The following is a 110,679-nucleotide window of genomic DNA, read 5'->3' as shown; positions in this document are numbered from 1 at the left end:
CCAAGGAGAAGCCCGCACACCTCAATGAAGAGTAGCCCCCACTTGCCGCAGCTAGAGAAAGCCCATGCGCAGCAACGAAGACCCAATGCAGCCATAAATAAAATTAATTAATTAAAGAAAAATGTCTAAGGGACATTAAAAAAAATGGGTCAACAATGAAATTAAAAATACCTGGAAACAAATGACAATGAAATCACAACCATACAAAATCCACGGGATGAAGCAAAAACAGTTCTTATAGCAAAGTTCATAGTGAGTAGGCCTTCCTCAAAAAACAAGAAAAATCTGAAATAAACAAACTAACCTACCACCTAAAACAATTAGAAAAAGAAGAACAAACAAAACCTAAAGTCAGCAGACAGAAGGAAATAATGAAGATCAAAGAGGAAATAAATAAAATAGAAATTAAAAATTAGAAGAAAATCGATAAAACCAAGAGCTAGTTCTTTGAAAGGGTAAACAAAATTGACAAACCTCTGGCCAGGCTCACCAAGAAGAAAAGAGAGAGGTCCCAAATAAACAAATAAGAAATGAAAACCGATACCACAGAAATACAAAAAAAATAAGAGAATACTATGCCAACAAATTCGACAACCTAAAAGAAACGGACCAGTTTCTAGAAACATACAGGCCACCAAAACTGAATCAAGAAGCAAGAGATAATTTGAACAGACCGATCACTAGCAGTGAAATAGAATCTGTAATTTGAAAAACTCCCTACAGGGACTTCCCTGGCGGTCCAGTGGTTAAGAATCCATCTTCCAATGCAGGGGACGCAAGTTGCATCCCTGGTCGGGGAACTAAGATTCCACATGCCACGGGGCAACTAAGCCTGCATGTACCACAACTAGAGAAAAGCCCGCACACTGCAAAAAAGAGATACTGCGTGCCTCAACTAAGACCCAACTCAGTCAAAAATAAATAAATGAATAAAATATTTTTAAATATAAAAAATTTAAATCTCCCTACAAACAAAAGTCCAGGACCAGCGCAACACTAGTCACAGTTGCCAAAAGTGGAAACAACCCAAATGTCCACTGACAAAACATGGTACAACTGTACAGTGGAATATTACACAGCTGTAAAGGGGGATGAAGCTCTGACACACCCTACATCGTGGATGAACTTGGAAACCATTACGCTAAGTGAAAGACGCTAGACACAAAGGCTGCAGATTGTATGACCCTATTTACGTGAAATGTCCAAACAGGCAAATTCACAGAGGTACAAAGCAGACCAGTTGTTGCCAGGGGCTGGAGAGTGGGGTGGGAGTGACTGTCAATGGATAAAGTTTTCTTTCTGGGATGATGGAAAAGTTCTGGAATGAGATAAAGGTGCGGGTTGCACAACATTGTGAATGTACTAAATTCCACTGAATTGTTCACTTTAAAATGGTGATTTCTACATTTTGGGAATTTCACCTCCATTAGACAAAAGAAAGGCGTCTTTGGAACTGCTCTGCCTATGTTGATCTCTGCCCCTTTGCTTATTCCCTGCCCCGTCTCAGGCAAGCTGCCACCTTCCCTGCCCACCTTTATAGACCTGTGAGCTGGGGGTACTCTAGTGCCCCTTCCCACCTGATTCTGGTCCCCACTCTAGGGCAGGACAGGTCCCACTTGTTCCTGCTGCGTCCCCAGCACCCGAAGGAGACCACACAGTAGGAGCACAGCAGGCGTTTGTTGAATGAATAAATGTTGGAAAATGTATTAGCTCCAGGCTTTATCCTGAGCCTCTGTTTTGCTGGAGAATTTCTCCCCAGTCTGGGGGAAGGGGGTGAGGGGGACTTTGCTTGGCTAGGAAATCCCTGCAGAGCCCAGGCCTCTAAGGAGGGTACAGGACGCAAGCAGGGTCGAAGCCGCTCTGCAGAAGGAACAGCGTCGTGACGAGGCCTTTCCACTCTGCAGTCAGACTCCCAGCCCTGAGAACCATAAAACAGTCCTGCTCGGACTGGAAACATTTTCTTTTAATATATTCCTGGAGGCGTTGGCAGGGCCTGTGAGGAAAATTCCAGGGGAATAAGGAGAGAGGTCTTTGGCATCCACGAAGGGCCTGGAAGGGGTCGCCAGGCCTAGGGCCTTGGGGGGACCTTGCTGTTCTTGGGGGAGGCTGAGGGGCCCAGGCAGGGCCAGGTGGCTGTCAGCACGTTATCTGGGTCTGGGAGGCTCCTGCAGACCGACAGACCTCCCTGAGTCCTGTGGTGACGGAGGTGGTGCGTGGCCTCACCAGTCGGAGACGGTTCTCCACAGGAATTCGTATAAAGCTGCTTCGAGATGTTCCCAGCAAACATGAACAACCCACAGGGTGCTGACGTCTGAGGAAGGAACCTCCCGGTGCCCAGCACAGGGCAATGGGGTCCACACACCTCCCACGGCTCCCTATTGTCCCAGGATGGAATCCCAGTCTGGCCTGTCTAGTTGTATCGCCCTGTGTCCCCTGCCCCCATGTGAGCCAGGCCCCACCACAGCCAGGTCCAGGAACACTGCCTTGTTCTCGTCCCCTCCGGCCTTTGCCCACACTGGCATGTATTGAGGGTGAAGTTCTTGATTATAAATCCTGGGGCATTGCTGGGGGAGGTCAGGGGGACTCAGAGGGGTAGATGTTTCTCAAACCTTGTCATTGGGGCTCGTAGGTGCCTTTGTCCCCTAGAAGACAGGACCCCACCTACTATGGGCTGGGCATGATGGTACATGCTGGGGGTAAAATACAGTTTGTATGAACATACACACAAAGAAGATAATTTCAAAGAGTGAAGAGTGTTTGGAAGAAAGTTGAGTGAAGGTATTTTTGTTCAGGGGTTGGGGAGGCCTCCTGAGGTTGGTGATATTTAAGCTGAGATCTGAAGGACAGGAAAGTACCGTGTAAATATGGAGAATGAGAATTTCAGACAGAAAGGATGGCTTGTGCAAAGGCCCTGGGGTGGGAAAGGACGTGGCTGTTGGCAGAACAGTGAGGAAGCCAGTGTGACTGGAGCAGAGTGAGGGAAGGAGGAGACAGGCAGGAGGGATGGGATGAGGTCAGATTGTGTGGGGCCTTGCAGGACACAGAGAGGAGGCGGAATTTATTCTGAGAGTAATAGGGAGCCATGGAGGGTGTGTGAGCCAGAGAGGATTTATGAATTGATTTATGAATCTGATTTATGAATTTGAGACATCCCCTGTGGTTACCCTGGGGAATGGGGGGCAGTGTCCAGGCAGGAGTCAGCGGGGTGGAAACCAGGGCTGGGCTGCTGGGAGGGGCAAAGTGTTTGGATTTGTATGTTTTGGAGGCCGAGGGGACAAGAGCTGCTGACCAACTGAACATGGCGAGGGGTGGGGGCGGGGAGGGAGGAGCCTCAGATGCTGCCCAGGTCTCAGGCCCAGCATGGAATGGATGGTGGGACCATTGCCTGAGACAGAAAGCCTCGGAGAGATGACATCAGGGTACCAACGGCTGTGCCTTGGCCGTGCGGTCAAGGTGTCTGGTTGGAACCACATGCCTGGGCCAGGCTGGTCGAGCTCCAGATGAAACTGTGGACCTTGTGGGCGAAGAGTGGCCTTTGACGTCCAAGCCTGGACCGGGTCCACCAGGGAGAGGCAGGCAGGGGCGTGGCCCGAGCCCTAAAACCCCAAGCTTTGTGTAAGCAGGCAGGGCCCAAGTTTTCCCCATCCGGGTCCTTTTGTTCCAGCTGGAAACTGGGACCAAGTGGAGAAATCCAGATGTGGAGTTGGATGCAGCCCCGAGACCGTGCGGTCTGGGGAGGCCCAGCATCCAGGCGTCCAGTGGGTCCGGCCTCCGTGTGGCCTCTCTGGCCACGGCCTGGCCAGGTGTGGGGGCAGGACGGTTTCAGCTTTGTGTCTCTGGCTGCAACTGCAAAGTTTAGAAAAATAATCCCAGCGCCGAGGCCTCACCCTTCCCGGTGTCAACCCAAGCTCCGGGTGGAAAAACAGGCCCCGGGCCCCTCGCCAACCCACAGATCTGAGACCCGCCCAGGGACCTGTTTAGGAGCAAGGGCAGGGGTCAGGAGGGCAAAAGACTGGCTCCCAGCATTTCTCTAGACGTGAAAGTTGACTCGGTTTTCCACCTGGAAAAGGGGGGCATTGCTCTGGACTCGCACCCACATTCAGGGTCTCCTGAAGCACCAGCTGTGTGCTCAGCCGCGGGCCACGCACTGGAGACCAACTCCTCAGACAAGCCATGGCCAGCCCTGCCCAGAGGGCCTCCCAGTCCAGCGGGACGGGGTGTGGGGTTCGCTAGACAACAGCTGTCACATTCCTGGGCCTCCGTTTTCCATCCCTGCAATGGGGAGGAAAACAGCCCCCCCTCAGGGAGTCAGCACTATCACCATGACAACCTCCTCATTTCGGACCATTCACGACCCAGCTTGGGGCCCCATGGACAAGATCCCAGCGGTCCCAAATCTTCTAGATCGGGGGCACAAGTCAGCTGTTTAAAATCAGGCGGGGTGGGAACTGGGTTGAATCACTTTCAGGTCTCCTGATCCCAGTCACTAGGAGGAAGTGGTTCAAGTGCGGCTTAAGAAGTGGGGACAGGTGGCGGGGGGGGGGGGGAGAGGGCTGGGGTGTTGCTTAATGGGGACAGAGTTTCAGTTTTTCGAGCTGAAAGTATTCTGGAGATGGATGGCGGGGATGGTTGCTCAACAATCTGGACACACTTCATGCCACCAAACTGTGCACTGATTAAGATGGAAAGTTTTATGTGATGTGTTTTTATCCCAATAAAACGTAATTTTTAAGAAAGAAAAAAAAAAGGTGAAGACTGAAATCAGATCTGCCTCTCATGTACTGTGTGGCCTGAGCAAACGTCTTGCCCTCTCTGGGCTTCTGTTTGCTCCCTCCCTGCCTCCCTTCCAGCTCTGGATCATAGTCACAGCTCTGAACTTGATGATTCCCTGTGATTGTGCATTTCCCCCGTTTCAACACTCTGGGGCTTGAAGCGGGGCTGGGGAGCAAGGGAGATGAACGTCAGTTGAGCAGCCTTGAAATGAGTGATGGGGTGAGAAACTAGTGAGTGTGGGCCCCTCTTGCCACCTGCCAGCCGTCTGGAAATAACACGTTGGTGACGGCAGCCGTCCCGGGCAAAGCCTGTTTCCTTGTGATGTTCAAGGTTGCCTGGTACCCAGGGGAGGTCAAGAGGCCAGCAGACTAAGGAAGGGCCTTGGCTGGGCCTGGAGCTTCCCCCAGCGGCAGCCTTCCAGGGAAAGCCTGGGCCAGAGCTGGGACCACCACCATTCCTGCAGGCAGAAGGTAACAAGAGGGGCCTTGAATGTAGCGTTTGGAGATGCAGGCAGACGGTGGAGGCTTGGCATACTGCCAGGGTCACCTCCATTAAAGCAGGTGGTGTCCGGCAACCTGTAATCCAGAATGATCACTAAGGCAGGAGGCAGGTGGCGGATCCAGTCTCCATCATTTGCATCTGGTGGCATCCATCTGGGGGCTTACCCCCTTCCCCACCTCGAGAGGATGACTTAAGCCCCTGGCCTGTCCAATCAAAACCTTCTATCTACAGACCACAGTGACTGGTTCTGGGAAGGGCATGGAACCTGAGCTGGGCCAGTGAGCCTCAGCCCTGAGATCTCTACTGGGCCTAGCAGGGAGAAAGGTGCTCTGCTTCCGCTGGACCATGGGGCTGGAGAAATTTAAGCATGACCCATCTTTGCCACTCCAAGAAGCAGGAAGAGGGCTGGTCAGGGAGATGCAAATCAGAACCACAAAGAGACATCACCTCACACCCACTAGGATGGCCATAATAAAAAAGAATCTAAAAAACGGCATTGGCAAGGATGCGGAGAAACTGAAACCCTTGCGCATTGCTGGTGGGAGTGTCAAATGTTGCAGCCGCTGTGGAAAACAATGTGGTGGTTGTTCCTCTGAAAGTGAAACATAGTTCATCATCGTATGATCACAAGATCCAGCAATTTCACTCTAGGTATACACCCAATTGAAAACAGGTGTTCAAACAAACACTTGCACACACATGTTCACAGGGTTATTTATTCACAATAGTTAAAAGGTGGAAACAACCCAAATGTCCATCAACTGCTGAATGGATAAACAAAATGATGAACCCTGTAGACATACTGAGTGAGAGAAGCCAGACACAAAAGGACACATGGTGTATGATTCCATTTATATGAAATGTCTAGAACAGGCAAATCCATAGAGACAGAAAAGCAGATGAGTGGTTACCAGGGGCTGGGGGTAGGGGGAACGGGAGTGACTGATAAGGGGAACGGGGTTTCCTTTTGGGAGAAGATGAAAATGTTTTCGAACTAGATAGAGGTGATGATTGCATGACATCACCCATGTACTGAAAACTACTGAACCGTACACTTTAAAATTGTTGAAATTATAAATTTTATGTAATGTGTATTTTATCACAATTTTTTCTTTTTAGAAAAGGGAGAAGACAGCTGACAGAGAGACACAGATCCTGAAGGCATCATTTGGGGGTTCTGGACCCAGCCATAGCTGAAGGTAACCCTGACGCTAAGGTAAGGCAGCAAGGGATGGGCTTTCCCTCCCTGTAACCTGGTATTTCAGAAAATCAGCTGCTTCGTCCCCATCATGATGAGAACAGCCCTCACTGAAGGCGCTGGGGGCCTCAGGAGGCTGGAATCCCTTCCCTGACCCTCTGCTTTCCCTTCTGTAAAATGGGAGGAAGGGAAAGTCCCTCCATGCCAGCAATACGAGGTCCCAGTGTGCACTCATGGTTGATCACGTATGATCGTGTTTCGTCCCCGTGGCAGCTCTGTGAACAAGGTGCTCTGAGTTCAGCAAAGGGAAGCAATTGCTGAAGCCCGTGCTCCTGCCTTCGACGCTGCGTCACATCTAGAAGCAAATGGCTGGGGCCTCAGGAGGAGGGGGGTTAGGGCTCCCCAGAGGAGGCTCAGCGGGGTGGTGACAAGCTCACTCTTAGCATCCAACAGCCCTGAGTTCGAGTCTCAGCTCTGGCCCTCTGTGATCCCGGGCCAGTGGTGTTCACCTCTGGGCCTCAGTTTCCCCTCTCCAAAACAGACTGGTTATTCTGGGCGTCAGGTGTCGGGTCTGCTGGGTGAATCGTTGCTGTCCTGGGAGAGCTCATTAATACACGGATGTGTCTGGTGGAATCCGAGCTGGGCTATGACTCCTGGTGTTGGGCAGAGGCCAGCGCTGGGGGGCAGCTTACCAGTTTACTGCCATCCGGAGGCAACGCAGCCAGGATACAGCCTCCCCTCCATGCCGTGTTGCTGTTGGCTTTTAAGAGGATATGGATGTAGAAGGAACTTGTTGATTCTTTTTCCACTTGCTGCTGAGCACTCGGCGTCCCGGCGCGCCTGGCCGGAGGCTGGCACTGTTTCCTGGAACCTGGACAGCCTCGCTTGGCCCTGGCCACAGGGACTCGCTGAGTGTTTGGCGGCTGGCTGGCTCCAGGCATCGGCGATGGCGTGGTCCTTCTCTCCCATGGCTGCCCCAGAGAGCAGGGAGAGAGTACCTCAGAGCTCCCGCGGCCTCTGGGAGCCTCCCTGGACAGGTGCCAACAGGTGAGGGTGGATCAGACAGGGTGATTCTGATGGGATCACCTCTGAGACTCCATCCTGTGGCATCTCATACGTGGGGCTCACCAGTGTTGTGTCTCAGGCTCCCTGGGCTCCTGTGGCTTCCACCATCCCACGGTTCTGTGCTTCTGTTGACTGGTGGCCATATCACCTGCGTCTGTGGGTTTTAGCACTGTGATCCCATGGCCCTAGGATCCCACAGTGTGGTCCCAGGTCTCCATTAACCCATAATGCTATGACTGTCATTCCTTAGTTCTGTGGCTCCTTGTTCTGTGGTCTTGTGACTCTTGGATTCATTGGAACTTCCTGACTTTACTTTCTTAAAATAAATTTATTTATTTGTTTGTTTGTATTTTTGGTTGTATTGCGTCGTCATTGCTGCACGCGGGCTTTCTCTAGTTGCGGCGAGCAGGGGCTACTCTCAGTTGTGGTGCGCAGGCTTCTCATTGTCATGGCTTCTCTTGTTGCGGAGCACGGGCTCTAGGTGCGCAGGCTTCAGTAGTTGCAGCACGTGGGCTCAGTAGTTGTGGCTCGCGGGCTCTAGAGCGCAGGCTCAGTAGTTGTGGCGCACGGGCTCAGTTGCTCCGCAGAATGTGGGATCTTCCCAGGCCAGGGCTCGAACCTGTGTCCCTTGGATTGGCAGGCAGATTCTTAACCACTGCGCCACCAGGGAAGCCCCACCTGTGACTTTAGAAAAGGGTAAATCATCTAACCCAGTGGGAAACAGAGTCAAGAAAACTCATGGGGTGGGTGTTGCAATGACCGCCCCTCCACCAGCACTATGTGGGCCAGCAGCAACAGTGGCATCACCCCTTTTCCAGAGGGTTCCATGTGGCTGTCATCGTCCCATAGCTCTCTCGCAGACTATCCCAACAGCTGCTGTAGTCAGTCTCCTTCTGTGGGGTGAGAATAGGGACACACAGGCCAGCCATCCTGGTCCGGCCTGAGGGAGTAAATTTTAAGTTAGGGTAAATAGGGGTCAGCCAGGTAAAGGGCAGAAGGAAGAATGCTCCAGGTGGAGGGCACAGCCTGTGCAAAGGTCCTAGGGTGGGGAGAAGCCTGAGAGTGGGAGGCACAGGGAGAGGCAGCCAGTGTGGCTAGAGTGAGCCAGGCCAGTTCACTTTTCTCATGTAAGGTAAGGGAGACAGAGACCGGACAGAGGCACCTGCTATGTGCTTCACTTTCACTGTCTGACTTCTCACAATGACCTTTGAATGGGCTTGTCACATAGCTAGAGAGGCCCCAAGGGGGCGTCCATTCATTCATCCATCCATCCTACCATCTGTCTATGATACATCCATCCACCTATCATCCACCCATCCACCCACCCAGCCACGTATCCACCAACCCATCCATCCATCTCCCCACCCATCTGCCTGTGTATCAATCCACTCATTTAGCCGTCCCATCTATTCATCCCTCCATCCATCCATCCCCTGATCCAGCCAGCCAGCTATCATCTATCCAACCATCCATTCATGTGTCCATCCAGCCATCTGCCTTCCTTTCTGTGAGTCCGTCCATCCACTCACCCGTTTACCCATCCAACCACCCACCTACCCACTCACTCATCTATCTGTCCATCGATCCACCCATCCATCCATCTACTCACCCATTAACCATCCATCCATCCATCCTTCATTTGTTCTAACATGTGTATGATGCTGGAGATGTGGTGGGACTCGGTGTGATGAAGGATGCAGCCCCCTAGCCATGTAACCCATCTGTGCCCATTCGGTGTGGCCAGAGCTGTGACAGATGATACTCAGGGCACTTTGGAGGCCAGAGGACGCTGCTAACCCAGCTGGGACAAAGAGGAGTGAATGATGTTAAAGGGGAAGGTGGACCAGGTGGAGTCACAGTCCAACGAAGGGCCTGGAGGGCAGAAAGAGATGGGGCTGGAGAGGCCCGTGAAGCCCGAAATGGTTCACGGCTCTGTCCCGTCCAGCCCTCTCCCCTTCCATCACACTCTCACCCCTCTGCTCCAGCCACACCTGCCTCCCTGCTGAACCTCCCAGACATCAGGCACATCCTCCCCACAGGCCTTCACCCTTGCTGTGTCCTCTGCCCGGGACACCCCTCATCAGCTGGAACCCGTTCACCTGTTCAGGTCTCGATACTAACATCCCACCGCGGAGTGGCCTCCCTGACCCCTGGGCTCTGTTTCCACAGCCCAGCCAGCCCCTACTTCCATGCAGCTTGGGTGCACTTGTCCACCTTCGAGGCTACCTACCACAGGGCTGAGAGGCTGAGACCACCTCCTTCCCATCCACTGTGCAGCAAGGGGTCAATGCTTGTGCAGTGGATGGAGTTATTTCGTTTTATCCTATTGATTGCTAAGCATTTATTTGGCACATATTGTATGCAGTCCTCTCATTTCGGGACTGGGGCTCTCCCCTGCCTGGTAGCCTCCCTCTCTCACTGGCCCATTCGAGCCTGGGCCTCTGCCTGCCAGGCAGCCAGTGGGTAAACACACCCCGCCCTCACCCTCGGCCTCCCGCCCTTCACTGGCCAGAACAAGGTCCTCCTGTTAATGAGCTGAGGTGGGGGCTGGAGAAGGGGGGAGGAGGAATTGGGGGCAGGGCTTTGGTTCCTGTGATCTCTCCTGCCTACTCACCCACAGAAACCTGAGTGGCGGGACTTCTCCCCGCGGCAAGGCTGTGTGTCTTCCCTCTCTGAGCATCCAGTGCCCAAATAGAGGAGGCACGACGAGCCTGCCACACTGAGCCTCAGTTTGCCCATCTGTAGAGTGGGGAATGTTGGCAACCACCAGCATCAAAAAGTGCTGAATGCGCTTTTCATGGACTAATGTATTTGGGTCTCATGATGAGCCTAAGAAGTTGGGGCTCTCATTGTCCCCATTTCACCTGGGTTTTTAGTGCTGCTGGTATAGTGCAGAAAAACTTTAAGAATTTCCAATTTTCACTTCATTAGACGGAGAGGCAGACCGACAGACAGACAGACTGAGGGAGAGAAGGAAACCACTGCAGTGAGACCGCAGGCAGTCTCTCTCCGTGTAACACAGACACAGGTTTGTTTTGCTGTTACCTACAAAACCCTCACTAAATGCGAGAGGAAAGGAGAAAAGAGCAGGGCAGTCATTTGTCCTGCCACAGTTATCCCTGGAAAAATTATGAAGATAATGGTGGTGTAAAATCATTCTCAGAAATCAGTGCCCATAGAATGACATGTTGTTAAATTCCAGTCGCTTCCTAGTGAAGTCCTTTCTCTCCTAAGGGCAACCCCATAGTCCATTCTCTAAACTGGAGAAGTAAAAATTTACATTATAATAAACTTTTGAAGGTGTCCTCCCCCACCCTGTCCAAAGGAAAGAAACACACACACACACACACACACACACACACACACACCCGCTGCTGCGAGGCACAGCAACGTTAAGCAACTTGTCTCAAGTTGCACAGCAGAGCTGGGATATGAAACTCAGGGTCCTGGTGCCAGAGACCAAGACCTTCATGGCGGTGTCCTGCTGCCTCCCACGATGATGAGTTCCTGCCTCCTGAGGCTGCGGGGAGAGTGGGCAAAAGAGGAAAACCCACAAAAGTGATGTGGCAAGGTTTCGAGCATTTGGTGCTTGCTCAATAAAATTGTGTCACTATATTTCTTGTCATTTTCTTCTTTTCTTTATCATACGTTTTGGAGAGTCTAAGACCGAATGACAATAGAGTCGAGGCAAATGGAGGGTGGGAGGGGAGGCGGGGCTTGCTGAAATTTACAGAGCAAGTCAGGGTGGGTCTGCCAGACTCCAGTGCCCAGATGGCATCCTATCTGTCCCCCTATCTGTCCCCCTTCCCACCGCTTGGTCCTTCTGGAGAGATGGGTCCAGTTGGGCCATCCAAGGCAGGCTGGGTCAGGCTCCTCAGCTGCGGATGCAGCAGTGGCTAAGTGGCCTCCCTTGCTGCTCTAATGAATTCCCCAGACCCTGGGCCTGTGGTGGGGCCCGCCCAGGGCAGGGCGGCTGCCTTCCCGACATACTTTCTCTCTGGATTCACAAGGAGAGGCGGCTGGGGGAGCTGGGGGCGCCCACATGTCTCCTGGCCCAGCAGGACTCTGCCAGGAAGGGCTCAGGGGCCCCATCACACAGGCATCAGCCTCTCTGCCCCAGCCTGGCCAGGTTCCTGGAACTACTGGGTCCAGCATCATGGGAAGGGGGGCTGTTTGGGGCTCCAGCCAAGGGCTCAGGCCAGGAGGTCCTGGGTAGCAGAGTTTTCACAGCTAATGAGGGACCTGGGCTAGCATTTCTCGTCTGGAATCTGTGGCCAAGGGCAGAGAGTGGGTGGTATGAAGGCCTTAGGGGTCCTGTCTTCTCCTGTTTTCATCCTGGCTGTGTGACCTTGAGCTGTCTCATACCTTCTCTGAGGGAAATGTAAATAAGAACGATCTGAGGTATAAGTGGCATAGTGTATAAATTACAGATTATATAATGAGGCTAACACAGGAGGCAGACACGGGGCACGGGTTAGCTCATTCAATCCTCTCAACAGTGATCACTCCCACTTTCTAGGTGAGGAAACCGAGGCACAGAGAAGTCAAGCAACTTGCCTTAGGTCACACAGCAAGGCGATGCCCAGCTGACATTCGAACCCAGGCCATGTGGCTCCTGAGTCTGTCCTAAAGTACAGTGGTAGCCGGGGTTGCTATTATTAATAGTAATTACATTACATTAATTATAAGGAATAATAACAATGTTATACTAATCATGGCAGGTGTTCTTTGCAGGCCCAGTGGCCCCCAGGGTAGGAGGAACAGAGCAAAACACAGACGTTTCCAGTCCCCCGGGTGAGGCCATCCCAACTTTCTCTGCCAGAAATATTCTGTCAGGCATCCTAGAAGAATGTCACACAGGCACCAGCCCCTAAGCCCTGCCCAAGTAGAGCAGGGAGGTCTTCCTGAAGGAGTGGGCACCAGAGCCAGAACTTGGAGGATGGAGGAAGGTGTTCGGGATGGTGGGAGACAGCAGGTACAAAGGCCGGAAGGACACCCAGAGTGAGTTCTTGTGTAATGTGAGGCTGCCGAGGTGTGCGTGGGAGGAGGGGGCTGGCTGCTTGGAAGGGGGACTTCAGGGCCGATGGGATCCAGGAGGCAGGAGCATGAAACCAGATTGCCCATGTCTCCAGGCCTCTGTTGTCTGATCTGCAGACTGGGGCATCTTAAGGACCTCTGCCTTTGCCGTTCCCTCTGCCTAGAATGTCCTTCCCTGCATCCCCTCATGGCCGGGCCGTGAACAAGGCCGCGTGTGTCCAAGCCGCAGTCCCATGCCAAGCCTGTGGTGGGGGCCTGGCTTCCATGTGCCCTTGTCCCAGCTGCATGAGGCACACGCAAGCCTACAGCCCTTGCTGGAGCCGTGGTTTTCCCAAGAATTCCAGCACCAACCGGGAGTGGCCCCCAGGTGTGCCCGACGCCAAGGAAAACAGGAGGTGAGCTCACGGCCCTGCCACAGGCATCAGGGCACGGGCCTGTGGTACTTCACTGGAAGTGCCCAGGCTGGGATCGGCTGTTCCTACCCAGCCTCCCCTCCAGACCCACCACTCCTCACTCACCCTCTGTGGCTCCCCATTGCCCTCAGAAGACAGTGCAAGCCCTGCCCCACTGGTATTACTTCTCCTGAGCCCCAAGATTTCTCTACCCTGAGATCAATCTGTCCATCAGACCAGGCTCATTTTTGCCTCAAGGCCTTTTCACATGCTGTTCCTCTACCTGGAATGCCTTTCCACCATCTCTTTATCTGGCCATGGCCTCCTCACTTTCCTGGTCCTAGCTTGGTGTTCCCTCCTCCTCCTCTAAGAAGCCTGCCCAGACTCCCCCTGCCACCCCAAGCTGGGTCAGGCGCCTTCTTGGAGCTTCCACTGCTGCCTGTGCATCCCCCACCACAGTCCTGGCCCCTTGGGATGATTACATGTAGCTGCTTCCCCACCAACCTGGGTTCCCCACAAGGGAGGGGCCCAGTCCGGCTTGTTCACTCTGTGTCCCCAGCGTCCTGCACAGGACACGGCACACAGTAGGTTCTCAATGCATGTTTGAGAATAATGAATGTGCCTGAAATTTCCCCACCTCCAAGCTCCACATGCTTCACTCTGCCAGAACCGTCCTCACCTTTTTGTCTCTGCTGATCTGAGTCTTCCTTTCCTTTAGGTTTCCTTGCCACCTCCTCCAGGAAGCCCTCGGTGACTTCTCTGCAACCTCCCATGAGAACAAACCTGGCAAGGAACCTACCCTGGCTTCATCCCTGCCCCTCTCAGTGGCCCTAGGCTAGTCACTTCCTGTCTCTGGTCCTCAGTTTCCCTGCCTATAGAATAGAGGCTGCAAATGCTGGAGGGTAGGGGCAAAGAGGGTTAACTCCAGAAAACAGAGATGTTTTGTAGCTTAAGAGCATGGCTGGGCTGGGAGGATTTTCCTGATTAGCAGTAATTTCTATTTTTATTACAGGCTGTTCCCACAGAGCTGGACTGGAGCTTGGATGGTATGGCAAAGTCTCGACAAACAGAAGCACAGGGCCTCCCCCGCTCAGATCTCCTCCAGCCACAGTCCTTTAATTTGCTCACCCTCCTGCTGGGGAGGGACACACACACAGCCCAGTGCACAGATTGGGAGACTGAGTGGGCTCCGGCCCCTGGGCGACCAGGCTGCCCCCCTCCCCTACTCACCAGCTTGAGAACCGCAGAGAGAGATCAGAAAGGGGTTGGGGGAGGAGGTGAGTCCTAACCTTCAGCCACTCTTGACTCAGTTTCCCCAAGTGTGAGCTGAGGGGCGCCACTGTGGCGATCACTTCGTTCCCAGCTATGCCCGAGTCTTGGCACGCAACCATCACTCAGATAAGCGAATGAGAGGGCTGGAGGGCGGTCCCTCTTGATTCCCCGCCCCAATAACCCCCGCACAAGCCCTCCCCCCGTGACTCAGTTTCCCCGCCGGATCCGGGTTCAGCCGCGCTGGGCGGGGCCTTGAACGCGGAGGCCAGCGCCGTCTGTTTACCTTGAGGCTGGACGCTGGGCAGGGCCGCGGAGGGCCGTCCCCGGGGCCGGCCGCGCCGCCGGCATAAATAGGACACGCGGGCCTCGTGGGCGGCAGAGAGCGAGCCGCTGTCCAGCTCCCCGCCGCCGTCATGGTCCTCACCGCCGCCCGCGTTCTCTTGCTCACCCTGGCTGCCCTCGGCGCATCGGGCCAGGGGCAGATCCCGCTGGGTAAGCCGCGCCTGACCCCCAAACGGACAGGACTCGCGGGAGGCCTGGGGTCGCGGCTTCTTGGGACTCGGGGACTGTTCGCCGGGGCGTGCGGGGCGGAGAAAGCAGGCAGCGGGGCAGAGGCTCAGGAAATGGGGTGGGCGTCAGGGGTCCCTGCCGCGGCGGTGTGAGGGGTGGTGATGGGGGTCTCCGGTCCCCGACGCCCCACCAGCGCCCCCTGTCAGCGCAGGTGCAGACCTGGGCCCGCAGATGCTACGCGAACTACAGGAGACCAACGCGGCGCTGCAGGATGTGCGGGAACTGCTGCGGCAGCAGGTGCCTGCCGGGGTTGGGGGGACGGGGGTGCCGGTTTGGCACAGAGAGGCTTGGAAGAGGGGAAGGGGGTCTCGGAGGTAGGGGAGTGTGGAGGAGTGGGGGGAGGACTGGAGAAGGGGATCCTGGTGGAGGTGAAGAGGGCCCAGAGTTATGGAAAAGAGGAAAAAGAGGGGTCCCAGGGAAAGGGGGTTCCGCGGGAGAGGGGTAGGGAACCGTGAGGGGGGAAGGGAATCCCAGGGAAGGAAGAGAGGGGCTAGGAGAGTAGGGATCTCGGGGTAGGGAGTCCGTGGGGAGGGGGCCCGGGCCGAGTGGGTGGGTCTGCGGGAAGGGAGTTTGAGAGAGGGAGAGGGGAGACCCGACGGGGGAGGAGAGGAATGGACCCGCTGACCACACCCCATCCCCCTTGCACCAAAGGTCAAGGAGATCACGTTTCTGAAAAACACGGTGATGGAGTGTGACGCGTGCGGTGAGCACAGCTGGGGCGGCAGAGACTGGGCGGCGGGGGAGTGAGAAGAGATGGGGAGACAGAGACAGAGAGCGAAGGACAGACCGGGAGGAAAAGAGACAGAGAAGATGGAGGCTGACAGAGATGGAGAGATTGGTTGAGGGATGGAGAGAGAGAAACAGGAAGGGGAGACAGAGACTACGGGAAGGGGAGACCCCAAAAGTGCCAGAAACCTTGCGAGAGATGCTGGGAGGTGGAGAGTCGCGGAGGGAGAAGCAAAAAACGGCCGGGCGCAGAGATCCAGATACTGGAGAGACCTGGCGGGCAGAGCGCTCAGTACGAGGCGGGGTCGCCGAACAACCAGGATCTCACCACGCCCTCAGGGGCCATCCCCCCCAGGCTCCACCCCTGGGCGTGACCCTAACCATTCCCGCCCCACCCCCGCAGGGATGCAACCCGCGCGCACCCCCAGACTGAGCGTGAGGCCCCTAAGCCAGTGCGCGCCCGGCTTCTGCTTCCCCGGCGTGGCTTGTACCGAGACAGCAAGCGGCCCGCGCTGCGGACCCTGCCCCGCAGGCTTCAACGGCAACGGCTCGCACTGCGCCGATGTCAACGAGGTGCGTCCGTCACCACCGCCCAGACGATCCCCCAACGCGTGACCCCACAGCTCCCCACCGCCCCGACGAACTCCTCATCCGCTGGGGGTGCTCTCCCGGAGAGCCCCCTCATCTCCAGGGGCGCAGGTCCAGACGACCTCCCCACCGCCGGGGGACACCCACCACTACCACCCCCCTCTCCACCTGGGACGCCCATCCCGACGACTTCCTCCGTAGCCGGTGACGTCCGCCTCAACGACCCCCCTCACCGCCGGGAGCCGCCGACCCCAGCCACCCTTCCACCACCGGGGGGCTCCCGCCCCGACAGCCTCCTCACCGCCGGGCACGCACGCCCCGACGACCACTTCCCGCCTCCTCTGGGGACGCCCGCCCTCAAAATGTCTTCCCCCGCCCATGAGCACCCAGCCCACCGGGTCCCAGGAACAGATCCCCTCAGGCACGCTCTGTTCCCCGCCTGGTCTTGCCCCTTCCCACATCAAGGCAAAGCCGTGTGTGACCCCTGGGACAGTGGCCTCTGCCCCACATGGCACTCCCCGCCCCCCAAGAGCTAGCTGACGGCCCTTGAACTTTACAAGTACAAGCCCAATAAGCCCTGAGAAGCCTCTCTCGGGGAGGCCCAGCTATACGTCCGTCCTCTGACCCTCCGGGGCCCTTCTTCCCCCAGTGCAACGCCCATCCCTGCTTCCCCCACGTCCGCTGCATCAACACCAGTCCGGGCTTCCGCTGCGAGGCTTGCCCGCCGGGGTACAGCGGCCCTACCCACGAGGGCGTGGGGCTGGCCTTCGCCAAGGCCAATAAGCAGGTGAGGGCCGTGGGGGGTTGGGGTGGGGAGCCAGGAGGAGCATGTTGGGGTGGGGGGCATTTTGTTGAGTAAACTCGACCTCCAGCCTCGCAGCCTTTTCCTGTCTCGCTCCAGCGGGAGGGCATAGGGACCGGAGTCTGGGGAACAGAGGAAGTTAAGGGTCCACGTCAGGGATGGTCGGGCTTGGAGGCAAGATGTAGGGGAGAGGTAGGATTCAGAGGAGATGTGAACCGGGTGGGAGGTCTGGGGGTATCTGCGTAGGATCAGTGACCTCTGCCCTCCCTCCCACCCAGGTTTGCACGGACATTAACGAGTGTGAGACCGGGCAGCATAACTGCGTCCCCAACTCCGTATGCGTCAATACCCTGGTAAGGCCTGGGAGGAGAGGGGAAGGACTGAGAGATGGAGGATGGGACGCGAAGTGTCAGGCGTGCGGGGGGCGGGGGGGCTGACCTCCTGTGGCCCGGGTTCAGGGCTCCTTCCAGTGCGGCCCGTGCCAGCCCGGCTTCGTGGGAGACCAGGCATCAGGCTGTCGTCGGCGCGCACAGCGCTTCTGCCCCGACGGCACGCCCAGCCCGTGCCACGAGAAGGCCGACTGCGTCCTGGAGCGTGATGGGTCGCGATCCTGCGTGGTGAGTGCGAGCGGGCCAAGGAGGGGCGTACGATGAGGGTCCGGGGGTGGGGCCACGCCGGAGCACCCACTCACTCCCCCACCCGCAGTGCGGTGTCGGCTGGGCTGGCAACGGGGTCTTCTGCGGCAGCGACACAGATTTGGACGGCTTTCCCGACGAGAAGCTGCGCTGCTCAGAGCGCCAGTGCCGAAAGGTGGGCGGGGTCTGAAGGGCGAGGCCTGGTATGAGGGTGGGCGGGGCTCCCCGGCAGCGCCCCTCATGCCCGCCGCGCCCACCCCTAGGACAACTGCGTGACGGTGCCCAACTCAGGGCAGGAGGACGTGGATCGCGACGGCATCGGAGACGCCTGCGACCCGGATGCCGACGGGGACGGCGTCCTCAACGAGAAGGTGGGGCAAAAGCGGGGGCCTAGGTGAGACTAGATGGGGGCTCGGCTCGAGTGAGGGGTGTGGCCTTAGAGGCTAATCTCACGGGTCCCAGAGGGATAGGGGGTTCCCTGCAGAGGAGGCGGGGCCTCGGAGACGGACAGTCGGGGGAGTGACATTTGCCTTTCTAGGCCTGACTATTCCCAACCGGCCCTGACCTCTAGGACAACTGCCCGCTGGTGCGGAACCCAGACCAGCGCAATGCGGACGGCGACAAGTGGGGCGATGCATGCGACAACTGCCAGTCCCAGAAGAACGACGATCAGAAGGACACAGATAACGACGGCCGAGGCGACGCCTGCGACGACGACATAGACGGCGACCGTGAGCTCTGTGGCAGGGGGGAGAGGAGAGGGAAGGGCTGGCACCAAGGGGCGGGGCTTGGCTGGGCGGGGCTCGGCCTCCTTTGGAAGCCGGAGGGGGTGTGCTCGCCTAGGGCTCCAGGGACCGTGGACCATGCTCCGGCGGGCAGCAAAATGCAAGCTGGGATATGATGCCGAGGAGAAAAGGAAGGAACTTTTGGAGGAGGGGAAGGTGGTCCCTGTGTTAGATGCTGCAGGGAGGAAATAAGAGGACAGAGACGTGAGCCTGCGGTTTAGGGCTGAGGAGGTACCATTTTTACATCTGGGCAGAGACTCGAGGTGGTACATTCACAGAGCTAGTCCCCTCACCGCCATCCATTCATTTAGTCTCTAGGAGGCTGGTGACTGGGCATGAATACTTGGTTTAACTTTGTTGTTATTGGGAGCCAAAGATGGGGTGGGACTCTGTCCCAAGCTAGCCCCAGGGCTGCACCTTCCCTGCTGAAGTCAGCCTGGCCCCGTCCTAATCTTGGGATCCTGTTCTGTCCTTCTGCTTCCCGCAGGGATCCGCAACGCAGTGGACAACTGCCCCAGGGTGCCCAACTCAGACCAGAAGGACAGTGATGGCGATGGTGTAGGGGATGCCTGTGACAACTGTCCTCAGAAGAGCAACGCAGACCAGGTGAGGGCAGGCCAGACCCCAGCTGGGTCAGACCCCTGGGGTAAGCACCAGGCTGATTGACAAGACTCCAGCCCAGTCCCAGCAGCCTGGGGGGGTGGGGTGGTGTTCCTCCACGTGAGGAAGGACCTTGGCTCTGGAACTGGGGGTGGGCGGGAGGCTTCTGAATTCTTCTGCCCTGATTAAGGACATCTACAACCTTCCCCCGCCCACAGAGGGATGTGGACCACGACTTTGTGGGAGATGCTTGTGACAGCGACCAAGACCAGTAAGGAGGACATCTGGGGCTGAGGTGGGCACCCAGGGTGGGCAGCCCTTGATCCAGCTTTCTGGGGTCTCATTGTCTCTGCCCCACCCACCCACTCTAGGGATGGGGATGGGCACCAGGACTCGCGGGACAACTGCCCCACAGTGCCCAACAGCGCCCAGCAGGACTCAGACCACGATGGCCAGGGTGACGCCTGCGACGACGATGATGACAACGATGGGGTCCCCGACAGTCGGGACAACTGCCGCCTGGTGCCGAACCCGGGCCAGGAAGACGTGGACCGTAAGGCAGGGTGCAGGGCCTGTGGTGGGGATGGGGCTAGTGTGGAGCCACTAGGGTGAGATTTGGGGTGGGCATGGTGGGGCCAGTGGCACGTGTGAGCAGAGCTGGAGACATGGTGTGGTGTGGGCAGGGCCGGTAGCCTGTGTGGGCGTGGCCAGGCCTGGGGCGGGGCCTGGAGCTGATTCTACTACGGTGGGGGGGCCTCCCATCTCCTCTCAGGGGACGGCGTGGGCGACGCGTGCCAGGGAGACTTTGATGCAGACAAGGTGGTGGACAAGATCGATGTGTGTCCGGAGAACGCTGAGGTCACCCTCACCGACTTCCGGGCCTTCCAGACGGTCGTGCTGGACCCCGAGGGCGACGCGCAGATAGACCCTAACTGGGTGGTGCTCAACCAGGTGCGGGCGGGGCCCAGGCGGGAGGTGGGGGGAGCCCAGGACCGCCACAGCGGGTCCTAAGCTAGGGGCGGGGAGCCGAGGCCCACACGGCTGGCCTGAGGCCCTTCTTCCTTTGAACCCCACCAGGGGATGGAGATCGTGCAGACGATGAACAGCGACCCTGGCCTGGGTGTGGGTGAGACATGGGGAGGGGCCAGGCCGTGCAGGGGGCGGGGCTAGAGGAGAGGTGGGACGGGGCGGGCCTGGACTCAGGAAAGGCGGGGCCAGGTTGGGTGGTCTGGGCTCAGGGGTCGGGCGTTCTGGACTCTGGAGGGGCGGGGCCAGGGGGCGGTTCTGGGCCCCGGTGCGGCAGGGGCTAGCGTCCCTTCCTCTCCCCAGGTTACACAGCCTTCAATGGCGTGGACTTCGAAGGCACGTTCCACGTGAACACGGTCACGGATGACGACTACGCGGGTTTCATCTTTGGCTACCAGGACAGCTCCAGCTTCTATGTGGTCATGTGGAAGCAGATGGAGCAGACATACTGGCAGGCAAACCCCTTCCGTGCAGTGGCGGAGCCTGGCATCCAGCTCAAGGTGCTGGGCCCTACCTGAACTCTTGGTCTCAGTGCCAACTCGGAGGCCCCAAACCCTCCCACAGATCCCCAAAGCCTTACAGCCCCCGGCCTCATTCTATGGACCTAGAAGTCTTTCTACCTAGTTCCTCCCACAGGCCCTCAAACACTCCCCCGGGATCCCCCAATCTCTCTGTAAGCCCCCAAACCCTCTCACAGAGCCCCAAACTTTCCCTCAGGTTCCAAATCCTCCTGCAGGCCCCATAGACCCCAGTATTTCACTGAAACCCTAGAATTCCCCAAGTCCTCTAGACTCAAGTTTATCCCACAAACCACTGCTGCCCCTACAGCCTGACTGCAAAGCTCCTTGTGGCCCCCAAGGCTTTCTCATGGGTCTCCCATCCAGGCATACTGGGGCCCCCCACCACTCCTCTATGACTCACAGCTCCTTGCCTGTCTGGGGGCTCTGGTGGCCTGTGTGGTCTCTGACCCCCGCTCCCCTGTTCTCCGGCGTGGCAGGCCGTGAAGTCCTCCACAGGCCCTGGGGAGCACCTTCGGAATGCACTGTGGCACACGGGGGACACAGAGTCACAGGTGCGGCTGCTGTGGAAGGACCCCCGCAATGTGGGCTGGAAGGACAAGACATCCTACCGCTGGTTCCTGCAGCACCGGCCCCAAGTGGGCTACATCAGGTGGGAACCCGCCCTCTGCCAGGGGGCCCGGAGTCTCTGCTCTATCCTGGCTCTTGAGGGAAGGAGGGGGGTGCTTCAGGGGGCCTCGGTCCCCTTATCTGTAAAATGGGAATAATATAGGCAGTTAGAAATAACTGTCTGGCCCTAGGGCATGATACCCCTCCCAGCACAGGGGGAGGGGCCAGGCCGTCCAGGGAGCTGCTCAGGGGGCAGGGCCAGAGGAGAGGTGAGACATGGGGGAGCCTGGACTCAGAAAAGGCAGGGCCAGTTTGGGTGGTCTGGGCTCAAGGGTCCGGTGGTTCTGGACTCTGCACACAGCAGTAGGGGGGTCTCACTCACTCCTGGTTTCTCAATCCCCACTCTGCGCTGCCAGGAAGACCAGGCACTACGCTTAGCACCTACTGTGTGCAGGGCCCTAGATGTCCATCCTCTCACACAGGGAAACTGAGGCTCAGGTCAGGAGCCCCCTCTGCCCTGAGCATGGCCCAGGCAGGGAGACATACGGCCCCCTCTTCTAGAGAGGAGGGGGCCTAGCTCATGGGGCAGGATGCCGACGCTCTGAGAGGGGAGGAGGCACCTGGCCCAGGGCCCCGAATCACAGTCCGTTCCTTCTCCGCAGAGTGAGGTTCTACGAGGGCCCGGAGCTGGTTGCGGACAGCAATGTGGTCCTGGACACGACCATGCGGGGAGGCCGCTTGGGAGTCTTCTGCTTCTCCCAGGAGAACATCATCTGGGCCAACCTGCGCTACCGCTGCAATGGTAAGAGGACCCTGTTGGGGAAGGTGGGGAGTCCATACCGCCCAGCCTCACCCCCCCTCACCTGCTCACCCTCTCCCCACAGACACCATCCCTGAGGACTACGAGGTCCAGAGGCTGCTGCAGGCCTAGGGACACAGGTGAGGACCCGCCACTGGATGACGGCCACCCTCACGGCTGCCCTCACTGTGGGAGGCCATCAGCACCCGGCCCCAAGAGGCAGCTGGCCTGGTGGGGAGGGAGAGGGGCTCAAAGAGGACAAAATAAAGTGTGTGTGTGGCGGAGCAAGCCGGCTGTGGTCTCTGCTGCGGGGAGATGGAAGGGTCGAGCCTCTGAGGAGAGGCCAGGGACCCCAAACTCAGGCCTTGGGAGAGTTGGGGGCCTGCCACTCTCTCCCCCCGTGACTGGCTGGGGCCCTAGAAGCCTGACTAGGAGTGTCCGGCCCTGCTGCATCCCACTCACTCTCCTGGGGCGTCTGCCCCAGGATCCTGGGGGGTGTGTGTGAGGGGCTCATGCCTGCGTGTCCGTGTGTCTGTGTCTGTGTGTGTGGCCCCTGTGTGGCTCCTGCCTGGTGCACCTGCAACACCCACAGTTCATCCTCCAGAGGGGAGAAGAGGGCAGGAAAAAAGGGGAGGAGGCAGAGATGAAAACATTGTATTTTTATTACGTTTCATTACAAAGGATGCAAAGGTACACAGACGATAGCGTCCACGCCAGAGAGGATGGGCAGGGGCCGGCCGAGTGCGCCCTGAGCGCCCGCCCCCGCCCGCCATGGGCACCCACGCGTGCGGCCCACGGGACATCTACAGCACAATGTACATGCTGGGGGTGGGGGCAGAGCCAGCCTGGGGGAAAGAGGGACATGAGTGGGACAGGGCTTGAACTGGCAGGTTTGCATATATCAGTGCCCAGTCCCTGGAGGGGCAGGGGCAGTTTCCAACGGAGGGCATGGCGGGGTCAGTGGACCTTGACTGCCAAAGCCCTCCCTTCCAGAGTCTGGTAGCAAATGCCACAGCTGTGTCCCCTTGTCCCCGGTTGGCAGGAGGTCAGAAATGACAGGCTGGGCATCGATTACCCCCAAATTCCACAACCCTGCAAGATGGGGGCAACCCAAGTGTCACTGGCTCCTCGGGACAGGGTGTTGGGCACTGGCCAGGAGGGCAGAAGGCAGAGGGAGCTGTCTGGAACCAGTCCCTGACGTCCAGCCCCTGCCTGGGGTGAGCCTGGGGCCCTGAGACCTGTGGGCCTGAGCTAATGACAAGAGGGAACCGAGGCCCGGGTCACAAGGGTCTTGTCTGCCCCCCGGCGCCTTCAGGAGTACCCCAGCGCCTAGGCCTGGGGGTGCAGGTCACCGCACCTCCATTGGGGTAGAACTCTTATCTGTGGCCAGCCACCTGTGGCACACCAACGGTTAGGAGAGGTACCTGAGCCCCACGCAGCCAGGACCCCCAAAAGCCGAGGAAGCCAAAAAGAGTTGGTTCAGGCCAAGCTGGCCGGGCAGGGCCTGACAAAGGAATGTCCCAAGGACCCCTGTCATAGGATGCGAGACCCCCAGGGGATGGGGGCCCAGGGTCCACGGAGAACTCGGGCAGAAACAGACCTGTCTGCCCACTCACCCCAGGCAAGCCTCCCAGGGTAGGCGAGGTGCCAAAACCTCCCCCAGCTCTTCAGGTCACGTGGGGGGGGGGCGTGGAGCTCAGGTGGCCACAGCTCCCTCACCTGAAGCGTCACCTGCAGGGGTGGTAGGCCAGGCCCAAGAGCAGCAGGGTACCCTTGACCTTGCACCCCTGTGCCCCAACACTACGCCAAGGGCACCCTGAGGACTCTGACTACAGCTCCCTCAGAACCCAGTGAGGGCGATGGGTGCTGCTACTGCTGTGTCAGGGCTGGGGGCGGGGGTCTCCTGACCCCACCAGGCCTCACCACACCCAGCCTGCACCCTGGGGTGCGGATGCCTTCTTTGGAAATGCAGAAGACTCAGAATCCAGTTGGGGGCAGGAGTTCGGCAGCAAGTTTGGTTATGAACTAGCTCAGGGTGGGCTGAGATGTGGAGGTCTGGGGAGGCGTGTACCATCCCAGGCGTTCTCAGCTGCCTGGAGGCCTCCAGGTCAACAAAGTTTTCTCTAGGAGAAGGTGATCATGGGGGCTCATTAGGCCCAGGAGGCTGGACAGAGGGGGGTCACCCCTGCTGCTTGAGTCCCACCCAGCACCTCCATGGGCCTCGTACGTACCTACTCCCGTCCCCTGTGACCAGGCCATGGCCAGCACCCAGCATGCACGCAGCCCCCAAACTGGACACCCACCCCAGCAGGATGGATGGACGACACGGGACGTCTCGCCCTCCATGCAGGAGTCTCACAGCATCTGATGGACGGACAGATGGACAGCTGTCCTTGCCCGCGCCACTGTGACACACAGGCCTCACGACGGGCCCACTTGGCTGGCCGCCCTCCTGGGAGGTCGGCCGCCTGAAGAAGTCAGGTCAAACACACCTACGACGTCAGAACCCTCCTGCCCAGCCCTCAACACCCACAAGGAGATAACAGCACACAGGCCGCAAAGGCCGGCCAAGCACTCCCAGTGAATGGAGGCGTTGCTGGGGAAAGGGCTGCAAACACACACACCTGCCCTTGCCTTCCAGCCTCGCAGGCCTGGTCCCAGGGAACTCCGTGGACCACACTGGGGTTGGGGGCTGGACCAAACGCAATTAGGGTCCCTTCTGCTGTGTACTTGTCCCCACAGGGAAGCCTGACTGGTTTTTGGATACCACTGGCCGTGGGCCTCCAAATTTTGCTGAAGGGTCGACCTGCCCCCTGAGCTTTCCACTGAGGGTCTCAGGGCCCCCTGCCCCAGGGGACTGGCGCCTACCCTTCTTGCCCGGAAGAGCGCTGGGGGGAAGCAAGGCGTGCAAGGAAAGCTGGGGGGGGGGGGCTGCAGGGTACCCCAAACAGTGCTGCCTGTCTTCCCTCTGCTAAGGGCACGGTGCGGGGGGAGGTCCTCACGGGTACCTGTGACAGGGATGTGACCCCCATGAGACTCCTCCTTCCCCAAGTCAACCCTGGGCACTGCAGGGGGTGATGCTGACAGGCGGAGGGTGGGGACCAGGGGCATGAACTCTCTTCTCTGGGGGACACAGAGACAGGCTGACCCCAGGTCTCATCCTCGGTCCATGGAGCCTCACGGGGGAACAAATTTACCACCCTGGGGGCTCAGAGGACAGAGGGTAAACTGAGGCAGGTGGGGACACGCTGGTTGGCTCACGCTCCCGGAGGAAAGGTTTGCACAGCTGAGGGGGGCTCGGCCACAGCGAGCGGGTCTATATACACGACGCAGGGGCTCCAGCTCACCCCTCACGGCGCAGCTCGTCTGAAATCACAGTATTTTCACGTCACAAGTCAAAGGGCTGATTCCCTTAAGCTGTCCTGTTTCTAAAAGTCTTGGCTACTCATATTCAATATTTAGTAGAGAAATGATATTTAAGAAAAAACCCCAAATCCCCTGTTGTAGACCCCCAGAGGCCTGCCCAGGCCCAGGAGGGGGCAGTGAACCCTTTGAGGACGCCTGGCCTCTGGCTCCTGGCTGGCTCCCCTCCCTGGGAAAGCTCTGCACCTATGCCCCTCATGGGCTGAGGCTGCCGTGTTAATACAGTGTCACCTGTGCTCCTGGCCTAGGGATGCCAGAAACAGGCCATGGGGCTGGACAGTCCCTCCTTCCCTGCCCATCTGCACCAAGAACCCACTGCTGGGCAGATGGGAAATGTGGGCTGGCGGGGCTCCCTCACGGGGTCCCCAACTCCTTGTTTGAAAATTGCATCCAGGAAGGTTGCTTGTAATTTTATTAAGGCCATTTTTTAAAAAAAGTTCTACATACAAGTCTAATGGTAATCAAACCCTTCTATGTACATACATGTAGTTTTTCTTTAAAAAAAAGAAAGAGTCCTCACTCTTTGCCCCCAGCCCTGGAAAGAAGACGGGCCCTTGACCTGGATGGACTGACACTAAACCTAACTCCAGTCCAGACAACAGCGGCGGAGGCCAAGTGACCGAGGACAGGGGGCTTCCCGTCTGTGGGGCCACGCGGCCACTTGGCCACATGCTAAGAGCCCGGCCAGGGAACAAGAGAGAGGGATGGTCGCTAGGATCAAATCTGGCTCCCACAGATAGAGGCGGGCGCTCCCAAGACCCCGACAGAGGCGGAAACGCACCAGGCAGGGGATGCCAGCCCTGCTGGCAGGCGGAGGAGCGAGTAAGAACTCGAGATGCGATGTCGGAGGGAATGAAACGGACGTGCCTATTCCAAACCAACTGACAGAACACAAAGCCAGCCCTGTCGCCCCCTCGCAGGGCCTGCAGGGCAGACGGATGGCCTCTGGTGCGCCAGTGAGCCCCGATGGATGGTCACCTGGGCCTCCTGAGGCACTCTGAGAAGCACCTGGAAACCAGCCGCTAAAATGCACACTGCTCTTTGCCTCCAAATCCAGCCCTGCCAGGAAGGGCTACGAAAGAGATGGCGGGATGGTGGGAGGGGATGAATGTCGGCTGGACCTCGGGATGGGGGTGCTGAGGACAAGCTCGTCTCCGGGGCATCTCAGAACAGAGGGGCCGCGGCTGCTGCCGCCAGCCACGGGGTCTACGACAGGCCTGCCCTGAGGACTGGCTGGCACCTTTGGGAAGGCCGGGCAGAGCTGGGTCTTCACGAGACCCCTGATGGAAGCTGGGGCTCCTTCCCAGAAGTCCGTTAGGGATCAGAGCAGAGGCCCCTCTGGCCGCTGCTGCCAGCTTCTGCCAGAGTGCCCACCCAGGCCAGCGAGCCCAGCCCAACCTCACGTCCTTCTGTTTTGGGATAACGGAGCAAAAGTAAAAAGGCCAGAGATGCAGCTCAGACCCGGGCAGGCAGCAGACCGCTTCCAGTTAGCTTACAAATATTATAACGTTGGATTTCTAGAATAAAAACATGCTCTCAGGCAAGTGTTGGCTTGAAGGAGTCAGTTATTCATCTACAACCAAAATGTAAATACAAACCGAACGAAACAAACCAAAAAAATGCCCCGGCCGCCTCCACCCGCCCCCACCCGCCCCCCCGGCCATTCTTTAAATAATACTAACAGTGACCACGGTACAGAGAAAGAAAGAGGAAACAAGTCGCAAAACCCCCTAGAAATGATCCCCGCCTCCACGTGCATCCCCGACAGGCCTGGGTGGGGATTTCGCAGCAAAAGTGGCCACCGAGGGGCCCAGCTGGGGGTGGCGAGGCGGGGGCGTGGGCTTCCCTACTGGGCCCCGGGGGGGATGCAGCTGCTTCGCATGCTCCGTTCACATGTTCGCATCCCACCTCCGTGGGATGGAGTCTAGTGTTCTGCGTGTGCTCAGAAATATAAAAGACAGCAGTCCAAATAGTGTTTATTTCCGCTTCATGTCCGCCCACCCCCCGCCCCCGGCGCCTTCTCCTTTTGGCGGGGTGGGGCTGGCTCGCTACCTAACCAAGGGCTGGGGGCGCGGGCGGGTGGGGGGACCGGGGACAAAGGAAGGCAGTGAGAGCTGGACAACAGTCGCAAGATGCACCTCATCCCACCACCGTCACAGAGCACGGCGCCCCCCGAGGCCGGCGGCCCTGCCCAGCACGCTTTCCGCATCTTACATGGGGACGAGAGAGCAGGGAGGGAGGGTCCGCGGGGGCGACGACACGCGGCCTCACGCGGGAGGTGGACAATCGGGGCGGGCGGGCGGGTGGGCTGGGGCGCTTGGCGGCATTGCAAGCTCAGAATCACAAGCTCGGCCGTTTGCGAGGGACGGAGCGCCACCGTCCCCAGGCTTGGGGAGACGCCGTGGGGACCACTGACCGGTGGGGTGACGGAGCCGGGGGCTGGGCGGCCGTGTGCCGGGCGTGCGGCTCACAGACGGTCCATACGGAAGGTGTCCTCGGTGGCCGGGTCGGCCAGGACCATGTCTGGGTCATTGAGCATGTGCAGTCCGTCCAGGGTCAGGGGGTCAATCTTGAGTTCGTCCAAGGGGAACTGGTTGTCAGAATCGAAGCTGACGTCACCGACCCCGGCCAGCGTGCTGGTCAGTTCTTTAGAGAGGCTGGGAGGGGACTCTCCTGTCACTGGGGGTGGGGGGTACACACAAAAGGCTCAGCTTGGCCCTGACTCCCCGCACCCCGACTCTGCGCCTCCATGGCTCCCATCGACGCTCAGGCCATACCAGGGAGCTCACCTGAGCAGTGTGTTCCCCAAAGGACATTTGCGATGTCTGGGGACATTTTTAGTTGTCACGACTGGAGGGAATGCTACTGGTATCAGGTGGGTGGAGGCCAGGGATGCGGCTCAACACCCCATAGCACACGGGACGGTCCCAACCCAGATGTCGGGGTACCAGGGCCGGAAAGCCCTGGGATGAGGGCTGCGACACAGACTTCAGTGTGACCTGGAGGGTGCAGGGGCCTCTCAGGCTCTGCCAGGTTCTGCCAGGCAGTCTGCTCCGTGTGCATGTGGGTTGGGGGGAAGCCCGGGTTTCCCTGCAGAGACCCAGGTTCACACCTGGGCTCCTTCCTCTACTTGTGGTGAGACCCTGGGCCTCAGTTTCCCAATCTGGGAAACAGATATGAAAGTTTCGTTCCTTCTGGGCTGTTGGACAATCACAGAGGCCTGATTCTTCTCACACAGCTTCCAAGGCCAAGGCTTCTACACCCAGAGCATCTCCTGCAGACCCTTGGGGCGGGGAGGAGGCATTGGGTCTGCACTCCGGCTGTGGGGAGCTCTGGGCAGGAACCCCTTCCATCCTAGAGATGTCAGTGGGGACTGCTGAGAGGGCCTCACCCTCAATTCCCCGACAGCCCTGGCTTATGAGGAAACCGCCTCCGTCTTTGATAAAACCTAGAACCTTCAGGGGCATGACGAGGGGTGGGGGTGGGGGACTGCAGCGTCTGAGCTCTGCTGGGAGAAGACTCACTCAACATGCGCGTGCGCAAGCCTGGGTGCCTGGGCACTGTGCTCAGGCCGCTCAGGGAGGTCCGACGCAGCATGCGCGAGCTCTTACGTGTCTGTCAGCTGCACGGGACAAGTCCCAGCAGGCAGGGCCCACCCCACAGTCACATGCATCCCCGGCATGTTCAGCTACTGGGGTTCAGGGGACTGGGCAGGAGGTGAAGGGCTAGGTGAGTGACCGGTTTCATCCTGTTCTCACTCTTGAGCCTGGGACACCGGACACCTGGTCCAGGGTCCAGTGTGCGTCCCCCCAGCCTGTGTCCTGTAAGCCCAGCAGTGAGCCGAGGTCAGTGGGTTCTGGCCTCCTTGGGCAGGGACACCTCAGCCCCGTCGCGCCTCACCACGCAGGGCAGGGACTCCATCTCCCCCGGCCTCTCACCTGTGAGGATGATATTGGGGATGCTGCCATGGCTGGGGAAGCTGAGCTGCTGTGTGTCCGGCAGGCTCCCGTGGCTGCCCGTGAGGCCCATCATGGCCGCCTGTGAGTAGTTGAGTGTCGAGCCCGGGCTGTACAGGCTGCTGGAGCTGATGGCATTCTCTATCATGTTGAACTGCTCCAGCTGGGACAGGAAGCATACAGGTGTGAGGCCAGCCCCCCCGAGCTGGCCACCCTGGGGCCCCGGCCGTGGTTGGCTGGCCGGCCTGCCTGCGACCGCCGGCACCTCCTCCCCTACAGGACGGCCAGCACCCGTGCCAAGGTACACTTGGGGCTGCCAAGCATGAGTCCCTCTGCCTTGGGGTCTCTCCATCTCCGAACCTGCCTGGGCCTGCCGGCTCACGGCCCCCTCAGAGCTTGCTGGATGGATGGATGGATGGATGGATAAGTGAGTGAGTGAACAGCTCCAGGCTGCAGCCAACCCTTCCCGTGCCCACACGCCCCCAATCCCGGCCTTCACGCAAAGCCACTGCAACCTCCCGCAAACCCACGTGCACGGCCCACACCGAGGCACCGCTGTAACAGCCACTGCCTGTCCCTACCAGCGTTCACCGCCCACCCTTCCTCCCCGCTCCGCTGGCGGCCTCGTTCTGCGGGCAGGGTGCAAACGCCAGGAGAGGCCAAGCCAAGCCACCCCCTCCAGGGCCTGGGCCTCTGCAGTCTGGAGACTGGAGAGGCTGAGAAGCTCACGCAGAGGAGTGGGCGGGGTCTGGCGAGCGTCTGCGGTGGGCGCCTGCTCACCTGGTGGGACAGAGCATTGGCCTGCCTGGCCGCCATCTGCTGCTCATAGTATGAGTCCCCAAACACGCCGCCCAGGGTGGAAGAGTGCTGCAGACAGAAGAGAGGCCCACTGTCGTCAGGGTTCCTAAAACCAGGCAGGGGGTGAGGCTGCTATGGGGTTGGGGGGGTGGTTCTCCCACGGGCTGGATGCACCCATACCCTTCTCCCAGGACCTCACCACCGGCCTGGGCTGGGAGAGGAGGGAGGCCTCTGGAACTTCCTGGAAGGTGCTCAGGACGTGAGAGGCTGATGACATCTATCTCAGGGCTCCTGGGAGAGCCCACACCCGCTGGGGTGGAGGAGTGCACCCCTACTCTCAGGATGATTGCTCCTTTCCACCACCTGCTCCTGGGGAGGGGGCCGCTGCCGCCCAACTTCTCCCAAAGTGCCATCCCATCTCCTCTCCTTAAGCTCAGGTGTGGGTGAACCCGCTGTCGTCAGATGGAAGACGAGGGGCCACAGGGACCGGAAACCCCACCTGACAGGACCCAGAGGAAAGTGTGTGAGTGGGGCAAGGCGGGAGATACTCGGTGTTCAGGGTGGGATGCGTACCTTGTCAGACATGGGAGACGCGGGACAGGCAGCAGGCCACACACACGTGGGCAGGAAGGGTGCACAGAGTGAGCACAGGACAGGTACACGGAAAGCCCCTGCCCACCTGTCCAGCCGCGGCTGCCTGCCTGCCCGCGAGGCCCTGGGGCCTGGGGGATGGCAGGCAGTCCCACTCCTGTTTGCCCAATGCCAGCTGGGGCAGAGGGATGGGGGCTGCCCCTGGGAGAGGAGCAGGGGGCTGGGGATCCTCTGAGGCAGTGGAGATGCCAAGAATAGGACTGTGGAGCTCCCGCCCATTCTTGAGGTGCTGCCAGGGAGATGGCAGGACAGAGTCTGGCGGGATGTGGAAGGGAGGAAAGGGATGGCCGTGTGTGTCGCCAAGTCACACCGGAGGCAACAGACCTGGGGAAACAGATGCCCCGCCCAGGGCCCTCGGCGTCCCCGAGGCTGGGAACTCTGGCCTGTTTCCTCCTCTGTAGAACAGGGTGGCCCTGCAGAAGTCGCTCCCCTGCGGCCGTTTCCAGGTCAGAGGCTTCATGGACCACAGGCCCTGGACCTCCCCGCTTTGAGCTCTCTATTCTAGAAAGGCCCCCGCGTTCTCTGACAGCTGCCAAAGCTTGACTCTCAGGCCTCCATCCCAGAGGGGAGTTGGCCACAATGCCCCCAGCCGCTCCGGGTGTTCAGTGGACTGACCGCAGAAAGGGACAGCCGCTCCGGCTGGTGCGGTGGCTCCTGGGAATGCACATTCCATTCAAACACCAGGAAAGAGTTAAAAATGCGAAAGGAGTAAGAAGCCAAAAAGACAACGTGGCAAAAAGGCCACACCTGCCCTAAAAATCGCCAGCTTCAGGTTTGGAGAAGGGGGCTGTGAGGTTGCTGGGTTTACCTGCGAAGGGGGCAGATGATGGCCGTGGCTGAGGCCGGGGGCAGGCTGTTCTGGGGCAGCTGACCCTGTCCCCATGGCCTTGACCCCAGAGAGGCCCGGCACACACAGGAGACCCCAGATGTGGTTTCTCTTGTGAAGCTACCACGAGGGTTTGCCAGAAAGGTCTGCCCAGAATGGAAGGGCTGGGGCCGGAGGGGGCAGCACAAAGGAGCCAATTCTAGCTGCCTAAGGTTCAGGGTGCAGCCGGACACAAGCGACATCCGCTTGGGGCCAAGTGGGGCAAGGCGGCTGCCTCGTGCATCCAGGGGAGATGCTGGCTGGGCCGGAGAGGCGTGGGGTGACCCAGACCCATGGGGCTGATGAATATGTCCCCAGAGATCCAGCTGCAGTGGGAAACCATGGTTTGCCCCCAAGCAAGCCCCTGGTTGGGGCCAGACAGCCTGCCGGCCCCATCCTCACATCTGAGTGAGCAGCCTGCCTCCCTGGCCAGTGCCCAGTTGACGGACGGACAAACCAACACAGAGACACGGGCTTGATGAGACAGCGACATGCTTTCCGCTCAGAATGGCCCACTTTGGTGCAGGAGAACCTCTCCTGAGAGCGATCTGCTCCACGCTTAAATTCCTGTCCTGCCTCACGTACACCAGCCCCAGGCAGGGCTGCCCACCTCGGGCAGGCGCCCCCTATCGCTTTCCCTGCCTGGACCAACTTCTCCCACTCCCGCGTCCCCTCGGCACCACGTGACGAGACCAGCCGCGAGAGCTCAGAGCCGACAGGGATGGACGGAGAGTATGCAGACACCAGGCTGACCCCCCGCCGGCCCCGAGCTCACTGCACCTTCCCTGCCTTCTGCGGAGTGGGGGGCTGCATGCCAACAGTCCCAGCGGGACCCCTGGCTGCCGTGGGTGGTGGAGGGAGCGCCCTGGGAGAGCCCCTCCTGTATCAGTGAGCCATGAGAACAGCCTCAGGTCCCCTGAGGGCTAGGTCTACTGTCCTGACACACGGGGCCTGGCTCGGGGTGCGCTGCTGCGAGCCTGGGAGATGGACAGCGGGGCATGTCGCTGGGGACAAGGGAGCCCACGTCCTGCCTGGAGGAACAGCTCCTCCCCCTGCTCTTCCCGGGAAGTAAGGCCCTATCTTCCCCTAGCTGAGAGGGAGACTTCAGGGTCTTGGGCACTGCAGTAGCTCCTGAGGTTTCTCAGCCTGGGGATGGGGTGGTGGGGTCCTGGGGAGGCTCTGCTGCTACAGCAAGAAGTCTGGGGCCCAGGGCTTCCCTGGTGGCGCAGTGGTTAAGAGTCCGCCTGCAGATGCAGGGGACATGGGTTCGTGCTCGGTCCGGGAAGATCCCACATGCTGCGGAGCGGCTGGGCCCGTGAGCCATGGCCGCCGAGCCTGCGCGTCCGGAGCCTGTGTTCCGCAATGGGAGAGGCCACAACAGTGAGAGGCCCGATTACGGCAAAAAAAAAAAAAAAAAAAAAAAAAAAAAGAAGTCTGGGGCCTGGATGTCAGTTTTGCAGGAACCCCTTCTCCCCTGATGGAAGGTTCCAGACAGAATGCACCCATGGATGGAGCAGAGCCAAGAGGGATTCTGAGGAACCTGGAAGGGGTGTGTGTGTGTGTCTGTGTCAGAGATCGGGGTCCTGTGGTGCCTGGTATGGAGGGAAAACCTGAGTCTGATAGACATGATCAGCCTTGCCTGTTGCCTGGGGCAAGCCTCAGTCTCATCTGTGGGAAGAGGACGGAGACACTGGAGGGGCTGCTTCCTGTGCTGGGAGTCTGAAGGCGAGAGACATGCCATCCTAAGGGGTGGAGGGGGCTGAAGAGTCAGAGCCCCCATCACAGGCTGGCCGTCACCTCAGCTGCACTCTGACGCAGGGGGAGCACGCCTCCACCTCCAGAAGCCTGGAAGCAGGAGGCCTCAGGGCGGGCAGACATGGGTGGGGACGGGTGCACGGGCTGCTCGATGCCTGCTCTGAGCCGCACACAGGGCTCGGCATCCCAGCCATGGGGTGAAGAGCTGGGGCGAAGGCGACACCAACGTCACCGATGCGAATGGGGAGCCCGCCAACCCCACTTGGGGCTTGGCGTGGACCACAGAGGCGCCGAGGGAATGTGACAGCTCCAGGAGAGGGTGCCTTCTCCCTGGCCACTGCCCAGGGTGGCTACCCCTCACCGGTCCCCACCCCGGTGGAGTGAACAAGATGGCGTGGAGTGAACAAGATGGCGTGGAGTGAACAAGATGGCGTGGAGTGAGACGGGAGGCACAGACGGCGGACAGACAGGTGGATGGGGGACACGTGGGGGGGTGCCAGCTAGGCTGGAGTGGGGGAGGCCGGGGAGGGGAGGCGGCGTCCCTTACTTGCGGGGAGCTCCCGGGGGAGAAGCCTTGATTGGAGACGGGTGAGGTGGGAGACTGGTTGGCTGGGGAGCCAGCGCTAGTACGGTACTGCTGCAGAGCCGGTGCCTGTGATGACAGACAGGTCAGGATGCTCGCGGGGCCCCAGGCCTGGCTTCCCGGGACTGGCTGTTCGCTGCTGACACCCCTGGCAGGGCCCCCATCCCTCAGGTGAGCTGAATACCCAGGGCACCTGCAGGAGGGCACCTAAGCCCGGGGCCTCAAGGGGCCCTTCCTCCAAACCCAACTCTGGGAGGGGTGGGGCATTCTGTCAGAGAGCATGGAACCCAGCCTCACAGAATCGCCCTGGGGGGCTGGGGAGGGGCGGAGGGATCAGTTCTACTCAGCAGGTTTTAGAGCACTCACACGAACGCACACCACACCCACGTACGTGTGCGCACAGCTGCACACGTGTGAACACGCACACCCGCAAGGGCAGGGAAGGCCAGGGCCGGTCAGATGCCCTCGGGCTGACAGCCAAGGCCACCTGGGGCACACTGCAGGGCTCCTGGCGCCGGGTAGTCACTACCACTGGTATTGCTTGGGACAAGTCCGCCGGGTTACGCTGTCCACAGACTTCCAAAGGACGGCCACCTCCTCACTCGAATGACAAAGGGTCTTGGCTTCTTATCAGACTCCTGGGGGGGCAGGACGAGCTCGGCCAGGACCTGGATTTAGACCCTGCTCTGGTCCTAACCAGTGAGGCCCTGCTGTGTGCCTCTGGGCAAGCTGCCTGACCTCCCTGAGCTTGTTCAGTGAGACCCAGCAGGCCGGCCCAGGGCTCCTTAAGCGCTATGTCTCCTTCATTTCCTCAGCGGCCTGTTCTGAGCAGTTTGGGATGGCGGTTGAGCCCAGATGGGGCAGGGGGCTCGTGCAGGAGGGTGGGGGTGTCAGAGACATCAGCGTGGTCACTTGGCAATGACCAGCTCAGGCCTTCTTCGGGCTGGAAAGAGGAAAATGACCAGAGGGACATTCTCCTCGCTTGGATGGATCTACAGAAACTCACAGAGGAGGCCGCTGGAACCTGAGCCCTGAGGGAGCCACCACTCCCACGGGAGGGGAGGGGCTGCCCGACAACAGCGCCCTGACCCGAGAGCCTGGCCTGGATAGCCCATGTCTCCTATGTCCCCCCAGGTCCACAGAGAGGCACCGCCATGGCAGGGTGTCATGGAACTGGGTGCCCCAGGCAGCCCCACTGTCAGAGCCACGTCCATACCTGCTGTGTTTCTGCCCAAGGCAAGGCTGGGGTGCAGTCCCATCCAAGGGGACCCCTGAGGTCTGCCCTCTGAGGGATCAGAGCAGCCTGGAAATGTGGGTTTCTACCTGTTGGGTTACCTGCCCGCCCTGGCCAACCCAGGGGGGGCCTGTTCTTCACAGAGCACATGATGTTCTGATGACATTTATCCTGGGGCTGGCAGCCATGGGCCAAGTGAGTGGGGAGGGCTGGCTGGGCCCCAAACGTGGGTCCCTGTTCCTCTGATGTGGCCAAAGGTAGCTGTGACCACTCCCTTCCCATCAGGGCAACCTGGGTGAAAGTCTGAACAAGCAGGAAGGTTTGGGGTGCAGGGGTCAAAACCTAGCACTTGTTACCCCAAGCCTGGCCCCAGGCAAGGGGGTCCCATTGTCTGAGCTACAGGCCCCCGGCCCAGGGCACTGTGCTGTATGAACCACAGAACTGGCTTCATCCCTTCTTCTTCTCCAAGTTCATCTCCATCCCTCTGGCTCTCAGAAGTCCATTCCCGAGGCCCTGAGAGCTCCGTGTTCTCCCTGCCCCCGAGGAAGCCTTGTCTTGGGTGGGAAGGGCTGAAGGGGGGCAATCAGGGCCATGGGGGAGGGCTTGGCAGCCAGACGTGGGGTGGCCCGTCCTGGGTGAAGTCTGGGGCACCTGACCCCTGCTTGTGCCTCAGTTTCCCCATCTATACCGGGGTGACAAACTTGGCTTGAGGATTCCAGGGAGAATACCCCACTGAGCTCCCAGCCCCAGGCAGTGTTTGCCGCCGCCCCAACCCCTGGCCAAGTTGGCCTCAAAGTGGAGCCTCAAGGTGGCTGCAGATAAAGCCAGGCACCCTGACACTCCTCCTGCAGGTCTGATGGGGGTCTCCCACAGCCCCTGGGCTCCTCCTGCACAAGCCCCACCCCCCGCCCCCCCATCAGGCCCCGCCCCGGGCTTACCGAAGCAGTGTCGATCCCCATCGGCGGCTGGCCCGAGTTCTCTGGGGGGGACTGGGGGAGAGAGGATGGTACCGTGACCGCAAGCGGGGGCAGTTGGGGCCCCCGAGTCAGGCTGGCGCTCGGCATCAGGGAGCCGCCCTGGGGGAGGCCGACAGGCACCTGCGGGGGCGGCGGGGGCGGCTGCTGCTGGGACGCAGGCGGCGGCGGGGGCGGGGGCTGAGGCTGAGGCGGCGGCGGCTGCTGAGAGCCCGCCTGGGTGAAGAAGGCGTAGGGCAGCTGCTGCTCCAGAGACAGGGCATCCATGGCCACGGCCTGAACGGAGAGGAGGGCGTCAGGTGGGACACATGCTCAAAGGAGTGGGCCGAGCGGGCTGTGAGCACCTGGCCCCCAGGGGACCGCCATGGCCTGGCGTGATTGACACTGAAGTGAGAGATGAACAGAGGGATGTCCAGACCCTGGACCAGGGAAGCGAAGCGGGCTTCCCCCAGGGCCCACGGAGGAGTGGGCTGCCCCCAGTGAGCCTTTCTCGTTGCACACCCTTCCACACTTGCAGAGACTCAGGATGCTCCGCCCCCATCCCCCGCCTCTCTGAGCCGGAGTTTCCCCACTGTGGGCAGGCACAGGGCACCACACTCTGGTAGCCCAGCGGGGAGCCAGCACCTAGCCCCTGTGGGGTCCTGCCGGGGAGAAGGAACCCCCTCCCGCCACCCTGCAGCCTGGGCACCAAGGGGAGGCTGGAGACGGTGGGGCTGACGGAGGCTCCTGTGTGGTCACTCGGCAATGACCAGCTCGGGCCCCTCTTGGAGTTGGAAAGAGGAAAATAACCAGAGGCAAGTTTTCCAGGCTCACGAGTCTGCGCGGACAGTTCCTCAGGCAGGCAGGCAGGCATGGGCTCCTGCCCTCTGAGGGAGGCTGGATATGCCCAGGAGCTACAGGATGTAAACACTTAGCAGAACGCAGGAAAGGAGTGGCCGGAAGGGAGTTTCCGGAAAGGGAAGGCAGGCCTCAGGGGTGGGGCGTGGCGGGGAGGGGAGAAGAGGCTGGGGTCACGGATGAAGAGACTGAAGACACAGCCGCTAGGAGCCACGCATGGCTCTGTTTGGATCCTGATCTGAACAAGAACCGTACAAGAGACAGAGACACCGTGGAGAGCCGAGACCAGGCCGGGCATCGGAAGGTATAGAAGAACTACTGTTAATTTCGTTGTGGGTGGATAAGACCATCGAGGTCATGTTAAAAACCGAAGAAACAATATTATCTATTAGGGACTGAAAAGCAGACAAAGTGGACAAATTCCTCAGAACACACAAACTACCGAAACGGACCCAAGAAGGAAAAGGACGTCTGAGTAGGACCGATATGGAGTAAGGAGGTGGGATCAGACACCAAAAACTTTCCAGTGAAGATCCAACAAGACCGCAGCACCTTCACTGGATTCTACCAAATGTTCAAAGAAGGACTAATACCAATGCTTCTCAAACTCTTCAACAAAATAGAAGAGGAGGGAACACTTCCTAACTCGTTCTACGAGCCTGGACTGACTAAAAAAGAGAAGATTCCAATTATGGAAATTGGAAACGAAAGGGGCAACGTTACTAACCACTTCACAGAAATAAAAAGGATTATGAGAGTACTACGGACCACTGTATGCTGGCACGTGGGATAACTGATGAAACGGACCAACTCCTAGACACACACAAAACTACCAAAGAAGCAGACAAAGCAAACATGGTAAATTGGTGGTGGTGGTGGGCGGGGAAACCTTCTCTAAACATTTTATTTTGGGAAATTGCAACTAGATCTTAAAGAAGAGAACAGCATAATAAAGAATGCCCAGTCACACGGGCACAAGCTAACAGCCATGATGGACACAGGGGAATCCAGGCCACTGATTTCTGCATTCCCCGTGTGTTTGAAAATTTGACAACAAAAAGCAAAAAAAGTGTTGGCAAGATTTTCAGGATTCTGCTCCCTGGAAGGAGCGTGAGGCCTCCCAGAGAGGCAGAGCCGGGCCCCACCTCCCCCGCCCCACTAAGCCCTCGCACCTGAGTGATGGGTGACAGTGGGGAGAGAGTGGGCGACACCTGCTGGGCCTGCTGCCGCCTTGCCTCCGTGCTCAGGGACAGCGGGCTGACGCCGGCCGGGCGGTGCTGCGGCGAGGAGCCAGGTGTGCTCATCCCTGAAAGGAAGGGAGGGTGGGCATGATGCCAGCCACTGGGATCATGGCAGGGGGCACTCACACACCCAGGGTCATTGCTGAGGACAGTCCAATCGCTCACACAGACGCCAGTGGGCACATTCTGATCACCAAACCTGGGATGCCCCCTCTGAGGTCCCGATACCCTGACCTCAGGGTCCCCCAGCTCTGCATGGGCTCCCATCTCCAGTGCTGACCAACACTCTCCCCACAGATCCTGCCATCCCTCCAGGAGGGGCGTGTCCCGCAGGCCCTGCCAATCAGCGCTTCCCCACCTCCGGGCTACTGCGTGATTGGCCCCCAGATGGACATGTGACTAGGCTGGCCAAATGAGACCCTGCCCAGGGGCTTTTGATGGAACTCCAGGAAGGGAGGTCCAGAATTGTGTGAGGAGGCATCCTGGTAACCACAAGGGCAATGAGGGGCAGAGATAGCACCTGAGCCCCAGATCCAGCCACGCTGGCATTTCCCTGGTTTCAGAGACAGTCCCCCTCCTTTTTTTTTTTTCCTAAAATGGCTTGGGTTTTGGTTAGCTCCAACCAAATCGGTGCTGCCTGATGCTGCAGTTTCTTCTTGAGCCTCATCGTTCTCCTCACCCCCATTCCGTGAACGTGCCCCTTCCCATAACTGCTCCTTTGGCCAGATCTCCTCTTGGCCCCTGACCTCTGTATCTGGCAGCCCTTCCCCCCACAACACGCACCCACAACCTTCTCCTCCCACCTCATGCACTCCCCATGCTGCAGCACCAACCCCATCAGGATACCTGAGCAAGAAACTCAGTTATTTTATCTTCTTCCTGATGGAGCTTTTGCTGGGGCGGCGGGGGCTCCAAGTCACCCCTTCCCTCACCCCGGCCCCCTCCCCCAGCAATCTGATCCCTGGATGTGTCTGCTGTGAAGGAGCTAAGTGAGGTCAAGTTCAGTGTGTTGGGGCCTGCCAGATGATCCTGGGGCACTGTGCCAGGGAAGCAATGGGCCCCCTGATGCTGGGGGCAGGAGGGGAGCCCTGAGGGCCTGGCCTGATCACCCCAGACTCAGTTTCTTTGTCCTCTCCAGTTCACCGCGAGGCCCTCAGGAGGTCGTGAGCAGGCTCCCAGAGAATCTGGCCCGCAGTCAAGGCCAGGTGAAGGTGCCTGACTCACTGGGGGAGCTGGGCCCACCCCGCGGAGGGCACCGGATCAACCCGGTTCCAGCGGGTGAGGCGGCAGTTTCCAGGGCTGGCAAGAACGCACCCAGCATACACTGAGGGGAGATGACGGGCAGCCTTCCCTCTACCCCAGGCAGCTGTTCGCTGGGGCTGTGTCATCTGTGCAAGGCGAGCCCGGTCACGCCTGCACTTCCCCTCGGATGCCCTGGCAGCTCCGCTCCACTAAGCACTGCTGGGGGGGCCTGGCACCGTCGACAGCTCCTGTAGCGGAGCCCCCGGGGGCCAGTTTCTGCACAGACCTTGGGCCCAGAATCAGGCTGCTGCAAACACAGCGACGTCAAGGGAGCCATCGACAGAGGCCTAGTCAGGAGGAGTCCGGAAGACGCCTGCTGAGAGCACACTGGGAGTCGGGACCCTGCACTGCTCCCTCGTCTTCTCTGAGCATCTGACGCTTCGTGTGTCCGGCGGGCCGAGGAACGCTCCACATGCACGTCGGGAGCAGATGTCGGGGCTCGGTAAGCAGCAGGGGCAGATGCCAAGAGTGGCGGGGACAGAGGGGCGACGGGGACGGGAGGGGCCCGCAGCAAACTGGAGTGCTCTAGCCCAGCTTGAGGCACACGACCTCGACCCACCATTGCTGGGCCTGACTCTTCAAGAGAAGCTGGAAATCCAGGTTTTTACGTGCATATTTGAATGTCAATTCAAAGCATCACACACACAATCGTGTAAGAAAGCCAAAATACACTGGGGGGCTGGATTTGGCCCTTCGGCTGCCGCCTCTGACGTCTGTCCTGAAGACAGGGGAGTTTTTAATCCTCTGCTAGGCTGTAACGTGAGCTCCTGGCCTCACGTGGGGCGGCCACCACCCCCTGAGACACCAGTTGGGCCGGGAGGGCTGAGGGATGCCTTGCTGTTGAGTTCCTTTTGACAACCTGGATCAACTTTAGGAAAAGAAGTGGGGCCAGCTGGAAGGGAAGCCTAGCGTGGGCAGGGACAGCTGCCAGGGGAGGGCAGCCCAGGTGGCAGGAGCCCGCCCCAGTGGCATGGAAGCCCTGTGCACGGGGCTAACTGGCCACGGAGCTGTGCAGGGAAGGAGGACCTCAGCCTGCCCACTTCCCGCTTCCGGCGTGCAGCCAGGGAAACGACTTTGGCAAACTTGGAAGGAGATGAGAGGGGCCACTGTCTTCCTGGCGGCGGAGGCCTCCGTCCTCCTCCTCCGCCGGCTCCCGTCCTGACTGCAGGGTGGGCCAGGTGGTGTGGGGGGCGATCTCCATGTGTGCCAGGGGCCGGTGGCTCTGCTTGATTTAAAACACACCCGGAGAGTGAGGCCCCCGCCAGGCGAGCTGCTGGAGCGCGGCAGGTTCGCAAACAACCGAACACATGTCAGACATTACCGGGCCGAAGCTCTGAGCCAGGCAGGCTGGGGTCTGGGCCCCACGCTCGGGGTCTGCACTCGTTCCCGCATCTATGGTTTTCACATGTGTTGTGTTTTCCTGTACTTGTTTAGACTCGGCGCGGGCTGGAGGTGCGAGGCTCCCGGGCGGGCGCCGGGGGGCTGCAGAGGGGGTGGTGCCCTGGAGGCTGCTGCCAAGGCGTGAGGAGAAAAACGGGGGCCGGGAAACAGCGACTCTCTGCTGGAGGGCCAGCAGCCCCAGGGCCAACCTTCTGATTTCTTTCCTTGCACAGGCATCTGTGGACGCTGCCCACCCACTGGTGGGAGGGCCACAGATCTGGGGCTCCCCTGGATCTGCTCGTTTTGCCTTCTGGGCCTTCCCTGGAGGGGTGGGCGGGTGAGTGGGGTGCACACGGCCAGGGCCAGTATCCTCTGCCCGATGGCTGAGCCTCAGCGGGCACGGGGCCAGGGGCACGGGAAAAAGAACACAGCCTAAATGGCATGAGGCAGAGTGTCTCTCTCCTCTTCACCACTCTGGCCTCCATCTCCTCGCCTAAATACCTAGGGAACGTCTGCACCGCCCTCAACAACCCTCACCTGGCCCTGGCCCGGTCGGCACCAAAGCCGGGAATGACTCCGGGCTCCTTGCTCTCCTTCACTCCCTGAATCAACCTGGCTCCGAGGCTGGCCAATTTCCCCCTGAAATCTCTCTGCAAAGCTCCCAATGGGGCTCTGCCCTGGCCCAGGGGCTGCCGCCCATTCCTCACAGTCAGCTTCTCCCCGGGGCAGTCAGAGGAAGTGTGGCAAACACGAATGTGAGTGTGTGATTCTCTCTCAGAAAACCCTGCGCGGCGCTGCCCACCACGGTCGGGGCGGAGGTGCCATGGGCGCTGAGCACTGACCTGTGCTGTGGCTCCAGGACATAGGGAGGGCACAGCGAGGCAGTGCTCTCACCGACCGCCGAGTCCGGACACATGTGGGGACACATGTGAGTCCCCACGGCCCCTCCTGCCCGTCCCACCGCCAGGCTGTCGGGGGCCCGTCCTGTCTCCTCCCTGGGCGCAAACCCACGCCTCCCACAGTCAACGTGGGTAGAGGGGTCAGAGCAAGGGCGTGGGAGATCAAGGCCCAGCCCAGGGGACAGACGAAAGAGCGAAATAGTGACTCAACAGCAGCACGGTGAGTGCAGAAAAGCAACCCAGTGTGAGAGGGGGCAGGGGCGGGGGCATGGGCAGGGAGTCAGGAAGGCCTGCAGAGGGGAGGGGAGGCGGTCTGCGTAGGGAACGAGGTGAGGAGCCTGGAGGAGCGCTGTGTGGGTGGGGTGGCATGTGCAAAGGCCCCACGGTGGTCGGCGGTGAGCCTGTTGGCTGGAGAGGAGTCGGCATGGGCAGCAGGAATTAGGGGGCCCCGCGGGTCTCAAGCTTTCACTAGGGAGGAAACTGAGGTGCTGTGCAAGGTCCTGACCAGAGGAGGGCCATGAGCGGATGGCCCTTCTGGGTGGAGAAGAGGCACGGGCTGGGCAGGGAGCAAGCAGATGGAGGCCACGCAGGGGAGAGGGTCTGAGTGGAGGAGGACACCTCCAGGGTCCCCGCCTGAGTCATAGAAGGACGGTGCTGCCGGAAGTCCCAAGGAGGAACAGGGTTGGGGCAGCATCGGGGGATACTGGGACAGGCCAGGGGCCCATGAAACGTCCTCAGGGGAGGGGGCCGGGCTGGAGCATCCTAAGCAGGCAGCCACGGTTGGGGGATTGGGGGGTCGGGGTGGGGGGAGTGGGAGAGGTGGGGGAGAGGAACAGATCAGGCCTGTCCTTTGATGAAGGGCATGAGGAAAGCCTGGCACACCCCAACTCTCTGAAGCCCCCAGTCCCCCCTAAGAACCATGGTCCCATCCCTGGGGGCATGAGCTTTCCCAGCCCTGGTCCTCTGCCCAGATGCCTTTCCCCTTGGGTCAGCGTGGCAACCCTGAACCCCAGTGGTGGACTCTGCTCCACCCCCATGCCTGGCATTTTGGACGTGACCCTGCTAAGTCATCATTCAAACACACTTGTCATTCTCACTAGACGGTGACCTCTGTCAGGGAAGGGAGGGTCCCCGCCACCCAGCCCAGCCTTACCCTGGCCGGCACCGCCGATGCCCAGGTGTGTCAGGTTGGCTGCGAGGTTGCCGGTGCTGCTGGAGCTGCTCAGCGCGGGGAAGGTGGGCTCCTCGGGGTCCAGCGGGGTCGGGAGGGGGGAGGGGAAGTGGATGTTGGTCAGGTCAGGCAGGGAGCCCCCCGTGTTGTGGGTGGCAGGGATCAGGGCTGTAGTGTTTTCCTGGTCGGCGGATGGAAAGATGCTGGGGGGAAAGGCCAGACAGAGGGGGCGGTGAGCTCTCGGGGTGGCGGCTGGCCTGTTCTCCCACGAAAGCTGTGGCAGGGGCAGAAGAAGGCTGGTGCGAAAAAATTCGTAGGCGCAAAATGACACCCCATAATTAGGCACTGCCCTGCCGGGGAGATGACTGTCAGCGCCTCCAGTGGAACCTCAGGGAGCTGCCCATCCCTGTGGGATGGGGCCAGGGTGAGGGTCCTCCCACTGCCCAGGAAAAGGGTGTGTCTGAGGGGTGAGTGTGCTGGGGCTAGGACAGGGGCTCTGTCATCTCAGGGAAGGAGCGGCAGGCGTGTCCCCCCGCGGTGGGGCTTGCTGGGTGGCTGCCAGGGCACAGTGTCCCTCTTGTCAGGATATGTAGCCTCATGAGCGGAGGGGAAGCCCTGGCATCGTCCAAGCAGCCCAGGGTGGCCTTGGGCACACAGGGTGGGCCCTGCTGAGACTTACTTGATTCCAGGGACCTCGCAGGACTTGGGCCTGGACCCCGTCTGAAAGAGAAGACAGCAGAGGCTGAGCTGGCCTCCTCATGTGCACTGCTCCTCCTCACAGCATGGCTTCTCCCCACCAGGGCTAAGAAATGCTCAACAAGAATGGAGTTCATCTGCAGATGAAGAACTCGTGGCCTCGTGGCACTGGGGGTGCCTGCCCCAGACACACCCAGGGGCAAAACCAAGAGTTGTGTGGAGATGGTCTTTCTACAGCCCCCTCCCAGCTTCAACTCTGTCTACCTGTGGGCACAGCCCAGGGGTGGCGTGGTCCCCTGTGCGAGCAGGCATTGGGGAAGAAGAGGAAGCTTGCCCACTCGTCACATCTGAACCCCCCCAGGGCTGTACCATGGCTGTTAGCAGCCAGCCGGGGGGCAGGGTTACTGAAAACTCCAGGCTAACACCCTGTGTCACTCCTGAATGGAGGCAGGCAGGGCTCCAGTGGCAGGGGCTGCCTCTGTTCTGTGTGCCTCTGTCCATGGCAAGGAAGGACACCACGTGGAGAAGCCTGAGGAGGCTCAAACCGCATGCCCTAAGTGACACAGAGGGCGCTCCCCACACCCCCTGCTGACCCGCCTTGCAGCGGTGCGGTGCCCCAGAGCTGCGACTCCCACAGGCAACCCTGCTGCTGACGTGCTCCCTGGCCCACGCGGCCCAAGGACAGAGACCGTGGCTGCCCTGGACACCAGCCCCGGGGAGAGGGTCCCAGAGAAACCCTGTTTCCCCTTCTGTGAACCCGGGACATTATCACCATCCAACAACTGCAGGCTCCAGGCAGGGTCCCCAGACCTATTCAAGGACAAAGGAGGAAACTCTCTTCCGACGGCAGCAGACATGACTGGACAGAACCTGGCATGCTGGTGGCGGGCTCGGCTGTGTCATGTTCCCTTATTCCTCTCTGCCTCTCGGGCCCTGGGGCAGACACTCCTGGCTGACTGTTACAGGAGCATGGACACACCAGCCGGGGCGGGGGGGGGGGGGGGGGGGGGGGGGGGGGCGGGGCTAGGCCTACAGGAGCATGGACACACCAGCCGGGGCGGGGTGCTAGGCCTACAGGAGCATGGACACACCAGCCGGGGCGGGGGGGGGGGGGGGGGGGGGGGGGCGGGGCTAGGCCTACAGGAGCATGGACACACCAGCCGGGGCGGGGCTAGGCCTACAGGAGCATGGACACACCAGCCGGGGCGGGGCTAGGCCTACAGGAGCATGGACACACCAGCCGGGGCGGGGGGGGGGGGGGGGGGGGGGCGGGGCTAGGCCTACAGGAGCATGGACACACCAGCCGGGGCGGGGTGCTAGGCCTACAGGAGCATGGACACACCAGCCGGGGCGGGGTGCTAGGCCTACAGGAGCATGGACACACCAGCCGGGGCGGGGCTAGGCCTACAGGAGCATGGACACACCAGCCGGGGCGGGGGGGGGGGGGGGGGGCGGGGCTAGGCCTACAGGAGCATGGACACACCAGCCGGGGCGGGGGGGGGGGGGGGGGGGCGGGGCTAGGCCTACAGGAGCATGGACACACCAGCCGGGGCGGGGCTAGGCCTACAGGAGCATGGACACACCAGCCGGGGCGGGGTGCTAGGCCTACAGGAGCGTGGACACACCAGCCGGGGCAGGGGGGGGGGGGGGGGGGGCGGGGCTAGGCCTACAGGAGCGTGGACACACCAGCCGGGGCGGGGTGCTAGGCCTGCCTCCCATGCACACACCCAGTGCGGTGGGGTGGGGGGGGCCCGACTGGCATGTGACCAACAGGCATTTAGCCCCTGCAGGGAGTGCCGGAGGAACGGGTTTCTACTTGGCCGCAGGCTCCTTAATTCCGTGGGTAAACACTCGCTTCATTACCAGATTTTTTTACAAAGCACTTTGACAATGACTTTTTCTAAAGAATCTTTTCAAAAGCATTCCACGAATGTTATGGGATCCTAAGAGATTTCTAAACAGTATTAAAAATTCACCCATCACCCCCCACCCCACCCCCAACAAATCCACAGGAATTCCTTTACTGACATCCTCACAGATGCATCGTTTTGAGCGGCAGTTAAAGGAAGTCTGGCCAAGATGCCGGGCTCTGCCACCATCTTCTCACTCCCAGGATGCTGGGGCCGTCCCCCTCCCCAGAGTCACGACGCTAGCCATCTTCACTTTCTTTATGGCAGCACCACATTTGGGCATGTGTAGGGACCCTGCTGTCCTTACTGACGCACCTCTCTGCAACTAGACGTTTCAGTTACTTTTTGACTTTGTTTGGGTTGTTAGAATTTTTAAGTTTCTCCCCCCAAGTTTGAAAATCATATGCGTTCCTTGTGCAAAACTGGAACATGCAGACGGGGATTAAAAGGCCAGGGCTTCCCTGGTGGCGCAGCGGTTGAGAGTCCGCCTGCCGATGCAGGGGACACGGGTTCGTGCCCGGTCCGGGAAGATCCCATGTGCCGCGGAGCGGCTGGGCCCGTGGGCCGTGGCCGCTGAGCCTGCGCATCCGGAGCCTGTGCTCCGCAACGGGAGAGGCCGCAACAGTAAGAGGCCCGCGTACCGCAAAAATAATAATAATAAAAAAAAAGGCCAACAGTGCTGCTCACACCTGCACTCAGGTCTCCCCCAGGGCCTGGTCCTGCACGCCCAGGGATCTGTTGGCATCTTTACGTGTCTTGTGCCTTTCTAAACAGCTTTATCCTGCTCTTTCCACATACCAGTTTTATCACAAGTCTCTCATGCCTTTAAAATTCCTTCAAAGATCCCAATTCACACACACAGAGCTTTCCACACGAGGGACTGAGGACAGTTTCCTTATAAATCCCCCACTGTCGAACATTCAGGTTGTTTCCTGTTGATTTCAAACGTTCTGAACACATGCCTTTGAGGAACATAGTGCTGTCTGCTCGTTCATCATCTCCCTCCGAGTTCCTGACAGGGTTTCAATTTAAAAAAAAAAACATTCAAAATTGCTTTAGTGTTAGTGCATTTTTGTCCTATTCAAATTCGTTGGGGGCTTCCCTGGTGGCGCAGTGGTTGAGAATCTACGTGCTAATGCAGGGGACACGGGTTCGAGCCCTGGTCTGGGAAGATCCCACATGCCACGGAGCCACTGGGCCCGTGAGCCACAACTACTAAGCCTGCGCGTCTGGAGCCTGTGCTCCGCAACAAGAGAGGCCGCGATAGTGAGAGGCCCACGCATCGTGATGAAGAGTGGCCCCCGCTTGCCACAACTAGAGAAAGCCCTCCCACAGAAACGAAGACCCAACACAGCAAAAATAAATTAATTAATTAATTTTTTAAAAAATTCGTTGAAATCTGTATTCATGGCACAAATTCCATCTTATCACTAGCCATTTTTGTAGGTTGAACTTGAGAAATTTGTTTCTGGACCTTGAAATAACACAGAAATCCCAATCCAATTGGGAATTCCAAGCAGACTCTGTACTCTAATAAAAGCTGCAATTATTGTGCAAGTGAATGGAAGTTTACGTTTAAGAATGAGGACAGGGAATTCCCTGGAGGTCCAGTGGTTAGGATTCCGTGCTTCCACTGCAGGGGGCACAATTTCAATCCCTGGTTGGGGAAATAAGATCCCGCGTGCTGTACGGTGCAACAGAAAAAAAAAAAAAAGAATGACGATAAACGATGATAATTACCCAATACTGTGGGTTAGTAGAACGATCACAGGCTAAAAATTAGGAGGTATACGTTCTAAACCCTAAGTGTCTTCACAGCCTTGGGCAAATCACTTAACTTCCCTGGCTTCAATTTCTTTCTTTTTTCATTGAGGTATAATTCGCATATAATATTATATTCGTTCCAGGTGTACAACATAATAATCCGATATTTGTATATACTGCAGTGATCACAATAAGTCTAGTTAATAGTTAACATCTATCACTACACATAAAAATATGGAACGCTGTGTGAATCTGCACATCATCCTTGTACAGGGGCCATGTTAATCTTCCCTGCACTGTTCCAATTTTAGTATACATGCTGCCAAAGTGAACATAGATTTTAATTCCTTACATGGTTTTCACCAGTGTAACAGGCCTGCCATTAGTATTCAAGGCTCATGCAACTGGTCAAAACTGAATGAGGTTTAGGCAATTCCCTGGTGGTCCCGTGGTTAGGACTCCGAGTACTCACTGCCAAGGGCCCCGGTTCAATCCCTGGCTGGGGAACTAAGATCCCGCATGCTGTGCAGCACAGCCAAAAAAAAAAAATGGAATGAGGTTCACACTTCAGGGAAGGCGACACTCCCCCAAGGTGCTATTCTACCATCTTCACGTGGGTTGTGCTAAAAAAAAAAAAAAAAAAAAGATCAAGAAGGAAAACCACTTCCGAAAACCCTTAGGCTCTTACCTTCTTGGTGTCCCATGCCTGCTTGGAAAGGTTCTTGTCCATCTCTGATGTGGTCTCCTCCATTCCAGGGACTGTTAATAGTAAGACTGGGGTGGGGTGGGGTTGGAGAAGAAGGAGAAGCAGAAAAGGAATCTTTGCAGCTGTGCGGTGGCACCAGGAGGGCACTTCCCTGACATACAGAGTCGCGACCGTGATATGAATGAAGCTGCCCCAACAGTGACTTCTGGGGATTGTACTAAAGCAAAAAGGAGTTTCGTTAAAAAAAGAAAGAAAGAAAGAAAGAAAAAGAAAAGTGAAAAAAAAAAAAGTCAGAGAACTTGTGACTTATAAAGAAATGAAAATGAAAGCTCTGGAGCTAAGGACGTGTGTCAACTCTGCCTCTCACAGGACCCACTCAGGCCTCGGGCTGCAGAGAACAGCCAAGAATCACTCCCCATCTCCCACGACTGGTCACCTCACCCCGTGCACCCCACCTACAGCCCTGTGGACACCTGCCTCCCCCTCTGGGCTGTCAGCACCCAGGGGCCAGGCCCTTCTTGGGCTTTTGGCAGCAAGCCACGTAGCTCAACGTAGTCTGAGGTCGATCCAACCATGGTAGCTACGGCTCTGTGAGTTAGCTGCAATGCCAACCAGTCCCAGAGGAGGAAAGGAGGAGAGAGAAGGTCTAAGGGACTGGATGGGCATCGGTCGAGGCCCTGGAACCAGCTGTGCCTGAAGGCCCCTTTCCTTAAAACTTTCAACACTTTCTTTATGAGATCCAGTTTCCTGATGCCTGTTGGAGGTTCAGTGCTGCAATAGCGCCACTATGAACATAGTTAGAAGGAGGAGGTTAATTCCTCCTTCTAGAAACCTGGACTGGGGGATGGGAGGACAGCCAGGCTAACACCAGACTTCGTTACTGCCTGGGCCCCTCCTAGAGCAACGGGGAGAGGTGATGTGTCCCACCCCCCCCACCCCCACCAAGGCCAACTGGACTCTGAGCTACCAGGGGTCCTTCCACGGTCACAAAGAGTCCCTGGGGAGGGTGAAGCCCACTCACCCACCCCCAAAGCCCCAAGTTCCTGGCGGACCTCCCTCAGGATAGACAGCGCCCTCTGAATTGCCCCCAGCGTCAGGAACAGGAGGGAAGTACCAGGTCCATTCTCGTCACCCCTAGGCATTTGGAATCCTCGCTTTTATTATGGAGACATTCCCTTCTGCAGTCTCGCCTCTGATGCCCAATGAGCTGGAAAGATCACATGAGGAGAGCCCCTGCCCACCAAGGGGTGAAGTTCTGGTTGACCATCCTTCTTCTATCAGCAAAATCTCCCTGGTATGTTTACATACTCACACAGTGAAATGCTACCCAAAAAGTGGTAAACGTTTGGACCTGCAGTGTAAATGATTAACTGTCTGGTTTCAGTGTCCTGGAGCAGATCAGGCCCACATGGGCTTCTAGGGCTGGCCTCATAGCGTCACACTCCCCTCTCTGGGTGACACTGCCCCAGTTTTTAAGATGCCATGTACCTTCCTGGAAGGTCCCAGGGATGCTGCCTCCATACCTAGCTCCAAGGAGGAACTGAGGCCTGGACACAGATCTGCCCCAGCTGCAGGGGTGTGTGCATGACCCAGTTGGAAAGGAGGCTCTGGACAAGAGTTAGGGGAACAGTTAGCCTCTTTTCCACACACTGTTGCCAGGACAGACCCTGTGGACCAAGAGGTTCTGAGCATCAGAGCCGGGAAATGATCCAGTGTGAAGCCCTGGATCAAACGCTACCTGAAGCTGAACATCTAGCTCCGACTGTCGGTCACGAGCTGATAAATGCCCCTTTTCCCCGGGCTTGCTGCTCCCAACATTTGAAAGAATCTGCAAGGCCCCCAGACTGCACGGCCATACCCTGAATCCATAATCAGAAGCCAATCTGAGTTTGCAGAGACTGTTTTCTCTGCCTAGAAAACTCCTACGCACTCCTCAAAATCCAACTCAAATAGCACCATCTCCAAGTTTCCCTGAACCCCTCCCCTTGTCCCACAGCACCTGCTGAGTCTTCCTTCTCAGGTCTGTCCACCTACATATTTGTGACCTCTGGGAGCACAGCGGTCAGCCACTGGACTTGCCTGACCCCAGGAAAGACACCCATGGGCCCCGTTGATACCTTTTTTCTGGTGCACGTCCTGGGACCCACCCGTAAAAGGCTCTGGCTGGGTGGGCGTCATTGTGCTCTGGTGAAGGGCAGAGTCAGAATTGGTCCTGGGGAGAGGAGAGAGACAGTGAGCCTTGGCCCCAAAGGGGACGAAGGGACAGTCCTGGTTCCACTCTATCTGGGACCCACCCGATGGAACAGGGTGGCAGTCGTGGGTCATTTTTGTGAGCTGCATACCTGAGCAAAAACCCTGAAGAACCACAACAGTGATTTTGGTTTTCGTCTGCAAAGGCTGCAGCAGAGCTGTCCGTTCGTTCCTAACCAGCCCCTGCCCATCCCTGCCCCTTCGATGGCCTTCGCGGCTTTAGGGAAAAGGTAGTGCTTTCCTGTTGAAACCCTGAAGAGAGAGGGCCTGACAGTCCCACAGTGGCCCAGCCTTGGGTGTATGAACCCATCATGGAGTCCCCTACTGGTTACCAATAGCCAAGGGGGGGTCTTGCTCCAACCACCCCAGTGCTCCCAGGAGTCTGGGAGAGGCTCCACTCTCTGCCCCAATAACACAATCTGCCCCCAGCTGCAGGTGCCTGGAGGGAGGGTCCTCAGAAAAACCCCTCAGCTGCCTAGGAAACCAGGGGCAGCCACGGGGAGCTGGGCAGACACGCAAAGGGCAGGTCCAGCTGCACAGCCAATTCGGGGAAACAGCCACACACCCCCAACGGGGATGTCCCAGACACTGAGAGTGACGTGGAGGAAACTTGGCTCAAGGACAACAGCAGGGTACAGAGGACCGGGCTGTCTCTGACCCAGGGGCCAGCTGAGCTGTGAGGAGCCAGGGGGATCCTGGCTCCCCACCAGCTGTCTGTCCCTGAGCAAGTGTTCTGACCTCTCTGCGTGCTTTCTTATGCCTAAAATGGGGAGGATAACAGCACCAACTCCACAGAGCTCTGTGCGTCTTACATCAGTTAATGTATGTGATGGTTGAAATAGGACCTGGTATATGAACACGTGCTTGGTGGGCATTTAATTATGTTATTTTTAAATTTTATTTATTTATTTATTTATTTTTGGCTGCATTGGGTCTTCATTGTTGGGTCTTAGTTGCTGCGCGCGGGCTTTCTCTAGTTGTGGCGAGCGGGGGCTACTCTTCATTGCGGTGCGTGGGCTTCTCACTGCGGTGGCTTCTCTTGTTGCAGAGCTTGGGCTCTAGGCGCGTGGGCTTCAGTAGTTGTGGCACGCAGCCTCAGTAGCTGTGGCTGACGGGCTCTAGAGCGCAGGCTCAATAGTTGTGGCGCACGGGCTTAGATGCTCCGTGGCATGTGGGATCTTCCCGGACCAGGGATCAAACCCGTGTCCCCTGCATTGGCAGGCGGATTCTCAACCACTGTGCCACCAGGGAAGTCCCTAATTACGGAAGTCCCTAATTGAATGATATATTTTGTGCTGTGTTTTTTTTTAATAGCTTGTTTACTTTGGGTCTTTGTTTACTGAAGTCACCTACATATGTTTTTTTGCGTATGTGTGCTAAAATAAATATAAAACTTGCCTTTTTAACCATTCTTAAGTATACACTTCTATGTCATTAAGTACATTCACACTGGTGTGCAACTATCATCTGTGTTATTGTAGGTATTTATATTAACTATATTATTGTCATCTTAGATCTTCCTAGATGATGGCATTATGGACTTTTTTTTCATCTTCTAGATGCATTTATGTATTTTCCTAATCTTCTAGTAATAAATATATCTTACTTTTCCAATCAAATTTTCTATGGCTTTTCAGGAATGTGGGAAACAATCATAATAGAGCATTAAATAAAGCAAGTGACAACACTGAATAGTCAGTACAATCCCAACTTTGTTTAAAAAAGAAAAGGAAAAAAAAAAGTCATAAATAGAGGGGGAAAAAAAAGTCATAAATAGAGGGGGAAAAAAAAATCCCTGGAAGACCCCAAAACTGTGACCTCATTGTTTACAGGGATAGAGCTGATTTCTAGAAACTTCTGGATGCTTCTAAGTTTTGTCATTTTTAAGTGACTGCATATTGGTTTTCCAAGCACGGCCACGATGAAAGTATAGTTTTGTTTCCAATGAGAGGGCTGGGGGTTGGTTCTGGGTCACTGACCTTCTCCAGCTGGTGTCCGCAGGTGGCGAGAGGTACACGGTGCCATATGGGCAGCTGTCCGCGTGAGTGTAAGTTAAGGGGATGGTGCTGTCAGCTGAGGCCCTGCCCCGAGCCTCAAGAACCCTGCGCTGGCCAGCCCGAGTAGCCAGGCTGCTGGGAGCCGGCAAACAGCTGGGGCCTCGGGGCGGGGGCCTTTCCTGCCTGGCTGCGAGCAGCCCCCAGGGTGCAGCCCCATCCACCTAGCACTCAGCACTCACCCCCTGCAAGCGCACGTGCAGGCTGCACCCCTTCCAAGAGGGGCCTCAGCCATGAAACGGGGGCCCGTAGGGGGGGCTGCAGGGAGTCTAGTTCAGCTGACCCCGGTCTTGACTCTTAACTTTGGGCTGACGGGGTGACTCCCAGGGCCCGAGGGCTTGGTCTGGTGCCCAGCTGCTCAGGCTCCCCCAGCCCGTGGAAACGAGAACCAGGAAAGAACAGGCTTCTCTGTTCTAGAGAGCCGGGGTTCCCAGGAGCAGCCACTCAGAACGCAGTGGCGGGGGAGCCTGGCTGGTTAAGTACCAAGGGGCAGCCAAGTCGGTGGTGGGGGTGGGATTCCTCACAACCTCTCTGCTTGGCAGAGGCGCAAAGGCAAATTTTGTGTCTTCAGATCAAGCCTCCCTCTGATCTGTGTCTGGCTCAGATCCCCCTCGGCCCCACTGCCTTGGCTCCATACTGCCCCCAGAGGGGTCCACCACCATGGCCCTGACGTGTGGGTGCCCTGCTCACAGCCTTCCTGGGCCCCACTGCCCAGTCAGGCATCTGAGCATACCCTCCCAACTCTCATTTCAAGCTGTGTGCTCCAGTGGCCTACTCTGTGTCACTGTTCCCTGTGCTCCCCTAGCCCCCGCCTGGCTAAAGGCTCCTCAGCTTGCACTGCCTCCTCCAGGAAGTCTTCCAGGGTTGCCATGCAATGGCACCCCCCTCTTGGTGGGGCCCAGTAGCCCTGGAGGACTGGAGCGGCCCTGATTCTATCACAGAGCTGGCAGCAGGCAGGTCCATCAGCTGGATGAAGTGGTTCCCCCCCCACTCTGGGAAAAGGATATCTGCCTTCCATGTTTGTCCACTGACAGAGGCCGGCGATGTGGGGAGCCAAGGCGGCCACGCTCCCGGTACACTCTGTCCACTAGCCCATGGTGCCGGGTAGTTCGGCTGGTGTCCAGGCCTGAGGACTGGAAGGGTGTCTGGGGGTGGGGAGGGAGGAGAGGAAGAGACGGAAAAAAAGAGAGAGGAACCCAAACCACGGTTACCAGCTGTGGTCCAAGATCTGACCCAGCTCTGCCCCCAGGATCTCGCCTCAGGGTCCCTCTACAACCCCCCTGCCCAGTTCTGGAGACACCCTCGGCTACTCCAGACGGGCTTCCTTTCCTCCTCGGCCCCTGCCCCCAGCCTCCGAGCACTGTAGGGGTGGCGGCGCGCTGGGGTTCCAGGTGCCGGGGCGGCAGGCGTGCAGTGCAGCTGGCATGCACGGGCCAGGCAGAGCGGCGCAAGCTCGGGGCCCGGAGCCGGCCAGGGTGCCAGGGGTGCAGATGGCCCGAGCACCCCCTCCCAGCCTCGCCAGGTGCAGACAGGCCTCCGCCCTCTCTCTCCGGGCCTGGCCGGCCTCCTCTCCCCACCTACGTCATCCCTGGAGGGGCCTGCCAAGAGACAGCCCCAGGGCTTCCAGCCCAGGACGTCAGGGGCCCACCTGGCCAAGTGCTGGCTCCCTGGAGGCTCCTCGTGGAGCCTGGGGCTGGTCCTGATTGAGACTCGGCCCCCACGCACTCTCCCCCACAGCCTTGTCCCAGCACCACCGGCAGCCAAGTGCAGGCACTTTCCGGAGCCCTGGCCCACAGCTTGGCTGGACGGGGCTCCCTTCCAGCACCTGGGGCTGGCATGAGGCCCCCGGTCACGCCCGGCTCCCGCTCCTGGCTCCATGCTCCTGAGGTCCCCAGAAGCCTGCTCTCCACCAGCCCTGGTGCCATGGGCCCCTCACCATCTGACTGGGGTGAGACTGGCAGCCTTAGCTAGCTCTGGAGGCAGCTACCAGCCTCCTACCTGGCCATCTGGCCCTCGGGCCCTTCTGTCTTCTCTGGGCAGCCAGGCAAAAAGCAATTTCCTCCGGAAGAATGCCACTGGCTGGCTCACTGCTCTTCTCCACCTGTCTGAAAACCTCGGCTAGCATTCAGGGCTGACTGCTCTCCCTGGTGTTTGGGGACCCCTGGCGTCCGGGGACCCCGTCTTTCTCTGACCCAGCAAGGACGCTGCCAGCTTGGGTCTTTCTGTGCTTCTGCCTCCAAAAGGCTGTGGGCCCGGGAGATAGCAGTGACCGAGGGAGGGCAGGAACCTCACTGTCCAGGCACAGACACCAGAGGACAGGGGCCGTTCATCTCCTCCCAGAGATGCCTGGAAGCCCAGAGGGGAAACCAAGGCGGCTGAAGCAGAGCCAGAGGCACAGAGAAGCTCGGGCCCAGCCACAGCCCAGCTCGCCAGGCCGAGTTAGGATCCGTGCACACGCATGTGCATGTGTCACAGGAACGAACCATGCAGCGTTGGCACGCATGCTAGGATCCCCCGGGGAAGGGGTCTCTCGACGCGACCATATGCACTTCCCCAGACAAGGGGGTGCAGAGCGAATCTGCTTCCGTTTGGCAGACGGGACACCTCCCGCTGGGCCACGGGGGCGGCCGCACAGGAATACCCAGCGCCCGCACACGTGCCGGGGATGCCGAGGCCTCAGCCCAGGGGCTCATTTACCAGAGAGACAGGAGCCGCTGCCAGAGCCTCCCCCAGATATCCGCTGGGCTGAAAATGCAAAGAACCAAGACTTTGAGACACTCCTGCCTCGCCTGGCCCCCCAGTGGGAAGCCCAACAGGCCCCCATGCACCCTCGGCCGACGGGGGCTCTACAGTGGCCTCAGGCAGGGCCAAGTTTGGGGATGCCCAGCGAGACACTGTCCTTGACGGAGGAGGGGATGGGGAAACAGAGGAAGAGGGGAGCCAGGGAGGAGAGGAGAAAACCCAAACTAGAAAGGGCCCTGACAAAGAGGTGAGGCTTTTGGAGCATGTGAAGATCAGCCTGACAGCCCCATGCATCTATCTGCTCTGATGTGGAGGCCACGTGAGGAGGGCCGTGCTCCAAGAGGCCCTGGGGATTCAGAGCTGAGCCAGCCGGACCCCAAGCCAGCCTGCGGGACCCTGGGCTGGTGCCCTGACACATCCCAGCAGCAGTGTGGGAGGAGTGCAAGTTGAGGAATGACTGCGGGGTGGGTGGGGGCTGAGCTCCCTGTGGGAGCGACCCAGCTCCACCTGGCCTGTCAACATGCTAACGGACGTGGCTGTCTCTGGGGCTCTGTCCCAGCCACGGGACAAGTGCGTGGCTGTTCGGTGGACCTGTCCCTGCAGGAGTCCAGATATTGTGCTGGGGGGCGGGGGGCCCAGCTATCGGCCCAGCTCCTGGGCCCACCGTGCCCCCACTTCCACCTGCAGACCAGGGTCGAGGGACATGGCCCAGGAAAAGAGGCCGGCCCTGCACCAGGCAGGCGGTGGACCTTATCTGTCCTTATTTATGATAAGGACGTGCGCGGCAGCTATGCGGCCTGCGGGAGCCGTGCTGTGTGGGTCTCTGCCAGAAAACGTTTGCAGACAAGTGGGGTCAGGCTGAGGGGCCTCCTTCTGAGAATTGCTGGGCTTGCGGATTAGTGAAGCGGGACGGAGCCAAGCCCCAGAGGCCCTGAGCAGTTCCCGCTGCCGCACAGTCGGCCAACAGGTGTAGCGGCTGCCGAAACACTCACAGCCAGACCTCGGCCTCTCTGTGGGCTCCGCTGACAGAGGATGGGCAGGGGGGATCCGGGTGAGGCCTGGCCAGGCCATCCCAGGGGAAGGAGTAGGCGGGGGCTGGGTGGGCGGCGGCAATTGTCTGGTGACCCCAGCTGTTCACCGGCTGTCATGCACGCTCTCTTGCTCTGTGGCCAGGGCCCAGACTGCAACACACTCCAGGTGGGAGGTGGTGTGGGAGAGGAATGGGGGCTCACCTGGAAGGGCAGATCCACGGTGCCGCTCCCAATCTGGTTCACGTTGGGCAGGGACCCGCCATAGTACTGGCCACGGCTTGGGCCCAGCTGCAGGTACTGGGACTTTTGGAGCTGGAGCTGCAAGAGAGAAACCGACAGCTATAGTGTGGGGGGAGCGGGGGTGGTGGTTCCTGAGCACACTCTGCGGAGCATCATTCCCGAGGGCCCCAAGTAGTGGAGTCAGTGGCACCGGGCACAGAGGGTGTGGCACCCCCATGACTCAGATTCTCAAAGGAGCCATGATTCTCTCCACCAAAACCAGCAGAATCAGAGACCCGAGACGCCCAGGTGGCCCTCCCCAGGCAGGGAAACTCGCCCTGGGGGTGCTGCCTCCATGAACTTGAGGGGGCGTCGCCAGCTGATTCAGACAATTTGTGAATAAGCAAGAGTATCAAGTGGACCTGGAGCCTGGAGCCTGCGCAGGAGGCCCCTCACCCCCCCAGGGGAGCCATTTCTTATCACGCCAAAGGCTGCGTTCCTGGGGTGCGGGCCAGAGGCTGCGAATTTACGCCCGGACACAGGAGAAATTGTCTTTCCACTGGCCTGAATCAGAGAGGCCAGCTCAGAAGTGCAGTGCTGGCTTTCAAAGTGCAGCATGTACAATCCCTCTGACAGCACACACAGGGCGAGAGGGTCTGCCAGACCCCGCCTGAGTTCTAAGGAGTCCTGCCCAAGCCCCCAGGCTCCTTCTGCCTGCCCCGCCAGCCTCACGCATTACAGAGCCTTCGTCTGGGGTGGCTGCATCCCTGCACAGTCCTCTGCCCATCACTCGTGTGGGGATTCGTCCTGCTGGGCCAGGCCTCAGAACCAGGAGTCCGGGGCTCCCTGACCAGCCACGGCTGCCTTGGTGCGGGGCTGGGACTGGGCCTTTCCTCGCTGGAGCATCGATTCCACTTTGCCAGGAATAGCAGATGCTCGTGACCTGGTTGACACCACCGGTGGCCCTAGGCCCTCAGCCAGGTCCCCAAAGCCTGTCAGTCTGCCCAGGCTGGTATGCAGGTGCTGTGACGGAGGGGTGGCAGCTGGGCACCCGGGGAGAGGTGGGTGTCCGCTCCAGCCGGCTGGGGCGGTTGCTAGGGTCGACGCTGTGTACACAACAAGACCGGCTCACGTTCCCTCACAAACAGCTCCTGGCAGCACTCCGTTTGCTGTCCGCCCACACCGCCCGGCACTCCCACGCCAGACCCGGCTTCCTGGGGGGCCTCCGACACCGGAGGGGGAAGTGAAGCTCGGGAACTGGCTGCTCGCCCGGCCGAGCACCTCACCCAGGTAAACAGCTGTTTCCTGCGAGCTGCGGTGGAGCCAGGAGGGAGATTGACCTTGCTCCATTCCTCCGCGGGTGGTTCTCAGGCATCTGTAGGGTCCGGCCCAGGCTCTGTCTCCAATGGCTGGAGACGCTCACCGTGAACACCCCACTGTGTCCCTCCCTGCGGTTGCACGAGATGAAATAGGCTAGCCCCCGGTCAGGACGGAGGGGGAGGCCAAGTAGGATGGGCGATGGGCACGGGTTACCTTGCACCCGAGACCCGCCCCCCCCCCCTCGCCAGGCCCTTCTTGTGTCTGAGCCACGTGGCAGGAACTAGCCTTACATCCACCTCTCAAGAACCACCTCTCGAGTACCATGTGGCCCTGGGGAGCTACAGCCCCCTTCTGGGCCTCAGTTTCCCCCTCTCTAGAGTGGGTGGTCCAGGTGAGCGTGTGTGCACAAACGCTGGTTGTGTGAGATACAGGAAGTGCTTATAACACACGTGCTTCTGTCCCAGGCTGAACGGCCAGCTCTGGAAACCGCGGCATTCTGGAAAGTACTCTGCAAAGCTGCCACGTTCCGGCCCAGAGGGAGCCCAGACTGGCGACAGGCTGCTCGTGGCTTGTGCGCTGCTGCAACAGTGGCCCTCTGGCGGAGGCTTTCTTTCCCTTGATGGTTCCCAAGCCCCACCCACTGTGCTTTGGGAATGTCAGGCTTTGTGGTGCGGCCTCTGGAGTGGACACAGTGCGGGGCCCCACTCGTCCTTTGGGGGGGACCCCTGTGCTCACCCTCGGTTGTATGTGGGGCTGTGCAGGAGAGTTAACCTGGCCCAGGGCAGTTTGACCTTTGCCCCCAGCTCCTGGGAAGTGAAAGCGCTGCCTGATAAAGAGTGTCTCTGTTTGCCTAGGTCCTCGGGCCACGCTGGGTATCTATGCCAACAGTGTGACTGCGGGTGGAGGTCTCAGGCCAATGCAATACCAGCTCACCCTCTGCAGCAGCTGCAGACAGCAGTCAGCAGCGTCTGTGTGGTGAACCCCAATAAGAACCCTGGACACCAAGGCTTGGGGCACATCCCTGGTTGACAGCCCCCATGTATGTCATCACACACTGGTGCTGGGAGAAGCAAGCACTGTCCGTGTGATTCCCCGGGAAGGGACAACCTGCAGCTCTGTGTTTGGAAGTCTCCTGGCCGCCGCCCCACGCCAGCTGTGATGCCCATGAACCCTGTGTGTGTGCCCATGAACCCTGTCCACCATCCCCATCCTGTAACCGCCAGGTGGCGGGCTCCCGAGACTCACGGTCTACTGGTCACAACGTGTCTGGTGCCAGCACTGCATGGGGTCACGCCGGACCCCCAGGAAGTGCTGCTTTGTGTCTGGCCTTGCCTCCCACCAGCATCCTGCAGCCCCAGATCTTTCCAGAACAGTCCAGTTCGTGTCTCTCAAATCCTCTTGCTCCCACGTGTGAACCAACCAACCAACGACATGGCGCCACACCCTAGGGGTCAGAGGTGTTTCAGGGTTGAGGCCGATGGGGACACGACAGATGACCAGGAAGCACAGCATAGGCCTTAGGCACCCTCTGAGCCGCCCTCCCACCCCAAGTGTCGCAGACGGCACCCCTGGGCCCCCGCCACGGGCCACAGAGCCCTTCTCAAGTCTCTGTGTCGTTTCACTGTAACAGACCCCGCGACCGTATGATGGTTTTCAGTGACTCCTGAGTCCTTCCAGTGAACTGCCGAGCTGAATGTAGTCTTGGGAACCCTCGAATTCTGCAGTTGGTGTCAGATGTGAAGGTGGTCTTAGGGACCCCCTTAACTTTTGCAGGGGCTGACTGCCATCCCAGGCCTGGCCAGGAAGCCCCAGGAGTAAGGTCCTGGGGTGAGGAGGTGCCAGCCTGGGCTCCACCCATGGGCCTGATGCCTCAGAGGGTCCACAAGGAGGAGAGCAGAGTGACACCACCAGTCAGGGTCTAACAAGCTGCCTGACGTTGAAGTTCATGCCTCTTCCCGCTGTCAAGCCACAGTCCCTTGTGCATCCCTCCACCCAGTGGTCCTCACTCTGTACCCCCTCGACGGCGCTTCCTACCCTACCCTACCCCCAACCTCGCCATAAACCCGGCATCCAAGCCAGGGTCTAACACTCAGCAGCACCTGCTGGTGGAACAAAGAAACACAGAACACATGAGTGAAGGAATGAATCAATGAATGAACACCACTGCTCCCGCTCTCAGGACGTGACTTTCACCAGCCAGGTGACAGTCCCATTTGGAGGCCACATAAGAACCTTTCAGGACACCAACACAACTCCTGATGCCCTCAGGAGGCTTGGGCCACCCCTTCCCCTCACCCCATCCTCATGGGTTTTGGCAGAGGCAGGCGCAGACAGGGCAGTGAAGTCTGGACAAGGCCCACCGGCTCAAAGAAGCTGTGACTCCCAGGCTCCCCCTTGCTTTTGGCCTGCGGGTCAGACAGTCTGGGGTCCAAGTCCAGGCTCCCCAACTGTAAGAGTGGACCCCACTCCAGATGCTGAGGGCAGGCAGATGCCCCATCACCCACGCTTTCACGGTGGCCTCCTTGCCTTCTGCTCTCCTCACTCTTCATTTCCTCTGGCCACCTGACCCCAAAGCACCCCGAGTTTGTGACTCCCCCCAGGGCCTCAGCCTGTGACAGCTCCCCCTCCACACCCACCCTGGGGGGGCCTCCCTGACACCCCACCCAAGGAGCAGGCCCCCCCAAGCCACCTTCACACTGGCCTCTGGCTTTGTTGTTGTTGTTTTTTCCCCCGTTGCAGAGCACAGGCTCCGGATGCGCAGGCTCAGCGGCCATGGCTCACGGACCCAGCCTCTCCGCGGCATGTGGGACCCTCCCGGACCGGGGCACGAACCCGCGTCCCCTGCATCGGCAGGCGGACTCTCAACCACTGCGCCACCAGGGAAGCCCTGCTGTTGTTGTTTTTAATAAAGTTTTCGGTTCACAGAAAAACTGCAAAGATGGCACAGGGAGTTCCGGAATCACCCTGCCCAGCTTCCCCTAAAGCTACCCTCTTCCTTTACTGGGTCAAAAGGAAGAAAAATGATAGCACCACTGACTGACCCAGGCCTTTTCCATATGCCCCTTGGTTTGTCTAGCCACGTTTGCCCCATCCAAAATGCCTGGCCCATGAACCCTGTCCACCATCCCCATCCTGTAACCGCCAGGTGGCGGGCTCCCGAGACTCACGGTCTACTGGTCACAACGTGTCTGGTGCCAGCACTGCATGGGGTCACGCCGGACCCCCAGGAAGTGCTGCTTTGTGTCTGGCCTTGCCTCCCACCAGCATCCTGCAGCCCCAGATCTTTCCAGAACAGTCCAGTTCGTGTCTCTCAAATCCTCTTGCTCCCACGTGTGAACCAACCAACCAACGACGTGGCGCCACACCCTAGGGGTCAGAGGTGTTTCAGGGTTGAGGCCGATGGGGACACGACAGATGACCAGGAAGCACAGCATAGGCCTTAGGCACCCTCTGAGCCGCCCTCCCACCCCAAGTGTCGCAGACGGCACCCCTGGGCCCCCGCCACGGGCCACAGAGCCCTTCTCAAGTCTCAGCACATTTAAGCATCACAACTGCCCTGTCTCAGGTGTGCTGCGGCGACCGCAACAAATTACCACAGACTGGGTGGCTTATAACAACAGGAATTCACTCCCTCACAGTTCAAGAGGTGGAAGTCCAAAATCAAGGTGTGGACAGGGTTGGTTCTTTCCAGAGGCTCTGAGGGATGGTCCGTCCCAGGCCCCTCCTGGCTTCACGGGGGTGGAGGGGGGGGGCTCCAGGCGTCCTTGGCTCACAGCTGCCTCACTCCGATCTCCGCCTCTGTCTCTACACGGCCTTCCCCTCTGTGTCTGTGTCTCAAATCCCCCTCTCCTTTCTCTTAGAATAATACCTGTCATTGGATTCAGAGCCCATCCTAATTTAGAAGTAATCTCATCTTGGGACCCTTAATTACACCTGCAGAGACCCTCCTGCCAAGTAAGGTCATATTCCCAGGTTCCAGGGGTGAGCACATGGACATATCTTTTTTTGGGGGGTGGGGGGGCGTCATGAGGCATGGGGGATCTTGGTTCCCCGACCAGGGATCGAACCTGTGGCCCCTGCAGTGGAAGTGCAAAGTCTTAACCACTGGATCACCAGGGAAGTCCCCAGGACACATGTTTTGCGGGGACACAATTCAACCTAAGACAGGCCCTTTGGGGGTTGCCTGGTGGCCTAGTGGTTAGGATTCCAGGCTTTCACTGCGGTGGCCCAGGTTCAACCCCTGGTCGGGGAAGATCCCACAAGCCGTGCAGCGAGGCCAAAAAAAAAAAAAAAGAAAAGAAAAAAAATAGTAATAAGACAGGCCCTTTGAGGAGGTTACCAGCACACTCCGCTTTCCAGATGGGAAAACTGAGACTCAGCAGGCAAGGGAACTGCCCAGGGCCATCAAGCTCAGAAGTGGCCAAGTGGGGCATAGACTCCACTCCTGGAACCTGACTCTCGCATAACCCTGTGGACCAGCGGGTGGCTGGGACCGCAGAGTGTCCCAGAGGCCACATCACATCACAGATCAGAGCACGCCAGCCCTTCTGGGAGCTTATAGTCAGAGCATCAACCCAACCATTTCGGCTCTGCCAAGGGGGACCCAGCACAAGTCTCACTATAAAAAGCCACTTCAGGTCCTGCTTTCGCCCTGGGCCCCTCGTTTCCACACAGGGTTCCCCCGCCCCGGCCCCTGACACAGCCTGAATGAGGACTGGCCCTCCCCCCCAAAGTCCTTCTCCCCCACCCGACCCCCACTCCCCCTACAGAACCATGTATAAATGGGTGGCTTCTCCAGCCTCTCCCAACCCCCTTGCTGACAGGACCCCACAGGGACAGAGTTGCCCAGCACAGCGTGCATCCCCAGTCTGTGTCCACATCCCTACTGGGCACACAACCCCCGATCCTGGCACCGTCCAAGGGGCTGGGAGGAGTGGGGGCCACAAGGCCGGGGAAGCACAGGGGCCCGTGGCCCTGGGAAGGCATGGCAGATGCAATCACTTCTCCAGGGCAGCCCCCGTCCGCTGGGACCCCCACAGGATACAGCAAATTCCCATCTGCCAACCCCTCCCAGGCCTCGCTGTCTAGAAGGAGCTGGCCTCGGTCAGGTCCATCAGCAACCACCATGGCAACTGGCCAAGCTTCTAATGAAATTAAGGGGAGTAGCTGAAGGCTGAGCTCTGTCCTGCAAAGCCAGGGCAGGCATGGGGGCCACAGCAGAGCACCAGAGAGGAGCTGTGAGCTCTCAGCAGACCTGTTTCCCCCTCTCACCACGAAGGTCTGCACTGTCTGGCCCTCTGCTCTCCCTCCCCCAACCACTGTGCTCTACCAGCTGAGGTAACTGCCTCAGGGCCTTTGCACTGGCCCTCCCTCCTCCAGAAGGCTCTTCCCGCTGGGACAGCCCAACACTGCGCACCTCTCCCCCACGGGGTCACCTCCTTCCTTCCACGGCTCACTATCCAAAACCACCCGACCAAGGTCTATCTCCTCCCATTAGACTGTCAGCCCTGCAAGGACCCTGGCACAATGGAGTAGCTTGGCACTCACACGAGGACTGAGAGACCAGATAACAGATGAACATGTGAATGCAGGAACAACTAACTGTTCGATGTGCTCAGAATCCCAGGCAGGGACAATGTTTCTCCTGTGCCCACATGGGACAGCCCACCCCCCGACTCTGGGGAAACTGAGGCCCAAGGAAGAACAGGCGGCTTCCCAAGTACACGAAGAGCCACTCGTGAGAGGGAGGTGGAGGGCAAATCCCACCTCAAGTGCAGGATCCTTCTGGGACCTGAGTGCTGAGCAGGACCCCAGGGGATTCGCACACCCTGGCCTGAGCATGGCCCCTCAGGGCTCCCCTAGGTGGAGTCCTCAGCAGGCTGCCAACAGCAGAGGGGTCACCTTTCGGGGTTATTCCCTGGGAGGGAGAGACCAGGGCTTCATCAGGTTCTCCAAGTATTCCAGCAGCAGTAGGGGCCTGTGGAGGGAGCCCCAGAGAGCCCCTGAAAGGGTCTGATTCTGAGTCACGTGGAGCTGCCAGTGCATTTTCCGGGGCCAGCAGTCCCTGAGAGGTGTGTGCACCCCAGTTATTCTGGCTGTGTCCCTCCAGGTTCCTTCCAAGGCCTGGCCCCAAGTGCCTGCCTGGTCTTAGCTTGTGCACCAGACGTGAGCTTGGGGAGGGGAGACGGCCCCTCCCAGGCTCCATTCCCAACATCTGTGGGTCGTGCCGTCTCTCCCCACACCTCTCGGAAACCTGGGGCTCTGGGGGAGACGGCTGTGCCTGCACAGGTACCCAACCAGGAAGGCCCGGAACCACTCTTCTCCCTTCTTAAACATTTTTTTTTCTTTGTTATCAAAATAAAAGTCACACAACATAAAATGAACCCTTTGAGGGGCTTCCCTGGTGGCGCAGTGGTTGAGAGTCCGCCTGCCGATGCAGGGGACACGGGTTCGTGCCCCGGTCCGGGAGGATCCCACGTGCCGCGGAGCGGCTGGGCCTGTGAACCATGGCCGCTGAGCCTGCGCGTCCGGAGCCTGTGCTCCGCGACGGGAGAGGCCACAACAGTGAGAGGCCCGCGTACCGCAAAAAAAAAAAAAAAAAAAAAGAACCCTTTTAAATTGTACAATTCAGTACCATCTAGTACATTCACAGTGTCGTGGGACCATCACCTCTAGCCAGGTCCAGAACATTCGCATCACCCCAAAAGAGACCCAGCGCTCATTAGCAGTTGCTCCGCATCCCCCCACCCAGAGCCCCGGCAACCACTAACCTGCTTTCTGTGTCTGTGGATTTGCCTGTTCTTGATATTTCACAGAAATGGGATCACACACTATCTGTCCCTCTGCGTCTGGCTTCTTTCTCTCAGCGTGGTGTTTTTAGAGTTCGTCCACACGGCAGCACGTGTCAGAGCTTCATTCCTTTTTATGTCTGAATAATATTCCACCACGTGGATGGACCACATTTTGTCCATTCATCTATTAACGCAAGTGTGTTGTCCCACCTTTTGGCGACTGTGACTAGTGCTGCTGTGGATGTGCATGTACAAGTATCTGAGTCCCTGTTTTCAAATCTCTCAGGTATGTACCTCCAAACAGAACTGCTGGATCATATGGTAACTCCATATTTCTCTTGTTGAGGAACTGTCAGACTGTTTCCCTCAGCTACTGCACCATTTTCCATTCCTACCAGCAGGGCACGAGGGTCCCAATTTCCCCACAACCTCATCAACACTTGTTAGTGTCTGTTGCTTTGACAGTAGCCATCCTGATGGGTGGGAGGTGGTATCTCATTTCAGTTCTGATTTTCATTTCCCTGATGACTACTGAGGTTGAGCATCTTCTCATGTGCTTATCGGTCACTGTACATCTTCTTTGGAGAAAGGTCTATTCAATTCCTTTGCCTTTTAAAAAAATTGGGTTGTATGTCTTTTTCTTGTTGAGTTATAAGAGTTCTTTATATATTCTGGATCTTAATCCCTTATCAGCTATATGGTTTGCAAATATTTCATTTTCTTGACAGTCTTTTGATGCATCGAAGTTTTAAATGCTGATATGCTCCAATTAATCTATTTTTTTTTTGCTTGTGCTTTTAGTGTCACATCTAAAACTCCATCCCTAACCCAAGTCCAGGAAGATTTACACCTATGCTTCCTTCTAGGAATTTTATAGATTGAGCTCTTACATTTAGGCTTTTGGTACATTTTTAATTCACTGTTGTTGGAAATTCCCTGGTGGTCCAGTGGTTAGGACTCTGCTTTCATTGCCAAGGGCCCGGGTTCAATCCCTGGTCGGGGAACTAAGATCCTGCGAGCCGTGAGGTGCGGCCAAAAACAGTAATAATTCACTGCTGTTAACTTTGTTGCTGCCCCAGTCCCACCTCACCATGGGCCCCCACGCCAACTGACAGCTCCACAGTGAGGAGAGCCAGGCTGCCCCCCACGAAGCGTGCCCGGTACACTGGAGTTTCTCATTACACGTCTACCGAGCATGGGAAGGAATAATGAATGAACTCGGGAATGAATGAAAGCATCACAGGCATGTGGCCGAGCGTGGATTCCAGGCTGAGTCACCCCGGCCCCCGGCCCCCCTGGCCGACTGAGACACTCCCCAGCTGCCTCCTCACTCGTTCCCAAAGTGTAAATACAGAACCAGATACACAAACACCGAGTGCGCCTCGGAATGCCTTTAATCAGGCCCTGCTGCCGCTGCCAAATCCGCATCCCCGGCTGATTCGGAGGGTCCGCTCTGAGCATGTTTTGTTTCCCTCGCTGGTGGCCGTTGTTGAGCACAGACGGTCGGGCTGGGATGTAGGAAGGGTCCCTTGGGGTCTGAGTGCAGCACAGCTGGCTCCTGGGGGGCCTCTCTCCCCTGCCCGCCAGCCAGGCACCCACTCTGGGTGGGGCCTCGAAGCAGCCCTGAGATGGGGAGACATGGCTTCACCTCCGTTTTACAAGGGGGGAAACTGAAGCCCGGGGGGGAATGACTGGCTCGCCCTGAGGTCACCTGGGAAACGGGACGGGGCCTCGGTTACAATCCAGGCTCTTTTCCTGGCAAACCTCAATTTCCCGGTGGCCCACAAGGCCCTCCCCTGCCTCCTGCCTCTGGGCCCTTGCACCCACCTCACCCTTTTCTGGAACCTTCCATGGAGCTCCTTCTCATCCTTTGGGTTTCAGCTCAAACATGACAAGAAGCCTACCCTGATCCCTTACTTCCAAAATAACCCTCTGTATTAACTCGGGCCGCTGTAACAAAATACCACAGACTGGGTGGCTTAAGCAGCAGATGTGTACTTCTCAGAGTTTCGGAGGCTGGAGTCTGAGATCAGGGTGCCGGCACAGCCTCTGGTGAGAGCCCTGTTGTTGGCCTGCAGAACGCTGCCTTTTCCCAGTGTCCTCACGTGGCCTTTCCTTGGGGTGCGTTCAGTGAGAAGTCTCTCTCTCCCTCTTATAAGGACACCTGTCCTATCGGATCAGGAACCCTCCCTTATGACCTCAGTTCACCTCAATCACCTCCTGCACGCCCCATCTCCACATAGGGTCACACTGGAGGCTAGGGCTTCCCCACAGGAATCTGGGGAACACAGTTCGGTCCGCAGCACCCTCTCACGGATTAGCTGCCGGCCTGTGTCTGTCTGGTGGGCCAACAGGCCCTGACAGCTGGGGCCCTGCTTGCCTGGCCTCCATAGGTGCCTCAGGGACCAGCTCCCATCCTGAGGAAGCAACCATCGACAGTTCTATCTGTTGTTCTTGTGGTTTGTTAATATTTATTTAGTTAGTTAGTTATTTCTGTGGCTGCGTCGGGTCTTAGTCACAGCGCATAGGCTCTTCGTTGCGGTACGCGGGCTTCTCTCTAGTCGTCGTGCTCCAGAGCGCACGGGCTCAGTAGTTGCGGCTTGCAGGCTTAGTTGCCCTGCATGGCATGTGGGATCTTAGTTCCCTGACGAGGGATCGAACCCGCGTCCCCTGAATTGGAAGGTGGATTCTTAACCACTGGACCACCAGGGAAGTCCTGTGTTTTGTTTCGTTTTGCTGCACTGCACAGTAGGCAGGATCTCAGTTCCCTGACCAGGGATCGAACCCACACCCCCGGCAGTGGAAGCACGGAGTCCTAACCACTGGACCACCAGGGAATTCCTAACAGCTGTATCTGGAATTGGGAAGCCCAGAACCGCCCCACACCCTGAGTCCTCTGGGAACACCCACAGCTAGCCAGGCCCAGGCGAAGCCCAGGGACCCCAGGACTCTCCCAGCAGGAGCCCCCAGGGTATAGGGTGGGGTGGCCTGCAAGGATAGGTCTTCTCTGGACCTGTCCCGGGAGTCAGTGAGGCGGAGGTGACAAGTGGTGCGTGCTGCTCCGGGGCTGCCGAAGACAGAGACGTGATGGGTGGACAATCACGGCTGGCGTTTCCAGAATCGGTGGTCCAAATGTAAAGTCATGTGCCTGTTCACCAGGGTCACGGGTGAGGGCCGGGTGGGGGCACGTGCAAGGCAGCACAGAGGAGCAGGAACAGCCCAGGATGAATCAGCTCAGCCACTATACGGGGGCTGCATGCCCACCTGGAACCTCAGGATATGACCTTGCTTGAAAATAGTTTTTGCAGCTGTGATTAGTTCAGGCTCTTGAGATGAGGTCATCCTGGATTTCAGGAGATCCCTAAATCCAACGACTAGTGCTCTCCGAAGAAGAGAACACAGAGACGGACAGGGAGAAGGCTGTGTGACGGTGAAGGCAGAGATCGGAGGATGCAGCTACAGCCAAGGGTTATGAGGAGCCACCAGAGCCGGGAGAGGGGCCTGGGACAGACTCCCACTGAGAGCCCCCAGATGGATCCAGCCCTGCACACACCTTGATCTGGGACTTCTCGTCTCCAGAACTATGAGGGAGTAGATTTCCGGGTTTTTTTTTTCTTTTTTTTTCTGTTTGTTTTTGGTTTTGTTTTGAATCTGTTTGTTTTTTTGTTTTGTTTTGTTTTTTTTGCGGTACGCGGGCCTCTCACTATTGTGGCCTCTCCCGTTGCAGAGCAACAGGATCCGGACGCACAGGCTCAGCAGCCATGGCTCACGGGCCCAGCCGCTCCACGGCATGTGGGATCTTCCCGGACCGGGGCACGAACCTATGTTCCCTGCATCAGCAGGCAGACTCTCAACCACTGCGCCACCAGGGAAGCCCTGTTTGGTATTTTTTTGATCCTTATGTTGTTATTCTTTTTTTTTCCAAAACAACTTTTTTATTGGAGTTGATTTACAATGTTGTGTTAGTTTCAGGTGTATAGCAAAGTGATTCAGTTATACAAATATATATATAGCTGTTCTTTTTCAGATTCTTTTCCATTGTAGGTTATTACAAGATACTGAATATAGTTCCCTGTGCTGTATAGTAGGTCCTTGTTGTTTATTTTATTTTATTTATTTTATTTTTTTGGCTGTGTTGGGTCTTCGTTGCTGCTCATGGGCTTTCTCTAGTTGCGGCGAGCGGGGGCTACTCTTCATCGAGGTGCGCTGGCTTCTCATTGCGGTGGCCTCTGCGGAGCACGGGCTCTAGGCGCACGGGCTTCAGTAGTTGCGGCGCGCGGGCTCAGTAGTTGTGGCTCACGGGCTCAGTAGTTGTGGCTCACGGGCTCTAGAGCGCAGGCTCAGTAGTTGTGGAGCACGGGCTTAGTTGCTCTGCGACATGTGGGATCTTCCTGGACCAGGGCTCAAACCTGTGTCCCCTGCACTGGCAGGTGGACTCTTAACCACTGCACCACCAGGGAAGTCCCTGTTTATCTATTTTATATATAGTAGTGTGTATCTGTTAATCCCAAACTCCTAATTTATCCCTCCCCCTCCCCCTCCCCTCAGGTAACCAGAAGTTTGTTTTCTATATCTGTGAGTCTATTTCTGCTTTGTAAATTCATTTGTATTATTTTTTTAGACTCCACATGTAAGTGATGTCATATGGTATTTGTCTTTCTCTGACTTACTTCACTTAGTATGATAATCTCTAGGTCCATCCACATTGCTGCAAATGGCATTATTTCATTCTTTTCTATGGCTGAGTAGTATTCCATTGTATAAATATACCACATCTTCTTAATCCAATCATCTGTTAATGGGCACATGGGTTGCTTCCGTATCTTGGCTATTGTAAATAGTGCTGCTTTGAACACTGGGGTGCATGTATCTTTTCGAATTAGAGTTTTCATCTTTTCTGGATATATGCCCAGGAGAGACTTTTGTTGTTTTAAGCCTCCCAGCTTAAGGTACTTTGCTACAGGAGCCCTAGGAAACTAACTCTGGGGGCCCAGAGAGGAGGCAGGGCCACTCAGAGCCAAGCTTGGGGGAGGTGGGGACCCTGAGAATGGATGATCGGGGAAGGCCGATGATGGGGACCCTTAAGGTGATACTCCAGGGTGAAGAAGTAAGGGTCTAGGCAGAGGGAACATTAGGGGCAGAAGTGGAAGCCCAGGAAGAGAGGGAAGACAAGGTCAGGCCAGCTCTGATGGGCAGTTACTGCAGAGTGGCGGGGCGGGGGAAGCACAGGTGCCCAGTCCGTGACAGCACAGGGAGGCAGTGAACGCCCAGCTGGAGACCCAGGGGCTGGTGACACCATAGTGGACTCGCCAGGCGGGGCAGTCTTGGCACACTGGGAGCTGCAGAAGGGCCCCCCCAAGACACGCCCCTGGAAGGTCCTCAAGGCACCCTTCCCCAACACTATGCCAATCCCACCCCAAGGTTCTGGGGGCTGCACTAGGTGGGACAACAGGGACATGGGGTCTTACTGGGCACAGAGCTCCGCTGGAGCTGCACACCTCCCTCTGGCCTGCACCTGGGCACTGCATCCCAGCAGGCTGGGGTGGGATCAAGTGAGCAGGGGCCTCAGCAACGGGACTGCCCCCAACCCCTTCACCACATACTGACTGCAGGGCCACAGCCCGTCACCGTCAGGTTCAGAGGGTGGGAGTCGGCGGGGAGGGTGTGTGCAGCAGCCCAGGAGGGCCCAGTGGTTGCTCTCCTACCCCTGCCCTATACAAGCCCTGACAGGTCCTAGAGAGGTGTGAGGGGCCCCAAGTGGGAAGCAGGGGAGCCATGCCTTGCAAGCCCAAAGGCAAAGCCCAGTGCTGCCAGCAGGGCCAACTGGAGATGCTGCTCCCCTGTTCCACAGCCTGGCGTCCATGGGAGAGGAGGCCGACTGCCCCACAGGCACAGGATGGCCTGCACACGAGCGCCAGCCCCGACCCCATCTGTCTAGGCAGCAGGTCCCCACAGCCTGGCTGAGCCTCCCCCAAGGCAGGCGGCCGAGCCTAGCACACAGTGAGGCCCCTTCCAAATGGCCAAACGCACGTGGTTTCACCTGTGACCTCAGGAAGCTCTCCCGGCCTCCAGGCGGGCTACTCAGCCCGGGCCCAGCAGGAGGCTCTGGGGGGAGGCCCCGGGGCTGGGGGGCTCGAGGTCAGAGGGGCTTCCAAGAGTGAGGCCAACAGAATAATCAAGTGAACTTCGAAAGCAGGTCAGGCTTGAAGAAGCTACTTGGAGTTGCCCATTTCTACTATGACTGTGTTCTAACGTTACTTGATTTCTGGAGCTGATAAGATCTAGATCTCTGATATGTTTAAGTCCAAACCCCTTAGACGCTGCAGTTCTTTCCCAGTTTTGCTTACCCACAATTCATTCTGTGTAGCTAATTAAGCTGGAGAAGCCTGGGAATAATGTTTGGAACCAGGTTAATAAAGTTCCTTGCCTAGTAACAAAAAAAAAAGAAAGAAAGAAAAGAAAGAGTGGGGTGGCGGTTCAGGACAGTGCACACTCCCGACCCCTGGCAGCCTCGCCACGTGGAGAGGCACGGCGGGAAGGGTGCTTCTGTGGGTGCAGGAACCCTGACCCCAGGGCCATCTATGTCCACCCCCCACTCTGGGGCACTATACAAGTTTCCTGGGGCTGCCGTAACAAATGATCACAAACTGGGTGGCTTAAAAAACAGGAATTTATTCCCTCACCGTTCTGGAAACCAGAAGTCTGAAATCAAGGTGTGAGCAGGGTTGGACCCTTCGGGAGGCTCTGAGGGACAATCTGTCCCAGGCCTCTCTCCTGACTGCAGGTGGCTTTCGGCAGTCCATGGTGTTCCTGGGCTTGTAGATGTGTCACCCCGATCTCTGCCTCTGTCTTCACGTGGCCTTCTCCCTACGTGACTCTGTTCTGTCTTCTTGTAAGGACCCCAGGCACTGGATTCGGGGCGCACCCTATTCCAGGATGACCTCACGGTGACTTGATGAGATCTGCAAAGACCCTATTTCCAAATAAGGTCCCATTTGCAGGTTCTGGTTAAACATGAACTTGGGGGAGGGGGGACACTCTTCAACCCACCAGAGTCACCTCATCCTGTGTCCCCTCGAGTCTCACACTAAGAACCATCCCATAATGGCAACATCTCAGAGCTCAAGCCCCAGCCCTGCTCCTGCAGCCCCTGGGCCTCCCGGGCCGTGCTCTCTCCTTCACTTCCTCCGCTGTCACCCAGGGGCTGAGGGGTGAAGCCAGGTCGGCACACAGACCCGCCCAGCACACGTCAGCTACAGAGGAAATGACCCAGACCCTGAGAGGCAGGTGGCCGGCAGCGTCTGCAGAGCCATTTGGCTGCATCCATTGGGAGCCTAAACGATGTTCCTGCCCTATGACCTGTAATCCCACTTCTGGGAAGCTCTCTTGAGGAAGATGGTCCAAAAGGCAGATTTATGCACAAGGATGTTCCTGCAGCGTCGCAGAGCTGCAGAGCGAGAAGCCCGAGCTGCATGGCAGGATCCTCCAGAGAAGAGCAGGGGACACACGCCTGCCCCCAGGGCCGGAGGTGGACGATGGGGAACCCACCTTCTGGTGCAATTTCTAGACCATCTCTGTGGTTGGTCCGTGCAGGCGCAGGCTGACCCGGGAGAAGGCTGGGCTATCCCCTTTCCAGGGACAACCCCAAGTGGGAACAGGAGCTGAAGTGTGCAGGCTGCAGGGTGGCCGGCAGCCCCAGAAATGCCCCATGGGACATGGGAGGAACTCCAGGTCAAAGGAAGGGCCACGGCAAATCGCATAACCAGGGTGACTGGGGCCACCTGGGCTTGAAGCGGGGACCCAACACTCCACGTTCGTCCTCCACAGGCCAGAGACTGACATGAACCCGAAAACAGGCCAACACAATGATCCTGACAGTGAGGGGTTCTGTGAGGGCGGGGGGCTCCCTGGAGGCCATGGGGAGAGATGCCCCAGCTGCATGGAGCAGGGGAAGGGAGGCTGCTTGAGGTGCAGAGGCCCCGCAGAGGTCAGAGGTCAGAGAGGAGGCTCCCCCCAACTCGGGCCAAGGGGCTTGGGGAGTGGTGGGAGCGTGATCTCACATGCAGACAGTGAGTCACAGATGTCCACCCAGTATACCTGGGGGACACAGAGAGGCATCCCCAGCTCCGGGCAGGCCCACCAAAAGGGCATGGGAGGTAGGAGGGACAGAGCAGGCGTGCTGGGGTGACACAAGGCAGGGCTGGGTGGGCGACAGGGTCAGAAGCCCCTGACTGACAAGGGCAACGAAGATGGTGACAGCAAGACCTAAACGGCACCTTCCCACATCCCACCAGGTGCCGACCAGGCACCTGATGTGGGTCAGCTCAGGCACATGCAGTGGGTTCACTTAGGTCCCTAAAAACTTAAGTCCACATCCTCACCCCAGAAACCTGTGACTTTGACCTAATTTGGAAAGAGGGTCTTTACAGATGTAATTAAGGAAAGTATCTTGGGATGGAGAAATCTTCCTGCGTTATCCAGGTGGGCCCTAAATCCAATGACAAGTGTCCTTATAAGAGACAGAAGAGGAGACACACACAGGGAGAAGGCCACGTGGAGATGAGGCAGAGACTGAGGCAGAGACTGAGGCAGAGACTGATGCAGTCACACACTAAGGAACGGGGGAGCCCCCAGAAGCTGGAAGAAGCAAGGAAGACTCTGCCCCCAGAGTTTCAGAGGGAGCCATGGCCCTGCTGACACCTTGATTTCAGACTTCTGGCCTCCAAAGCTGTGAGAGAATAAACTCCTGCTGTTTGAAGCCCCCCAGTCAGTAGTACTTGTTACAGCAGCCCCAAGACACTCATACCCACAGATCGCCCAAGCCAGGACAGATGCAGTCATCTCCCCTTCCCAGGGGAAGCTGAGGCTGGTGGGTGGGCCCTGAACCCCTCCCCCACGCACAGATGGTGCCCTATTACCTCTCTCTTTTAACTTGAAAACGAAGTTGAACTCCAGCAAGCACAAAGAACTACATACCACACATCCACTCCCTCAGTCTAAGACCTAATAACTGTCACCACTCCGTCATCTTGGCCTCTCACTTTGCAAAGTGGACAACGGAGCCCTGAGGAGGCCACCAGGGCACCCACATTACCGCCATGCTTCCCACCGGGCGACACTGGACGCCATCGCCCTTGACGCACTGACTCACGATCTGCCTTCTGGGGGCTCTGAGAGCACCAGGGCCTCTGAGGGGACAGAGGCTACTTGGGGACCGTCTAGTTCCATCAGGGCCCCACACCCCTCTCACTAACAGGCCCCTCTGAGCATCCAGGTTACGCGGCCCTCTTAGGCACCCCCCGCCCCCAAACAAAGGGCCCAGAGGCAAAAGATACCCAACAGATAAGCACATGCCCGGGCCTTCCAGAGTTCCCCACAAGGTCCTCCGTCCAGCAGGTACCAAGCCCACTACTGGAAACACCAAACCCACCACAGGCATGAACTTCTGACACTTTAAACCTCACGGTGGTGCCACCACACGTCCCCAGAGGTCGGACAGTCCCACAGCTAGAACCGGCGGACAGAGACAGAAGTGGGGAGACTGAAGGTCATATGTAAACACATTTACAAACCGTGGATGGACTGTTCACAACTGCCAAAAGGCGGAAACAACTAAACGGACGAAGGGATAGAAAAGATGTGGTCCGGCTATACCATGGAATATTACTCAGCCATAAACAGGAAAGAAGCACTGACACAGGATACGACGTGGAGGAACCTCGAAAACATCAGGCCGAGTGAAAGAAGCCAGACACAAAAGGCCACACAGTGTAGGATTCCACTTCTATGAAATGTCCAGAACAGGTAAATCCACAGAGACAGCAGATTAGGAGTCACCAGGGGCTGCAGGGGGCGTGTAGGGAGTGACTGCTAATGGGGACGGGGTTTCCCTTGGGGATGATAAAATGTTCCGGAGCTGGACAGACGTGACAGTTGTCCAACACTGTGAATGCACTAAATGTCACTGAATTATTCACTTAAACATGGTGGATTCTATGTTATGTGAGTTTCACCTCAATCCAAAAATTGGTGGCGGCTGGTAATCCTTGGTGTTCCTTGCCTTATGGCTCCATCACGCCAATCTCTGCTTCTACCCTCACACGGCCTTCTTAGAAGGACACCAATCACTGGATTCAGGGCCCACCCAACTCCAGGACAATCTCATCTCAAGATCTTTGACTTAGTCACACCTCCAAAGACCCTTTTTCCAAAGGTCACAGTCACATGTTCCAGGGGTTAGGACTTGGACATACATGTTTGGGGGACACCATTCAACCTACTCCACCAGGTTTGCTGTAAGGCTGACAGCCTGTGTCTGTGCCCACCCTCCTACTCCCCAAACCCGTGGACTGCGGCTCTCCAGCCAAGGGACCATAGGCAAATCTGTAACCTCTTGGCCTCAATTTTCTCATCTGCAGCATGGGGCTGGGAGCGCCTCCCCGGCCGGATGGAGGAGGGGTCGGAATGATTCTCACGGGGAAGCACTGCGGGGTGCCTGGGATGCAGCGAGCCTAGGCAGGGACACCAGGGGCCCGCAGTGCACGTCCACAAACCCCCGGCTCTGTGCCCAGTGAAGACCCCACTCATACCAGGCTGCGCCCCCATGTGCTTGAATGAAGGCAGGGCAAATCACTGCACCTCTCGGGGAGCTGGGGCCTCACTGAGGGCCAGTGGACCTGCTTGGTGGAGGGTCTGTTGTGGGTTGAATTGTGTCCCCCGAAAATATACATCCATGTCCTAACCTCCGGTACCTGGGAATCTGACCTTATTTGGAGACGGTGTTTTTGCAGATCTCATTAGTTAAAGCGAGGTCGTACCGTAGTAGGGTGGGCCCCAGTCCAATGACTGGTGTCTTTAGAAGATGAGAAGCGACACAGACACACAAGGGAGAAGGCCACGTGGAGACAGAGGCAGAGACTGGGATGATGCGGCCACAATACAAGGAACATCTGGAGGTACCAGAAACTGGAAGAGGCCAGGAGGGATCCTCCCCTAGAGCCTTCGGAAGGAGCACAGCCCTGCCACACCTTGCTTGGGACTTCTGGCCTCCAGAACCGTGAGAGGAGATGTATTTCTGCTGTTAAGTCACCCAGTTCATGGTCATTTGTTACAGCAGCCACAGGACACCAACACGGGCCTGAGGACTTACAAGTGCGTGCGTGCTATACACGGGGAGAGGCGGGGGACTCTGAAACTCATCGTTTCTCCACCTTTACTCCGAATACACACCGCTTCTGGAACGTGTGAGCACGTGTCTCTGTTTACAGCTGAAAGAATGGACCCTCTGCAGTTTAATTTTAAATCTCATCACCAACTGGAGAACACAAACCACCAGCTGGGATGACGGCCCCTGGAAACCGGGGCTGCCTCCCAGCAAGCGGCCCCTCGGCCCAGGCACGGAGAGGGAGCCGGACTCAGACGGGCCGTGATGGGTCCTGCGCCTCCCTCTGCCCGGCCCGCCTTGAAAACATCAGACTGAGTTTCTGACAGGTGCCAGATGCAGCAGGGAGCACAGCCTTCCGCACGCCGTAGGGGTCAGCACCTGCCGGCCTCCGGGATCCCCGGCGCCGCGGGGCAGTCTGCCAGCAGCTGCTTCGGGCCGATGCCAAACGAGTGACTTTTAAAAATGGCCTCCACACAGAACTCAGGTTCTGGGTTGAAACCGCCTCTCGCGAGTGGCTCCTTCAATGCTGCCTCCCCCTAGGATGGAAGGGGCCACGGGAAGATAAGACAAAAGCGAGATGCCCTCATTACCACGGGCCCAAAATAGCTTTTATGTTCCATTTTTCAGACATAGCACAACTCTGGAGTTACATATTAACACTGCACGCTGTTCTGTGGTCTGGGAGGCAGGATCCCGGGCCTGCCCAGGCCTACCCTGTGCCCCTCAGGCACTCTCACAGCCCTGCCTGAGCCCCTAAGACTGCCAGCCCCCAGCGGGGCCCTGGGTGGCACCTGCTCCGGGCATGGGGATGGGCAGGGTCAGCCCTAGGGCTGCCTCACTGCCCTCAGACCACAGTCGGCCTGGCAGGGCGGGCCCCACTCGGAACTGTCGTGTCCAGTGGACATGTCCCAGGAACCGTCACCAGCCCGGGGCCACGCCCCCCCCCCCCCCAAGGAAAAGAAAGCAAAGACAAGGGCTGAGAAAGGTGAATGCCAAGGGCTTGTGGGGATGAGCAGCTGGGCAGGGTGACATGGCAAGGAGACCACGCGAAGGTGAGGCCAGAGAGGGGGCCGGGCCGGGCTGGAGAAGGCCTGAGTGCAGGGCCGAAGAGGTGGGGGCAGGCAGGGGAGCATCCCACGGCTTCCCCTTTCCCTCTTCCCTTTGTTGTTTCTGTGAGGAAGTCCCAGCGGCTCCCCCTCCAGGGCCCCTGTGTGCCCGTCCACATTCCCAGCCTGGGTCACCTTGCACCAGGATGCCCGCACAACCTCCTCCCCGATCCCCCTGCCCGAAGCCGTCTCCGCACACCGCTGCCAGGAAAGCCTTTCTTTCCTTCTTGAATTAAGTTCAAATTGTGTCACGCTCCTGTTTTAAACACACCAGTAGGTTGCTATCCTATTTAAAATCAAAGCCAACCCCACTCTGGCAGCTCCTGAACAAGTTAAAAAGAGTTACCTCGGGATGTAGCGGTTCCACTCCTTGGTACGTGCCCCAGTGAAATGAAGACCTACGTCCACGCTGTTCACAGCAGCCAAAAAGGTGGAGACAACCCAAGTGGCCATTGATGGGAAAATGGATATACAAAACGTGGTCCCTTCACACAATGGAACATCGCTCAGCCATAAAGGAACAAAGCGCTGACACACGCTGCAATGCGGGTGAGCCTCGAAAACATGCCGGGTGAAAGCGGCCAGACACCAAGGGCCACGTGCTGTGTGACTCCATTTAAGGGAAACGCCCAGAACAAGTAAATCCACAGAGACAGCAGATCAGTGGTTGCCGGGGCTGGGGGAGGGGGTGGGGCGTGACTGCTCACGGGCCTGGGGTTTCCTCTTGGCGGGGGGGGGTGGGAATATTTTGGAACTAGATAGTGGTGGTGGTCACACGACATTGTAAATATACTAAATGCCATTCAACTGTTCTCTTTACATGGTTACTTTTATTACATGAAATTCACCTCAATAATCAATCAATCAGTGAAAATCGAGCCCAACCCTGGGGGGCTGGCTGTGCCTGCCATCTTCTCCCTTGCCCCCCTGCCCCGTCACTCGGCCTCGAGGTGGCCGAGTCCCTCTCCCCCCAGAACCTCTGTCTGTGCGTCCCCTCCTCCTGCCCACGCTCCCCCCAGTTCTGGGAACAGCTGCATCCCGACCTGGGGGTCCCATGCCGAGCCCCCTCCTCCGAGAAGCCCTGATCTGCTCCCTGCCCGGCACTCGGGCCTGCCTACTCCCCTGGGCCCGGGAGGATGGGAGCAGCGTCTGCAGGCCTCCGAGCCCCCTGGGGTCAAGTGGGGCTGCCGATGAAGAGGGGAGGACTGGCCACTGGGCTGTACCAGCCCGCAGTGAATCCACCCCAGCATGCAGTGTGGGGTTGCAACCTCGATCCTCTTCACGGGCCGCCGAGAAGACGGAGCCGGGCTCCAGGGCACGCTTGACCCCGAGGGCCACCGCCCAGAGACCGATAAGGGGGAGGAGCCCCCCCCCCCCGTGGCTCCTGACTGAAGCCCACTGGGACCCTGACACCCCAGTCTAGCAGCCTCTTCTCAGCCCCCGTCTCACTCTTGTCAGGATTCCCTCGAAGCTCTCCAAATTCTGACTTCCAACCCAGCGCCCGCCATCCTCACAGAGAGGCTGCACAGACACCACAGGCGAGACACGCACACACCTCGCTCACATGTGCGTGCAGAGGCAGGCATGCACGTCTGGGCACACACTCACACGAATGTGTTCACACACACTCAGTACTGAATGCACACACACGCGTGTGCGCGCACACTCACCCACACACTCGTGTGTGCACACGTACTGTGCTCACTCACTGGTGCACACGCTCACACCCCTCCCACCCGGAAGTGCCTCTCTCAGAGACACCCCCAGAAGCTGAAGAGGCAAAGAAGGATCCTCCTCTAGAGCCCAAAGAAGGAACCAACCCTGGCAGCATCTTGAGTTTGGACTTCTGGCCTCCAGAACTACGAAACAATAAATTCTTGTTGTTTTAAGCCACTAGGTTTGTGGTCATTTGTTGTGGCAGCCCCAGGAAACTAATAAACACAGTGCTTGAACTGTCCCTGAAGACTCTCAGGGGACCCTCCCCCAAATCGCCCTCCAGCTGGGTGCAGGGGCACCAGAGCCCAGGGGTAGCAGGAAGGGCCCTGGAAAGGTGCTGAGGGAAGCACAGAGGTGCAGGCAACAGGACGCAGCCAGAGCGGGGAGGTCCCCGGGGTCATCTCCGCCGCTCCGGATGTGGGAATAGCATCCCAGTCCCTAACCCACCATCCCGAAATACAAAAGCTCTGCAGAGGCCCTTCTGGTGAGCGTGGTGCAGGCCGACCAGCAGTAACATGACCAGTGGATGGGAGGCTATTGCCGTTTGCTCACAGAGCATCAGTTTTTCTGCAAACATGTGCCAGGTCCATACTGTGAGGCTGCCCAGACCCCATCGTGTCTGTACACGCACAATGCCATCTTCCTAGAAATAGAGCCAATATGATTCCCAGTGATTTCTGGAGCGCCCTTGATCCCCTGCTGCTCAGTCTTCCTGGGTGTGTGTCACTTGCCTGGTGTCACACTGGAGGCCAGTGGGGGGACTGCATGGGCCCCACTGAGCACTGCCACTCTGCTGCCTCTGGGTGGGCCTGGGAGTGAGGGAAGGAGTCCAGCACAGGCTGCCCACAGGAGGCACGTGGCTGCTATTTTCAGGGTGGGTTTCCACACTCGCAGGCCAAGCCGCCAGGACAGGGAGTGGACTGTGTGGGTACAGGGCACAGCAAGGTGGGGGACTTGCTGGCAGCCACTGCACAGGCATCCAGGGGCACCTCCTTGGGCATGCAGTTAGATGTGCACAAAGGGGTTCCCTGCTCTGGCCTACACCCCGGGGCTCTGTGCCTGGGCGTGTTATGCAACATCCCTGTGCCTTCACGTCTTCGCATATAAATGGAACGTTTGATGGACGTTCCATCAAACGGACCAGGGCAGGAATCCCAGCCTGCATCGAGCCCCCAGACATTGAGCTAGAAGCAACCAGCGGTGAGCCTCACGGTTACAGGACTGTGTGCAAACAACTCAAACCTCCACAATATAAAATAAGACAATCCCAATAAAATTGGGAGTGAGTGGGGAGGGGAGGTGAAGGACCAGTAAATGGGCACAAAGCCCCAGCTCCCAAGCTGGGATGCAACACAGAACATGGAAAGGGTGGTTTGCAAAACCAGCTGGCTCTTGGAAGATGGTCTGGTGGGTCCTCGAAAAGTGAAACACAGAATTACCACATGACCCAGCAATTCCACTCCTAGGTTACAGACCCAAAGAACAGAGCTCAGGTGTTCAAACAGAAACCTGTACAACCATGTCCATAGCAGCACAAGTCACAATCACCAAAAGGTGGAAACAACACCCACGTCCACTGACTAATGAATGGATAAACAAACTCGATCCATCCATACAATGGAATATTACTCAGCCATAAAAGGGATGAAGCACTGGTACATGCTACACCATGGATGAACCTCGAAAACGTCATGCTATGGTACTGGCAGAAAAACAGCTACAAAGTTCAACGGAACAGAATTGAGAGCCCAGAATTAAACCCTCGCATATATGAATAATTAATTTACGACAAAGGAGTAAAGAACATACATCAGAGAAAGGACAGTCTCTTCCATAAATGGTGCTGGGAAAACTGGACAGCCACGTGCAAAAAATGAAACTAGACCACCAACTCACACCATACACAAAAATCAACTCAAAAAGGATTAAAGACTTAACTGTAAGACCTGAAACCATAAAATTACTGGAAGAAAATACAGGCAGTACACTCTGTGACATCAGTCTTAGCAATATTTTTCTAGTATGTCTCTAGATAGGCAAGGAAAACAGAAGCAAAAATAAACAAAAGGGACTACAGGAAACTAAAAAGCTTCTGCACAGCAAAGGAAACCAGCCACAAAATGAAAAGATGACCCGCCGATGGGAGAAGATATTTGCAAAACATATATCTGATAAGGGGTTAATATCCAAAATATATAAAGAACTCATATAGCTCAACAACAACAACAAAAAAAAACAATTTAAAAATGGGTAGGGGAGCAGAATAGACATTTCTCCAAAGAAGACACACAGATGACCAACAGGCCATGAAAAGATGTTCAGCATCACTAATTATTAGGGAAATGCAAAACCACAATGAGATATCAACTCACGCCTGTTAGAATGGTTATTATCAAAAAGGCAAGAAATAACAAGTGTTGGTGAGGACGTGGGCAAAAGGGAACCCTCGTGCACTGTTGGTGGGAATGTTAAGTTGGTGCAGCCACTATGGAAAACAGTATGGAGGGTCCTAAAAAAAATTAAGAATAGAGGGCTTCCCTGGTGGCGCAGTGGTTAAGAATCCACCTGCCAACGCAGAGGACACGGGTTCGAGCCCTGGTCCGGGAAGATCGCACATGCTGCGGAGCAGCTAAGCCCGTGCACCACAACTACCGAGCCTGCGCTCTAGAGTCCACGAGCCACAACTACTGAGCCCACATGCTGCATCTACTGAAGCCTGCGTGCCTAGAGCCCGTGCTCCACAACAAGAGAAGCCACCACAATGAGAAGCCCGCGCACCGCAACAAAGAGTAGCCCCAGCTCGCCGCAGCTAGAGAAAGCCCACATGCAGCAACGAAGACCCAACGCAGCTAAAAGTAATAAATAAATTAAAATAAATAAATTAAAAAAAAAAAAAGACTCCGCCTGCCAATGCTGGGGACATGGGTTCGAGCCCTGGTCTGGGAAAATCCCACATGCCGCAGAGTAACTAAGCCCGTGTGCCACAACTACTGAGCCCACGTGCCACAACCACTGAAGCCCACGCTCCTACAGCCCATGCCCCGCAACAAGAGAAGCCACCGCAATGAGAAGCCCATGCACCACAGCGAAGAGTAGCCCCACTTGCTGCAACTAAAGAAAGCCCACGTGCAGCAACGAAGACCCAATGAAGCCAAAAAATAATTAATTAATTTTTTAAAAAAAGCTTGGTTTGGTTTAAAATAAATTAAATTTTTTAAGAAGTCCCCTCTTAAAAAAAAAAAAGAAAAAGAGGTAGTGCTTGTATACAACAGAATACTACTCAGCCATAAAAAAGAATGACATTTTGTCATTTGCAACAACATGGATGGAACGTGAGGATATTAGGCTAAGGGAAATAAGTCAGATGGAGAAAGACAAATACCCTATGATTTCACTTGTATGTGAAATAGTAAATAAATAAGTAAATAACCAAACAAAACAAAAACAAACATGTAGATAGAGAACAGAGTAGCGGTTACCAGAGGGGAAGGAGTCGGGGGGCGGAGAGGGTGGAATGGGTAAAGGGGATCAACTGTCGGATGGTAATTAAATTTTTGACAGTGAGCACACTGTAGGGAAGGCAGAAGTAGCAACATAATGTTGTACACATTCAACTTATATAGTGTTATAAACCAATGTTACCTCAATAAAAAATAAATTAAAAAAGAAAACATGACAGAAGCCAGACACAAAAGGCCACATAATGTGAGATCCCATTTATATGAAATGTCCAGAAGAGGCAAATGCATAGAGACAGAAGGTGGCTGCCGGGGCATGAGGGGAAGGAGGGAGTTGGGGAGTGACTGCTCATGGGGACGGGTCTCCTTTGGGGGTGATGGAAACGTTCTGGAACTAGACAGAGGGGATGGTTGCACAACACTGTGAATGTGCTAAATACCACTGAACTGTGCACTTTGAAACGGTAAATTTTATGTTATGTGACTTTTACCACAATAAAACAACATGTGAGAGAAAGGAAAAGCATTCCCAAGATTCTGGCCAAGCGCAAAGTGCAAGTCAGCATGGAGGTGAGCGGTGGGTGAGATCCGGAGCGACCTGTCCCGAGCCCCCGCTCGCAAGACAACGGTGTGGGTGGGGGACGGTCGCCAAGGACCACGTCCCTGCCCTCAGAGCAGTGTCATCTAACTGGGAAGCCACCACGGCCCCACATGTGTACGCAGAAGAGGAACACAGACTGCCACGTGGCTTCCTGGCCGTGGCACATCCCCTCTTGAGGCAGCCCAGGGTCAACCTGCCAGGCACCCACCCCAGGAGGGGCACAGCCGCCCACGCACTGCCAACCCACAGCGCCTTGGGGTCCATCGGTCCACGTCAGAGCCTGTGATCTGGCAGGCAGGAGCACCGAGGCCGCAGCTGTGGCCTTCTTGAGGTCTAAGAAGCATTTTGAAAAATGCAAACCAGTGGCCAACTTCTAAATTTTTTTGAAATTAACTTAAACATCAGAATTGCTGGCTCCTCCTGTAACACTAAAAGTGCCAACAACTTGGGGCCTGGATTCCTGGCTCGTGATTTATTATCAGCCAGCGCGGGGCCACATTCCCCGCGGCGAGACAAGAGGGCTGCACAGGTCCCCTCACGCCCCATGTGCGAGTCTGGGTTCCAAGAGGGCCGGCAGGCCTGAGGTCGCCCAGCTGGCTGCAGACCCAGGGCTGCCAAGCCCAGCTTGTCCCCGCTGCCCCTCCCTCCAGCTCAGCAGCTGTGTGGACCGACCCAAGGCCTGGAGGGAGGAAGCCCCCACCCCACCCCCAGAAGCAGGCCAAGTGCGGGACAAGAAGGTATGGAGCTAGGATGTTGCATGTGGGCCAAGCGAGGCCCAGAATGCAGGTCTCACCCTGAGCCAAACCCAAAGAAATCCACTGCTGCCTGTCCAGCATTTAACCATGAGCAGCCCCACCCAGAGTGGACACCAAGAGGTCTGCAAAGCCCTGGGGAGGGGACATGAGCAAAGGCAAGGGGTCCGCAGTCAGGCCCAGCCCCAGGCTGGCTCAAGAGCCAGGGGTTCCTTGGGGAGAGCGCACACTACACTGCCACCCAGAACCCCCACCTGAGGGAACCGCTCAGCACAGCCCAGGAGCCCTGCCACCCTCACTGGCTCCTGTCTTCACCCTCCAGCCGTCCCAGAAAACCCTATATGTCTGGCCCAGCCGGCGGGGCTAGTGCCCTCCAGGGAGGGTCCACTAGGCATCGCCTGGGGCCAGCAGGACAGGAGGCCCGAGCAGGCAGTTGGAGACACGGGGAGCCAGTCACCTGAGGTTGCTGGAAAGGAGGCTGGCAGGGAAGCCAGCAGGGCCAGCAGGGGACGAGCTCTGTGGCTCATGTGCTTACCCACCAGCATAAAGAGGTCCTGGGGCGCTCCAGGTTCCGGGCTGGGTGGAGGCTGAGGATTTCTGAGTGAGAGGGGCTGTGCAGAAAACAAGCAGGAAAGGGGGTCGGGGGTGGGGGAGCAGGTGGCAAAGGAGGTGACACTAGAGCTGGGAAGAACACTCCAGGCAGGCGGCCCAGTGAGTGCAAAGGCCCTGGGGTCAGAGTGAGCATGACAGGCGGAGGGGGACATGGGGGCAGGCCAGGCCACCCATGAGTGAGCAAGGAGCTAGGGGTAGGAGGGCGCAGAGCCTCACGGGACCTCACTCTGAGTGTGATGAGAAGCTACGAGAAGAATTAAAGCCAGTGACCTAGGCTGCCTTCCCTCGCACAGAGTTCCCATGCTCGGAGGAGGTGGACAGAGGAACCAGTGTCGCGCTGGCGATGGGGGAGCAGACAGCCCATCCACGGCAGGCAGGGCACAGGGCAGGTGGAGATTAGGCCCCTGAACTCAGCCACCTTCCAGGATGGGGCCCAATACGACACCTGGACAGATGAGGGGCTGCGCAGGCACAAGGAAAAGCACCCAGGGCAGACGGGACCTGGAGACTCACCTGTCCCGGGGACCAAGCGCTCCCAGGCGGCACCCCTGGGTGCACTTCCAGCTTTCCAGCAGGTCCCAGGAGGGTGCTGACAAGCACACCGGCTCACCCCAATTATCATCCATGACCCCTGGCTGGTCCCCAGGCTCTATCTGTCCCTCTCTCGTGCCCATGCAGGTGCTGGCCAGCCTTCCTCCCAATGTCTCCTTCCTTCCCATCCAGACCCCAAGGCGGGGTCTGCTCCCCTGCTCCAGCGGCTGTGCCCCTCACTGCAGGCTTCCTGCCACCACCCTCAGGATGAAGTCCCACGTTCCCGCAGGAGCGTGAGGCCAGGACAGGCGCTCTCAGGATCCTGTGCCCTTGGTCCCCACCTTCTCACGGGCAACCCCCACCCCACCACGCCAAGCCTCTGCAGCTGCTGTGCCCTCTGCCAGGTGCACCCTCGCCCGCCCCCCCCAGGCGAACCTCACTCGGGGCACCACAGGGCCCAACATGGCTCCCCTCATGCCCCATCAGGCACCCTCTGCTCCAGACGCAGCTGTAGCCCTGCACCTCCAAGCACCATGAAGGCTCAGAGCAGGCACTGCTGGTCAGGCCTTTGTCGACCGGGGGTGCCTCTCCAGCCTGGTGCCTGTGGCTACCCTTGCGAGGAAAACCCCCCTCTCTCCCCATTACTTCGCTCCTCTCCCAGCCTCCGCCCTGTGGTCCCCTCCCAGCTCCCTCCAACATGGCTCTCTTAAGGACTCAGCCCTCTGCTTCTCACGTGTCACCCCTTCTAGGGCAGCCCCGGATGCCAAGTCAGCCAGCAACTCCAGTGTGCCACCTGGCCCTGTGCTTGGAACGCTCTCCATCGTGCTCACAGGAGCCTCCTCCATCTCAGCAGCCCCTCACGAGGCTCTTGTCCGCCCAAGTCCTCCACTCCACACCCCCGCTCCTCGTGGCCCTGGCAGATGACACCGTGATCTTCCCCACGCGGCAGCCAGAAACCCGGGGGTGGCCCCGTTTTTCCCTCGGGCCTCCCCGCCGTGGCCGGCCTGACGGTCACCTCTCCTCCACAGCTCCTGAGCCCCCAGATTCCCCTCGCCCCACAGTCGTGCCCCAGACAAACCCCTGCCAGGTCTCTGTGCCTCAGGATATGCTGTTCCTTCTCCTCTGTCGCTCCCTACCCACCTCCTGTCCCACCACAGAGCTCTCTGCCTCCAGGCAGCCCTCCCAGCTTGGCCCCACCCTCCAGTAACCTCTTCTCCCCTCTAAGTCAGTAGCTCCTCAGGGCAGTCAGCAGATGTGATTCCCTCCACAGGGCACCAACTGTGTGCAGGTACAGTCCTAAGGGTTGTGCACACACTGAGATGGTTAACCCGCTCTACAGAACATCTTAGGAGCGGTGATGGGAAAACTGACAGGGGCCAGTTATGTGTTTTCCCAGGGTCACACAGCTGGCAGGAGAGGAGCAGAACTTCATACTGTTAGGATGGCAACAATACCCGAAGCAACCTACAGAGACAATGCAATCCCTATCAAAATCCCAACAACAGGGGCTTCCATGGCAGTCCAGTGGTTAAGACTCTGCGCTCCCACTGCAGGGGGCACAGGTTTCGATCCCTGGTTGGGGTAAGATCCTGCATGCCGCACAGCGTGGCCAAAAAAAAAAAAAAAAAAAAAAAAAAAATTCCAACAACATTTTTGGCAGAAATAGAAAAATCCACTGTAAAGTTCATATGGAATCTCAAGGGACCCCAAAGAGCCAAGACCATCTTTAAAAAGAAGAACAAAGTTGGAGGACTCATGCTTCCCGATCTCCAAACTTACCACAAAACCACAGCAATCAAGACAGTCTGGTATTGACATAAAGACACATAACACCAACGGAATAGAATACAGAGCCCAGAAATAAACTCTCACATATATGGTCAAATGATTTTTGACAAGGGTGCCAAGACCATTCAAAAAGGAAAGGACACTCGTTTCAACAAATGGTGCTGGGAAAACTGGATCTCCACATGCAAAAGACTGAGGCTAAACCCATACCTTATACCATATATAGAAATTAACTCAACATGGATCCAGCCCTAAAGCTAAAACTATAAAACTTTAACTATGTAACTAAAATTATAAAAGCTCAGAAGAAAACAGAGGAAAAACTTCAAAACACTAGATTTGGCAATGACTTCTTGGCTGTGACACCAAAAAGACAGTCAACAAAAGAAAAATATATATAAATTGGGCTTTGTCAAAATTGAAAACATTTGTGTATCAAAGGACACCATCAACAGAGTGAAAAGGCCCCATTCCCATGGAACATGAGAAAATATTTGCAAATCATGTATCTGATAAGGGATTAACATCCAGAATATATATGGAACTCCTAAACCTCAACAGCAAAAAACAACTCAATTCAAAAATGGGCAAAGTGGGCTTCCCTGGTGGCGCAGTGGTTGAGAGTCCACCTGCCGATGCAGGGGACATGGGTTCGTGCCCCGGTCCGGGAAGATCCCACACGCCACGGAGTGGCTGGGCCCGTGAGCCATGGCCGCTGAGCCTGCGCGTCCGGAGCCTGTGCCCCGCAAAGGGAGAGGCCACAACAGTGAGAGGCCCGCGTACCACAAGAAAAAAAAAAAAAAAATGGGCAAAGTAACACAAAAATACTAATTAGAAAAGATATACGCACCCTTATGTTCATTTCCACACTATTTACAACAGCCAAGATATGGGAACAAACTAAGTGCCCATTGATGGATGAATGGATAAAGAAAATGTTTTATACATATGTATTTATACATACACACACACACACACACACACACACACACACACACAGTACAACTCAGCCATAAAAAAAGAATGAAGTCCTGCCATTTGAGACAACATAAATGGATATGAGAGTGTTATGCTATGTCAAATAAGTCAGATGGAAAAAAACAAATACCATATGATTTCACTCATATGTGGAATCTAAAAAAAAAAAAAAAGAAGAACAAACAAAATAAAATAAAAACTCATCGATACAGAGAATAGATTAGTGGTTACCAGAGGGAAAAGGGGTTGGGGGTGGACAAAATGGGTGAAGGGGTCAACGTATGGTGACGCATGGTAACTAGACTTGTGTTGGTGATCACTCTGCAGTGTACACAGATGCTGAACTACAATGCTGTATGCGTGAAACGTACATTTAAAAAAAAATAAAATGGGCAAAGGACCCAAATAGATATCTCTCCAAAGAAAATATACAAATGGCCAACATGTGCATGAAAAGATGTTCAACATCACTAATCATTAGGGAAATGCAAATCAAAACCACAGTGAGATACCACCTCACATCCACAAGGATGGCTATAATCAAAAAGCCATAAAATAAAAAGTACTGGTGAGGATGTGAAAAAATTGGAACCTTTGTGCACTGTTGGCGGGAATGTGCAGCCGCTGTGGAAAACAGTGTGGAGGTTCCTCAAAAAATTAAACACAGGATGGCCACATGATTCAGCAATCCCACTTTTGGGTATACACACCCCCAAAAAATGGCAGCAGGGATTCGAACAGATATTTGTACAGCCATGTTCAGAGCAGCATTATTCACAACGGCCAAAAGGTGGAAGCAACCCAAGTGTCCAATAAATGGGTAAACAAACGTGGTCCATCCATACGATGAAATATTATTCAAGCTTAAAAAGGAAGGAAATTCTGACATATGCTACACCACAGACAAACCTTGAGGACATTATGCTAAGTGAAATAAGCTAGTCACAAAAGGACAAATATTATGAGTCAGTCCATTTACACGAGGTCCCTAGAGTAGTCAAATTCATAGAGACAGAAGGTGTTTAATATGGGAACAGAGTTTCGGTTTTGCAAGATGAAAAGAGTTCCAGAGATGGATGGTGGGGACGGTAGCACCACAATGTGAATGTACTTAATGCCCCCGAACTTAAAAATGGTTAAGATGGTGAACCATTACGTATATTTTCCCACTTTATTTATTTACTTATTTGGCCACGTCACGCGACTTGCGGGATCCTAGTTCCCTGACCAAGGATCAAACCCGGGCCCGGGCAGTGAAAGTGCTGAGTCCTAACCACTGGACCACCAGGAAATTCCCTCCCACAATTTTTAAAAAGGAAAAATACAAAAAGAAAATTAGCATTTCACTCCTATGGAATTCCTGCCCAAAACACACCACCGTAACCCCATGGCAAGAAAACAGACAAACCGCCCTGAATGAGATTCCACAAAAAGACTGAGCAGTTCTCTTCAAGAGGTGAAGGTCATGGACACTGAGGAAACCCTGAGCATCATGGATTGGAGGAGACTGAGGTGACCCAACGACTAAATGCAACGTGGGAGCCTGGACAGAACCTAGGCCCAAAAAAGGTCACTGAGGGACATCTGGGGAAATCCAAACGCAGACTGGAGTCTAGCTGATAGACCTGTGACAATGCTGCTGTCCTGGTCCTGTGACGCCGTTCATGGTGAGGGGCTATGGAAACTGTACTGTCTTTGCAACTTTTCACTAAATCTAAAACTCTCTCAAAAGAAAAAGTGAAAAGAAATGAATATCCCTCCCCCCCAATAAAACTGAACAGACAATTCCTAAACTGTTTCTTGGCACCTGTCACATGTCAAGCCAGGGCACATGGGTGCAAAGTGTAAGACCCTGCCCCATGGGGCACCCTGATGCCCCCCGGCACGAGGCTAAGCGCTTAGGGTGGGCACGTCATCTAATCTGTACAACTCTACACATGGAAAAACTGAGGCACAAGAGGAGGAGTCATTTGGAGGAAGCCGGCAGAGGCAGGGCTTTGAGCCCCAATAATAGCCACTTAGACTTGCAGGGTGGGGGCGTCGCCATGGGGAGGGCTCTTGGGCACAAGTGACCCCCAGAAGGCCCCTGCTACTGACCCTCAGGGCTCCTCCCTCTGCATCTGTTGAGCCAGCAGGGATGAAATTAGCATCTCCTTGGCACCTTGGCTGCTGGGCCCATAAATCACTCCTGAGGCTGTGCATTGATTCTGTGATGGTTTAATGAGCCGCTCCCATCCTAATTACAGCTATCAAAGCCCTCCTGCTTGGGAGGACAGCAGGGATCAAGACAGCACAATGCTCACGGGTACAAAAGGACCCACGGAGGAGGGCCGCAGGAGTTTGTCTCTTCTGAACTTGATCACTGAACTTGATCTCAATGTGAGAGAGGCTCTTTAGCCGGCAGGGCATGGACACAGCAGCCCCCTGGACCTTCCGGCAGGGTGGACAGATCTCGGTCTTTGTGGGGCATGCTCCACCCCCCACCCCCACCCCGGTGTCCCCAGCCCGAGGACTGGCCAGCCCTGCAGAGCCAGCCCTGGGCACTCTGCCTGGCTGGGCTGACACTTCCTCCCTGAGATTTCCAGGCGAATGACCAGCTGGCATGCACCCACCCACCCTCCGCGCCCAGGTGAGCTGTTGTCAGATGCACGGAGGAAAAGGGAAGTGCTTTGGGTTTTCTGTTTTCAATCCTCATCAAAGTTTTGAGACATAAACAATTTCTTTTATTACTGAAAAAAAAAAAGGGTGGCAAGGTATGTCCCTGCAACCCCAGCTGGCAGGGAAGGGCACACCTCAAAAGCTCTCACAGGGCTTCTCCCATCATGAGCGTCCTTGCGGGAGCAGGGCAACTCAGGAGGGACCACCGAGCTCCCAGGCTGGATCCAGGAACAGAGGCTCAAATGCTCAACAGCCAACAAGGGAAAAGATCTGTCCTTCACAGCAGAGACTGACCCCTCTGGATAGAATGCCGTGCCCCGGCTGTGGGGTGAAACCCCCGTGACCAGTGGGGTGTCAGGATGGGACCACCTGACAGAGAAGGAAGTTCACATAGGAAATTAGGACTCAAGGTCTCTTCTCTGCTGCAGAAATGCCTTTCCTCATTATGGGGGCCACCAGAGCATAAAGTGAAAGCTATTTAATATAAACCTCCCCCATCCCCACCCTGGGGAATCAGATTCCCGATTCTTGGGTGAAAGAACTTCTGCCAAGTCAGCAAGTCCTGGTCTGTAAGGAGTCAGCGTTCATTCCCTCAGCACCCACCACCCCTTGGGGATGCCTGCCCTGGTTCCCTCCCAGGGGACTAGTCCACCCCAGTCCCCTGCATCCCCTGCCCTCACTCTCCCCAGGCCTGTGCCCATATGGTGGCTGGAGGGATCTTTGCTAAACCTACATCACACATCACTGCCCTGCTCATAACCTTTCTGGAGCACCCCACCACCCCAGAATCGGACTCTGACCCCTCACGGGGGCCCATGACACATCACCCACGGAGTTCGGCCGGGCTCTCCCCAACAACAGGCCTCACATCTCCCAATCCCATGGCTCACCCTTGTGCCTCAGGGCTCAGCCCAAACGCCACCTCCACCAAAGGGCCCCCCTACTCCCATCCCATTTCACTCTCTCAGAGCCATGACTTTGGGGCCAGGGACCAGCTGGCTGCTGGCATGGTTTCCCCACTTGTTCTGCAAGGTATCCCCAGGGCCCAGCACAAAGTAGGTGCTCAATAAATACTGACTGAAGGGCTAGACTTTCCAGTCCAAACCCTGGCCACTGCAGGGAGACCTCATTGCGTGGTCCGGTGCTTCCTACGTTCCCCAGCCCAGGGTACCTGCAGGGCCGAACAGGCACCACACTGCCCCAGGCCCGCCCTCCAGAGCCCACAGGGGTCTGCCAGTCCACTCCAGACCCCTGCATAGTCAATACAAACTCCAAGTTTCTCCCTAAAACTGTTCAGAAAACTGTAGCTCTGGGAAGATCCTACTACCCACCTGGCTCTGTAGCCACTCGGCACCCGGTACACGTTCCCAGATGGAAAACGGGACCCCACGCCAATTCCCACTACTTAAGGGGAGAAGCCTGACTGTGTGGTGGGAGACTGGCCCTTTTAGAGGACACTTGCACCCAGAAGATTCTAAAATGAACTAGAGCTAGGCCTGCCCTCGGGGGGGTCACAGTCCAGTATCTGCTTAGTGCCTGTTGAAAACCCACTCCGTGCCTGCTGACTGTCTGCTGTGCCCACTCCATGCCTGCTGCCAAGCGCCTGCTGGGTACACCCTGTGTGCCTGCTGAATGCCTGCTGGGCACCCACCGATGGTTCACTCTGTGTCTGCTGGGCACCTGCTGGGTATACCGGGTACCTGCTGAGCAGGAGCTGAGTGTCTGCCGTTTGCCCGCCCAGTGCCGCTGAGTACCGCCGTGCGTTCACTGTGCGCACGCCTCCAGAATCCTAGCAGCGGCAAGCACGCATCTACGTGCGAGCCCCATTCCGGACACGCTACCTGGGTTAACCCGTCTAGGTCTCACCACAAGCCTGTGAGGCAGACACCACTGTGACCCCCGCTTCACCGAGAGGGAGAAGAGCCCAGAGGGGACTCCCAGGTCTAAACTCACTCAGGAGGAAGCAGGGAGAAGCCCAGCAGCATGGTCCCAAGCTGGGTACCAGGTGCTACAGGACCCCCTCACCCCAAGCACTTCCTCCCCTCCACGCCCATCTGAGAACCCTGAGGAGGAAGCCCCGGCCGCGCCTCATTTCCATCTGGCAAATAATAAATATTGACTCTCTCTGAATCCTTGGCCCGAGAGGCAAGCAGTGGCTTCCTTGTTTGCGCACCTGGACCCCCAGCCAGCCGGCGGCACCAGAGCCACCCCTGGCCAGGGCAGGGCACACCCACCTCTGCTCTGGGGGTAGGGCTGGACATGGTGGAGGGAGGGAGGCGAGGAGAGGGGGTCGGAGACGCCCCAGCCAGAAATGGGGGGGGCTAATCCATCCTACAAGCTCCAAGATGATGTGAGACTCTCCCATCCCCACCCCTTTCTCACTGGTTCCCCCACCTCGCTCTCCTTCCTGCTCACCTCTGAGTAAACCCTGTCATTATTACCTCTGAAATGTCCCAAATCGGCCTTCCCTCTGTCCTCACCGTGGCAGAGCCCAAGGTGCTACAGTCCCCTCCCTGCTGCAGGGGGTTCAGAGACAGACACACAGGTGGGGCAGGCACAGGGAGGAATACAATGAACGCCTGATTTGCAAAACACCAGGGATGACCGCCATGGTCATCAACAGATGTATATGAATCGAAGCTCAGCCTCCAACAGGGTCCCTTATGGCTGCATTAAGAAAAATGTGGGCCCCAGATTCAGACACAGGGTCGATCCCAGCACCTCCACACACAGCAAACCACCTGACCTGTCACGCCTTGGTCTCTCATCTGTGCACCAGGGGAAGCAACAGGCTCTTTCTTGGGGTGACTGCCACCACTTGCTGGGTGTAGGCACCTGGGCTCTAGCAAGCATGGCCCCTGCCACTCCCGCACCTTCGTGTCACTCACGTCACCGTCCTGCTGGAACCTTCCATGACATCCCGTGGCCCACAAACAGGGCCTGGCCTAGGGCCCTCCATCACCCGCCCCGCCTCCCTCCCCAGCCCTCTGCCCGTGCAGTCTATGCTCCTCAAGCCCTTCCCTCCACGCACAGGGTTCCAGCAGCCTGGAAGGCTCTGCCCCACCCCGACCGGCTGGCCAACTCCCAGAGCCGCATGAGACAGGGGAAAACGTGTGGCGACCTGGGTCTGTCCAAAGGGGTCAAATCCCAGCTCTCCCACCTCGAATGTTCTGTGACATTTGCTCTCTGAGCCGTGGTTTCCCCCTCAGTAAACCCGGGAGGATGCCGTCAGCTGCCTGGGGTGTTGCTTTGTCGCCAGGCTCAAGGTCTGCACCTCAAGGAACCGGGGGCCTCTACCGACCCCTTCTCGCCTGCACAATCCTGGCACGCGGGGGAGCACAGGAGCGGGGCTTCTCGGCCTCGGCACCCACCGACATCAGGGGCCTCGTGCACACTGCAGGGTGTTGGGCAGCACCCCTGGTCTCCGTTCACCAGATGCCAGGAACACCCACCGCCCCAAGTCATGGCAACCCAAGATGCCCCCAGATGCTGCCCAAATGCCCACAGAGGCGGAGCAGGCCGGGGTGGGCGCCCTGGAGCACCCATTTTTGACGCTTCCCCACCACTGCACTCGGGCCGGTCTCTCCCCAGGCCAGGCCCCACCCCTGACATCCGCATGGCATTTTCCAGAGGGTCCCTGTTTAAAAAGAAATCCCCAGCACCAAGGACTCTGAATCCCAGCCCCTGAGGCGCCAGTACCCTGTCTCACGGAACAGCACGGAAGGCAGCCTGTACCACTGAGCTGAAACCAGAAGCTCCCGGCGCCGAGAGCGGCAGAGGAGGCCCAGCACTCAGCCTTCGGGACGCCCGCAACGGCCCAATTCTGACCCACAGTAACCTAAGTGACCCCGAGCAGGACCAGATGGCCCACTGCATGGACAAGAGTCACCTGGCACTCTGCCCCCGAGCCAGCCTTGGGGACAGTGACAGCAGAACCCTCCCTGGTGGTACGGACCGACAATTACCACCAGGCCACCAACCAAGGGCCAGACAGCCCACTTACCCCTCTGACGGAGGCCAACCCTATCCCTCCACCTGGCACAGCCCTGGTGACCCCGGTGTCCGGGCCTCCCAGCAAGGCCCACATGGCAGGGTCCTCAGATCCCCACTCAGAACTCAGGTCCCCACCCAGACCTCCAGAAGCAGGATCTTGGGGGAGCCCAGAGTCTGCATCCTTTAGTTCCAAGGTGGTTCAGAGACCCCCAAGAGTGACAGAACCACTGCCCACCATCCTCCCAACCTTCCTTGTTGCTCTTGTTCAGTGGGGCTCAAACTGTGGGTGACAGCCATTGGCCCAGGGCCAGCAAACTCCTGTAAAGAGCCAGATGGTAGATATCTCCACCTCTTTAAGCCATCAGGTCTCTGTGGCAATGACTCAACTGCCACAGACAAGGCATGAATGAATGGGCGTAGCTGTGTTCTAATAAAATTTATTTACAAAAAAACAGGTGTAGCTGGCTGAGCCCTGGATTACTGGGTTATGAAACCAATTCAGTGGGTCGCTGGCATTTTATAATAAACAGAAGGGAACCAATTATATCAACTTTGCACACACACGGGGAGGGCTGGACTCCTTGGAGAAAACTGTTTCAATTGCATGTTTGTTGGTGGCTGCTGTTATGACACGAAACACAAATTTCTAACAGTGGGTCACAGTCAAGGAAATGAAAAGGCGGCCTCGGAACTAAGCCCTCAGCTTCCATGCCTGTCCCTCAGCCAGTGACACCCGCCCCTCACCCAGCCACAGACCCCCCTGGTTCCACACCTACTGCAGGTCCAGCAAGCCCTCCTGGATTCCCCGGAGCAGGTGGGCCCCAGCACCGCACACCCTGCACACCGGCCACCACCTGGTGAATCAATATGCCCGGCAATTCCACTCCCGGGCATGTGCCCACAAGGTGAAAACAGGGGCTTGTGCAAATACCTGCACACACATGTTCACAGCAGCACCATTCATGACAGTGAGAAAGCGGAAACAGGCCATATACCCATCAACAGGTAACAGATAAACTAAATGTGGTCCATCCACACAACGGAATGTTATTTGGCCACAAAAAGGAATGACACTCTGACACGTGCTACGAAGTGGATGAACCTCAAACACATCATGCTGAGTGAAAGAAGCCAAACACAAAAGGCCACATGTTGTATGGACCCGTTTACATGAAATGTCCAGACACGCCAATCCACAGAGACAGAAAGTAGATTAGTGGTTGCCAGGAGATGGGGGAGGGGAGGATAGGGAGTGACTGCTAATGGGGACTGGATCTCCTTCTGGGGTGATGGAAATGTTCTGGAACTAGACAGAGGTGATGGCTGTACAACACTGTGAATGTGCTAAATGCCACCGAAATGTGTATTAAAATGGTTCATTTTATGTGAATTTCACGTCAATTTTTTAAGGCTTTTTTTTCAAAGCAAGGTCACTCCGCATGGTTCCCGGGCTGGCCATGAGCTTTAGGAGGGTTCTCTACACAGGACCCCGGGCTGGCAGGGCCACTCAGCAGTCCCCTGTGGGAATAGAACCAGGGCTCTCCAAGAAAGCCTCCTTCCAAAGGACAACTGGACCAATTAACCCAGAAGCGTGTCCCGTGCCAGCCACAGAGACTTCGGCACCCAGCCTGATCTAGACCATGGCTTTTATGGGAAAAGCGCCATGGGCACCACACAAAGGTGTGTGTGATGGTGTCCCAAGGCTGCCGCCTCCAAGACGAGGACAATTAGTGACAGGAAATATGGAGTCCAGGGTCCAAGTCATCGGAGAAACAGGGGCGTGGCTGGAGAAACTGAGTCACGTTTCGGAAAAACCAAGGCCCACATGGGGCCAAGCAGGCTCTGGCGAGCTACTGAAGGTTCTAGTTTGTGTTCTTACTTCCTTGTTTCGGACACAGCGCGTGTGCTCATCCCAGAGCTACACGTCAGTTCTGCCTCTTCCCAGCTGGGATGCGGCACTGGGCCTCAGCTTCCCCATGGGCACAATGGCAAAGCCGACCTTCCTCTCCGGTAGGAGGGGCTGAGCCACAAGAATGGGGTTGAGTGAAAGCCACACGGTGCCCAGCAGGGGGCAGGACCCGAGAGTGCAAAGGACAGACTTTACCCCTGACCACACTGTGACCATACTCTTGGTCAGCTCCTGACAAGACGCCCCCTCCTGCCCCAGGGCCTTTGCTCTAGCTGCTGTTTCTCAGGCTTGTTCACCATCACCACCAGGCCCAGTACAGAGCGAGAGTCCCCAGGTCCTGACAATGGGTGTGTGACGGATCCACTCAAGGCCTCGAGGGGAACACGACCTGCCAGAGAAGGACACGTGTGCACATCTGCAGACAACCCTCAGGCCCACCACCCCGAAGCGGGTTCCGCACGGTACCTGGACTCCGCGGGCTCTGTCTCAGCCCAGGAGAGTGTCCACCAAATGACCGCCAAAGGCGGGGGGGTGCATAAAACAACACAAATTCATTTCTGCACAGCTCGGGAGGCCAGACATCCAAAATCGAGGTGTCGGCAGGGCCATATTCCCTCTGGAGGCCCTAGGGGAGGACCCTCCCTTGCCTCTTCCAGCTTCTGGGGGCTCCACGCATCCCTGGCTCGTGGCTGCAACACTCCAGTCTCTGCCTCCGTCATACATGGCCTCTCATATGTGAGTCCGGGTCTTCTCTTTTCGTGAGGACGCCAGTCATCTGACCACCCTAAATCCAGGACAACGTCATCCTGAGATCCTTACCCTACTCACAGCTGCAGAGACCTTTTTTTCCAAATAAGGTCAGAGTCGCAGGTCCTGGGAGTCAGGATGTGGGCATATCTTCTTAGGGCCCCCATTCAACCTATTATCGGGTGTGGCAGATCACGAGCTGGAGGGCACTGAGACTGCTGGGGCCTTCTGGAGATGGGGTGCAGTGTACCCCATCCTCTCAACAGAGCAGCTCGGCGAGTCCTGCGTGCGTGTGTGTGTGTTAAGGCTGCAGATGGCACCAGACACTTGAAGCAGCCGGCACAGAGGCAAATGGTGCCAAAGCCCAGGATGGAGGCCAGGACTGGGGGCGGCCTCCACGCTCAGCTAACCCGAGCCCCCGCTGCACGGTGCCTGTGGCCCAGAGGCCCGTTTTCCAACAGCCTGTGCAGAGCCACCCCCGTCACAGGGTAGGGCCGGGAGAACACCCTCCTTGAGCGCAGCCAGAGCTGGCAGCCCTGGCTGGGCCACCGTGGACTGCTTTGCACGCGGGCTTTTTCTGGCCCCGGTGCTGCTCCCTGGGATGCTCAGTGATCAGTTACAGGCAGAGCCTCCTGTGCCCTGAGCCCCTGGCAAGTGGGCGACGCGCCCCCATCGCTTCCCCTCACCTCCCACATCCGGTCCACCCACACGTCCAGTCATCTCTGCTGGCAAAATCCACCGCTCCGGCCACTGCCACGGCCACCTCCCTGCTCAAGCCACCTTCTCCATTCCCCAGCCGGGATGCTACAGCGGCCTCGCACCATCTGCCTGCTTCCCTTCTCACCCCCTTGCCCACTCAGCTCACAGCCATCTTTGTAAGACACGAAGCATCCTTGAATGATTACATGGAGAGTTACCATTTGAGAGTGACCAGCAACTCCACTCCTCGGCGTATACACCCAAGGGAAAGGAAGACCCGCATCCACACAAGCACTGGGACACAAACGTCCGCAGCAGCACTAGTCACAGTAGCCAAAAAGGTGGAAACATCCCGAGTGTCCACGGATGAACAGATGGATACGCGAAAGGCAGTGTACCCACACCACGGAGTATTATTCAGCCTTAAAGAGTAATGAAGTAATGGGCAGTGGTGGCTACATGACACTGTAAACGTACTTAATACCGCTGATCTGTACACTTATCAATGGTTAAGATGGTAAATTAGGGACCTCCCTGGTGGTCCAGTGGGTAAGACTCTGAGCTCATGCAGGGGGCCTGGGTTTGATCCCTGGTCAGGGAACTAGATCCCGCATGCCGCAACTAAGAAGTCCGCACCCTGCAACTAAAGATCCCACATGTCGCAACGAAGATCCTGAGCGCCTCATCTAAGACCCGGCACAGCCAAAATAAATAAAATAAATACATAAATGTTAAAAAAAAATGGTAAACTGTATGTTTTGTATATTTTACCACAATTCTTAATAAAGAAAGGAAGGACTGATACACCCTACAATATGCATGAACCTCGGAAACATCACGCTGAGCAAAAAAAGTCAGACATAAAAAGCTACGTGTTATATGATTCCATTTATATGAAATGTCCAGAACAGGCAAATCCACAGAGACAGAAAGTAGATGAGTGGTTGCCAGGAGTGTGGGAGGGGGAATGGGGAGTGACTGCTAAGGGGACGGGGTTTCCTTCTGGGGTGATGGAAATGTTCTAAAATTGGTGATGGTTGCACAACTCTGTGAATATGCTAAAAACCACTGGATGGTACACTTTATTTATTTTTTTGGCCGTGCCACGCGGCTTGAGGGATCTTAGTTCCCCGACCAGGGATTGAACCTGTGCCCCCTGCAGTGGAAACTCGGAGTCTTAACCACTGGACCACCAGGGAAGTCCCTAGATGGTGCACTTTTCTTTTTTCTTTTTTGGCTGCGTTGGGTCTTCGTTGCTGCATGCAGGCTTTCTCTCTAGTTGGGGTGAGTGGAGGCTACTCTTCATTGAGGTGCGCTGGCTTCTCTTGGTGCGGAGCACGGGCTCTAGGCACACGGGCTTCACTAGTTGCGGTGTGTGGGCTCAGTAGTTGTGGCGCGTGGGCTCAGTAGTTGTGGCTCGCGGGCTCTAGAGTGCGTGTTCAGTAGTTGTGGCGCATGGGCTTAGTTGCTCCGCGGCACGTGGGATCTTCCTGGGGCCAGGGCTGTCCCCTACATTGGCAGGCGGATTCTTAACCACTGTGCCACCAGGCAAGTCCCAGTACACTTTAAATGAGTGGTTTGAATGTATTGGGAATGATATCTCAATAAAGCTATTACAAAAACAAGCAAAGGATCAGGCCACTGACCATCACAGACCCTCCCAGGGCCCCTCCCTCAGGGGCCAGCCGCATCTCTCCTCTCTCTCTCTCAATATGCCAGCCTCAACCTCGCCAAGCCCTTCCCACCTCGGGGCCTCTGCACCTGCCTCCCTCACAAGGGACACCCTTCCCCAGCATGGGGTGGGGGTGGGGGGCGCGGGGGCCTCTGTCTCACTGTCCAGGTGCCAGCCTCCCGCCCTAGCCAGTCCTAGCACATTGCTTTGCTTCTTCTGAGAGCATCGGCCTCATTTATCTGTAGCAATTCTCTCCTGTCTCCACTAAAACCATGCCGGCTCCCCAAGAGCATGGCCCTCACATGCCTCATATGCTGCTGGCTCCCCAGTACCTAATACAGTCCCTGGGACGTGCTGGGCAAATAAAAATGTCATTTTGTGGAATAAGCAAGCTACCCTTGCTCACAGATCAGGATTCTGAGACCCAGAGAGGTTAAGAAACCTGCCCGAAGTCACACAGCAGAGCACCACAGCCCTCTCTGCACATCAGGCTGCCCATGTCTGAGGACGAGAAAGGAGCATTCGTGCACTCACCTCTCTACCCTGCGACCCAAAAGTGGACGTCACACCCCATCCGCCACCCGAACTAGCCCTTGGGGTACCTGCCCCTGGGTGAAGTGACAGCATGGATCTACTCATCAGGCTCAACACCTGCTGACCGGCCTTTCACAAGGGAAGGCACTGCGGGTGCACCCATCACGACCGAGGGCCGTGCACAGACACACATCGACACGAGTGTCCCCGCTCGCTCCGGGAGTGGGCGTGCTGACCTGTGGAATTCCCCTGAGAAGAGCAGGTACCAACTGGGCCACGTCCCACCTGTTCTCAGGTGAAACGTTTGTGTCTACCGCAGGCGGAGGCAGCGCAGAAGGCTGCAGCCATAGGAGGGTGAGCAGGAGGAGACCCTGCATCAGGCGGGTTCGCTCACCTGCACCAGACACTGCTGATGTACCACGTGCCATGTGCAATAGCCGGAAAAGGCTGGGAAAGAGCTTGCCCATCCTGGTCTCAGGAGCAGGCAAAGCCACCAGCCTGCCCACAGTGGCACAGCCGTATTGATGGGTGCGGAGTTTTGAACTATCTGCCCGGGTGCAAAGCTCGCACCCCTGCCCACACAGCGTTTCCTTCAAACTGAAGGTATCTCGGCCTTGACACTGCTGACACCTGGGGCCGGATCACTGTCTATGGTGGGAGCCGTCTATGCATCGTAGGGTGCATCCCTGCTCTCTACTCACTAGATGCCAGTAGCAGCCCTTCCCCTAGTCGAGACAACCAAAAATGTCATTGCCAAATGTCCCCTGAGGACAGAATCACCCCCAATAGAGAACACTGCTCTGTCTGTAAAAATCTAGTATAAGTGCACCTCCGCCCAGGGCCCAAGCCCACCCTACCTCCCCAACTCCCGAAGTAAAGGAAGGCAACAGGGCGAGGGAGGAAAGAGATGGGAAACGGTTACCAGGGGCCGAGAGAACTGCTGTCTGCGAATCTTAAAAATCTTTTCTACATCCATCAACCAATGAATGGATAAACAAATGTGGTCCAGCCATACAAAGGAATACTACTCAGCCATAAAAAGGAAAGAAGCTTCCTGATACACGCTACAATGTAGATGAACCTTGAAAACATTAGGCTGAGCGAAAGAAGCCAGACGCAAAAGGCCACATCTTGTATGAGTCCATTTATATGACACGTCCAGAACAGGTAAATCCATAAAGACAGAAAACTTGGTGGCTGCCAGGGGCTGGGGGGAGGAGCACATGAGAAGTGATTGCTAATGGGTGTGGAGTTTCTTTGAGGAATGATGAAAACATTCTGGAATTAGACAGTGGTGATGGTTGCACAACTCTGTAAATGTACTAAAAACCACTGAATTGTACACTTTAAACAAGTGAATTATATGGTACTATCTCAATAAAGTTGTTATTTTAAAGATATCTTTTCAACAACAATTCAAAAACAAACAAACAAAAAGACACCAATAATTCATTTCCAACCCTAAAGCAGAAACCAGGCCTTGGATCACGAAGAACTGTCAAGAACCAGTGTGACCCCTTCTTCTTGTCACACCACATACATTTGACACCTACTGCATGCTAGCACACACTACATGCTGCAGACAAGATGAAGTGGACACTCCTGCACTCAGAAGCCCTGACGTATGGGCAACACTCAAGCCGCGCGCTTTCATTCATTCATTCATTCACCAACCACATCCTGAGCGAGGCCGCAAGCGGCTGGAGCAGGGACAAGCAGCACCTGGCCGACAGTGAGCACCCGACTGATATAGCTGAACAAATGCACGGAAATGAAGACACACATTCTAGTCTTAAGGTCATGATCTCAAAGAGAAACAAGCAACTAATTAAAAAGTAACGTCACCCCAAAAGCCCACCTGAGGAATCAGAAACTGAGGCTCACGGCATGGAGGTAGGTGTGCCTAGGCCAGTCAGATCGGACGTCAAATCCAGAAACCAGCGGGGTGGGTGTCTGCAGCTCCCACTCAACCCCTCCCTAAGGCCCCAGGGTACAGCAGAGGGGTCCCATCGCTCTGCAGGATCGAAGCAGAGATTTACTGCCACCTGTGCAAAGCATGTTCCCCTCCCTGACCCACGAGGAAGGGCTTGCTAGACACACTCCACAAGGGAGGATACCGAGACCCAAGGAGCTTGGCACCTCACGGTGGTCGCCAGAGAGCTGGGGCCCAGAAGAAGGGCCAGGGCCCCCAACCCCAGCCACAACCAAGCCCCTGCTCCAGGCCTACAGCGGCTTCCCAGATGAGGTTAGCAGGTAACCGGGCCTGCTCCTGCACACCAAAAGCACCCAGCCATCTGAAGAACTGTCCCTCCATCCTGGTCCTGAGGGGCCAGGGGCCATCTGTGGCCAGCTGTACCTTGTCCTAGTGGGAGGAACATCACCTGGTCCCCACCATATGGGCTGCATGGGGAAGGGGCAGCTGTCTGCACTCCAAGCTCCAAGACAGCCCAATCTGCCTTCCTGATCCCGCCCAGGTCCCCACAGCGGAGGCCAGACCTTTCCCTCAAGTATCCAAAAGGGAGATACCTATCCCATCTCAGCTCTGCAAGTGGGGGTACCTGTCCTTCCCCCAACACTCAGGCAGTGAGTGCACAGGTGACAGTGATGGAGAGACACCTGTCCCTTCAGGTAGCAATGGTGTGGGGGCAGCTGTACCCCTCAGGTGCCAATGATATAGGAGCACCTATCCCCCCTCCCCAGTTAACAGTAATGCTTGCAAGCAGCACCCAGTTCACACACCTCAGTATCACTGCCCTAGGTAGCAGTGATATAAAGGCACCTATCCCCCTCAGGTAGCAGTGTGGGGACACCTTTCCCCCCCCTCAGGTACCAATGATGTAATGGCACCTGTTCCCTCCATGTAGTAATGATGTAGAGACCCCTGCCCCTACAGGTAACAATGATGTAAAGACACCTGTCCCCCACTTCAGGTAGCAATGATGCAGGGACACCTTCACCCCTTCAGGTATCGATGATGTGGGGGCACCTGTCCCGCCCACGACGCCCGGGGCGTGGGGACACCTGTCCCCACGGGCCGAGCCAAGTCCCGCCCCCGCCGCGCGCGCCCCGCCCCCGCCGCGCGCCCCCCACCCCGTGCACGCGCCAGACACGCGCCTCCTGCCTCCCTCTCCGGCCCAGAGGGGTCGGCGCGGGCAGCCCCCTTACCCGCGCGGCCCGCGTCAGGCTCAGGTCCTTCATGACCTCCTCGAAAGCCGCCGTCTCCTCCGCTTGCTTCTGGTTGTGCAGGGCGATCTTCTCGCTGAATTTCCGCGGATTGTTCGAAGTCGCCATCTTCTCGCCGCCTCCTCCTCCTCCTCCTCCTCCTCCTCCTCCACCTCCTCGCCCCCCCCACTCGCCGGTGCCACCACGCAAGCGCCGGCCGGACCCGCGGGCGGCGGGCAGTGCGCAGGCGCGCCGGCTGTAGTGAGAGCGGCACATGCGCACAGGAGCGGCGCGCGGCGCGGGGGCGATAGCGCATGCGCGCGCCTCGGCGGCGCGCTTAGAGGCCAGAAGGGGAGGCGGGAGAGGGAGGGTGGAGTTTTCGGCGCAGTCGCAGTGAGTCGCCTCCTGGCCCGCTGGACAGCGGCCGTCTGGCTGTTGGGCAAGGGACAGGCTGGGCCGCTGGAGCTCCCAAGAGAGAGACTCCTGGACGCAAACCCTTCCAGGTCACCAAGATGGAGCCAGCACCCATCCCAAGGACAGGTAGCACTCGAGGCTGAGCCTGGGCTCGGACCAGTTCAGCTCAGAGACCAGTTCAGGGCGTTGCTCATCCATGCATGCATTCATTCATTTATGGAGCGCCTATGTGTGCCAAGCGTACTGGGGGAACGGCGTGAGCAAGCAGACGTGGTCCCTGCCCTCATGGGATGCACAGTCGGGGCGGGGGGATGGAACATAACCCACCAACAAATGACCCGAGAACTTTTCAGATGGAGAGAAATGTGATGTGGAAAATAAAACCAGTGATGGGCCAGGAGGAGAGTGATGTTAGGAAGGGAGGCTCCTATGGCCAACATGGTTTTGGGGGTGCGATCAGTCCCCAGCCCAAAATCCCAATGTCGTCCTTAACACCTTTCTTTCCCTGTTCCTATCCCCTATCCAGTTCCTATTTTCTGGATCCTTAAGCTCGGAGCACTGGAGCTACATAGCTTCAGCCTCCTCTCTGTGAATTTCTCCAGTCCAGTTTTGCTCAAGGAAGCCAGCTTTGCCATGGGGTGCTAAAGGACAGGTCCAGAAATCCCACCCAGACCCATCAGTGAAAGGGACAGCAGAGTCTCCCCGATGATGAGGGGCGGGGGGCAGGTGACCTAGAGAGGCAAGAGGGATTCTGACACCTAGTTGTCTCTCCCCAGACAGAGGGACCCCAACCACCAATGTCAAAGTTTGTATTCAAGAGGCTCCAGAGATTTCGGAGCATGGGTGGGGCAGAAGCCAGGAGGGGCAGCCAGGGGAATTGGGGGCATCTCTAATTGCACAACAAGCACACTTTTTTACCAGGGCGAGGGATGGCTGGAGGGGACACTGATGGAGATCATAGGGGGAAACCAACATTTTCCAAACATGCTTTTATTTACATTTTACAACAGTTTAATGAAAAGTCCACATTAAATACATACACATACATAGATTTTAATTTGGAGTGTCCTGGGCACTGCCACTGCTCTATTTTATCCTTCTTGTTCATATGGTTTTGAGCACTTTATTGGACTTCTAGCCTTTTTGCCTAGCAAGTATCTGCCACCTATCTGGGGTGTCAACAACCAACTACCCTTCCGGGAACCCTTTCCAACTTTCAGTCCCTGGTTTGTGGTAGAGCTGGTCTCACCACTCGCTCTCCCCACAGTCTCCCCTTCAAATTGGAAGCCTTGGCCAATCAGCAGAGCCATTGCTCTGACCAGCACGATTGGGTCAGGGCAGGCATGTGACCCAGTTTACCCAATGAGATGCAAGTCTGGAATTTTTGTTTGAAGCATGGGAAAGAGAAGCACCCTCTTTGCTTGGGTGGCTGATTTGAAGGATAACACAGGTTTGGAGAGCCAGAGGTCACCACTTGAAGAGAGGTGGCCTGGGGAATTCCCTGGTGGTCTAGTGGTTAGGATTCTGTGCTTTCACTGCCGTGGCCTGGGTTCAATCCCTGGTTAGGGAACTGTCCTAGAAGTCGCACAGTACGCGTGGACAAAAAAAAAAAAAAAGAGAAAGGTGGCCTGAGAGTAAACCCACACAAAGGAAAACAGAACCGAATGTAGGCAAAGACACTCTCAGAATTCCTGCATCCAGCCATACCTGAAGCTAGACACTCCTGCCTTTTCAGTTATATGAGCCAATAATTCATGCTCTTTTTTGCTGAAGTCGATTTGAAGTCCATCTTCTCTCCCTGGCACGGAGACTGAAGCTTCTGGGAGTCAGGTAAGGGACTGGACATTCTATTTATGTGACTTTTAGTCCCTGCCACCATCCTGAGATTGGACAGGAAATAGTGACAGAGAGCAGGGACGGCAGCTGCCCATAACAAGTTAAGCGCCAGAGCCAGGACTGGAACTCGGGCCTGACAGCAGAGGTCGGCTTCCTTCTCTACACCAGGTTTTGTCAAGTTTAAATGAGGTTAATATATGTCAAGTGCCTGGCTCATAATAAGTGCTCAAAAAATGCTGGTTACCCAGATCACTTACATAAGGCTGCACTAAGCCGGTTTCTGCACAGAAAGATGGAGGAGAAAAGATTTCAGGGGGAGCAGGGGCCACAGCAAGAGGCTGTGCCCACAGGGCAGAGGTGAGGGGCCAGTGCTCGCCCTACTCACCCCCGTTTACCCCGCACCCCAGCAGCAACTCGATCCATCCTAAACCCTGGTGATGAGTCAGAGGAAGCCACAAGCCTGCTTATTGCACAATGGCCAGACAGTGACCAAAGCCCTCCTCCCACTCCACTGACCCCCAGCCCTGAGAAGGGTGAGGCCAGGGCGTCTGGTGACCCAGGCAGAACCCAGCCCTGACTCTATCACTTTCTCCCTTCATCAAAGGCACCTTCCACCACCCAGTGTGGCCCGGGCAAGACTTCTGGAGCAGCTCATGGTCTTCGTAAAGGGGGGCGGATCTCATGCTCCCTATGACACTCAGAAAAAAATCCAGTGGCCCGAAGGGTCCTCACACAGCCTGGCCCCTCACTCCAGCCACCCTGGCTTCCTTGCTACTCCACCTCCAGGTCTTTGCATGTGCTGTTTCCTCTGCCCGCACTGCTCTCCCCCCAGATCCTTTCATGGCTGGCACCTTCTCATCTTTCAGACCTCTCCTCTGGCAGACCCACCCTGAGGGCGCTATCTAAAGTGTACCCTTGAATGTTTGTCCCATGATCCAGGAACATCCCACCCTCTGAAGGCAGCTGTGTCTGGAGTACTGTCTGCTCCCCTATAGACTGAGCAGAGATCAGAAGCTGAAAGTATGTTCACCCTTCTCAGACACTCCGGGGGCTTGAAGTTCCTGTGTGATGCAGAAAGAACACAGACACACCCAATTCCCTACTCCTAAGGCTTGTTCTCTGTTGATGGCTCTGAGCACTTTAGGCCTCATTTTATACTCATCTGTGTTCATTCTGTTTCCCTGGCTCCCCAGAGCTAACACAAGACTAGTCAGAAATGGGGAATGAGGAAGGGTTTGTTAAATGAATATGCCTGGGAAACTCCTATCTATCCCTCAAAACCCACCTCAAATGACCCCTCCTCCAGAAAGCCATTCCTGACCCCAAAGCAGAGCTGTTCCTCCCTCTGGACTCACACAGCCCTGGGTCCTTCTCCAGCCAACCCTGACCCAAAGGGATAAGGAATATCCCATTCTCTCTGTCTCTGTTTTTTTTTTTTTTTTTTGGTTGCACTGGGTCTTCATTGCGGAGCGCAGCCTCTTTGTTGTGGCACGTGAGCTTCTCTAGTTGCAGCACACAGACTGTCTAGTTGTTGTGCAGTGTGGGCTCAGTAGTTGCGGCACGCAGGCTTAGTTGCCCGCGGCATGTGGGAATCTTAGTTCCTCGACCAGGGATCGAACCCACGTCCCCTGCATTAGAAGGCAGACTCTTTATTTTTTCTTTTTTAATATTTATTTATTTATTTGGTTGTGCTGCGTCTTAGTTGTGGCAGGTGGGCTCCTTAGTTGTGGCTCACAGGCTCCTTAGTTGTGGCATGCGAACTCTTAGTTGTGGCATGCACGTGGGATCTAGTTCCCTGACCAGGGACTGAATCCCAGCCCCCAGCATTGGGAGCATGGAGTCAACCACTGAGCCACCAGGGACGTCCCGGAAGGTGGATTCTTAACCACTGGACCACCAGGGAAGTCCCAGGAGTATCCCATTCTTAAATAGCTTCCCTTGAGTTACAGAGCACATCCAAGTGTGAGCTAAGAGGCAAGTCCTATAAGCTACTTCTTGCTGCCTCCATGATACAGTTTTCTCTCCTGTGCTCCATAACTTTGGCTGGCTCCCTTTTTTACTCTGCCAGCTTCCCTAGCATCCTCTCCCACCCTTCCCTTTCTCATGTCCTCCATCCAGCCTTGCTGATCCTGCGTGGGCCTTTGCACAGGCTGTCTCCCTGCCTAGAATGCCCTTTCCCCTGCATCCAGGCCACAGCACCCCTCAACGTAAAGCTTCTAAATACAAGCTAAATTAAAACCTAAATTCCTGTGCGTTTCTGCGTGGCCCAGCCCTTGCCAATTCTCCAGCTGTGTGACAACAGGCAAGTGATTTCATGTCTCTGAGCCTCACTGTCCTCCCATGTGAAATGCAGATAATGGCACTCCGCAGAGCAAGCTCTTGGGAAGATTAAATAGATAATGCATGTAAAGCACTTAGCTCAGCGCCTGCTTCCTCGCAAGCACTCAATAACTGTTAGGGAAGCAAAACCCTACATCGAGATGTTAGTTTTCATGGCTTGCTTTTCTGCACTGCCTTATATGGAATCTTAGTCAATCCAGGGTACCCACATTGCATGAAGGTGAACTCGGGCCATTGGGAGCTGGAAGGCAAAGAGGAAAACCATCCAGGGCCCGTCTTTGACTTCCAAACCAGGCCCTCATCAGACAGAGTTTTGAAAGGCAAAGCAAGAACCAGGTTTGATTATGAAGCGAAAGGGAAGAACCCGATGGGAGCCAGAAACACCAGACATGGAGCTCACTCCTTACGACCGAATAAGAGGTTAGATGAGGACCCAGGCCCCTCAGCCCCCCACCGCAGGCTGAGTGTGGGGTGGAAGGTAGGACGGGGCGGACTGCCGGACTGCCAAGGAGGCTGGAGTTGAGGGGGCAGGGACCCAGGGGGATGGATCTAGGGTATGGTGGGGCAGAGCCAACCGTCCAGTCCCCACCACAACAACCACCACGCTGAAGGGACATCTGGGGCAGGCCTTCCAGTGACACCAGAATGCCCTGAGACTTGGCTGAGCTCCAGCTAAACTGCCTCACAGAGCCCCCCGCTACCCGCTGTCCAAAAGCCCAGGACACTTACAGCCCCAATCTACTCCACAATAAAAGAGAAAGATTCCCCAACCTCTAGGGGGCAGTGGCTGCAGAAGAGATACAGCCGGCTTTTCTTTTTGGTGGCCCAGCATCTGGAGGCTGGGGAATCCCCATAATGGGAATTCAGCCTCCCCAATGACAACAGAGGCTCCAAAGCCAATGGTGTGATCAGTCAAATTATGGGCCTCAGTTCCCCTTCATTTCTGTGTCCCACCCTTTGCCACACCGCTGTGCATTCTTCCTGCCTAAGGTAGGGGATATTTACCCAGCCCTGATTTTGAGCACATCATTTGCTTTGGCCAAAGGAATATGGGTAGAAGCAGCAGCACAAGAGTTCCGAATCTGGACCTTAGGAAGCCTCATGTGATCCCACTTGTCCTCTGGCACCATTGTAAGAGGAGAACATAGGTTGACTAGCTGCTGGTCCCAGGAAGATGCAAGGTAGGTGGAGCTGAACTTCCTGGTTACTCCACAGTCTTGCACCTGGAAGCAGAGCTGCTCAGCCAAGGGAAGCCTAGAACAAATACCCCACCCCAGCTGAGTCACAGACATGTGAAAAATATTTTTGCATGCCATTGAGACTTGGGGTTGCTTGTTACACAGCAGCAGCAGCTGACTAATACACTGAGGTACTAACTTTCCCCACTCCCTAGGGCATTGGAGCAGGACATGGGCTGGGCCAACAGGATGTTTCCAAGTGATGCAAAGACACAGCATTGGGGCAGGAGCATGTGGTTTCCAGGGGCAGCTATGGCGGAGTACCAGTGGCAGTGCCAGTTGAGGCATCTGGATTCTGTGGTGGTGGCAGGAGTGACCTCACCAACCAGTTCCCTGGCATGATTTCAGCTAATCACCCTCGCCTCCTTGATTTCTACCACTTTCTGAGCCTGGTTTTCCAGCCTTCCTGCCACTTTTGTGAGGAACTGAACAGACTTCCAATGCACATTTTTGCTATTTAATTTGGCCGGTGTTGCCGCTGCTTGCAAATTAAAACCTTGACTTACATAAGATGGGGAAACCCCAGCATCTGTTACATTTATATTATAATTTTGGAACTGTTTGGGTTACAATTAGCAGAATATCTGACCACTAGTATCTTAAGTGGCACAGACATTGTGATTTTTCATAAAAAGGAGTCTGGAGGTAAGAGGTTCCAGGGTGGGACTGGTGCCCCCATGGTTTCAGGGCTCTGGGAGGCAGCATCTCTGTGCCTGTCTTAACTTGTTCCTCATGGCCACAAGATGGCTACAGAAGCTCCTGGCATCATGTCCTCGTAGGAAACAGTAAGGGAGGGAAGGGGGCAATAAAACCTTTCCTGTGTCCAGAAACCCCTACCCCAGACCTCCCCTTAAAACTTGCTGGCCAGAACTGGGAAATGTGCCCAGATGGAGAAAAACCCCCACAAAAGACGTTGCCAAGAATGGCTCAGCCAAATCCTAAATTAACCCCCGAGGCTGGGCACCAAACCATGGCTGTTGGTGAGGAGGGTGAAATGATCGCCGGGATGGCAACAAGCGGGGTCAGCCACAAGAATTAAGCTGGGACCTTTGTTCTGGGCAGAAGCACGGCTTCGTGGCCCTCTTGCCCTGGGGGTCTGCAGGCCAACGGTGCCCACGGATCCTGGAGTGGATGAGACTCTGCTCCCACCACCCCACCCCAAAAGCTGTCATTTGTGCAACAAACATTCAGGCTGTGCCTCCTGGGACACATGGCCAGGTGCCCCTAATAAAACTGATGTGCCGAGGCTCCACCATGAGAAGCAAAAGCTCCAGGGCCCGTGAGAACAGAGGGGCTGGAGCTGCGTTCTCAGAGATGAAGCCAGGGGCGGGTTTCCAAGCTGGCCAGGTCTGGGGCAGATTCCCACCTCACACGGCTCCCCCGAGGCCCCCTTGGCCCTCGCTCACTGTGAGGCCCCAGAAGTCACACTTGGCCTCCCTCTCGCGGGCCTCCATCCCACCGTCCCAGGAGATGGCGTTTTCCCACAGCCCAAGCCCAGGTGCAGAGGGAGGCTCCTGCCGGCCACATCCAGGGCCACGGTGGGAAAGCAGGATATCTGGAAGCAGACGGGCTCTCCACAAGCTCAGTCCCTACGTGCCCAAGCTACCCTGGGCCAAAGGTGAAGGAGGTGATGAGGTGATGAGCTCCAGACCCCTTCAGGGTGCTGTGCAGAGGAGGGCCAGGCTAGTCCAGGAGCATGTACACATGTGAGCTGTGTGTTTAATTGTGCGTGAGTGAGCATGTGAGTACGTTACACGGCCTATGAACAAGGCTACCTGTGAGTGTGACCACGTGGATGTGGGTGTCAGATGCATGAGTGCAGGTGTGCGTGTAAGCGTCTGCGTGCCTGTGTGCACGCATGTTCCGCCTCCCTCTGAAGGACACAAATGTGCACAAAGTGAAGATGCAAGCCAGTTTCTGCTAAATTAAAAACAGCTTTTTCGTGTTTAAAGTTTACAATACGAAAAATAATTTTCCTTTCTTCCGGGGGGGTGTGGGTGTGGAGAGGGAGGGGCAGGGGGCCCCTGAGAACATTCCATGAACCAGCCCAGACAGTTATGCACAATCGACCCAGTTAGATATGGCAGCACCTCCCCGCCCCCAACTCCGCGCCGGCGCCCCTGCCAGCTCGTTGGGGACAAGATGTTCTGAGGTGTGAGCTGATCTGGGGGGACTTGCAGCCAGCAAAGGCTTCTTCTCCCTTCCCCCCCACCCCGAAGGGGCCGTGCCTCCAGCAGGGAAGGGTTCTCTTTGGGGGAGCTCAGGTTGGGGGTGATGAGAAGGGGCTAGAATGTTCCAGTAAGTCCCTGAGGGCTGCTGTTTT

General features: G+C 57.0%; 2 protein-coding genes, 1 long non-coding RNA gene and 1 other non-coding gene across 13 annotated transcripts; 1 reads left to right on the top strand and 3 right to left on the bottom strand.

The window, feature by feature from the left end:
- Positions 1–5,976: 5,976 nt before the first annotated feature.
- On the bottom strand, positions 5,977–14,486 carry LOC137222304 (uncharacterized). Its single transcript, XR_010942405.1, has 2 exons — positions 9,147–14,486; positions 5,977–8,477 (listed from the first exon to the last, which is right to left on the bottom strand). It is a non-coding gene; the product is annotated as an uncharacterized lncRNA (long non-coding RNA).
- Positions 14,487–14,558: 72 nt separating this feature from the next.
- Positions 14,559–22,180, top strand: COMP (cartilage oligomeric matrix protein). The gene is made up of 19 exons (XM_067733304.1): positions 14,559–14,730; positions 14,960–15,045; positions 15,460–15,511; positions 15,938–16,107; positions 16,772–16,909; positions 17,203–17,277; positions 17,383–17,541; positions 17,630–17,734; positions 17,823–17,930; positions 18,131–18,290; positions 18,832–18,950; positions 19,163–19,215; positions 19,316–19,497; positions 19,717–19,895; positions 20,022–20,070; positions 20,274–20,470; positions 20,968–21,140; positions 21,760–21,899; positions 21,982–22,180. Exons 1-19 carry the CDS (start codon positions 14,652–14,654, stop codon positions 22,026–22,028), a joined length of 2,271 nt encoding a protein of 756 aa, XP_067589405.1. The 5' UTR covers positions 14,559–14,651; the 3' UTR covers positions 22,029–22,180.
- Positions 22,181–22,540: 360 nt separating this feature from the next.
- On the bottom strand, positions 22,541–102,713 carry CRTC1 (CREB regulated transcription coactivator 1). Of its 10 annotated transcripts, XM_067733308.1 has the most exons (16): positions 102,532–102,711; positions 56,320–56,436; positions 55,043–55,090; positions 53,353–53,490; positions 52,271–52,332; positions 50,159–50,253; positions 48,024–48,109; positions 43,645–43,685; positions 42,948–43,168; positions 38,145–38,278; positions 36,259–36,411; positions 36,100–36,150; positions 33,892–33,996; positions 30,056–30,142; positions 29,258–29,438; positions 22,541–27,998 (listed from the first exon to the last, which is right to left on the bottom strand). In XM_067733308.1, the coding sequence occupies exons 1-16, from the start codon at positions 102,655–102,657 to the stop codon at positions 27,787–27,789; spliced, it is 1,857 nt and encodes a 618-aa protein (XP_067589409.1). In that variant the 5' UTR covers positions 102,658–102,711; the 3' UTR covers positions 22,541–27,786. The 10 variants fall into 10 exon arrangements, with proteins under 10 accessions (XP_067589409.1, XP_067589411.1, XP_067589406.1 ...); XM_067733310.1 differs by having other exon boundaries at positions 22,541–27,909; positions 36,100–36,411; positions 102,532–102,713; XM_067733305.1 differs by having other exon boundaries at positions 36,100–36,411.
- LOC137222834 (U6 spliceosomal RNA) lies at positions 47,564–47,670 on the bottom strand. Its single transcript, XR_010942625.1, has one exon. It is a non-coding gene; the product is annotated as a U6 spliceosomal RNA (small nuclear RNA).
- Positions 102,714–110,679: the final 7,966 nt, after the last annotated feature.

The sequence above is a fragment of the Pseudorca crassidens genome, chromosome 3, assembly GCF_039906515.1.
Source record: "Pseudorca crassidens isolate mPseCra1 chromosome 3, mPseCra1.hap1, whole genome shotgun sequence".
NCBI classification, from domain to species: Eukaryota; Metazoa; Chordata; class Mammalia; order Artiodactyla; family Delphinidae; genus Pseudorca; species Pseudorca crassidens.
This window is presented reverse-complemented; position numbering and strand designations above follow the sequence as displayed.

What these genes read in the sequence shown, in the direction of transcription:
- CRTC1 (XM_067733305.1), bottom strand. Translation starts at nt 102,657, where the DNA reads ATGGCGACTTCGAACAATCCGCGGAAATTCAGCGAGAAGATCGCCCTG. An exon ending in CCGTGGATCTGCCCTTCCAG is followed by an intron (nt 55,091 to 56,319) that starts GTGAGCCCCCAT and finishes TTGCATTTTCAG; the next exon opens with CCCAGCGGATATCTGGGGGA. An exon ending in GGACGTGCACCAGAAAAAAG is followed by an intron (nt 48,110 to 50,158) that starts GTATCAACGGGG and finishes ACCCCACCCCAG; the next exon opens with TCTTACTATTAACAGTCCCT.
- COMP (XM_067733304.1), top strand. Translation starts at nt 14,652, where the DNA reads ATGGTCCTCACCGCCGCCCGCGTTCTCTTGCTCACCCTGGCTGCCCTC. An exon ending in ACTGCGCCGATGTCAACGAG is followed by an intron (nt 16,108 to 16,771) that starts GTGCGTCCGTCA and finishes TTCTTCCCCCAG; the next exon opens with TGCAACGCCCATCCCTGCTT. An exon ending in ACTGGGTGGTGCTCAACCAG is followed by an intron (nt 19,896 to 20,021) that starts GTGCGGGCGGGG and finishes GAACCCCACCAG; the next exon opens with GGGATGGAGATCGTGCAGAC.